A 144,179-nucleotide genomic window follows, 5' to 3' on the forward strand; every position below is an offset into this window, starting at 1 on the left:
TCTATGATCAAACAATATTCCCTGAAAATTAAAAATGGTAATTATCATTTTATTGAGACTTTCTTACAGCTATTTGTAATGCTAATATGGCAAGCATTGTATTGCAAACTGTAGGCACTTATTCACAATTAAAAATTTGCTTTTATATTTGTATTAAACCATCTGTTTTAAGATGTGCATTGCATTAATGTTTGGGGGTCATATACTGTAGGTAACCGAATTGCTGTTGAATTTTTAGAGCACATACAGCAATTTTCCAACTAACAGCTCCTTTACTATCTGAGCAGATCAGAACCCTAATCAAGCATTCTCTTTATGTCCTCAAATTTGGGTTTCCAACTGTCAATCAACTTAGCTTTATTGCTACAACCCCTTTTCAGAAATATACAGTGTAAAGCCCATCTGCCATGTTTCACACTGCATACTTCACATTAACAAAAGAAGAGAAAGCATCAGTTGTAAGAGGGAGTGAAGCAGTTCTCACAGGGAAAACTGCAAGCCCACATACACATTGCATGTAAATGCTGCAGGGCAGTCCAGGACACAGGTCAACACAAATCTGCCCTGCTTGGGCAGAACTCCCCCAGATGTGCTCCAGCTTGGGGGCAATCACAACAACAGTTAGCTAAGGACATCATCACTCCAGAAAATTGTCAAATAAAAAATTAACTCTATTCAAAATCATGAATATTCATTATATTAAAAATACTCATTGCTAATCTAAAATGAATGGCATTTCGTTGTTAGTTATGTTAAATATTTTATCAAGAGTAAAAACAATAAAATGAGAAATGATAAGTAAAATAAAAAGTACAGTTTCTCTACATGCAGCTGATGGAAAATATGCACTTTTAAATAGTCAAATGAGGCATAACAGTAATAATGATTTACCTAAATCCCCAATTCTTTAATCTAAAAAATTATGAAGACTTTGGGTGGACTACGCATCAAACTATGTTACTCCTATCATTTATGACAAAATGTAGGTTTTATTAATGCAGTTATTCAGTGTCAGTGGCACATCGTGGTCTGGAGCTAGCAACCTCCTGGTTATAAAACATCTGACATTTTTGGATCAGTACACCTTTAGCAGCAGAACAAACAAAACAAACCAAACATTTCCATCCAACCTGTTTCAAATGCTGCTCCCACGCTGATATGTTAGGATTTAGCTAGATGAGTTTCCTGGAGAAATATGCTACTCAAAAGCACAGAACTAGCACTAAAGATCTTCTGTGAAGTTGCTGTGTAAAATAATTATCTGTGCTTGGAGGAGTGGTTGCATATAATCTGCTGAAAGAGATACTCTCTTTCACAATGAAACAAAGCATTCTCAGAGAAATGGAGCCTAATGGTAACTGGGAATCCAAAGCTGTTCACTTGCACAGAGTAAAAGCTGTGGCTATAGAGGCAGCTGAACTAAGCAGAGCAGAGGGTAGGAAACCTAGAAAATATTGTTCACATCCACTTCACACATTTCATGAGAAGGGTTATCTTGACAAACTGTACAGTAGCTGCAGTTCCTATACTCTTTAGCAGCACTAGAAGGTATTACGTCCTGCACATGACTCATTTGGTTAAGTATTAAACACACTTTTTACAAAAACGTTACGACTCAATGCAACACTACAGAATTTCAATGTAGTGTTGAATTAAGTCATAAACATTTGTATAATATCTTCATTTTAGCAGGAAGCTGTGAAGCTCAAGAAGAGCATTGGAATTTGTTTTCATTTCATGCCACAGTACACTGTTGCCTGGTCTCAGTGAGCTCAAGAAAACCACAACAAACTATTTTATTAGCTTCAGGGATGGTTAGCAAACAAATGTTTTAATATAATGTAAATGAAATCGTTCTTAATTAACAGCAATCTGCAACACTTGAAAAAAAAAAAGCTGTTTACTTTTTAATATGTTTAATGCTCAATTATTGTAGCATTTATTTATGTTCAAGTAAATTTTCCCTATGAGCAGACAAAGTATCTGAAAACTAAAAAAGACAGTTACTTGTAGATGTGCTCTACTAGGAGACATCAATCCAACCTTTTACTAACCTCTTTTAAACAATAAATTGTTGAGGGGAGCTGGAGCTTATACTGGAAAGCAAAGGGTGCAAGATGGGGTACCCCCTCGATGAGACCCCAGTCTATCAGCGCACACAGACACAGCCACGCAGACACTCAAATCAGGGACAATTTTTCCAGAAGCCAATTAACCTACCAGTATGTCATTAGACTGTAGGAGTTTTATCACAATATAAATAGCAAGAGCAATACCAGCAGACATGTCAAATGGAATTTAAAAACCTTATAATCTTGCCAAAATGCTCTTACTATTAACCAATCATTAATCATAGATCTTCAACAGCCTAGTGTCCAGTATTCATGGAGTTTTGAACATAAACATGTGAGAGGAGGTCAAAACCTAATCTTCCCACTTTTTTTGCATCAGTCCCTCTTTGCCCCATCTTTGCAGCTACTTCCCCTGACTTATTTATTATTTGAAGATAATATCCAGCAGCCCCATCCTTACAGATGTTAGCATTTAGCCAGCCTAGTTACTCCAATAATGCTCTTCTATGCCTCATTTCTGTCCTACCTGGGGAGTGACCAGGCCAAAATATGTATTTCTCTGTAATGTTTATATTTTTGACTTCCATTCCTGGATTTCTTTATAGTGCAAAATTGCAACCTCTTTGTGTGTCATCCATTCAGGTTTTAGAGCCACACATTATACTTTTAATATAACAGTAAACTATAATTAGGTTAAAGAACACTAAAATACACACACTAAGGTTTGGAATGCAGTGCATTTACAAAATCAGATATGTAAGGGAATGTTTGATTAAATCAAATAACTTTCCTCAGAACTCTTTTAGTCTCATGTGGCATTTCCTTCTCAGGGAAGAACTGTTATCCTTTGTAGAAAATCTATCTGGGATAATAGTTACTGGGATAGTAACTTGGCTTTATGCCAATATGAATGTTCCCTCCAGACTCAATTAATTAGTTCAGAAATATTTTCTCTCCTTAATAGGTTGTTTGATAAGTATATGGCAATGAGTTGTGATGCTGTTAAGCAACTGAACATCTTTGTTGCTTTTGTATATACAGTACATTTAACGGGAGTGTTTTTCATATTCTTAGTCCGTACATCAATCAATGTCCTGTTAGCAAAACAACTGATCTGATCTATTTTAACCCAAGAATATTTTTCAGAACTCTCTTCTTTGCTGCTAAAATATTTTGAAATGCATAATTTCAGGTGTTTTAAGGCAGAGTACTACCTTAAGTGCACCTAGTTAGAATTAAGACTTTTATCTATTTATGATATTTAATTCAAGGAGTTTCAGCTCAGAACAATCTCAAACACCTTTCATATACTATAAGTACAGGAAATTCCAAGTAGTGTTTAGCAATTGTTTCCCCTCTTTAGTTTATTTGCCTTCTGCCTTAGGCTAAATCCCTGCGCCGCTACGTAGAAAGAGAACTCACTCTTTAATAAATTAATCACGAAGCTATGATCCCAGTTGTGGAAACTACCAGCCCTGTCAACATAACACAAAGCAAGATGAGGATAGACGATCCATGCAAATCCCAATTGCCTATGCCATCAAAAGGGCTGCACAGGAAAGGCATGGGGTTTGGTGATATTCTCAGCTGGTAAGATAAACAAGCTATCCAGTTTCCTCTTCACACTGGCCAACACGCATACGCAACGTTCCAGTCTTGTGAAGAACCCAGAGCTGGAGAAACTCCTCTGGCATGGCATGGAACCCAGAAAAAGGCAAAATGTTGTCATAGTAATGATGGCTTATAAATCTTTCATTCAGGTCCACAGAAAAAGGCCAGAAGCCATAAATAGTAACTTCATCGCATAGTCCCAGGGCCAGACTGACCAGGAACAGGCCAGTGGAAAGGCGTTTTGCATGGATCCCTCTGCTCTTCCAGAACTTGCCCACATTTTTCAAAAAGTCAGGGTTTGCAAAAACGACGGTCTGGTTGGCACCAATGTCAGACAGAGCATGATAGGCCCGGAAGGATGGGTCTGTCCCAGGCTTCATGGAGAAGGCTGGCATGTAGATGTAACTGGAGCCATAGACCTTTACACTTTCCACGAACTTCTTCCTGGACCAGAGAAGATTCTGGAATCTGAAAAACGCAACAGAAACATTAAAGCCTTTCCTTGAAAATATTTACAACACATTGAATGAATATCAGTAGTAATTCATTTATTTTATTTATACAGTATTTTTACAAATTTAGTTAGAAACTGTAATTTTAATAAATATGAGGTATAAAAAACTAAAAGATGTGGCAAAAATTAATAATAATCTGCTTACTTAATAAGTTATATTGTGTAATAGTAATATAAACAGGAATATAAAGTCAGGAAAAAACAAGTGCGGTCACAGGGCTTTGTTGCTACTACACAAACTAATGAACAAAACACAATGATTATTATAAATATGTATACAGTGTGAGTAGATCTGGGCTTTTTATGTAACAAAGACCAAACATTTAGTGACACATACTGTACAGATCCTAGCAGCTTCCATATGAGGCATGAATTCAGTAACAGAAAGGCCACATAAATTAAAATCAGTATTAATTTTGCATTACTTCCAAGGTAAATTGGGAAAATACATAATACATAAGAAAAATGCAGATTATTCAGTTTTTTTCCTATTTAAAATTATTTACAATTTTAAATTCTTATTAAAAAAGTCAAAATCGGTCAAGATGATACAAGTGTTTTAGAAAACCAGGCATCTTTATTTCTTAAAGTTCTTATCAATAGGTATATAAATTAATTCAGAGCAATTTATTCCAAAACTAAAACCCACACACAAGGCATTTCACTGAATAAGCTAGTTTTCCACCTGTCCATGCACACTATGTTTAAAGATTGTTGGCCATATACATACATTGTCTCACACTTGGGGGCACAGTTTGACTTGATTTTGCTTGCAAAGGACATGATAAAGCTTAAATGTAATGCCAAATCATGGAATTGGATCACAGAAACATATGAAGGTGTGGTACTTGTTATTCCAATTATTATTCTATAATGCTATAACAGATGTGCACTTCTTCAGCAAAAAACACATGTGAAACAGCCGCTTGATTTCAATTTTGCATAATAAAAATCTTATGTGCGGAAAAGTATCATTAGGTTTCATTATACTACTTAGATATCTTATCCTGGAATCATATTCAAACAAACCACTTCTGTTCAAAATCTGAAGTAATTGTTTACCGCTATATTCTGCACTTCTAGATTGAGTTTAAAGACAAAACATTACATCACCTATTGTTTGTGGGGTATTAGACTTTAATTATTAGGATTAAATAATAATGTAGCTCACCAAAGGTTTGAGAAACAACGTAAAAAACGTTGTTTTTTGTTTTTTTCTTAAAAGTACAAATACTATATACTGTACAAATATTTTCATCATTATTCATTTGCAAATAAGATTACCTTTCATTTATTTATCTATTTGTTTTCTCTCCTTAATAAATGCTCATTTCTCTTTTTTCTCATTTCTAAAAGACAGTTTAGACAGCACATGGTTTGAAAATGCACAAAACTGTTTCTGTAAATAAGAATGAGAAGCGTGGACATTGTATTTACATTGTCTTGTATTTAAGACACACATGTACAGTATGTTTCCTATTAAAGTCAGAAATTCACAGTTCGCAGAACTAAGGATCATAAATGTCAGAATAAAGTTTAGGTTCTGAAATGTTTGAAATATTTCTTAATTGTGGACCATAAGCCAGTTATGAACTATGCGGCATCAACTGAATGAATTGTCTTTGTCTTCTTTTGCCCATTATTATAATTACTTTCTTCCAAGGCAATTCAAGGCTATAATCTCACAGTTTAATGAAGGTAGTATTACATTGTAAGGCAGTAAGGTAAAGTATTGCAATACTTTAGCACTTCCCATTTTGCCTCCTCGTTATCTCCCGAGAGTGACTTGTCTACATGTGTGACAAAACAAGCGGAGCACAAAATGTATGGTTTAAGTTTCCATGTACAAAGATGATATACACATAAAAGCACTCAGTAGAAGGGAGAGGGAACACAGTATTGTGACAATGTGAAGTTAGAGACCAATTATGTGCTATCATTAGATTTTAAAGTTTTTCCTCCACCCTCCTTCCTCCAGAGCACTACAATTAGCAGCCTTAATACTCATTCATATTTGTAAATTCTTGTGATGACTGGCAAATTTATTTCTGATACTTTGTGTACGTTTATACAAACAAAACACAATAAAATACAAGTAAAAAAAATCTCTCTCTCATGTATGAAGAGATTCAATGCTCTAGATTAAGAGTTTAAATGCTCCATTAATAAATTTTTTAACATGGGGCTTTATCTTGTACAATTTACTGTACATGACTAAACTTATACTCTTATTTGATAATCGGAATATATACTTTACTTTATTCCTAGAAGCCTTATACCAGCATGACAGAGGAGGGGCAAGAGGTGGTGAGAATCTTGAGCAATTACAGTATGTACACATAAGACCCCTCCATATTTTTTACACTCCATGTTCAACAGTGCTTTCAAGTGCCTGGCCCCGGGCAAGTATGGCTTGAGCCCAAACAATCCTAGTAGTGCCAATACTACTGTGAGCAGATGATTGGAGAATTTCAGTTAAGACCAGTTAACGGCATAAACTAAAATCATACCAATGATTTCTTAACTATGGGACTGAAACAGCACCCTAAATCAGCACTAACAGGTCTCTCAGACATCCTACCTTCTTGATGACAACAACAATAATAATATGCACCATCTATATTTAAAAAAAGTACAAAGTAACTGATTCTAGGTTACCCTACATTTGTTACCAATATCTTTAATGGCAATTTTTCAAGGTGGAACAGAATACAAATCTCACTCAAAGGGAAGTTCCTAAATTTCTAGGTACAGTGATTATCTTTCATATTTAAACACCTAGGGATAAGAGCAGTGCAGGTTATGAACAATTTTACTTGGAACGTTAGGTAAAAAAAGCATGACACTACTGAAAGGTATTATAAAGCTACTGTAAGTGAGATGAAACAGAAACTACGATACTGCAAGTGAAATTAAGGCATGGCTTTGGCTGTACAAAAGTGTATAGCTAACTTAAAAGTGCTACAGATGCAGCCATTCAAAATGCACAGTACAAACCTGTACCACAGGCATCTACGCGTGTGCCACCGCGCCCTACCACGGTACGTGATTGGCTGGCCAAAATGACCGACATTTAATCTCTGTTCTGTGCACATTTTAATCCGCTTAGTATTGAATATTTATATGGAATTTTACCACTAAAGGGAGCTGAGCATAAAAAGGAGTATAACGCATCTGAAGGTCATAAACGATATTAATTTAGGAACATAAACATATTATGTAAACTGTATATTGCTGGTCTTGGTATTTTAAAGAAAAAAATACACACCAGTATTCCATTTCTCCCTAAACATTTTAAGCATCAACTTACATGTGGTTATTTCGGAAACATTTTTACGTGCTCCTTGCTCCTTCTGACCAGTTTACTGTACGTTTATACAGTATACAGTACTTTGTGAGAAAAGTGATAGTTTTAAGCTTTTCTGCGAATACGCTCGATACCGGGATAAACAGAAGCATAATTTTAGAATTTGATTAATAGGGAATATAATATGGAATCGCGTATCTAAAGAAATTAATATCTACATAAGGTAGTGTTACATGACAAGGTACTGAATACGGAATCTACCAACTAAATGAGAGCTCTTCTATAAGAATAAATATTCAACAATTTTGGAAGGCATTGTAGCTATATTTATTAGGGGTATAACAGGTAATACCCTCTGAAGGCTGGTGAGGGTGAGGGGTTGCAGAGTCAGCCTTGCTCACTTTAAAAAGGCACAAAGGCATCTCCCTCAGTTGCCTGTTAAGCTTTTGATTTAAAAGTGTGGAGTAAAACAGCCTCAATATTTACTATGCACTTATTCTGATTAAGCAAAGAATTTCACAGAATGATCGAGGTTGATGTCTGGAGAAAAAACAATCAAAATTCATGCAGAGCATGATATGCACTTTTGGAAGTAAAAAGCTATACATAATTGAGGATTGTGAGCAACAAATATAGATAATCTGCAACTGTGCAAACAAAACTGGCAAGGATACTAAAAGGAGGACCACCAGACAGATGTTTATTTCTGAGCCCAAAACTAATTAAACCTTACTTGTGCTTCTGACTCAGATGAATATACAACCAGAAACACTGCTTAGTAATAAGTGTAGCTTACATAAAAGAAGCATATTTACTGGATTTTATTTCCAATCCCTGCTTTAACCAATAAGAAAAAAACAAATAAGCAAAGAACTTTAACGAACACTGACTCCATCATCTGAAGAGCAACAAATCTTACCATTATGTCCATCCAAATTCCCAAATATAAAAATAAGTCAATTAGATTCATACAAAACGGACCATGTGCATTGTATTCAACATCTGTACAGTACCATTTATCTATTTGTTCTGTTATAAAAACAATCAAATATATTAATTGAAATGGAAACCGGTAGGTGGAGTTCTAGGGGAGAAGCAGGGGGTGCTCTGCCCCTTCCACTATCATTTAATTATCTCTTTCCTATTTAAACCCTAACCTTGCTAACACACACATCTAGAGTTTTTTACTTCAACTTATTTGAATTCTGAGCGCTAGACCTATAATGGCTCGCAGGCCTAATTCTCCGACATCTCCAGACCGCCTTTCTCTCCTCCAGCACCTTGAAGATTCTCCATGTCGTTCATTTTCCGCAGTTTCACCATCCCGACCTTCTAATTTTCAACCTTATTCTCCTCTCCCCCGTTGCCGGTGCTTCTGCTTCTCCCATCCAGCCTCCTGCTTTTACACCGGTCAAAACACCGCCGCACCACCTTGGGTATGCCGACTCATCTCTTTTACAAGGACGTTTCTTCCAAGGCTCCTCAAATCGCTGTTTGACAGATGTTTTCCTATTCCCCCTCACTGTGGCCGTTTAGCCCCTTTATTCTACTTTTATGCGATTCCGTTTCAGCTCAACCAGTACTCCATCCTTCTCTCACTACAGCAGTACCTGTAGCTCCACTTTCTGCAAATCGTACAGCCCCTCCTCCTTCTCTCAACTCTCCAGTTCTGCCTCCTGCTTCTCCACAGAAGCAGTTTCTCTTTCTGTGCAGATTTCCCAAACTCTCAAAGAAAAAGATAAAGAAAGATTTTCTCCCTAATTTCAAGTTTCCTTCGCCATGTCATCTGGATCTCCTTCAGCACTAGAGAGGATCACCTTCCCTGGCCTTTCCAATGGTACAACCAATGCTTTTTTACTGTTTGCAGTTACCCAAATCCTGCATCCTCATGCCCATCTCAGCTCTTTTCCCCTTCAAGTTCCAAGTTCCACATTCTTTTGCCATCTAGAATCAAATCTCCACCCAGGTTCAATGGACATTTTACTACATGCTTTACCCATCTGCCCACACAGCCTACTCTTCTGCCAAGACTGCATGCTCTATCTTTCCCATGTTTCACTGGCCACCTTTATTTAAATTTTAACCTCACTGTTTTCCAAGTGCAACAATATCTTTCCTCTGCGAAAGTTCTGCCTCACGTTTCATATTCATATATCACGTTTCTTTAATGTCCTCACTGCTTTCTATTCCAGCACTCCATCTTGCACTTCATGGAATCCAGAGACAGCACCTGTAAGAGTTCAGTACCCAGATACATGTTTTCTCCTCAGCTGTGAGTTTCAATCTCCAACGCTGGTCTCAAACCTCAGTTTACTCTTCTCGTTTCTTCAGAATTGGAGCTGCCATCTCCACTGCCAGAGCTATCCTGCATATTCACCTTATTTCAACAACAGGCCAGTCGTCCTCCCCTGCAGTCCACCTTTACATTAACACCACTCTCTATGGGATTTCAGCTACTCATTATCTATTGCTAGTATGCCCGGAGTGGGGGCATCTGTTCCACCAGGGCCACCAGAGGTCTTCCCCTGAATTGGCATGTTGGGGTTTTTTGCTCTCCACTGTGCGGTCAGGCTCACACATAGCCTCTTCACCTGCCTCTCCTGTTCTATTCTCATGTTTGTTTCAATTATGCATTGTCACACACTTTGTTTATCCTCACAGGTGTTGGGAGGGAAAGTGTTGGTCCGGGGTCGATATTTGGGGGGCAAGTGAAGCTCACTTCCCCGACCTCAGGATGGCAGTGCCACCTTGAGCCTTTCTCAAGCACGATCCACGAGTTATTCTTGGGAACTCTAACTTACTAATTCTCGTTCCATCGGTCCTCTGAGGGTTTATCCCAGTCGTGTGGCAGCGCCTGTCATGCGACTCTCAGCGGGTCAAGGGGCTATCTCCTCCTTTCTATCCCCTGAGGGGCTAGCTCCCAGTCATGAGGCAGGGCCTCTCAAGCGACTCTCCGCGAGTCAGGGGTGTTCATGTTTTCAAGGCCCGGAGGCAGCCAACCTAGTCGGCCACCTGGGTTCCCCGTATGGTCCGGGTGCTCTTTCTCTGCTAACCCCTGCTTCTCCCCTTTAACTGATTTCCAACAAATGCAATGCCTTCAATTTTCAAGTTAGAGAATTTTAGGAATATCAAGAAATACTACCATCCATCCATTTCCTAACCACTTCTTCCACTTCAGGGTCACGAGGAAGCTGGAGGCAAGCAATGGAATGCCAATCCATCGCAGAGCAGAGGCACGAACAGACTCATGCATACACTCACACCAGGGTCAGTTTTTCCAAAAGCCTGTTAATCTACCAGGTATGTTTTTGGACTGTGGAGAAACTGAAGGAATTCGAGTGCAAACACAGGGAAAACATACATACTCAACATAGATAGCACTCCAGGTCTGGAATTGAATCCAGTGCCCAAGCATTGTGAGGCAGCAAGACTAACCACTTTGCCACCATGGTACCCTTGTAATAAAATATCACAACCATTTATTTCCATTTCTCACAAAATGTTATAAAACATGATTTCACAAAAACAAGCAAAAATATCCATATGTTATAAGTTAAAACGTCAATGGTGACTGAATCCCATTTTAAAAATAATATAAACATTTTTTCAAAAAATAATTAACAACAGAAAAAAAGCTCTAGATATATTATATACTTCTACACTCTTAATTATTTAATGCAGCAGCCAACAAGAAAATCAACGACTATTAATTTTCATTCCCACAAACATGCTTAATGTGAATAAGAAATTAGAATACAGAGTCTCTAATGGATCTGGGCAATGAGTAAGTGAATATCAGTTTAATTTCCTAAATAATTTCCTCAATATTGCACACCAGATTATTACTTTTGTGTTTTATTATGCTAGCCCAGGGCTGTGCCACCAAGATCATAGACAACCATAAAATCTTCTGGTTTTCAAGTAATCATAGATTTTAACGATGTTGTAAAATGCAACTACAGTATTTAAATAGTAGGAGTAAACATACATTCCAGATGTCTGCTGACCAGTTAAGGCTTCCTTTACAACCTGTATAACCATGACTGCACACTATTGCACTAACCCTTTCAATGTAAATCTCCTGAAGAGAATATACTGTATATATAAAGTATAGAACTACTTTTTTCTTGATTTATAGTTTTGCTGCAAACATACTAATATAATGAAGTACTGGCCTTTTAATCTAAAAAGATTCCATTAATAAAGAATAGCATCTGAAAGCATTTTCAGAAAACACAAGAGTGCTGCACATACAGTGCCTTGCGAAAGTATTCGGCCCCCTTGAACTTTTCAACCTTTTGCCACATTTCAGGCTTCAAACATAAAGATATACATTTTTTATTTTATTTGAAGAATCACCAACAAGTGGGACACAATTGTGAAGTGGAACAAAATCTATTGGATTTTTGAAACTTTTTTAACTAATAAAAAAATGAAAAGTGGGGCGTGCAAAATTATTCGGCCCCTTTACTTTCAGTGCAGCAAACTCACTCCAGAAGTTCAGCGAGGATCTCTGAATGATCCAATGTTGTCCTAAATGACTGATGGTGATAAATAGAATCCACCTGTGTGTAATCAAGTCTCTGTATAAATGCACCTGCTCTGTGATAGTCTCAAGGTTCTGTTGAAAGCGCAGAGAGCATCATGAAGACCAAGGAACACACCAGGCAGGTCCGTAATACTGTTGTGGAGAAGTTTAAAGCCGGATTTGGATACAAAAAGATTTCCCAAGCTTCAAACATCCCAAGGAGCACTGTGCAAGCGATCATCTTGAAATGGAAGGAGTATCAGACCACTGCAAATCTACCAAGACCTGGCCGTCCCTCTAAACTTTCAGCTCAGACAAGGAGAAGACTGATCAGAGATGCAGCCAAGAGGCCCATGATCACTCTGGATGAACTGCAGAGAACTACAGCTGAGGTGGGAGAGTCTGTCCATAGGACAACAATCAGTCTTACACTGCACAAATCTGGCCTTTATGGAAGAGTGGCAAGAAGAAAGCCATTTCTCAAAGATATCCATAAAAAGTCTCGTCTAAAGTTTGCCACAAGCCACCTGAGAGACACCCCAAACATGTGGAAGAAGGTGCTCTGGTCAGATGAAACCAAAATCGAACTTTTTGGCCACAATGCAAAACGATATGTTTGGCGTAAAAGCAACACAGCTCATCACCCTCAACACACTATCCCCACTGTCAAACATGGTGGTGGCAGCATCATGGTTTGGGCCTGCTTTTCTTCAGCAGGGACAGGGAAGATGGTTAAAATTGAGGGGAAGATGGATGCAGCCAAATACAGGACCATTCTGGATGAAAACCTGTTGGAGTCTGCAAAAGACCTGAAACTGGGACGGAGATTTATCTTCCAACAAGACAATGATCCCAAACATACAGCAAAATCTACAAAGGAATGGTTCACAAATAAACGTATCCAGGTGTTTGAATGGCCAAGTCAAAGTCCAGACCTGAATCCAATCGAGAATCTGTGGAAAGAGCTGAAAACTGCTGTTCACAAACGCTCTCCATCCAACCTCACTGAGCTCGAGCTGTTTTGCAAGGAAGAATGGGCAAGAATTTCAGTCTCTCGATGTGCAAAACTGATAGAGACATACCCCAAGCGACTTGCAGCTGTAATCGCAGCAAAAGGTGGCTCTACAAAGTATTAACGCAAGGGGGCCGAATAATTTTGCACGCCCCACTTTTCATTTTTTTATTAGTTAAAAAAGTTTCAAAAATCCAATAGATTTCGTTCCACTTCACAATTGTGTCCCACTTGTTGGTGATTCTTCACATAAAATAAAAAATTTATATCTTTATGTTTGAAGCCTGAAATGTGGCAAAAGGTTGAAAAGTTCAAGGGGGCCGAATACTTTCGCAAGGCACTGTATATGCATAATGCACATTATAGGATTAAAAAGTAAGAAGAAAAGAACAACAAAACTGACCCAATAAAAAAAAAGAATAAACCTAAGTTATACATTAACAGCTATAATATAATAATGACTAATTGCCAGCATTTGTATAGCACTTTTAATTTCAAACAATCAGAAAAGTGCTTCATGTGTAGGAGGGAACCTAGTCTTCTACTGAATACAGCACATACCTGGGTGATGCCTCACTGCACATCAGAGAGGGAGAAGTGAAATATTACTTCAACAATTAAATTAAGGGGGAACTTTAAGCAGGACACTGGAACTAATTCCATTCCCCTTTTGTGATCAGTACCATGGGATCTTTAATGACTAAGTACACAGGACCTCAGTGTAACATCTAAAGAACAGCACCTTCTACAGCACACCTCTCTGTCACTGTAATATGGCATTGTTTTAGGGTAAACCACTATTTACAGTACAGCAGCAACCTAGTTTAGCTTTATCTTAGATCTGATATGCTTTGGGTACAATGTGGTAGGGTTGCTGTCAACAGTTGTATATGGTGGGTATTTAGGAGATTTTTTAAAATGCTAACAGTTACTGAGTCGCTAAAGGATTCTGGCAATGAGTTTCACTCTCCACTCTGTGGAGCCTGGTCTACATCACAGTAAGAAGGCCTAAATCTGCAGGTTTTAGATATAGTCTTGGACAATACTCATACAATCCATCCATCCATTTTCAAACTGCTTTATTCAATACAAGGGCACGGGGAGCTGGAACCTTTCAGGTTGCAAGGCAGGATACACCCTGGAGTGTCACGATCACTACTCCCCCTCTTAAGGGCGCTCCAGCCCTTCCTTGTTCTGCCCTATTACCTGCACCTGTTTTAGTTCTCGCCCCACCTTAAAAGCCAGACGCAGGTGTCACCCTGACGCTTCTCATTGAATCCTGCCTCGTGAGAGCCCGGGGTCCTGCCACGTCTGGCTCCGTTATGGTTTTAGTTTCTTGTTCCTGATTCCCTGCCCCGCCGGTCCCGACCCGGTTCTGGTTTTAATTACTTTGGATGGATCCCCTGGTCTTGGACTCTGTCTCCTGGTTTGGATTTCCCTTATGGATCTATGCTTGGATAGTTCCCCCGGACTCACTTCCCCTGGACACCTGCACTTCTTGGACACGCCCCCTGTCTCCATCCCTACTCCTGCATGTTTTTATTCCTACTGTGTCTTCACCAACCGGATCGCGTTGTCTGCACAGGGCCCGGAAAGAACTGTTCCTGACATGGAGAGGACTCCAGTCCGCTGCAGGGCACATATACTCACAAATACACACACATACTGTACTTACACCAAGGCTAAATTGACAGAAACCAATTCACCTACCAGCATGCCTTTCGATTGTGGGAAGAAACTGGAGCACCTGGAAGAAACCCACTCAAACACAGGGAGACCATACAAACTCCATGCAGATAACACCCAGGGAACTGAACCCAGGGCCTGTACACTGCAAGGCAGCAATGGTGACCACTGCACTACTGTGCCACCCTATGCAACAAATCCTTAAAATAATCCAGTTAGACCGTTCAGTAACTTATACCTGAGCAGAAGAACCTGATTGTCTACTTCAAATATCACAGGAACCCGCTGAAGCAAGTTACTGAAGACAGGAGTTTAATGTTGATGCGACTCACATTTAGTTATCACACAAGCCATATAATTATGAACATACTGAAGCCTGATTAGTACTTCAGCAGCCATCTGTGTACATTTGAAACCACAAACTTCCAACTCCAAATCCAGACTCCAAAGAAAGTATTAAAAAGTACTCCACACTGCTTCCTCTATGTAATTATATAGTACTTTTAATTGACAGCTGCCCGGAAGATGCAATCTCAGGAATTTAATAACTAGTTTCTCATAATGGTATCTGAAAAGTGAAAATCTTTCACTGCGATGAATCACATTTACCACAACACTCCCACTCTGTATTCTGCTCCAGGAATGTACAGTCTACACTTGGCCTATTCATTTCAGGGATTATGTCTATAAATATTTTTTTTCATAAATGTAAGTCTAATTTTTCTAAATGTAAGTCTAAGTCTTCCCTCTAGGAAGGGAAGCAGATACCAAAAAATGTTGTGTCTATAGTTATGAAATAGAAACTAAAACTAAACTAAACACAAAAAAAGAGTACCCAAACTGGACAAAATGTATCTTAAAGGGAAAAAAATGATTTTGCTGCTGAGTATAGCCAAAAAATGCTTGTGTTGAGGGTCAAGCCAGGTCACACTTTGGAAATCATCCCAATTGGATCTAAACGTCTCCAAATATCTCCACAATTCCTAACAGCTGCTAAGATGAAAACGGAGAAAGGGTAAGACCTTTCAGAGCAGCTGCTGTAGTTAGTTCTGTATTAATACAAATCAGTATAGACATTTAGTTCCATTTAAGGAAAAGCGATTTCTGCTGGAATTGAGCCACAGAATGTCACTGACATTTTCATTTTTCTGATAAGGGATGTATTATACATCCCTCGCCAGGATGTAAGGGACGTTAGTTCTTGAATCATCCCTATTAAAATTATAGTCAATTTAAATAATGCAAAAAAACCTTTCTGTGTTGTATCATTATAAAACCTTATGTTTTACAAGGATCAGGCATAATTATATTTCCAAATAGTTCCATGATTAAAAATTAACTTTTTATAAACTTGTCACGATTATAGTCCCTCCTCCTTAAGGGTGCTCCGGCCCTTTCACTTCAGACTTCATTATGTGCACCTGTCCCCTGGGTTCATCTGGGCTCTGCATCTGATCTCCGTATCGTGCGAATCCGGGACCTGGAACCGCCTGGTCCCGTTAAGGTTTTAATCTCTGTTCCCGTTCCCCTTGTTGGATGGATCACCTGACCATGGATTTATTCTTGTGTTTTTGGATTACCCTCTAGATTACTTTTGGATTGTTTGCCCCGGACTCACTCCCCTGGACACCTGCGCACTTTGGACACTTTCATCCCCATATTCCTGCATGATCTTTTTCCTAGTGTTTCCTCACTTTTCCCTGGATCATGTTGTCCGCATAGGGTCAGAAAGAACTGTTCGTTACAAACTATTTCTCATCATTTAGAACTTTGGTGTACTTAAAGTGTATCGAAAAATATTTAGTTCTAAAAAGACTAAAAAGTCTTTATCGGTAAATGAGTCAGCTGTCCAAAACCAAAGAGAAACTGTGCTAGAGTACCTGTTCTGGAAGCTGTAATAAATAGACTATTGTTTGTTGACAACCATTTCAATCCATTTGAATCTATTCTTAGTGGACTAATTCAATTAATATCTTAGCAATCTTCTTGCATTTATTTTCAAACTATTTCTGTACTTTTAAAGCAAAAAAGGAAAGAAGTAAACTGATTATATGAATTAAAAGTATTAAAGTGGCGATTGCACAAGTTTTCAAACCCATTGCTGTTGCAAACCTAAATTAATTTAATTGCACAAAATACAGGGTCGCAGAGGAGCCAAAGCCTATCTTGGCAAGCAAGGAGGGATACACCCTGGACGGAATGCCACTCCATCATAGGGCACACATAGAAACACACACATTCATATCAGGGCTAGTTTTCCTAAAAGCCAAATAACCTACCAGTAAGAGACACCAGTAAGTCAGCTGAGTGGCCACTGTGTTCAATAATGGTGGTTAACATGATGTCATAATAAATACATCTGTCTCCGTAGGGTCCTTTGGTCAGTAAATTTTGAACAAGAATTTAGCTATGAAGACAAAGTTCTAGTTCTAGCTAAAGTCGAAGACAGTTGCACAGATTAACACAACAATATAAAACGCTTCAAAGACACTGAATATCTCTTTGATCACAGGGAAGTTGATCATTAAGAAGCGGAAGGTGTATCATACTACCCAGACACTGCATCAGGCCGTTCCTTCAAACTGAGCAGCCTGGCAAGGAGAGATGCCACTGTGAGGCCAGTTTGATGTTTGATGGGCAACAATTGCACCAAGGTTGCATGCAACGTTGGTAGAGACTTACCCAAAAAGACATTTAGCTGTATCTACTGTCAAAAATGCTTACGCTAAATTATCTGTTCACAGGTCTGAATACTCATGCAATGGACATATTTAAATTTTAAATGACATTTACAGTAACTCATCTTAGCCTTAGACGTTTTCTGTTTTCACATTCAGGTTTTGAAAAAAAAGATTTATTTAGTTTAAGTATTTATTTAAAATAAGTTAAAATAAATATATCCATAATTTTGTAAATTCACCAAACGGGATACCATAGGAAGGGGCTGAACTTTTGGAAGTACCCAACTTTATTCCCCAGTTTATTCCAGAGAAAGTATCCCCTCAACATTACATTGCATAGCAGAAACAATGATTAATTTTATTGCTTTATTAAAATGCTGTTGCTCCATACATGTTGTTGGGATTGTTACTTTCCTTAATCCAAGTCCCTCATTCCACTGTTAACAAACAGTGTTACAAACTGTTACATCCAACCTGTAAAAAAAATTAACGGATTGTACTTTGTGTGAAAAGCAGTTCAAATAGAAAAGTTTATTTTCCAGATATCAGCAGAATGGGCATCATGGGGTTTAACTGCCTGCAGCACCTACAGGATGTAAAATAAGTAGCACTTAGGTTGGCCATTGACTGGCTCAAGAAGCAAATATGTCATGAGGGTCATTTTTGACTGTGCTCAGAGTTTAGTGCCCATATACTGTACTTAGAAAATAACCAGGTTACCATCTTTATTTGCTTCAGAGAAATTTTATCTGTCTTTGAATCAATCATTTTAATTTATTGGTTGCTGTTTATAGTATTATATAATCATCACTAATGAAAAATAAAATAAACCACAAAGCACAGAGTGCTCAGTAGCCCCTTTAAACTTAGTACTTATTGGTTTCCAATTAGTACTAATTGTTTAACTCAAGTCAGATTTCCAAGGTGTAAATGAAAAGAGAGCTTTCAGACAGGAAGGTCCCTGTAGTGATACTGAACAATGCTAAAGCCTAGAAGGGAATATTAAAAGGTTTCAGTAACTACACAAGCTGAGTTATTTTAAGATGGGTCCATTTAACACTAGTGCATCTAGAAAACAAAAAAAACAAGGCTACTATTAAGTGAGCATATGAACAAGACATAAAACAAACCCAAAAAGAGAGAAGAAGCAAGAGACAAGAGGCTATCCCAGTAAGTAAGGGAAAAGGCAGGAATCACCCTGGACAGGACACCAACCCATTACAGGGCACATACAGACAGACCATTCATACCAGGGCCAGTTTCCCAATAATTACTGTGAGGGAGGAATACATAGCATTTTGCTAACATGCCACCGTCCAAGAAATCTCTGATCCCACCCTACTCTCAGCAACACTCCGCCAATTGTTCGTCGGCACTTGGGGGAATTCATGACACAGCTCATACTCAACCCTACAAGCAGTGTTCAACCTGCACTTGGTCAAGCACCGTTACTTAAAAATCAACTTGGGAGACCTCGTTATTCAGTATTTTCAGAGCTGAAACTACATGTTAAAATATTCCCAAAACAGAAAACTGAAATGAAGTACCCTGTGGTTAACAAGTCAGCTCAAGCAACAGCAGTTCCTCAGCACCAGGAAGGCATGGGGAAGCACGACCCTGTGCAACCAAGTCTCCTAACACCCAAGACCAGGTTGCAGACCTGGTCATGCTTTCATGCCACAGTTCCCAGTTATGCCTTCTTCTCCACAGCTCCCAAGAGTCCTTTACAAAGGCTTTTCCAGAACTCAAAATTTGCACCTAATTTTAAGACTTTACTGTATTCTTTCATGAACCAGCACTTTAGAAAAATCTAATTTTACATTATTGTGCTGTCTTTTTATGGTTTTCTGCTGTGTATTTTACTTGTGCTATTTCAATGACGTTGTAACATTTATGGATATTTCAGGAAATGTTTTACTTACAGTAATGTCCCCTAAATAGTGCCTGTTCTCACCTGAGCACAAAGTCCAGAACTTCACTGCATGCACAATTTTAGCACCATGCACACTACCTTACACACGTTCCACAGAGATCCCCAGGGATACACCTGTCAGCATGATAGGCTACACTACAAAATCAATGTTAAAAATATATTTCAGAGTCATTCCTCTGAACGACTAAGTAAAATGAAATTTAACCCAGAGTCTGAGTGAATGAACAATGGTTTTGAAAAGCACATGTATAATATTGCCTAAAGTACATCTGCTGAATAATTTCAAGCCCATATAAAAGCACAAAAGCAATGGAGGTAAACTTAAATGAGTAATTCATATACATACAACAAATTCAGCAACAACTTAGCATTTTATTACATTGCCAGTGTAATGTGTGACTGTTGTTCTTTAATCATAATATAATTACTTCTCTAATGGGGAAAAAACTGTGGGGAAATTTCTGTCCACTTTTGTAACTTAAAAAACAATTTAAGGCTAAATAAGTACATGTGCAGTAGCTCCACAGCATACCAACTTACATCTGCACTGTACATAACAGCTATTCATCCATTATCCATTTAGGCTGCTTATCATGGTGAGGTTCTCACCAGATCCATTAAGCACAAAGACTGAAAGCACCCCTCTCCCCATTAGTGAAATGAATCACTAAATCTGCAGTGATGTAGAATGGAGGCAAGGTGATTATGTCTTACAGTTTCATAGCCCTATGTCCAATTACAGCCTTCCTGTTTTGGGATTTGCACGTTCTAGCCATGTTTTAATATTTTTTGTCATGCAGTCCATTTTCCACCTGCTTCCCAAAAGCAATCTAGCTGTTTTTTGGCTGTGTTAAAATTCATTAATCTAATCAATACCTCAAATAAATGTTAAAGCACTATAACATTAAGAAGATACTCACAAGCATGTCTAAATTACTATTATATCTTTACAACTGAGGATGCATATCACAAAACCTATGTGTACCTGACAGGCCCCACCCCACTAGGTGAACTTGTTGTGGTTGTGTTTGTACGTTACATGATCTTCACAGTCTTACTACACAGTTTCTTTACTTTTGCACTATTTTTATTTCTTTTTTCCAATCAACAACACAGAATCTACAGTTTTATGTCCTGGCAGTGAAGACACACCAAATTTCACTTATTGCCAGAGAGCCCAGCTCCTTCTGGTTTCACTTCCTGCTGTCTTGTCTTCACACCATGGTACAACAGGAGCCAGGAGATAAACAATCAGCACTCCTGACCCTCTTCCCTCAGGAGTAATATACCTGAGTGTCCTCAGCTCAGGTTTACCAACTAAATACTCACAACACCCATATTAACACACTGTCCAGTAGTAGACATACAGTAATTATCCCTCTCTTTTCTACATCAGGCCTAGGGGATTACATCTGAGTCTCCTGCTCTCCAGTCTCACAACTACACATGCACTACAAACACTTTCTTTCAGACACATTTTACGTGCTATTTTAAAATTAATTTTCTCATTCTTGGGTATGACCATACAGGAGAGAAAGCCCACTGTACTGAAAACCATTTTCTGTCTGCACCCCTTCAAGTTTCTACAGGAACTCACACATTGTTCCTCTTCTACGTTGTATCAACAACAACAACGTTGTTCCGACATCTACACCTGTTGTCTCCTGGCATACCATTCACTCTTTCACACACACGCACCATCATCCAGCTTATGGATTTGTCTAGCTGTGCTCTCCCTCAGATCCCAGACCATATTCCAGATGTATTTCACACACCCTCGTGGCCACACGTGCACACAAATTGTCTTTCCTAGTGACTTCATTCACACAGCCCACGCAATCTCAAACAACTCTGCTGCCTTTCCTGGCCGTATCTCCAACAACATATGCCAGCCTTGCTGGCATCACTGGCTGCATTCCTTGCACTTCTGTGGCATCTGGCCAGCAAAACCTACCCAGCCCCCACCGCTTCTCACACAAACTGTGGATTTGGGGGAGTTGTCCATCAAAACACATTGATTGGTCAAGGGGAATAATATTTCTTCTCTCTCCCTCTCAGAGGGCCAGAGCAGCCTCTCGAGAGAAGTTAGACGGGCATAAGACAACCCACAGCTTAAGCTCATCAAGACATCAATCTTTACAGCTGCAGCTTCCTAAAGACACTGGCTGATGGTCCCTCACACTATGCGTTATTTAAGTGTAAAGAAAATTGTGAAATACAGAATATACACATTCCCTGTACAAACAGTTTACACTATATAGCCTAGCAACACTAACACTAAAAAATGCTCTAGTTGACAGTGATCATGTAAACTGTTATGTTCACCACTGCCATATAATTTATGATAGACGAAAGCTTTAGTTCGATGCCAGCTCTCAACCTGAAAAATGTAACTCAACCTTGCTCCCCCAGGCATAGCTTTGAATCTGTAGTGAAAACACACACAGCACTAATGAGCCTGAGCAAGCCCTTCACACAGCATGCAGTAAATACACTTATATGATACGGAACCTAAGTGAAAAAAGTCTTATTTATTTTTTAAATACTTTGGTATTTTTGTGTTAACAATAACTGTATACAATTATTTTCATTATTATTTTGATAATACTGAAACCACAAAAAAAGAAACAATACACTGTTACCTTTTTTCAATAATGCTGGGGTTAGCAGTCACTAAATGCGTTTTGGTCCCCACATCCTCCCTGTAATCCTCTGAGAGTGGTGGCAGATTGCACCTACAAAAAAACAAACACAAAACAAAAAAATGAAATACTTAAGTACTCTTAAGTACCCAATTCCCATGCTTCAGTATTTATAGTCAAAATAATATTTTATAAATTCATAAGCCTCTAACATTAGAGTTTTTTGCCATCTTTCCCTAAAATGTATTGCCTTAAAAGTTCAATACATACTAATCCAGAAGGAAACTGTAGAAAAAATAATGTAATTTTATTTGTGTGCATTTGAAAAAAAATTAAAGGCTCTGCAAAAGAGTACAACTTACATACCAAGAGCAAAAAGAAAGAAAAATGAATCACAAAAACTTAACAATAAATCCAATAATAAAGCTAAATTATACATTATAAACTTTGATAAAAATATAAATCTTTAAGCAAGGTTACAATTGTTGACAAGTTGTAGTCTCTTCGGTTTGAACAGACAGCATACATCACACAAGAATACAGTCATCCCTGGTTTTTAGCAGGTTCGTACCTCTTGGTTTCGTTTATTTGCGGGCCACCCCCCCAAAAAAGAATTCGGGGAAGGCTACAGCGTATTAGTCCACATTTTGTGCCTTTTCGTGTCTGTTAGCTCTCTTCAATACGTTTTTGTGTTATTTTTATTAAATATGGGATATAAATGGACTTCTAGTTCTTGTGCTAGTAATCCTGGACCTAAAAGACGCAAGAAAGTGATGACTTTGGCAAAGAAAGTTGCATTTATAGACACGCTAATAGAAGGAAAATCGTTTATACAGTGGTGTGAAAAAGTGTTTGCCCCCTTCCTGATTTCTTATTTTTTGGCATGTTTGTCACACTGAAATGTTTCAGATCATCAAACAAATTGAAATATTAGACAAAGATAACACAAGTAAACACCAAATGCAGTTTTTAAATTAAGGTTTTTATTATGAAGGGAAAAAAAATCCAAACCTACATGGCCCTGTGTGAAAAAGTGATTGCCCCCTAACCCTAATAACTGGTTGGCCACCCTTAGCAGCGACAACTGCAATCAAGCGTTTGCGATAACTGGCCATGAGTCTTTTACAGCGCTGTGCAGGAATTTTGGCCCACTCATCTTTGCAGAATTGTTGTAATTCAGCCACATTGGAGGGTTCCTTAACCGCTTTTTTAAGGTCATGCCACAACATCTCAATCGGATTCAGGTCAGGACTTTGACTAGGCCACTAGGATCATTGTCCTGCTGCAGAACCCAAGTGCGCTTCAGCTTGAGGTCACGAACAGATGGCCGGACATTCTCCTTCAGGATTTTTTGGTAGACAGCAGAATTCATGGTTCCATTTACCACACCAAGTCTTCCAGGTCCAGAAGCAGCAAAACAGCCCCAGACCATCACACTACCACCACCATATTTTACTGTTGGTATGATGTTCCTTTTCTGAAATGCTGTGTTACTTTTACGCCAGATGTAATGGGACACACACCTTCCAAAAAGTTCAACTTTTGTCTCATCAGTCCACAGAGTATTTTCCCAAAAGTCTTGGGAATCATCAAGATGTTTTCTGGCAAAACTGAGACGAGCCTTTATGTTCTTTTTGCTCAGCAGTGGTTTTTGTCTTGGAACTCTGCCATGCAGGCCATTTTTGCCCAGTCTCTTTCTTATGGTGGAGTCATGAACACTGACCTTAACTGAAGCAAGTGAAGCCTGCAGTTCTTTGGATGTTCTTCTGGGTTTTTTGTGACCTCTTGGATGAGTCCTCGCTGCGCTCTTCGGGTAATTTTGGTCGGCCGGCCACTCCTGGGAAGGTTCACCACTGTTCCATGTTTTTGCCATTTGTGGATAATGGCTCTCACTGTGGTTCACTGGAGTCCCAAAGCTTTAGAAATGGCTTTATAACCTTTTCCAGACTGATAAATCTCAATTACTCTGTTTCTCATTTGTTCCTGAATTTCTTTGGATCGCAGCATGATGTCTAGCTTTTGAGGATCTTTTGGTCTACTTCACTTTCTCAGGCAGGTCCTATTTAGGTGATTTCTTGATTGAGAACAGGTGTGGGAGTAATCAGGCCTGGGTGTGGCTAGAGAAATTGAACTCAGCTTTCCAAACATGTGATAAACTACAGTTGATTTATGTTTTAACAGGGGGGGGCAATCACTTTTTCACACAGGGCCATGTAGGTTTGGATTTTTTTTTCCCTTAATAATAAAAACCTTCATTTAAAAACTGCATTTTGTGTTTACTTGTGTTATCTTTGTCTAATATTTCAATTTGTTCGATGATCTGAAACATTTCAGTGTGACAAACATGCAAAAAAATAAGAAATCAGGAAGGGGGCAAACACTTTTTCACACCACTGTATTGGGTATTGGGCAGAAAAAAATGTTATTAATTTGTTTCCAAGGCTTTTATGCTTTTCCTTCATCTCCACCCTCCCTCTCATGTGCCAAAAAATGTGAAAATCCAGCAATATGCTCTTGAATGTTTTCTTAATTACCCTTGATTAGAAAATGAATATTAAAATGTTTTTTGGGACAGGTGTTTTTTTTTTTGAGAACGGTCAATTATTTGCAGATTTTTTTACGTCTTGGAACTTATCTCCCGCGAAAAGCGATGAGCGATGGATGACTGTATTATAGCATACATTGAGTGAGCCTGGTCTTTGGCCTGGATGAACGGATTTCATATGAAAAATGGGCTATATTGCAATTAATCCTTGATATAATCTGGGGATAAACCAATCATTGGCTTATATTTAAGCATGAGAAATCCCATTTGATTTACACTGTAAACCAGTGCATTTTACAGAGGATGGAACTTATGTGTTCATGCACAATGCCTTTACTGTAGTTTGAAATGAGTCTCATTATTCTGAAGATGCCTTAGAAAACACTCTATTTAGTAAGAATTGCGAGTAGCCAAATCTTGATGAAACGGTTTAATTTCGGCACTGTTAATAAAGACAAGCGCTGAAACCACTAGCTTTGTGAAGCCAAGGTTGGGAACCTAATAATATAAGCTTTACAGTACATAACTTATTATCTTCAGTCTTGTGACAGCTTAGCTTCAATATGTTGTTGCATCCATACCTTAATATCATAAAAGCAAAGTAGTGCAAAATACACAGCAGTAGTCTCTTGTATGGTTTGCAAATCTGTTTCATCAAGGTAGCAGTGAAATCCATGTCTATGATGGTGAATAATAAATAATCTGAGACAACATGCAAATACTAAATAGTAATGATCCTACCTGTGGAATACAATAAGTAAGTGGAAAACATCAGATTTAAAACAACATGATTTTCTAATTGGTTCCTGGTAGCCAAATAGGAGCCATACCTACTGCAGTCCTTAAAATAGGCTTCCCTAAAAGGGAATAACCAGAGATCTCCTTATGATTTTTCATGTTTGATACCTTGATACCCTGATAAATAATATCATCACTGATATAATCAAGAGCTGTACTGATGTACAAAAGGAGAAGAATAACTCAGAAGACAAAGGAAAAACATTAAGTGCCTTAACAAGGGCACTGCTGCTGACTGAAAAGAGATCATTAGATGCAAGATGAGGCTGTTAATGAGTGTCACTTATATTTTAATTTGAAAACCTACTTATGTTGGTATTACACAGAGGGCTGTGGGGTTCTAGAATAATCTTTTTGTCACTTCTGATATTGTCTAATACCATTGCTTCTGTCAAGGAACAGATGGATGAGATACTCAGATCAATTAGCTACAGATGACCAGATGGCCCAAATGCCTTCTCTTGTTTGGAAGTGCAGTTATCTTTGTTTCCAAGAGTAGACTAAGATTATTGAGTAGCATAAAATGGTAAAAATCTGAAGGAAATCCAACGGATCCAATTCAATTGTTTATTTTCCTTTCTAAAATTGCTTTCTACTGCCCTTTCCTCTAAGGTGCCATACTTCCAGGAAATATAGATGCAGAAGTAGAAGTATTCTAAAATGTGAAATGCTTCAAGGGTTGATGAGTAATGTAGCTGCTAGAATGATGATACTTGCTCGAAGTACATGTTGACCTCACAAGTTGAATCATATCATACCTGTGACTAGGACTGGCCAAGTGGATACACACAATTGGCAGAGTTCTGTAGAGGACAGATCTCAGATTATCAGTCTAGTGCTTTTTGGCTAAAGATTGACTCCAGTGATTTCACAAGTTCACAGTGACATCAGTGGCAGATGAGACATTAAGATCACTTTATTAGCCATATACAATTTCTTGCATTCAGAATTTGTCTTTCCACATACTCCAGCTTGCTCTCCATGAGACAAAGACAGGGAGAGAAGCTTGGGGTCATAGTGCAGGGTCAGATATTTATACAGCACCCTCGGAGCAGCTGAGGTTAAGGGCCTTGCTCAGGTGCCCAACGGAATAGGATTCCTCTGCTGGCCACAGGATTTGAACTGGCAACCTTCTAGCCACAGGCTAGAATCCTCAGCCATAGAGCCACCGCTCCGCCTATTTGCATAGGCAATTCATTGCATAGGCACCAACTCTCATGCACACAAGGTTAGAGGAGCTTGTATGCTCATCTTCACTTCTCCAAGTACAGAGCAGGAGTTTCTGCTGTGAGCTGTGACGCAAAAAACATGATTCCATATTGGGTTTGCATATACATTTGAAAAATATATATTTGTTAGAGAACTATTTACATGATGATCCCTATAGCTTAGTATTAATGGCCTATGTCATCAACAGACTCTGACCAGGACTTCCCATTCAGCAACGAACAGACAAGACAATGGGCTGTAAAGGTTTCCAAAGTCTGTTGTACAGCTTAACCTCCTGAATGGTGTCACCAACCTGCGAGCTCTGTATGGCACCAACATACAGTAGAAGGATATGGAACTACTTCTGTAACTGCTGACCTTCTTCCTCACCTTGCAGTACAAAGCAAGTGTAAGAGGACCAGAGGAAGGGTCATCCAGGACAGGTATTTTAGGAACGATTTGCTCACTATACTTGACTTAGACCTGACCAAGATGGCCGCTAAGAGAAACCAGCTGACCTGCAGATGGAAAGGGCTCAGTCTGAAAGACAACGAGACGCAGGTGGGTCTCATCAGGAAACAAAATATATATGCCCCGGAAACAGTGAACCGGCGCGAATGCATTTCGGAGAAGAAAGTGGAGTTTGGTTGGAGTGGACAAAGATTTAAGGACAACGGATTTACAGAATAAATAAAGGATAACGGTATACGGCTTGTGATTTGGACTCGGCGCGGAGTTGTTGGATCTTACGAACTTTTGGAACACGGACTGAACAAGGACAGAGAAAACGGATTGCGGACTGGTTTGGAAGACGGACGAACGAAGGAAAAGGAGGAAACTTCACGAAAATAAAAGAAGAGTGTGTGGTGTGAGTACTTTCGTACTTATTACATTTATCTATTCCCCCGGAGACACCACAATTGGTGGAGGATGTGGGCATCCCGCTGATCGTCACTAAGATTTGTGGAAATTAAAAGTTGATTTTTTTTTCTTCTCTCTCGGTTTGTGTGAAAACTCTTGCTAAGAACAATGGAACAATTGATACAACAATTGTCCCAAGCCACCCTAACCCAGTTCCAGGCTTTAAAAGGACAACAAGAAGCCATACAGGCACAGCAGGAGGCTAATAAGATTCAAATGGAGACGAATCAACGAGTTATAGAAGAGCAGAATTTGGTGAGAGAGGAATTGCAAAGATTAGGAGAAGAAATTAGACGGTCCTCGGTAACAGGGAGAGAACCCAGTAAGATGGAAGAAATTGGGCTTCAAAAGATGACGGAGCTTGATGATGTGGAAGCATATTTAACCACCTTTAAGAGAACAGCTGCCAGGAATGCATGGCCCAGAGAGCAATGGGCAGGGAGAATAGCGCCTTATTTAATTGGGGAAGCCCAGAAGGCTTATTACGATTTAAAAGAAGAGGATGCGGAGAACTATGAAACTCTAAAAAAGGAGATTCTGGCGAGATTAGGGGTAACCACGGTGATACGAGCAGTCTGGTTCCATAACTGGAAATATCAAGTAGACAAGCCCACTAGATCTCAGATGCTTGACCTAGTACATCTGGCAAAGAAATGGCTTCAGCCAGAAAAACTAAACTCGGGGCAAGTGGTAGAAAGTAGTATTGGACCACTTTGTGAGGAGTCTGCCTGTTTACTTGAAAAGAAAAGTGAGTGATGCGGATCCCCAGACCTTAGACCAGGCCGTTGATTTAGTGGACAGACACCATGCCACAGATGCCTTGATTAAGGAAGAGAGAGGGGAATTTCGAAAAGAGGAGAGGAGGAGACCTGAGAGTTCAGGGAATGGAACGAACTTTCAGTCACTGAAGTACCGGGACCATCGAGGTCCTCCTCAACATCTTTTCAAGAAAGATCAGTTCAAAGGCCCCGACCATAGAAAGAGACCCGTAGGTGTTTTAAGTGCCATGAAGAGGGACATTTGGCCAGTAATTGTCCCAACTGGGGTGAACCTATGCAGGTGGACACCAGAGAGGAAGCCAAGTGCAACCACCTCACGGCGAGCGTCCCGTCCTGCGAGGCACCCCACGTTGCTAAAATCAAGATAGGGGAAAAGCCTGTCGAGGCCCTGTTAGACTCTGGAAGTATGGTGACCCTGGTGACCTCTACAGCCCTACCTGAAGGGACCAAGGTCAGGCAAGCGGTGGGGATACCTATTACGTGCATTCATGGGGAAACTAAGGTGTATCCATCGGTGGAAGTTTCCATTACTACAGAAATGGGAATGTATAGTTCGACTGTAGGGGTGGTTGAACAATTGCCTTACCCTGTGGTGTTGGGACATGACTGTCCCCACTTTCTTCAAATTTTGAATACTGTCCAGTTGGCTAGGCACAATCTACTCCCCTGTCCAGGAGATTCAGACGATAACACAGATTCCCCTGGAGAGGTGGACCAACCAGGAGAAGGCTCGGAACTTGGAGATGAGTTCTTAGATATGGATTTACCAGACTGGGAGCCACCAGAACATCGAGGTAGGTTCGGAACGGCCCAGTTGGAATATGGGAATTTAAGACATGCATGGGGACATGTGAGAAAAATTGAGGGGGAGTTGTGTAATAATACTAGTCCTCTGAATTCAGGTGCAGAAGAGAGGACAAGAAGAAGTGGAGCAACTCCTCATTCCCCGAGCCTACCAGTCGAAACTCCTCAGCTTGGCCCATAGCCACCTCTTGGGAGGACATCTGGGTGTGAAGAAAACGCAAGACTACTTTCTCGATTTTTCTGGCCCGGAATATACAAGGCCATCGACAGATATTGTCGGGAATGCCCGGCCTGTCAGAAAACTGCCCCACAACCTTATTATAAAAACCCTCTGATTCCCCTCCCAATAATAGATACTCCTTTTGAGCGGATTGGGATGGACTTAGTGGGACCCCTGATTAAAACTACAAAGGGACATCAGTATATACTGGTGATAGTGGACTATGCCACGAGGTACCCCGAAGCCATTCCTCTGAGGACGGCTACGGCCAAAAACATAGCTAGAGAGCTAGTGCACATTTTCTTTAGAGTGGGAATCCCTAAGGAGATCTTAACCGATCAAGGGACTCCATTTATGTCAAAGGTCATGCAAGACCTAAGTAAGCTTTTGGGTATTAATCAGATCAGAACCTCTGTTTATCACCCGCAAACAGACGGACTAGTGGAGCGCTTTAATAAAACTCTGAAAAGCATGCTGAGGAAGGCCATGCAAAAGGATGGCAAAAATTGGGATCAATTGCTCCCTTATCTAATGTTTGCTATCCGAGAAGTACCGCAGGCCTCGACTGGGTTCTCTCCTTTTGAGTTATTATACGCTCGGAGACCACGGGGATTATTAGACCTGGTCAAAGAGTCCTGGGAGCATCAACCTTCACCATTACAGACTGTCATTGAACATGTGGAACAAATGAGGGAAAGAATAAACATTGTTGTTCCCATTGTGAAGGAAAATCTGGAGAAGGCCCAGGCGCAGCAACGGCAGATTTATGATAGGGGAGCTGTAGTGCGAGAATTTCAGCCAGGGGACAAAGTATTGCTATTGGTCCCGACCCCGGAATGTAAATTCCTGGCCTCCTGGCAGGGGCCTTATGAGGTGGTGGAAAAAATGGGTCCGGTCACTTATAAAGTTAAACAACCTGACAAACGACGACAGCATCAAATCTACCATGTGAATTTACTAAAGAGATGGCATGGTGCAGAAGTTCTGCTCACCCACTTCTCCCCTGACCCTTTGGAAGAAGAAACGGGGGCCGTCGCCGTGGGGGACCTGGCTCCGGCGCAGAAGCGAGAATTACAGGAGTTCCTGTCGCAAAACAAGGATGTTTTTTCCCCAAAGTCCTGGTCGAACCCACCTCATTCAACATAAGATTATCACGGAACCAGGAAAAAGGGTAAGGCTTGCCCCCTATCGAGTACCTGAAGCAAAAAGGAAACTAATTAAGGAAGAGGTAGAAAAAATGTTAAGAATGGGGATAATAGAAGAATCCCATAGAGAGTGGGCTAGCCCCATAGTACTGATACCCAAGCCAGACGGAACTGTTAGGTTCTGTAATAACTTCAAAAGATTAAATGAGATCTCGCTGTTTGATGCATATCCTATGCCCGATATATCAGTACGCTGGACCTTACGAAGGGATATTGGCAAGTACCCTTAGCCGAAGAAGCTAAAGCCAAGACCGCGTTTGCCACCCCGGAGGGGCTTTACCAGTATCGGGTCCTTCCGTTTGGTTTACACGGCGCTCCTGCTACGTTTCAGCGATTAATGGACCGAATACTCAGACCTCATCGAGATTTTGCGGCTGCCTACCTAGATGACGTTGTAATTCATAGCACGATTTGGGAACAACACCTACTACACCTGGGAGCAGTAACCGGAGCTTTGCGGAAAGCGGGATTAACCGCTAATCCAAGAAAATGTTGGCTAGGGGCCCAGGAAGCCAATAATAATAATAATAATAATTGCTTACACTTATATAGCGCTTTTCTGGACACTCCACTCAAAGCGCTTTACAGGTAATGGGGACTCCCCTCCACCACCACCAATGTGCACCATCCACCTGGATGATGCGACGGCAGCCATAGTGCGCCAGAACGCTCACCACACATCAGCTATCAGTGGGGAGGAGAGCAGAGTAATGTAGCCAATTCATAGAGGGGGATTATTAGGAGGCCATGATTAGTAAGGGCCAATTGGAAATTTGGCCAGGACACCGGGGTTACACCCCTACTCTTTTCGAGAAGCGCCCTGGGATTTTTAATGACCACAGAGAGTCAGGACCTCGGTTTTACGTCTCATCCGAAGGACGGCGCCTGTTTACAGTATAGTGTCCCCGTCACTATACTGGGGCATTAGGACCCACATGGACCGCAGGGTGAGCGCCCCCCGCTGGCCCCACTAACACCTCTTCCAGCAGCAACCTTAGTTTTTCCCAGGAGGTCTCCCATCCAGGTACTGACCAGGCTCACACCTGCTTAGCTTCAGTGGGTTGCCAGTTGTGAGTTGCAGGGTGATATGGCTGCTGGCCATATCTCGGTTACACAATTGGAAGGGGAATGAGCATGCCACAAGAACAGAAGGTACAGTAAATAAAAAACTGGCCTAAACCTTCTACAAAGAAGCAAACAAGAACATTTTTGGGATTAGCAAATTACTATCGTCGGTTCATTTCAAGATTTGCCTCCATTGACGCCCCGTTGCACGATTTAACAAAGAAGAGTTGCCCTGAAAAAATCAAATGGACAGAAAGGGAAGAGTGGGCCTTTCAAGAACTAAAAAGGACTTTATCATCTCAGCCGGTCTTACAGGTACCTAATTTGAACAAAACATTCATGGTACAAACTGATGCATCTGACTCTTGGATTGGAGCCATACTGTTGCAAGAAATGGAAGGATTGGAGCACCCCATTTTGTATATTAGCCGTAAATTAAGCCCTGCGGAGAAACATTATTCCACAATCGAAAAAAAATGTCTTGCGATCAAATGGGCCCTGGATTATTTAAGATATTATTTATTGGGAAGACGATTTATCTTGTATACTGACCATGCGCCACTAACCTGGTTGTTAAGGAACATGGACAAAAATGATCGGATTACGCGATGGGGCCTTAGTCTCCAGAGGTTTCCGTTCCAAACGGCTTATAGACCAGGAAGAAAACAAGTTAATGTCGATGCCCTCTCCCGAATGCATTGTTTCTTTTCCAGACAGCCCGAGGACGGGGCTGATCTCAGGGGGAGGGTATGTAAGAGGACCAGAGGAAGGGTCATCCAGGACAGGTATTTTAGGAACGATTTGTTCACTATACTTGACTTAGACCTGACCAAGATGGCCGCTAAGAGAAACCAGTTGACCTGCAGATGGAAAGGGCTCAGTCTGAAAGACAACGAGACGCAGGTGGGTCTCATCAGGAAACAAAATATATATGCCCCGGAAACAGTGAACCGGCGCGGAAGCCAGTAGGTGAATGCATTTCGGAGAAGAGAGTGGAGTTTGGTTGGAGTGGACAAAGATTTAAGGACAACGGATTTACAGAATAAATAAAGGATAACGGTATACGGCTTGTGATTTGGACTCGGCGCGGAGTTGTTGGATCTTACGAACTTTTGGAACACGGACTGAACAAGGACAGAGAAAACGGATTGCGGACTGGTTTGGAAGACGGACGAACGAAGGAAAAGGAGGAAACCTCACGAAAATAAAAGAAGAGTGTGTGGTGTGAGTACTTTCGTACTTATTACATTTATCTATTCCCCCGGAGACACCACACAAGCTAAGTGGACAATCATCAATATCATCATTGGGTGTCTCTAAAAATAAAAAGAACTACCGCATTTTACTCCAAAAACTTGGGATATTGTATATAAGTTCTTCTTATACTTTATGCCAGTATCCTCTACGTTTGTGTTTGGCAGAATGACAAAATGACACAATGTGTTTATTTTAAATGAGGAGATGCCAATGTGCTATACACAAGGTGAAACAAAACATGCTTAGGTAATGCTTGGACAGAGAAGGAGGAGTGCAGGCATCTTGGGAAACACCTTTCAATCGTCAAGTACATTTTGTAAGAACTTTGCTTGACAGTATGAGTCTTTCCCATAAACCATTTTCTAACACCTCATGAGAAGACTATCAGACTCTCATTGGGCATGCAGACAAAGGCTTAAAGAATATTTTGATCTGTTTCCACTACACCATCTTAGGAAAAAAGTAAGATTTCAGAAGAACATCACTCCTTCAGTGAAGGTGCTGTATGGTTTCAAAATGTTTTACTCATTAATATGGAAAGTTTTTCAAAATGTGGAGCCAGTACTTTAATTGGTCTTTTATGATGCAACACAAAGATCTCATTCAGATTATTTGCAGAGAGCACAGCACAAAAAACCACTGGTCTACAGAATACAACTTTAGACAGCCTTATTCAGAATAAGGAAAATTTGCCAATGTCAAGAGACTACTTAGACCAATATTCACAAAACTCCCATTTTTCTCCATTTTCATGCCTACGGTGAATGTAATTTATTCACCATGAAAGTTTTTAATTGGACTATTCATAAAAGGCATTTATAATAAAAAAACGAACTCATCATGACATTATAATACTATACTTTTACTCATCCACATTTTCTTTTAACTTATAAACAGCAGAGTTTACGTTAACTGTACAGGCATTATACTCAATATGCAAGTCACACCAGGTGGAGAATTAAGTGTGTTTTTTCAGTATGTCTAAAAAATGACTTTTGAATGACCTTAAAGAAGATGATTGTTTTTTTCCATTTTTGGAATAAAACACTTTAACTCATCTTAAAATGATGGCTTACAGTGCTTTTTGACTCGATCATTATGACAATATGTTCCTTTGAGAAATATTCACTTTAATAAATCAGAAAAACAAATAAAAAAAACAGCTTCTCGATCAAGCGTATATTAGTTCATACTGCATATGCCCTATGAACCTCTCATTATTTAGTTTTGGTCATGTAACTAGAAATAAACTATCAAAAGCAGCCTAGTAACACCTTTTACAAGCCTCATCTACTAATACTGTGGGGATTTTGACATTTAACAAAAATGCATTTATCAATTTAGAAGAATATTTATGGGTATTATACAAAAATGTTGAAATTGTAAATGTTTATATTAAATAGGATTTCTTATTGCTGAATTTTGCTTACGTCAAATAAGAATTGTTTGAATTGAATAAAGAACAAAAATTAATTTAGTTCATTATTACTAATAATGCTGACATTTCTGAAGTCACAATAAATCAATATTTTAATTAAGCACAAAAAGACATTTCAAACACTATCACACATTTAATACAAAATGTCTACTGATAAAACAGAAAAAACATTTATTTAAAAGCTTAGAGCTCTTAGTGATAATCTCCTCAATATACACCAACTGGAGCAGGTCATTTGGTAGACCATGTTGAATGAAAAAGGACAGACAGGGCTCTGTGTTTAATTGCACTATTCAGATTTTTTTCTGAATTGCTCATATTAGGTGGGCAAAATTAGTCTAGTATGAATGCACCCTTATCTAGAAATCCTAACTATCCATAGTAATTCACCCATAGAACTGAACTGATATATTTATTTAAATAATTCCCATACATACATTTTTCTATACTGGTAGATGAATGTGCAGGATAACAGATTTATAATTTTAAGCACTTTTTGTAAACGTTGCTTGATTTATTATTTGCAGTGTTAAAATGAATGTTGCTTCTTGATAGAAGAGATGCTCAAACTAATGAGAGATTAAAAGCTCTCTTGAGTATAAGTGTCCTGAACATAGGTCAGTTAGGCTACTGTTTTATCAAAACTACAGTATTTATCTTTGAAACAAAAGTATAGTTTGAGAGAAAACACAGTATTTAATCCTGAAAAGTCTGGACATGGAGGCATAAAACATCCGGCCAGCTTATTTTAATAGCATAGACTTGTTCTATGTGCAAGCCGTTTTGTATAGCAATGATATCATTTTAACATTTTAAATTGGCATTCTTCTAAATATTTTAGTATTTCCAATTGATAACTACAATTTATCTGTTGTCAATGTAGTTTTAGGCATTACAGATTAGAATCACACAGTTACATGTCACTCTTTCAATATAATACCAATGCCTTTCACACCCTTTTATGCAGAACCATTACAAATTAAAACCTGTAAAATTGTAAACACACTTTATATGTTTGTGATCTTTGAAGTGTATCTCACTTTTCTCTGATGGCTGACTTTATCATTAGTGATAAGCAACAGAGATCCTCCAATGGACAGTTCAAGGCAAATTCAAGCCTTAAACACTACATGAAATTTGTATTCTATCTTTTGTAAATGTTAGATCTTTCAGCAGCAGTAATGTACTGGTTTGAATGAACAATAATAAAACGATAAAATGATAAAAGTATTATGAGAAATAAACAGGAAGGCCTTGTTACCGCATAATGAAGTCTGCTCGATCGATTTCTTTTCCACAGCCACTGTGTTTCAGGATCCCACCGTTGCCAACCACAGAGCACTTCTTCAGAGGCTGCTGAAAGGGGGTTTCCTAGCAACACGAAGCAAGGAGTGTCATTAAACAGGCTACATACTAACAACATCATCTTTTTCATTTGTAGAAGATAGAGGCCAAATCCGGATGAATATCAGGTGAAATAAAAGAAGAGATGTTCTTACTTACTGATAAATTCTAGATAAAATATGACAACTTTATTACAAGCAGTTTTACGCTGTGTTGTTATTTAGTATTTCAAGACATGTAAGGTGAGTCGGGGGGAGCAAGAGCACTTCAGGGTAAATGCATAAAATGCAGATTTCTCACAGCTAATTATAAGCCACCATTTTTGTGAGTGCAGAGGTATTATCCAGGACCAGGTAAAGGGGCCAGCTTTAAAAGTGACTTACACAGTACAAGATGAAGGCCTATCCTAAGCAACTGTCATGCTAGGTGCCTTTCAAGTCATTTATTATTTTGTAATTACAGATTAGTTACTGGCTTTGTTATTTTGTAGGCCTAGGCCTGCGATTCCTGCAATATTACCTTTTTTAATTATGACCTTAGAACATTTCAAGATCCCAGACTCCCATGCCCGCCATCCACAACTTGTTATGAAAATTGTGTCTGTAAATAAATTAACAACATAATAAACATGGGATCCTATTCTCAAATATTTTCATATCTTGTGTGCCAGACATCTTTATTTCACATAAAACCCCAACTTCTGTGTTATAGCATGATGCAGGAACATGTGTGTTTTTATTCCCTCATGGTTTACCAAGTTGGGTAGCGTGGTTGCGCAGTGGTTAGCATTGCTGCATGGGTTCAATTGCAGACCTGGGGTACTATCTGTGTGGAGTTTATGTGTTCTCCCTGTGTTAACATGGCTTTCCTCTGGTTGCTCCAGTTTCCTCCCATAGTCCAAAACCATACTGGTACATTAATTGGCTTCTGGTTAAATTGGACCTAGTGTGATTGTGAGTATCTATTTTGGGTCTGTCTGCCCCATGATGGACTGGCTTCCCATTTGGGGTGTATCCTGCCCTGCACCCAGTGCTTCTCTGGTTAGGGTCTTTCTCCCCAGCAAGAAGCAGTTAGAACAATGATGGATGGACATTTACTATGGTGCATCTTCCTCAGACAGCAAAACTGTCTGCAGGATCAGTGCTATTACCTCATCAGACTAGGGTAAAGGCACATCCTAGACAGCCTTCTCTTTAAAAAGGTGTTACATCAAACTACAAGATGTCATTTTTTTCCATCGCTAATAAATAAACGGCAACTTGTCACAAGTGGTGTTTACTAAAGCTCACCTGAACATCTCTAGTAGCAACACAACATCACTGCAAATCTGACGTTATCTATTCTTGGGGGTGCATTTGCCTCAGCTCACTCCATGTCCAAAAATATAAAATGTGATATCAGTTTTTAATGGTTCATTTACTGCTGCATTTAGTGTACCATTTTACATTTTACAGAGCACACATTAGTAAGGCCCTGTGAAATTAGTGAATGAATCTAAATGACTCAGCTTCCTGGTCTTTCAAGACATTCCAATGAAGCACACCATAAAGTATTTTGAGATCATCTATGAGACAATTATAAAATATCCAGTTAATTTCCTCTAATGTTGACAGACAATTACTATTTTCATTCTACAAATTAAGCTTTTTAATTTAAAAACTTTATTCAAAATACAATTAACTTAAGAAGAAATAAAAGCAGCATGAAGTATAGCATTTTAAATTTGACAAAAGCTATGCATTAGGTTTCTCTTCAAAGAACAGAATACGCCAAAGCCAATTAAATTCCTGAAATAAAAATGATATTTATTATGTTTTTAAAAAGCAGCTTGTTAAAAGTCCACTCTTATTCCATGTGTCCACATAGCAACAAGGGTAAAAGTAGTCCCTTAAAGGGAATTCTAAACAGTCATTTTAATTTGAAGCTTCTCTCCTCCTGACAAGGACATTTTAAGTTGGTGAATGCAATGAGTTTGCATTTACACTGCAACTGATAAAACAGCAAAAAGTCTAATGACCAATTAGATAAGTTAATGCTGCTATGAGCATTACAAAGAGCTTGAAGTGCCGTTTCACATGGGTCTCACAAAATTTTAAAGGTTGTTATTTCTATCAAAAGATTAACTTGCCCAAAGCAGAAATAGGACAAAACTCATCATCCCAGCTGGCGATGCAGCAGAGGAAGGCAACCATGGTCTTCAAGTGCAGCATTTGTTTCTAGTATTTCTCTCAATCAGGTGCCTCTTAACCAGCAGGAACCCAGGAACCGAGCACTCAAACACCAGGTTTTCTGCTCCTACTCCTACTCTAGATCATTTCTAAACATTTTAAATTTTGAAAAGGTCTACCCCAAAGCTCTTCTGGAGAGCCCCATTTCATTCCATCTTAGTATATATATATTACCTGTTTCTGAAGACCCGTAACCTAATATATTAAGCAAGTCATCTGTTTCATTAAGAAAACTCTCATCCCTGAAGATGAAAGAGTAGATTTGTGGTCCCCCGTGATCTCTAAATTGCTTAACAGATCAGAGGGAAATTCTTCCAAATCTTTAGTAACTATTGATATACATGTAATAGTCAGGCTGTGTAACTGTGACTTTCCAGAACCAGTGCTTGAGACACCTGGCTGCCATTTGACAAAATGTGCCAAGGCATATCTCTACTATACTACATATGCAACAAACAACACAAAGAGTGAATTAGGTACAAGAAAAAAAAGTGAAATTTTTAGAGTATAAGTATTATATACCAATATACAATATATGTGCTTTTTAAAAAGTTTAGTCTTTTGAAGCCATATCATTTGTAATTATTTTATCAAAAACAATGGAAAGGCCATGGAAATTTCTGATTGATCAACTTCTGTGTTTTATTACAGTGCTACACTTTACAAATGTAGAAAAATAAACAAAAGTATTTTGTGACTACTGACCTGTTTAGGTCATAGCTTTTAAAGGGGGTTGAGTCCTAGAGCTTGAAGTTCGCAGCTCTGAAACATTACGGCTTACCTAAACCAGGGCTTTCCATCATGTGGCCTAGTGACACCGGTGTGTGTATTTTCATTCCAACTTTATCTCATCTTTATTAGACTTTTTAGTTGTTTCCTCAATTATTTTCAAGCTATTCATTTTTAATGATAAAACAAAACCTCTGATATTTCCAGAATTCCATACAGTTCAAAAGTTTTAATTAGTATTTTGTTAAATGTCTTAACAATGTTTTCTTATTCTTAGTCTCAAAGAGAAGTTAGTGTAGTTTGGTAATGCTGTACTCATGTACACAATCACTGGTGAATAAACAATTACATAATCCAGGTCTTTCCTGATGACGTGCAGAAAATGGTTTCATATATTCTCTTGTGGTTGTGAAAGTATTAAATTCCAGTAAAAAATCCAGAACAGCGTTGATGGAAAATTAAGCCCTTATCCTGATGGCCGTAATCCATCAATAATCCATTGATAGTTTTACACTATCAAGCCTCTTCTGTAATGAAACCAGAGCAGTGGTTTTAGTAGCATGCAATTTTGTTTGCCAAGTTACTCTCATCATGAAACACTCCCTTTATCTGTATCAGCCATTAATCTAGTATTATAAAGATAGATGACAGATGAATTATGCTTGACATAATTGCTGAAATGCATTTTAGTTATTTCTCTGAAAACTATGAAGAACTATGAAGTTTCCATTCTCCTGTCATCTATCAATGCTAAAAACATTAATTCCATCAAAGCATTCATTACAACTCCCAGAAGAGGTTAACTGCATCATCATCATCATCATCATCAATTACATCATTTATTTTGTATTGTTTTCCTCTGAAGCCAGCAAAAATTAAACTTTTTTTTTTTAAATTAGCTCAATTTTAATTTATTTGAAACTGCAACTTTAACAATCTTGAAGCCCCACATAGCCAAGCAATTTATCTTAGTAAGCGCTTGTCTGCTATACCAAGATGTTGACAGATATGAATCCACTATACCTGAATAGTTTTCCTTTGCAGGGAGGGGGTTATTCACATCCATGCCACACAGTTTTATTCTCAACATGAAACATAGTAGTTTACAATGCTAAACTGGTTTTACCATGGGCGCCACATGGTCTCAAACTTCTAGGAATTTAAGAACCTTAAAACATCAGAAACTACTCTTACTTTCCTATCACCCAAAAACTGTATAAAAGGCAGAGCAGTGCACCAAATAGAGAATCCCACAGAACTGCACTTTCATCCCTGCTAGAAATTTCGTTGCCCCCCCCGTGTTTTAGCCAGCCTTGTAATCAACAGAAAACACAGACAGTCATTCCTTAAGTTAATTTACATATAGTAGAAATCCTTGCTTGTCATCAGCATGAGTGCTATGGCAATTTTCCCCCGTCACTCACAGCCTGATAGTCCTGGTTTGTTGGAATGTGAATTCGATATTATGGCATTTTAGCTGAACTGCATCTCTTCTTCCCAGGCAACTGATCACCAGAAGTGCTGCTGGGCTTCTAGCTCTATGCTACTTCAGATCGTCGAAACTGTAGGGCTCCTAAACAGCCAAACCACTGGACTGACACTCAAGGGATGCCTTGCAGCTGCCTCATTTACATGCAGCAGAATTGTGCCACACGGGGACAGTATCCCTTCCACAGTCTGCCACGGAGTCTGGAAGCCCCGTTAAACCAAACCCCCTCCGCGTTATGTAACCATATCTGAAACCATCCGTGTTCTGGGCAGGAGAAAACTCAGCCTGCTCTCATCTCTCCCTTGTTGTTAAACATCATCTTTAACATATAACATGTAGTTTGACCTCTAGCAGTAGTAACTTTAATCAGTTGTAGTCTAATCATCCCCATCTGATTCTGTTTGGCCAGTGACATTTAACCATAGCCCAAACCTGTTCCACTGACACAGAAGCATTCAGGTCTGCTACTATTTTATTAGTCCACTCAGTTTTGTTACAATGCGATGGGATTCCCTTCTTCTCAACCTAACAGCAGACACACCTTCCACCTGAGAGCTCCAACTCCTAAATTTTAATAAAAAGTATTGAAATACTTTTGACATACTGTATCTTTTAGTTGTTCCTTTTTAATCAAGGAGATATCTACTAAAGCAAAACCTTTCTCTATTATTAGTCTTGAATAGAAATTAAACTGGTCTCTTCTTCTTAAAACCATTTATAACACACCATCACGTTAATTTCTTTGGGCCTGTGGCTACTTAAGTAAGAATGACATCCTTTTATGCCAGTTGTTATAATGTAATAGAAAATTTAAAAAGTAATTCCAGTGAAAGTTAGGGTTTAATGTTAAAAACTCTGGTCCTGTGTTCATTGAACATAAGATTTCTTCAACCACAGCATATTCATAAATATGACAAATTATTGTTCCAAAAGTTATGCTAAATGCTGTGTCAACCCTTTACTGAACTACAGTATTTGGTAATATACTAAATGTTCCATGAATAATGTGTACCCCATCTATGCTGAGAAAACATTTTCTTACAGCTTTTGCTTATATTCTTATTTTCAAAAACATCTGTCTATATAAAAAAAGTAGCAAAAAAATGCTGAAGCCCAGATTAGTTTAGTGTTGCAGAATATCACTCTAAGAGGCTCTTGCTTTTCCTGGTGGCGTATAATAATAATAATTGCTTACACTTATATAGCACTTTTCTGGACACTCCACTCAAAGCGCTTTACAGGTAATGGGGACTCCCCTCCACCACCACCAATGTGCAGCATCCACCTGGATGATGTGACAGCAGCCATAGAGCGCCAGAACGCTCACCACACATCAGCTATCAGTGGGGAGGAGAGCAGAGTAATGAAGCCAATTCATAGATGGGGATTATTAGGAGGCCATGATTGGTAAGGGCCAATGGGAAATTTGGCCAGGACGCCGCGGTTACACCTCTACTCTTTTCGAGAAACGCCCTGGGATTTTTAATGACCACAGAGAGTCAGGACCTTGGTTTTACGTCTCACAGAGGACGGATACCTCACAGAGTGATATTCTGCATACCTCATCCGAAGGACGGTATGAACAAGGCTATTATGTGCTGAAAAATAAACTACACTGTATTCAATAGTGTTGCTACAGTCTTACAATCACCTCCGATGAAAGTATGTAACCTTGTGAAATGTGAGAGGAAAAAAAACACGATCAGGTAATGTCAAATTATAGAAAACCTCACTGGTTCATATGTATCCTATCCTGGATCAAAAGCTGATTCAAAACATCATGATGCAGGAGACTGCTGTTTAAGCATGTCTCTAGGAATTAAAGCTAATGGTATGTGAAATGGCAAGCATGGTCATAGAAGCCATACAATCGTGATATACCTGATTCTTCACATGTTCCCATAACCAGTGATTAACAGACATGAAGTCAGGCGGTCTTGTGAAAGTATGGGCAAGATGTGGTAAAGCTGCAGATAATGAGAACTGGCTCAAAAGCAATTTCATTCTAGGAATGACAATGTGGAGAGCTTCTTGAAAATGGAAATTAACAAAGGCATGCCACATTGTTGCAATTCTGTGCATTTCCACCAGAAGCTTACAAAATCCATCACTGCTGACAGTGTGTGCAACAGGTTCTCAAAAATAAGAAAAAGAAGCCAGCAAATGGTGCTGTGACACTACTGCCTATAGTCTCTTTAGGAAACTGTAGTGACAAAGTAGAGATAATTCTTGATTTACATGAGGAATATATTCCTGAAAAATGTAGCACAAGTCAAAATGTGTAAATCATTGTCACGGGAGCCAGTTCTGACTTCCATGGGGTGCGTTATTAAAGACCCTATGCAGACGGTATTATCCGGAAATGACTGGAGAATGACAACTGAGGAAGGTACAACGGGGTTAGGATAGGTGAACAAGACAGGGGGCGGTGACTGTAGTGATCAAGTGCTTGGGGGAAATGTGGAAGCAACCAAGTCCAAGGAACTCCAAAAAGGGAAGTCGGGGCACAGTCCGTAATCCAAGAGCCAGGAGATCCGTCCAAGACAAACAGTTAAAAACAGGAACCGGGTCGGAGCCGGCACAGGAACAGGAACTAAAAGCATAATGGGACCAGGCGCTCTGAATCCCGGACCCAGGCGGTCAGGACTCTGGGAAATAAGACCTGCCTTTGGGCTACCCACAAAATAGGCAAGCCTTGTGGCATTCATCTTCCAATACTGAGACCGGAACCGCAGAAACGCTAGGCTTTTAGCCAAAAACAAGACGAGACGCACCAGGAAATAATACAAACTAATCATAACAGAAAGGAGTAGGAGCGCCCTCTAGAGGAGGGATGTGGAATGTAACAATCATAAATAAATCATTTATGTATTCATGTATTCAAGTCTATGCAGTTGTACTAAAAGTAATTTTTAAACAAAAAGTTTGTCAATATTTATCCGTAAATCTTATCCTGAGAGTTGCTTCAATGTCAACTGGATCCCTTAAGAAAGGTGGAGACATTTTTTGCGGGGAACAGATTGGTCAGTGAGACGAACTCCAGTGCTTGACATTTTTGCCAGGTGTACAATTTTAATGTACTGTTTGTTTATGTTCTGGGGAGGTCATATCCAAGTTTAATTTGGGATCCTATGGGAAATATGTTGTCAATTTATGAATTTTCCACTTATGGACAGTTTTCAGTATATGAGTTAAGTTCATAAATAGATGGATGACTGTATGCAGTTGCTTTTCTTATATAAAGGGCTTTTAATGCTATGTCATAATGTACCTTCTGACAAAAAAGACTAACAAAGATACGCAAAGAAAAATGGCAGTTGTGCTTTTTTCTTCATTTCATTCTGAATATAATATATAGTTAAATATGTCAAAACAAAATGATTAGAAGACAGGCTATAAGAAATAAAACATATTATAAGCAGAGAGCATCTTCCCAATGTGTACAAGTACAAAAAGAAGATCAAGGCACTGTTATGCTGAGACTGTAGCACTTTACTTACTACTACCCACTGAAGCTAAGCAGGTGTGAGCCTGGTCAGTACCTTGATGGGAGACCTCCTGGGAAAAACTAAGGTTGCTGCTGGAAGAGGTGTTAGTGGGGCCAGCAGGGAGCGCTCACCCTGAGGTCCATGTGGGTCCTAATGCCCAGTGTAGTGATGGGGACACTATGCTGTAAACAGGCGCCGTCCTTCGGATGAGACGTAAAACCGAGGTCCTGACTCTCTGTGGTTAAAAATCCCGTTTCTCGAAAAGAGTAGGGGTGTAACCCCAGCGTCCTGGCCAAAATTTCCCATTGGCCCTTACCAATCATGGCCTCCTAATAATCCCCATCTATGAATTGGCTACATTACTCTGCTCTCCTCCCTACTGATAGCTGATGTGTGGTGAGCGTTCTGGCGCACTATGGCTGCCGTCGCATCATCCAGGTGGATGCTGCACATTGGTGGTGGTGGAGGGGAGTCCCTATTACCTGTAAAGCGCTTTTGAGTGGAGTGTCCAGAAAAGTGCTATATAAGTGTAAGCAATTATTATTATTATAATTATTACTAGAGAAGTTTACTCTTTGCTTTGAGATGCACTACCCAGCAGAGGAAACCTACAGGAACAGATTTTTTATTCTGAAATCATCAGAATCACGACACTTGAACACAAGTGGATGGCAATTAGCTTGTTTTGGATTTGGAAGGCTATTGGTTACACCAGATTTGGAAGGTTATTAATTACACCAGAACTAATTCAGAATTGCTATTACTAAAAGGTTTGTACACTTATTCAACTCATTTTTCAAATGAGTTTCAAAAAACATTTTCAAACTCAAATGTTTCCAATTACGTTTCAGAATTTTTGAACATTTGGTTTGCACTTGGAGATTGTGTGCTAAATAAATAAAGATAAAATAAATTCTGTCTCTCTGTAAGTCCTACATCCAGGACTTTCTTTCACAAATTTGCTTGCATTCTCCCACCCTCTGCCACCTCTAAGCCCTTGGAGCAAACTCCCTAGCTCAATCCTTACAATATTGAGGAGTAGTTTGGGCAGTCCAGCCTCATGGCTAGACTCCCATTCCTTCAAAAAGACAAGTCACGCCAAATACTCTACACATATTTTGTCCCTCTATCACAAAGTGTTTAATTCTACTAAACTAGCTGAGATGGCCACTCAGCTGGGGCAGACAATGAAAAGGCAAATGCCTCTTGTGTAAAATGAGATAGGTAGTGGGATCCAGCATTTCCGCAATCGATAAGGATGTAATACAAAAACTCTGAGCTGTTTTGAAACAGGACTTTGTCCTGGGTTGGGTTTTTGGCGCAAAAAATATTGAATACTCCCAGAGTGAAGATGGCAAATCCTGAAAGCACAGAAGTAAAGCAGAATGAGCAAGTCCTGTGTCTTTATTCTTCAAATTTTCTGGTACAAAAATTAGACAACTCTTTTAAAGAGCGTCAGTCCTTCCATTTTTGCTTGGCTCAGTCAGTAGCTGGCCAGTTACAGGTCAGCAGCAGCCCAGCACACAGGCACCCATGCAGCAGATCACTGAGGGAGGCTGCTGTGTTGTCTTTACTGCAGCATTTTACTGATGTCTTCCACATTGGTGAACAATGTCTGCTTCACGGGGACTGTGTGATATAAAACTCACTGCAGACTCCAGACCATTTTTCTTTTTTTAATTCTGTCTTTGACTGAGAATTGGGTACATAGTGAGTGTCGGCTCATAGTTTCTGTGTTACTGCCATTATCAGGAACTGAGATTTATTGATTTTATTTTACATAGATCCTTTCTACCCTCAAAAGGGTGCTATTTAAACCTTTAAATCTGTTATTGTTTAGATTGTATATTTTTCTTTCAGGGCATGTTCTTAATTTGGTTTTAACTGCAAGTCTTTTTCTTTTTTAGTGATTTTTAATTTAGGCACATTAACAGTTTAATTATTTAAAGTGACTTTTTTCCATAGTCTACTTGGGAGGACAATTTATTCTGATGTTTTTTGACTGGATTGTAAGTTGGCTTTGAATCTCCAACTCACTTTGTTGGGTATTATGTATTCTGATGGGTGTGGGAGACAACATTTTAGCATTTAAAAAGTAAAAATTATTCAGTTTTTTGCAAGACATAAATAATACTTTGTCACTGACTATATTTTCAACCAGTCTCCGTTTCTATAGTACAGAATAGAAAAACACTGTCCTTGTCTCTAACAAAATACCATGCCAGTTTCTACAGATTTTTTTACATTTTTACATTCACCCCTTGATGTTATAATACTATCAAATGAAATGTTTCAGACAAATAATTCAAGCTAAATTTTAGGACTTTATATTCTATTTTATGGGATGCTTTTGAAGAAAACTGAAGATAACCCAAGCAACTGCTTTTTATTATTCATAACATTTTATTTTATGAAAATTTCTGCAACCAAATTGTTTCAAACTTAACAACTCACCTTTTCTGACGCCACTGCCCTAGAAATTAACCTTCTTTGAAAAGAATACATTTACTGCCTTGACATTATGCAGTTTTTCTCATATGCAGGTCTGGTAGTTGACATAGCCATTTACTATCTTTGAGACTCCACATCAGTTAATACTTTTTCGCAATTAGAATACTACTATTAGAATACAATTAGTACTACTCCCAGATCATGTAAGATCATATAACCTTTACACGTCACTATTTTAGTATAAATTATTGGTTTGATCAAGGAAAGTGTATGAAAGCTCTTCAAGCTCTTTACATAATTTTTCTCACACAGAGGCAACTGTACTGATGAACCCTACATTCCTGTTTAAACTGAAGCAGGCAGTTCAGAACATAACAAAGTTAAGTAAATCACTTGGAGTTGATGGTATCCCTCCTGAATCCTATCTCGATTTTTTAGCTGTAGGTCCTCTTTTGCTTGATATACTGCCACTGAGAAAGGGTTCTTTTCAGAAGGATGTTAATACTGCCATTATATCTGAGATTGAAATAAGATAAAGATGGCACACAGCTTTTGTCTCATCACACAGATTTGCTCAGATGTCAAACTGTATTCTGAAGTGCTGTTTCACTGGTTGGAAATCTATATAACTCAGTTATAATCCAGCTAACTACGACCAGAAAGGCTTTAATAAATGACCTCTAACGTGATCATATTTGCTCTCTCCTCAACATTACACACAAAACTACATATATTGTATCCCCCCCATACAATTCTATCAATAGATGCAGAGAAGACATCTGATTGAGTTAAGCGGGGTTATTCATAGTGATTTCTGTATTATGTAGGGTTCAGATCAGGTTTCATGAATACATTTAAAATTGTATATTCCAAACCAATGTTGTTTACAGGCAAGTCTTCTTTCCAGTTTGATATTTCTTAAGGCACTTGTCAAGCTCTGTTAAATGTTTTATGACTTCAGTACTCTATCAGGGTATAAACTTTATTGGTCTAAGACTGCATTACTGCCATTACAATTTGCAGTGGAGAAAGCTGGCATACCTCTAGTGCTGCCATTGATCGAACACCTTAGAAACCTTGGTATTGAAATATTTTATAATTTCATGCTACCATAGTAAACAACATTTTCAATTTTATTTCACCTTGTTTGTTTTTCTGTTCATTGTCTTTTTGGTTTAGCACTGACACTCCAGTATCTTGGCAACATTCTAGAAGCAAGTCTGGTCCCTCCAGCCTTAAGATTTTAATTTATACCAGGGTATCTCTTCAGCATTGTAAATTGTGTTTGGGCATCATAATTACTCAGTTAATTAAGATTTAACATTCAGCCGGAAGATTCACAAAATCATATCTCTTATTTTCAATAGTCACAAACTGCTTAAATGTAATTCTTCTTTTCTCTTTTTCTGAACAAAGAGAAGATTTTATCAGATATTTTCATGAGCATGATCTTTGCCTGTTCCAGGTCTTGTCACAATTTCCTGGTTCCTCTTTCTTTTTGTATTTGTTTCTCTGTTCTGCAATGTGTAAAATAAAAATAAATAAAAAATGAAATATTCATATTAGATTTAACTGAAAGGTTAAATGTTTGCACGTCTCTTATATGGTGAACTCTACCTGGTGGAAAAGCTACCCTGCTTCTTGTAATACAACATAAGATGTTGTGTTTAAACCTTGCTACCCTTTACAATTTATTCTTTGGACTTTTGATTATTAAAGCTTTATCTACTAAATTTTTGTCCGGTGTGGTAAATTATGGCGAAACTACTTCTGTCTGGTATGGAGATTTCATGTTGCAATGTAAAGGACAAGATGTGCACAAACACTGCTTACTTTCAATGAGAGTGAAAATTCAGAAACTACAGATGCAGCCATTCAAAATGAGCGGTAAAAACCCGCGGTACAGTAACCAACCCGCAGGGCACCGTAGGGCAAGTGATTGGCTGGCCAAAATGACCGACAGGGGCACTCGTGGTGCATTGGTTGGTAGTGAAAAGATTTAATCATTTAATGTCTTTACTGTGCACATTTCAATCCGCTTAGTTTTGAATATTTATATGGAATTTTACCACTAAAGGGAAATTTTAGTAGCTGAGCATAAAAAGAAGAGGAGCATAACGCATCTGAAAGTCATAAACGATATTAATTTTGGAACATAAACATACAGTATATAGCTGGTCTTGGTACTTTAAAGAAAAAAATACACACCAGTATTCCATTTCTCCCTAAACATTTTAAACTTCGAACTCTTTAACTAACGTGATACCGGAGTCAACAAGCATACTTTTAGAATTTGATTAAAAGGGAATATAATATGGAATCGCGTCTCTAAAGAATTTAATAACGGTATGATTATATCCGTGTACTGCGACAGGCCTGTTCATGCGAGCTGTCTTGTAGCCTACTGGTCTAGGTGTGTGACTACCAACTGGCAGGTTGTGTGTTCGAATCCAGCTGGTGCTGGACTTTTCTTTTAACAAACATTTCTTCGAAAAAATAGAATAGCGATATTATGGACAATCAATTGACTTTTATATTTCAAAATATCTCAACATGATCGATATTTGCGATATTTTGAACACATCTTCCCTTCTGACAGCGGTTCCTGCTTCTATCGTGTGTGTGTGTGCAACAGAGTAAATTTTTATAGAGAAATGGAGGCTGGACAGTATGCGTTACAATATAAACATTTATATTGATTTAAATCGTGTTCTGATTTAAATCGGAAACGCGTGTTTAATTATGTGTTTTTTAATCATAATCAGACTAATGCATTTCTACATTTTCTGTATGAACCAGCTTAGAGGTTCATACAGAAAGACAGCTTGTGTTTAAATTGAGTGTAAGGTAATTTATGCTTCTAAAGTCATGGTCAGCATTTATTATTGTACTGTGCTGTCAACTTTTTCTGTGCCTAGTCACATTATTTTATAGCGTTTTTATTGCGTTATTAAATCCGGTGGCGCTGTATGTTAGTTTCCTGACTCCCATGTCACATGGTCTGTGATTGAATCCCATGGAACTATGACTTTATTTTTTAACAAACATTTCTTTGAAAAAATGAAACGTTTCCCTTGGTCAGAGATTAAATAAAACCTCACTCGCACCAAACAAATTTATATTTCTAAATATCACAAAATACGTTCATTGTCTTCCAATCAAGTCGAGTTGACATTGGAAGCCTGCCACACCCGGACTGTTAAACCAACTCATTAGCACGTCAAAGCCCATTGAGGGTATTGAGCCAGTATTGGCTTTAGTATTCCCCCCCCTCTCCCCTCAATTCAATTCAATTCAAGGTGTTTTATTTGCATGACAGATGGGTACAAGCAGTGTTGGGTATGTATATTGTAACGCTTACGGCAGACAGGCACTGCGTAAGAGCCGGCGCACCAGAGCAGCGCACCGAGGGAGCGTCTGCATTTATAACTTAGTTTTTAAAATTAGTCAAGCAATATGAAGCATCTCCTTAAGTCCCTTAAATACATTGAGCACAGCTTTCTCACCACTTAAGATTGCTTTTGATACCATCCTTACACAAAGCAGAAGGGAGATCTTAGTGCCTGAGCATAAAAAGAATAGGAGCATACTGCAACGCGTGTGAAGTCCATAAACGATATTAATTTTGGAACTTAAACATACAGTATATGGCTGGTCTCGGTACTTTAAAGAAAACATACACACCAGTATTCCATTTCTCCCTAAACATTTTAAGCATCGAAGTCTTTAACTAACGCGATACCGGAGTCAACAAGCATACTTTTAGAATTTGATTAAAAGGGAATATAATATGGAATCGCGTATCTCAAGAAATTAATAACGATATAATTATATTCATGTTGCAAAAGAACTGCAACGGACATAAAAACTCCCTTGCTTTTAACAGAGCGTTCCATAATTTCTAACTACGAAAATGCCAGGTGAAAGGATTTGTAAACATATTTTGTTAAAGCAAGTCAGTTTTTTCCGCAACACATAAAAGACATTTTCCCAAGAAAGTTTAGCCTTTTTTCACTAATGAAACCACTAAATAAAGACATAAATATAGAAATCTTAAGATTTGTTTTATTTAATGTTGGTAGCAGGATGAACTGTCAGAGTGTATATTTTGTTGCAGAGTTGCTGCAAGATGTTAACAGTGAAAAAGGTATTTAGAAATGAGTTATTTCAAGATGAAAATTTTCAGAATAATTGCAAATCTAGCAGGATAGAGAAAGCACAGAAAACTGGCAGTTAGATTGATCAGATTAGTATGAAACGTCATTTAGCAAAGGGAATGAGAAGAGTGACAAACTAGTATACTTTAGATCTTTTTTTCTGAACCAGGGAAAATCTGATCATGTTTCCCTATAACAATAATAAAAAACTTTATTTGATATATCACCATTAAAGGTGGCATCTCAAAGCAATACAGTAGATGTAAAAACAGATAAAAGGACCACAGATTACAAAGTAAATGCATATAAGAAAGACAAGCAGTTAGAGGTGCTACCAAAATTAGAAAATGAAGCAGATACAGACACTAAGTCTTCTGAAAAGAAAGGTTCTGAGGTTAGATTTAAACTGGCCCTGGTGTGTGTGTGTTTGTGTCTGTCTGTCCTGTGATGGACTGGCGCTATGTCCAGGGTGTATTCTGCCTTGTGTCCGTCGCTTACTGGGATAGGCTCCAAATCCTCTGTACTGGATAAAGAGATTAGAAATGGATGGAAGTAAAGGCACTGTGTGGATGGAACTATACACAGTGTTAGAAACCCACTATGAAATGGCAGCATCTCACTGAGAATAAAACATTTTATAGTGCTGGCTTAAGGAAACAGCCTTTCCACCTCTCTTGCACATCAGTATCCATACCTAGTTATTTAAACAAATTGCCTCTAATTATAAACATCTTAATATGCTGGCTCTGTGGATCCGCATCAGCTATGTTTGCCCTTTCCTTCAATTCATGTGCATCCAACACACAGTTCAACGCTAGCAACTACACAAAATCTAAAATATGAGCTCTACTTGCCACTTACAATACCAACAGTACCAGCTAACTTAAGTAGTGACATTTTCATGGATCTTTTTAACAATAAAATTTACAACATCAGACTTCAGACACAATTAAACAGGCCTCAAAAAAGTCTCGTACAAACATTTTCAGCATGGAATAAACCGTTACTTTAATGGTATAAACCTTAAATGGATTCATATTCTCAATAAGATTTGGTGCTCAGTAACATGACTTAGAAAATGACAGAAGACATACGTATCATGCTTATCCTTCTATTTTTCATAATCGTAAACTCCTTAAGGCAGTTACATTTTCTCTGTTCTGACCTGGAGTTACAGAGAAATTTAAATTCTAATAAGAGATTTGTAATGAGGAAAGTCATACCAATCACTCATACAGTACCAGGATTTGCAATTACAATACAAATACTTTCTTTCTGTATGTGTTTATTTTGCAGTTTGAGTCTATGGCATTCCTTTGGGGGTCTATACTCCAAGGCATGACTTTTTTATGGGAACATAACATTTTTTTAAAGTCTTTTAATGCAAGCTTCATATAAACCCTTAGCAGTGGTTACTGTCTGGAGCAGGTACTTGAATGGCACAGATTCATTGAAATGATTCAATTTCTTTTGAAAATATTTGGGATAATACATATTCCAGAAATCACAGCCGTTGAATTATCCAGAAATTAATTTCTCTCAGGGTGTATTTAACCCCTCATGGATGGCATTGTATGAAATGAGTTTGTAGTTCCCCATTTGCCTCTATTATGAGATGCTGTGGACACTATTTTATACATTTTAGGAGTGTCCATAGGAAGGTATGTTCTAGAAAGAGTGAACTTCTGTTTTGCCATTATTTTTAATAGGGACGTTACATGTTTACACTTGGTGCTCCTACTAGAGGAGAGGATATGATTAATCTAGGCTTATCACAGAAACTGAAACACATCTGGTTGGTGAGTCTACTGTGGGTAAAATGTTACTGGTACCGCATGTTGTAAAGCTCGGTATTTTCTCTCTTGGCCTGACTTTTTTTAATGTCTGAGTGTTAGAATCCATGTTGTTGCTGGTAAGGGAACGGTAGGTGCTGTGATTGACACAGTCAAAGCCTTGTACAGAGATACCATTGTAGCTGTTTGACAGTATTTTAGATGCCCTTAGTTAAAAGCATGGGAGGAAGTACTGCCAAGGGGAGGGGGGGGAGCAAGGATTTTTTCTTTGAGTTTGTGAGGTAATTTTTTGTTATATTGTGTTTCAGAAAGCAAGAAAATAAGATTTACTGTATGATAAAAAGAGAAAGAGCTGGAGTAGATCCTCAGATCAGTTTGCTACCAGCAATCAAACAAAAAAAATGGAAAGAATTGTCTCCTCCTGATTGGAACCTTTCTTACTGTCTTATAATTTATCAGGCTACCTTTTAATTTCCACTGAGAGAAGGAAGTCACTTGTCATGCAGCTATTTTATTCTTCATTGCACAATATGCTCTAAGTTAGCAAATGAAACATGAACACTTATTGAAATAAATCAAGAATACGATTAACATGAATGTATAAACATCCAAACTATACTTTATCACATTTAATTATTGTTTACATCTTCCGCCTGAGAACAGTCACCCGTTGCTACCCAACGCAGAAACACAGCCACTAACTAGCAAAGAGAGGACATTAGCTAGCCAATATGATAAAGAAATAAATTATTATTTTGTTTATTTCTTTTGCACATTTATTTGAACATTTCCATCGATTGTACAAGCACTTGGAAACTGTCCAATCCCTAGTTCATCAGGCATTTTCTTTTACGCTGCGGGCATTTTCCCGGTCTGTGTCTTCTAGGATATAATGCCAGCGAACTCTTGTTTTTATGTCCACTATAACTACGCTGGGCAAACGTTCTGAGGTCAAATTCTTCCAGCACGGGGGTACCTTTAAAGCGGAGACGACGGCACCAACATTTTTTGGCGCGCCTTCTCTTTAAAGCCCTGGCCAAATATGAAGACAGTACGTACAGTTATAATTCAAACGGAATTAAAAACTACACATCCCAGTTACCATGGTGGTGCTTGTGATCATTGCGTTTAACCAACGAAACAGGGCGAAAAATCAGTCACATGACTTTGGGGCAGAGTTTCGAAAGCTTAACCTATCAGCAACAAAGCGAAATTTACACGATAGGCTACCTCAAACTGTCAGTTACACGACTGTGTATGTCGCTTAAGCCACTCCTATTTGGCATTTTAGTTATGGAGGCGAGAAGACGCCCCCCCCCCCCCCCCCCTCTCTGGGTGTCTGATTTGCCGCCATCTTTAACTGTTCGGTGTCCGAATCGGAGTAGCTACGCGTACGAAATAAAGTCAATCCCAACTACAAAACATATATTTTTGTGGTAAGAGGGCGCAAAACATCAGTATTTACTGCCATTAATTACTGTACGATTTATAGTTGAAATCTGAGCCTAGATATAAAGTTGGATATAAAGTTAAAATCTCGACAAAGCATGTAGGAAATACAGAGAAAATAAATCCTTTCTGACATCTAAAATTAGTTTCGATCAAGGTCTCTAAAACGAACAAGAAAAAGAGGATTTTCGGAGGGCAATTACGCTGTGTTTATATAGAATAAGTGATTTATGAGCAATCTAATTTCTTGTTCGTTTAAAACAGTGAAATGTCAGCTGCAAAAGATCGCACCAGAAACAGCACTCTCTCTGCCTGTCATAGACGTTCAGGAAAGGCTGAATGAAGTCATGTCAAGTACAATAATTCGGTGATCAATAATAACAGTTGTAGGACAGTATATAAGGAGGATAAGGATTTTGAAGTTGACTCGAAATCTAATAGGTAACCAGTGCAAGGACTTGAAAACAGGTGTAATGCATCCCTGATAGGATTCTTGCTGTCATATTCTGAACATATTGAAGATTGCTCAGTGTGGATTTAATTTCCCCAGTGAACAGGATGTGCATTTATTAATTCTAGAAAAAAAGCCTTTCTTGATTTCTCTAGTTCTTAGTTTCTCTAGTTCCCTTTAAAATAAACTATTATTCCACAATGCAGAGTATTACATGGCCAGTATTTACACATGATATTTGTGATTTAAAGAAATTAACACAAGCAGCTTTTGGAGATTTAAGTGTTGGCTGAGTTATTGCAGGATAAAAGACTAGAGATGTTGGCAAGAAGAAGATAATTTGGGGAAAGCTGAGGAATACACTTATAACAAGAACACTTCCTAATGGGGTTAGGCATACTTTTGATGAAGATGATGGAAGTTAACAGACTATATGTTTACATAGATACTGAAATAAGGATTGTATTTTAGATTATGTGTAGTTGCTGGCATTGAACTGTGTGTTGGATGCACATGAATTGAAGGAATGGACAAACATAGCTGATGCGGATCCACAGAGCCAGCATATTAAGATGTTTATAAATAGAGGCAATTTGTTTAAATAACTAGGTATGGATACTGATGTGCAAGAGAGGTGGAAAGGCTGTTTCCTTAAGCTAGCACTATAAAATATTTTATTCTCAGTGAGATGCTGCCATTTCATAGTGGGTTTCTAACACTGTGTATAGTTCCATCCACACAGTGCCTTTACTTCCATTTCTAATCTCTTTATCCAGTACAGAGGATTTGGAGCCTATCCCAGTAAGCAACGGACACAAGGCAGAATACACCCTGGACATAGCGCCAGTCCATCACAGGACAGACAGACACACACACACACCAGGGCCAGTTTTCCCATAAACCAATTAACTTACCAGTATGTTTTGGAGTGCGAGAAGGAGTCATATCACACATATGGAGAAAAACCATGTAACCCAGAGAGAACATGTAAACCCCACACACACAGGATGGCAGGAATTGAACCTAGGACCCCAGTGCTGCAAGATAGCAATGCTAACCACTTCGCCACCATTATAAATGGATGGATATCTTAGTTATCTTTCTAGTTCACAGGTTTGCATGCATAATTTAATTTTGAAAGCCACTGAGACATCAGGTACTACTGTTGTATTTATGAAAAAGAAACAAAACAAAAAACATACTAACAACTGTGCCATCCTACTCCTTAGTTAATACATTTTATTATTCATCAACAGTTAACATTGTTAGCAAAATATTTTGAATTATATTTAACCCTATTTTTTCTTTAGTTTTGTATTTAACTCATTATATGATAGTCAGACTTAATGTATATTTGAACAATGAAAATATATTTTTACAAGATTTTACATTAAGCACTTAAAATTAATATGGTTAATAATAGTAAACTGTAACATGCTGTAACTAGATCGGTTAAACTGCGAAGAAAATGCTTTCAGAGAAAATGTTTCAGGTGTGAAGAACATAGATCTCCAATGCAATTTCAACCAAACCTGTTCCCACACACCCTGCCCCCACTACCATTAGAATATATATATGTATGTACTTGATATCTCTAATCAATCCACGGGTCCCAGCACAAAACGAAACTAAAACGCATACCGTTTCGCGCTTCTTATTAGTTGCTCAAAAGTAATTTGACCGTATGAAATGCATAATATAAACCTAGAAACATATACGTGAGCAGTATTTACGTAGTATCGGTGCTAAGACATACCTCTCAAATACTGTAAATCAAGTTAAAAATATCTCAAGACCGATTCTGGTCATAATGAAACCGTTTCGTGTATGTTTTCTTTAAAGTACCGAGACCAGCCATATACTGTATGTTTATGTTCCAAAATTAATATCGTTTATGGCCTTCACACGCGTTGCAGTATGCTCCTATTCTTTTTATGCTCAGCTACTAAGATTTCCCTTCAGTGGTAAAATTCCATATGAATATTCAATACTTAAACGGGCACAGTTAAGACATTAAATATACATATACATACAGTACTGTATACAGTACAGTTTGCATACGGTAATATGTTTATGTTCCTAAATCAATCTCTTTTATGAGCATGTGAAAGGCATGGTGAATAGATTCTCAAAAATTACTGTACTTTGCATGATTGGAAAAAAATGCGTGATTGCGAAATGCTGTGGTGTTACTTTTAGAAAGACGGTCAATGAAAAAAGGAATGTGGACCAGGGCAATACTTTGAGTTTACACTTACAGCTTGTCCAAGGTCATTCATTATTAATACTATTAGTAATATCTTCGTTAAAGACTGTTGGCCACAGCTCAAACATGAGAGGTTGAGCGTTATTAGCTCCACCTTGCGGAAATTCCGGATACTATTATTTTGCTTGTCGTATTATAGGAGAATTTACGGTAACTAGCGGTATTTACCGGTAGCTTGCGGTAGACTGCGTACAGCGTACCGCAAAATAATGCGGTATCGCCAGCGCATTTTGAATGGCTGCATCTGTAACTTTCTATCTCACACATCTGAAAGCATCATACATTAATGACAATTAACAGGTGTCATTCAAAGTACATACTGTAACACACAAAGTACATAAAGTCCAGAAATGTGATTTATTAGAACAGGTGCTCTCATACCTCAATGAAGAGAGAGTAGGAATCGTTGTTGACTGTGTGCGAGTAGTAAAACTCGCCATCATACCAGAGGATCTTCCCAGGGGGAGCATTTTGTTTTGTCACCGAAAACAGGTTACGTGGATCACAGCAGTCTCTAAGAAGCTTCCTAAAAGTAAATAAACCAAAACCTCTCAGTAAATGTCCAAGAGAAAGCAGTTATCACTGGTCATACAATATTGATATGCTTAGACAATTGAAAGCACATAGAACTTTTCGCTTCCCTTTCATGTACTGTTTCACATGCTTTTAATGATCTTGCTTCCTTTTCAGACTGCATTTGAATTAGCTTTTTAAAAATAATTATCTACCAAAAAACAGAAATAACTTACAAAGACTGTGTAGAAGAATACAAGAAGTTCTCAATGGGAACATCCATTTTGTTCACAGTTTGTCCTTTGGTTTTATTCAAGTTTGCACCTAAGCTGCACTAATAACAAGAGCTGTGTTACTATGTTGCTACTGTATACTTTATAATACAAGCCACAATTGGACTACTTCATGGTAGATTATAGAAATGCAAAGCCTTAATTGTATTTGCTTACACTATCAGATGGAAATGATGACATACTAGGTGAAAGGCCTTTGACAAACCCTGAGCAGTGGAAGAAAGTTGGTTCTTATATTATGGTTTCATCTTCAGCAGGAAAGAAGAAAAATGAGGACTCTGCTTTTGAGCAAGTATAAAAATAAATGCCATTTATGGGACACCACTGCATATATCTGGAAGGGTTTTGAATACATTAATGATAGTCTGTAACAAAGATTTTAGTTTTGACAGATCAATGTTTTATACAAAGAATTTGATAATGTAATAAGAATGAGGAATTATCTAACAGGCATTTGCTCTCTTTTACACACTGCACTCAAATTCAGTAGGAAGTAGAAAGGCTCTTAGACATTTTAGAGAACAAATCTAAAGTAGCTATTCATCTATTCAGCTCAGATGCTAATTGGAAATTACTGCAATAGGAGTATGGTCACATAAATATGAGAATCTGTTCTTAATCAAGAGCTGAAATATAGGCTCCTAAGAAGCACAACTGTTAAAGATAACTGCTTAGAACACAAGTTACTGTAGGCTGCACCTGTAAGGGCAGAGTTCACAGGGACTGCCAAGCCAAATTGTGCAAAGCGTACTGCCAGGGTTGCACGGGTTTGAAACTGGCAGCATACCAGTGACCCCTGTGAACCTGCAGTCGTGTCATTGACAGCTGCACCAGATCCATTTCCTCTTTGGTTTGGTGTGGTAGGCAGTACTAGAAGCTGACAGTCATTGCATGCTTTAGAGCACTTGTATGTCATCTCCAATTTTCCTGTGAGGATTTGATCAGTCTTAATAGATAACTGTCTTATGCTGCTTGCAAATTCACAGATGACTGCCCACAGCTTACCCAGGTTCTACTCCACAGGAATATAACTTGTTTAAATGTAGTTCTTAAATTGTGTTATCAGCATCTTTTAGATGTTCTCATTCAGTAATTTGTAAATGACATAATTACCCCTCTCAGTTATGAATTAATCATGTATTTCAGAAGTTTGGAAAGTTCACATTCTGTAAAACAATGATGGTGTAAGCCTATCATTTCATAGTGGGACTAAAGTGAACTGTATAAATTCATATAATCAAATAACGTTTCTAAATAATCGTTTTAGAATTTACTTTTAGAATATTTAATTTAGAATAAGAACTGGATTTTAAGACTGTTTTTGTTATGTAAAAAGCTCCACTAGAGAATGATATCAGAATATATATCAGCAATGTGCTTTTCCAGACAAGGTTTCTCAACTGAAATTCCATAATTCCCACTTTACACCACCCCTTCTTCCTTGTTTTTTTACCAAATAGAAAATAACTTTTCCTCAGAAACTTAACTTCAGCTTCTAAAAAAAGGCCAGTTTGTACTTACTCTTCTATGGCTAAGCAACTCTGCACAATATGGCTTTAAAAAGTTTACTTTGTTTTGTCAGTTTCAAGTAATGATTTTATAACTTTATTTTTATGGTACTTCTCACTAGGTATTTAACAAGCAATTTGTATGTCCTTGATTACAGGTTTTTTAAGTGACACAGAAAACACTGTGACCAAATCTATGCACAGATTAACTACTCTCTATAATTTAGAAATGCTTTTGAAACTACCTGTAAAACAGTAATTGGGTTATTTAGATTTGGGTTTGTTAATGTGACATCATTACATGTACTCCTGGGTGATAATTATGCATGAGGATGACAAAAAATTGTAAAATGAAGAAAAACAGAAATATTTTGAAATTGGAACTGTATTTCTGCCAGGTGGCACAGGGACACAATGGTTAGCAATGCTGCCTCACAGTGCTTGGGCCCTAAGTTAATAATAATAATAATAATTGCTTACACTTATATAGCGCTTTTCTGGACACTCCACTCAAAGCGCTTTTACAGGTAATGGGGACTCCCCTCCACCACCACCAATGTGCAGCATCCACCTGGATGATGCGACGGCAGCCATAGTGCGCCAGAACGCTCACCACACATCAGCTATCAGTGGGGAGGAGAGCAGAGCAATGAAGCCAGTTCATAGAGGGGGATTATTTGGAGGCCATGATGGGGTAAAGGCCAGGGGGGAAATTTGGCCAGGACACCGGGGTTACACCCCTACTCTTTTCGAGAAGCGCCCTGGGATTTTTAATGACCACAGAGAGTCAGGACCTCGGTTTTACGTCTCATCCGAAGGACGGCGCCTGTTTACAGTATAGTGTCCCCATCACTATACTGGGGCATTAGGACCCACATGGACCGCAGGGTGAGCGCCCCCTGCTGGCCCCACTAACACCTCTTCCAGCAGCAACCTTAGTTTTTCCCAGGAGGTCTCCCATCCAGGTACTGACCAGGCTCACACCTGCTTAGCTTCAGTGGGTTGCCAGTTGTGAGTTGCAGGGTGATATGGCTGCTGACTGACTGAAGTTCAGTTCCAGAACTGTATGCTCTGCATGGAGTTTGTATGTTCTCCCTGTGTTCATGTGGGTTTCCTCTGTGTGTTTCCATTTCCTCCCACAGACCAAAGACATACAGTATTGGTAGATTAATTGGCTTCTGGAAAACAATTGGCCCTGGTGTGTGCGCATGTCTGCGTCCATGTGTACGATGCAATAGACTGTCATCCCATTCAGGGTGTATCTGGTCTTGTGCCCTTTGCTTGTTGGGAGAGACTCCACCTCTCCCATGACCCCATATTAAACAAAGCAGTTAGAAAATGGATGGATTTCTGCCAGACCGTATGATAAATGTTGGGACCCTACAAAATAAAAAACAAATGTGACTAATGGATCTTGCTTTGGTAGGAATCTAAGCAAATAAACAGTAGCACTGCATCAAATTCCCACAAGTTAACTTCAAATGTAGCACTTCCATCAGAGCATTCCTCTCTTAACAAGGTGAAGTGCTCTCGGGAATGAAAAATGGTCACTACCCAATCTGTACCCATCACTTTTCTTTTATGAGTTTTTAAATAACATTAAAGCAACATTAGGATGTAAAATGTGCAGTTTTCAGCTAAAGATAACATGACAATCAGTTTTAAGCAATGTTTAAATGATTCATCATGGGGAATAACAAGCAGAAAACATCCTATGAAGATGGTGACAGAACACCAACACGTTAATATAAAAAAAATCATGTTTTATCTAATCTAAATTAATACATGTAATAAAACTTCTATTTAGTAGGTGCTTGCTTCATGTAAGGTATGGTTTGAATTGTGCAAAGAGATACAGACGTTATATTTTACAAAAATAAAGTCAGTCTTCTGCAAGCACTTTTGCTTCAGACGTAGCGGAGTAATCTACCATCGCAGTGCGCATTCTTTTGTATCTTGGAATACAATTCGCTGGGTAATTGTAATAGTTCCTTGGGTTACTTAGAAACAGAAATTAGGCGGCAGTCTTAAAATTATAATCTCAACAAAAGCGACCTGTTTATTACTGTACTACAAATCCTTTACGGTAATGCTGACGGTTCAGTTATTATTCTTGCACTTGTGTGAATATTCTTACGTGAAATAACTAAGCTTCGATTAGAGCATGATCTTACTCGTACTGACCACAAACTGCAATATACAGCAGAATGTTCACGTACATGCAAATTATCTGTGATATGATAGTTTACTACTTACTCCAATATCAAAATTCGACGTTACTAATAGTAGATTACATTTAATGGCCTCGGCGTCAATATCATTACACAAAAGAAATGAAAGGCGAATAACAGGCTTCAAAAGCTGAATCAACTATCAGACTACTTTAGTTTCATCGACGACCTTGGCGCTCTGCAGCAGTGAATTACTGGCAGTTCACCAAATTAGTTATCGCTTGGCGTTGCACAATAAAACTTTTATTACCATATAGGGAGGATTTGTTAGCAAAGAGTATTTTAAGCATATTTGCACGATTTTCTTTCATATTATGTGTGTTTACACAAATTATTTCGTACTACGGTATTTGATTTGCTAAAGGAATGAATCTAAACATAATTTTCTCAATATTAACATACATTAAATTCAAGTAGAGCCACGTACTGAGGAAAAATAGATGACAATTAAATGAACTGATTATAATTATACCTTTCGCCAGCTTTAAATACGACTGTATGCATTTATTATATCATTTATAAGCATGCGGTGCGTCAAAGTGCAAATATTACTACAAACTACTGAGATTTGCCTTTGTTTTTTCACTGGATGCTGCTACGGCCGAGTAAAAAAGCATATTTCAGTTAAGAACTGGCCAATTGTTACATAGTAACAAGAGCAAGACACATCTCTCGTTATGTACTATATCAATTCAAACAGATATTCTACCACTTAAATTCTTGTTTGGAAAAAATGTACCTGAACATTGAGATGCCCGTGAAATTTTTGTTCCATGCGTTTCCCTGCCGCAAGACTTCATTCACAATCTCCTTGTCGCTTGGGAGCCTGTATACTGGGAAAATGTACAGCCAACACAGCACAAAAACACACAGAGCAGCCCAAACGGACAACTTGGTTCTGGGGCATTTTAAAAACATCATTACCAGTATATACACAGTTACAGAATATCCATTCAAACGAATTTGCAGATTAATAGCAAAATCGCCGCGGATTACTACCTCCGTTTAAAAAAGAAATACTTCATGTCTTGTTTTTTCTTCACAACTGATGGTACGAGGGGGATAAAGATTATATTTTCGTTGCGAAATGGTAACATCAAATTCTTCCTTTTTTTCTCATGTGTTTGGTCCTTTTACAAAACTGCAAAATACGTTGTTTTGCTTAGAACATTTAAAATTCTATATCCTCACGTTGGATGGGTTTCTACTAAAGTCAGTGCAGAAATATATTTTTTTCAGCTTTGTCAGATTCATTGCTCTCTTTCTGCGCCCCAGACGATGATTACATCCCTTACAAAACCACTGCAGTCTTCCCTTGCTTCAAGAGTTCTTAAAAAAATGTGCTCCAAGCTCAGCAATTTCATCGCGTTGGTATCCCAGTTGTATTTTTCCACCTCTGCGTGTCCAGCATAGTCGCGTTCTTTGAACTTCTGTTTTCTGCTAAATATATGAACCACCCAAATAAATTGCAAAGCTAGATGGAGAATCCTTGCCTTCCTCAGAACAAAGCACAGTCTCTTCTGCTCCTGTCTTTAGTGCAGCAACTGCAGCTCACACTGCCTGTCACTCATTCGTCTGTGGAGGTGTGTCCATAGGCGAGTGCTGCCCTCAGCTGGACACTCCATCCTACGTTGAAGACAAATGTAAAGAAAGCCTAGGAAGTCTTAAATAGATTATGTAAAGACTGGCACAGGATGCTTTCCTGAAAGAATTTGAATTATAATTGTAGGTAATTTTTGGTAGACAAAGATAGCTGACGAAAAATAGTTTTCTATACAGTACTTATCTTTCTTGACAAAGTCATTGTAGATTATTACAATATTTTGTCCTTTTTGGACAAAAAATAGGGAGCCTATTTGGTATATGAACAAATTGCTATTCAAAACTCATGAATTTCTAAAATAATTCATGTTTCTTTTATCTGTATAGGATTTGCCGTGTGAATACTTGTTTATTAAAGATACTATGTAGCTGTTCTGATAACACATGGATAACAGTGTGGCCATGTTCCATTCTGGATTTGCACAAATTGGCACATACTGTATAATGTTTCCCCTAAATTCAATTGATGAAGCAAGACCCCACTTCACTACCTGGTGTGCAGTGTAGGGAGGCTCCTGGTGCAAAATGGATACCATTCATCACCCAGGTGGATACTGTACCAGACACAGATGATGTGGGTCCGCTATATACTGTATGTAAATCACTTTGGGATCCTTCGATGAAAAGCAAAATATAAATACAAATTCATAGCTAGATGTTTTATGTATTTTGGCCCCTAGAGTCTATAATTCACCACCTATTGGCAAGTTAATGCTTGTGATTAAAAATGGGCATACTGTATCTACAATGCAAGCAAACCAGACGCATATGTCCAGTGACTTAGATGAAAACAATAAACTGGCATTGGTGTATTCGCAACATCAAGACTTGGAACTCAGTGGCTGCACAGCAGAATGTGGCAAAGTGCTTCTTACACCAGATTTGTGCCATATAACCCTACTTTAGAATTTAAAAACATATGGAGCAAGGACTACTCCTCTGACCTGTGGTGGAGGAGCTCTCTAAATAGAATACCCTTTCCTATAAAGAGCCTTGCCCTAGATGATTTCCCACACAGCCAGCATGTCCCCTCTACTCATCTACGTAGGCCTATGTACAGTATCACAGTAGTCAACAGTCCCAAAAAGATGATCAGAAGAATAAGAAGATCAGATAAGAAGATCAGACTGGAGCATGTACAGTGAACCCCTGGAGCACAGCATTTATAATAATTCTACTACAAAATATCGCTGTGGATATAGCATACAGCTGGCTCTGTGGTACTGTCTACAACATCACATGTTCTACCAACCCATTTTCATCCCATGCCTAGATGTAGAGTGCAGCCCTTCTAAAGGCATACAAAGCATCAGGAGACCCAAAGATAGCAGATCATCTTATTGCGTTTCTAACTGCAGTACACCAGGCTAAGTGGAGCTTAAGTGGAGCTTAACTTCACATGCTCCAGCAGAAAGTGCTGGAGTCTAACAAGCCAGCAGGTGCTGCTCAAAAGCCACTCATCCAAACAATCTTCTTGTTATAAACCAAGGCACTCCTGAACATAAACACCAAAAAAACAGGACAGACGGGAATTAGGCCTGAACCATCACACCCACAGAGGGAACAAAAGCACTGCCTCTTTTAAGTGACAGAACTACAGAAGGTTCTGCAGAATCTGAAGTGCAGCAAGGCAGCAGGATATGACAACAGCATGCCACAGTTCATAAGCTCTCACTTTGTCGACCCAGTTCTACACACTGATCATGAACTCCAACACCATCCCAAAGATATGGTGTAGAGCAAATGTCATTTCTATACCTTAACCTGGAAGAGTCCCCAGATTTCCAGCCAGCTGCGACCCAGTCTTCTTCCTGTCAGTGCCCTACGAAAACCTTGAGTGCCTCATTCTGCAGTACATAACTCAAGTTGTTGAAGAAGTGTGGACCAGGCTGATTTACACAGGGAATGTAGCACAACAGAAGAGGTACTGGCCCTCTCCACCTTCATCAGAAATGGTATTCAAAAAACCATAAATACAGTTCCTCAACCTCATTGCAGCCTGTGACACAGTCATAGCAAACAAAAATAATCCCAACTCTGCTGAACAACATACAATTGAGAATTAACCTCAGACAGGAAGTAAGCACATGGAAAAGACAAATGGACTACCTCAAGCACCAATATTGGCTTCCACCTTGTTTCATCGATATATGTACAGTATGACATCCCAAAAAACACACATCCTGAAAGTTTAAGTTGATGATGTCTGTCTGGCAACACAAGCCCCCAAGTTTGACACTATGGACCAGGTCCTAAATGAGGACATTTCCAAACCTGATCAGTACAGCAACATTTGAGGACTCAAACCAAGCCCACCCAAAACAGTATCCAATCTGTTTCACCTGTAAGTACTGTAAAAGCAGAAGCTACAAAAGAGCTGAATGTTCAGATGAACAATCAGAAATCCTACTCCAACATACCTTGGAGTGACTCTGGACAGGACACTGACCTTCCAGGAACACTTAAAGACAACTACTGCCAAGGTCAAATCAAGGAACAATCTGATCTCCAAACTCACTGATACAACATGGGGCGCTGCCACTATCACTCATGGGACCTCAGCACTGCATTCACTGCAGCAGAATGCTAAGCCTCTGTCTGGTCAAGATCATCACATACTCACAGAGTAGACATCCAGCTAAATGCCACTATTTACATCATCACTGGGAGTCTATACTACAGCCCAATTTCCTCTGGTTTCCAGTCCCAGCAAACATCCACATGTTCGATGACTCACAATAACCCAGAAAATGCTCTAAAAGGACCAGAATGCTAGTTAACCCTCCAAAGAAAGTCAAGAAAGTAAATCTGTGAAAACCTTCCCCAGAAAAGACTTCAACACAGACTCTATCTGGACACAAGAGTGGGAAGCACTGACTTAATAAACAAGCTTCTCATCACTACCCAACAATTCCCACCTTTCACCACCCAAGAAAAGAGTGGTCCATTCTGAACTGCTTGTCATGGTCCATGTGTTACCAGCCTCCACAGATGGGAAATTAGTGCAAGCCATCTTTGTGCCTTTGGGATGGAGTAAACTATGCAGCACATCCTAGAAGACTGTCCAACCCAGAGACTCACATGCAACTAACATTCTAAAAGATGCAAGCACACAAGCTGTGCATCAGTGTTTAAATAGGTTAATTTCTACTATAACTAGGAATTTCAACTTTACCCATAGCTTTGTATTTTGCCAGAATGTCTTTAAGGTTAGGATGGACTTTAGCAGAATAAAAGAAACAAAGTAGGGAAATGGCATATTGTGTCAAGAAATAGATAAAATTGTTGCCTGAAAACCAGTGAGCTTCCAGCACCCACAAAAAGCTATATGAGTTGAATAAAAGAGCACAGAGTCAAGTATTTAATCTTTTTTCAGGCATTTCTCATCACTTTTTCATTTTTTGAACTGAACAGTTGCTTTCATGTTGTCATGGAAGCAACACATGAAAAATAACAACATACTGTATACAGTAACAGGGTTGATAGATACCCGATCTTTTCTAGAACTGTAAAATTGTAAAAAACAATTATTGTCAGTATGAAATTCTTGTGGGAAGATGATGTGCAGTGGTTGGTTTTGTAGCCTGTCCACTTGATAATTAATTAATGGCCTCATACAGTGGGTCCACATCTAGTTCGGGTGTGACCAGCAGAGTTAATATCTGATTCAGTGATTCTCTGCTTAGGTTTCTTTTTTTAGTACAGCTTTGTGTAATATTCACCTCAATGACACATGTGCATGTTTCTGTCTGTAGTGACTTCAATACTGTACAATATGAAAGGGATATATTTGGGCTGACAGGGCCTAAAACTCTCTTGTATTGTGATAATATGATGCAAAGTCACAGTCAATTAATCAATATTCACATTGTTGTCTGTTAAATCTGTATACATACTGTAGATTTGAAATTTAGCTTCAGAGCCAGAATATTTTTTGTTTCATGTCATTGCCAGGTGCAAAGATTCCTGTCTGATTTTTAATTATTAACCTGACCACATACACACAGTGAGCCAGACAGAGTATAGTGGGTAGACAACTACAGTAACTTCCCAAGGTTTACCTGGCTGTAAGACAATAGCTGATCAGTAGAAAACCCTTCTTCACCCTGTCAAAGATGGCCCATCGCACCCTCCACACCACAACTCAAGTCAAAGCCCTGTAATTTAGAACTGCCATCTTCCAGGTTATATCTGCTACCAGCAGGGATGGCGCATTCTCTCCAAAGGGCATGGCTGCAATTGCCTGTGTGATCGATTTTGGTTACCTGTTGTGCCTGGGTATTTACATCCTCCTCTCAGCTTTGCTGGTTGGGTCAAAAGGAAGGACACAAGTAAATACATTATAAACACGTTATGCCACAGTAGTAGCCATTGCAGAGAAGTATCGTCCATCTGCCTTCGTTGGGGCACCATTTCTAGTCTATTTCACAGCCACACCTAAAGAGCACTATCTTCACAGCATTTTGTAATGGAGTTTATAACAAAAGTTTGGGAGGGATGACAACAACCAAGTTCAATGAGACTCAGTTGTCGTTAATTTGCAATCACTCCTGACATCAATTCCTCTCCCAAACGCTATAAATACCTACGAGATCCCTATCTCTCTCTCGTGCATGTCTCTTGCATCCCACTTCCACCTCTGCAGCTACCCCTTGGTCACCCTGCATGGGGGTCCTGGCCTCCATTTCCCATGGCCCTGAGGTCAGTCCTCAGCTAAGCAGGTTAAGCCATAATTTACCGCCATAATGATTTCATGATGCTTTAATTTTGGGTTTTGTCATTCTTAGTGAAACTGAGGTGATTTTTAATGGCATTTACCAACAAGGGTATCATGCCCCTTCGTAGGTACTCATCTTTCCAAAGTTGTTTACACTTCCTGAGGATTTCAAGGTTAAGTACCTGTCACCCAGCAGGTGGGTATATATTTATTTATTATTTACTCATATTTTGGGGCAGTAGTGGGTTTTTAGTCCTGATACGATACATGCAGAATGTACACTACAAGCATTATATATATACATAATACTGTCTAAATAACTAAAATACTAATGTTTAGCAACATAAGAAATTAAGACATCATCTCCTAGAAATGTTCAATAATGGGATCCTACTAACTTTCTTGCTAATCTGATCGCAGAGTATGAGATATGGATTTGCCACTGGAACACTCAGGCCAACAAAAATCCCAGCAGTGAAAGCACAGTGGAACCCAAGAAATCAAGTACTTCTCAGAATATAGGATCATGGCAACAATTGTCTGGAATTTCAACAGCTGTTGGATCTGATTATTGTATCAGATCCACCTAACGTGGAAGCATGGTGTGGAGGACCTACACATACTGTATAAACCCCCTGTTTTGTAAAGGAAAAGTGCAGACCTGGGGCTGAGGTTCAGACCAACCCCAATGTTACATCCTTCCCAACCTTAGCCTGTTCTGTAGGTTATTGACCTTGATGAGTTTTTTTTTCCTGGAGTCCTAATCTAATTGGCCGATCCTCGATGGCCTGGAAGGCACCTCAAACCTGAAATATTAAAGCCGCTGAGGTGCAGTTGATAAGTTATTTTAGTATTCTTAACCTCATCGTAATTCAGTTTTTCTAAGTTGTACTATACATTTTAGAGACTACATTTACCTTAGCAAGCTTACTCACCATGGAATGTTACTGGTCTATTCCAAACTCAGAGAAGACATCCTTTATCAGTTGATGAATCAATTTCTAGAGAAATCAGCTTACAGTCAGCTGAAGCCGATTTCTCTAATAGCTTCATGCATAATACATAGCTTTATTTATCTCTTTGCTAGCTCTGGCTTGTCCCTACCCCACTCGCTTGTGTCCTAAACCACTGTTAACACTACAAGTCCTGCTGCTCTGTAACATGTAATAAAACTATCATGAAATTTAAGTATAGTGATAATATGATGGAAAGAAAAAGGCTGAGGCAAGTCTTCTTGGTAGGTGTTCTGTAGGTAGGTAGAAAAATTGTGATGAACTAAGGTGTGCTGTTACTCATCATTGATAACTACAGGTTCGAGATGGTGAATAACACAGCCTAGGATAAAGTTGTTCCTGCATGAATATAAAACTTGTTTTAAACATGCCCAACAGAGCATGGCTAGTGAAGCCATGGGCACCAGAAGAGATCGGTCTTTCTGGCACAGTCATTTTGAAATAGAACAGAGTCCAGAGCATTTAAATTGAGTTAAACCATATTGAAAAGTGCTATAGAGCCCCAGTGATTAGAGCCATTATATTGTAGGTAGATTTGCATTTTTTCAAAGGAAGTTGAGACGCTTCTTCATTTAGTGTGACAACTATCAATTAATTAGCTGTCTATTTTGTGGGTGCATGTGTGGGAGGATTAGTCATAAAATTAAAGATGTCACAAATCATTTAATTTTATGAAATTGGGAGATCTCTGAAATATAAGGTGATGAAGGGGTTCATCAAAGTCCTTTTTTTGTCTTTGAATTTATTGACCCACACTTGCCCACACTGTTTAAATTTATGTTAGCAAATACATTTATTTAAATTAATTTATTGGATTTGTGGGTATTTCAATATGCAGTTTATTTTCTGCTTTTAAAGTTTTAGTAAACAAACTAATGTTGTCAGTGCAATCCCTGAATATTGCATTACACAAAAAAGGAAAAACTAAAAAAACAATATTTTATTCTTTTATTGACAATTGATAAATGCTCATATTGAAGGGCATGAAGAAAAACTGATCAGTCACAAAGTTATATCCTCAATGCTACAAAGATAAAAACATCTATATATGTGTTAATATATAATAATATAGTATACAGTTATATACTGTACCTGAAGAAGGTTTCACAGTCGAAACTTTGTGTTTTCTCTATTCTCTATTCAGCATACAATAAATCTATTACTTGTTCCTTTGTAGTACATAGTTAATATAGTATAATACTAATAATTGCTATATTTTCTTAGTAAATAATAGTATTAATTTAAAAACACCCACAAAGGCACCTATCAAGTATTATATCTAAACCTACAAAAACCAAGGCAAACCTCATTCTTTATTCAGACTAGTGTGTTGTATTAATATGAATTAATTGTAATAAAAATGTGCTTGATATATAGGAACAAGGAAAGGTTTATTCCTGAAAAGAGAAGAAAAGACACACAACATTTCATCTGTGGAGCCTTCTTTGGGTGTGAGAAAGAGAAGAAAGCCCAAAGTCCAAGCTACCTACTTGAACTGCTTAATATAAGTATAGATTTTTTTAGTTTGTGACCAAAATAAAATTAGGTCAGGAAATAGGAAAAATTACAGCTTGGTCAAAACCTATTCAATTTCCATCAGCAGACTTCTGTCAGTATGTCTAAAGTGAGAGTTCCCTCTCAGAGTTCCCTGATAATTGCCTAGCAAACACAAAATCACAAAACACACATTCTCTTTACAGTACTTACAGTTAAAATAATTGTTATATTTTGAAATTAAAACTTACTACGGCTCTAAACCATAAAAATAAGGTTGGGGAAGAAAATAGCAGCCTGTTACTGTACATTGCAATGGACTGGCCTCCCAGGCTCTGGACAGCAACAAGCCATTCCATAAAAAGTCTTTCTGTTAAAAGGCATATTTAATTACATTTTTGCAGACTGATGAACTATATATTATTTCATGTTATTATTAATACTAGGTCAAGATTAAATCAAATTTTTGACTCACCTTCCAATAATACATTGGCGTTAAAAGACCAGGAAAAACGTTCTCCAATAACAGAAAACAGCCATTAATTGGTGACTTGCCGAGTGGATCACAGATTTGATATTAGCAGGGATTTCCTTTACAAAAATCTTATCACTTATAACCACACACATCTAAGTTAAAAATGTAAAAAACTAGAAAATATCCATATTATGATAAAGCATGTGCTAAATAACATGGTTATCATACTGTATGTATTTAAATATGTTCACATTTACTCTTACTTTTGATATACTGATATAATGTCATTACAGAGAAAAAAAACAATATTATGTCATTTCTTTTAAGGTTATGTGACTAATTATACTGTTGAAAAACATATCGCCAAGTCTAAAAACTACAAAAATGAAGATATGATTCTTGGGGTAAATAAATCAAAACTGTATGATTTCATTTGTTCCTAAAACAAGCCTTTTGTAAAATGTTCAGAGATAAGTAGTGAATGCTGTCCACGTCGAAGACTCATTTATATTTAAATATGTGACCCCATGAATGGTTTAACAGTTTGGTTAGCATACCCTGTCTTACTGATGTGGTGACAGGTCTGTCTTAGATATGATGTGTGGCTGAAATTAAAGGGCATCTAAGATCTATTCTGAAAAATGACACAGCTCGCCTTATTTTTACCTTTAAAAAGATGTATTCACATCATGCTGCTTATTCATGTAAAATCCTTGACAACTCTGAAGAAGGTGATCATTAAGTTCAACACAGGCCGGCCTGCCAATAAAGCTTACATACTTCTCTTCAGTGCTGGCAAAGATATATCTCATCCCCAAAAAACATTTTTCAGATTTGAAATGTTACACTTAATTCATATCAAAGAGAGTTTAATATTCACTCATACTGTAAACAAATAGAAATTGTATTGTTTTTGTTCATATATTTTTGATGATTGGGATAATATCACTAGTGGAGTACTAGTGGAGTATCATTTCATTTCGTTCATATAGTTTTGATATCTTTCTAGTAAAACTAGAAAATCACAAAACAATCACAAAGCACTGGTTCACTAGCAATAAGAACACCCAAACATTAAGAGTACTGAAAGGTTTATATGGTATTTTGGTCACAGGAAGTTTGGTTTAACCTGCTTGGTTGAGGGCTAACCTCCTGGGCATAGGACAGGGAGCCTAGGACCACCAAAAAGAAACAAGCGGGGATCAAGGAAAAGAAACAAGGGAAATGTTCTGTGATGTATAACTTGAACTTGTGGGTGTTTCAGCAACTAGTTAGAGAGCTGGAGGAATACTTAAGGCGTAACACGCCGGGTGGAAGGTTAGGGTAACATTGATGTCACAGTAGACACATCTTCAAAAATATAAACAGTCAGCCAGGCTCTATAGAGACGTAAGTATTATATTTGCTTTAAAATTACACTGAAACAAAAACAGAAAGAAAGGAATGCCTAAGCTCCTCTTTGAGTTGTGTGATTACCCATAAATCTCCCTGTTAGATATATTTGGATGATACTATGTTTGTTTGTTCAAACAGTTTGTTCCAGAAAAGAAAAAAGTCTCCTCAAGGCACAGCTGTGCTTGACCACAGAGGTTTTACTGAGAGGAGGCGTGCTGTCGAGCTGCCAGGGCAGGCAACCCCCACACAGTGGTCCAGTCTGGGGGGCCAGGAACCAGTGATTCAAGGTGCATGCCTCTTCTGAGACCAGACCAGACATGCGCTGTCAGCTCAGTCTCTCAGGTTTCACTATCTGACTGAGGCGCCCAGGTGTGAAGGGAGTCAGATACCCAGGCATCCTCTGGATCAAGTGGGAGAGACATCTGTGAAGGACGAGAGGCAAGGACCAGTCCTAAGATCCCTCTCAGCTCTCAGAGCCCTGTGTCAGCACAACTACAGGGAGCGGTCCCAGTAATAGACCGTGAACAAAAATCCTCAGGGAGACCAGGCTAACAGGGAAATACTCTCCGGACAAAGTGGACACAGGATGCCTGGCTCCCCAGGACAGAACTGAAGGCTCCACTGGGACCCCGAAAGGAGACTAAGGAAAAGCAAAGAGCACTGAGCCAAGACAGGAAGCTGCCCCAAAGAGGAGCCAGAGGGGCGGCCAAGAAAGTGGACAGAGAAAAGAAAGGGTCCAAGGGACAGTGCTGAACGGGAACAAAACTAGGCCGTGGGTAAACAGGTGAGGGGACTGCATGGACAGAGCCCTGGGGTCCTGGACAACGGAAGCTGCCTCCTGGATGCAGAATGTCACTACCTGCTACCAAGCCAAACTAGATATACTGTATACTGCAATCTATTAGCAGCTGATTAGCTTACAAACACGTTCACGCTTATATTGGGGAGTTACGGTATCATATACTAAATTGAGAAGAACGTTTTTTTATTTAATTCATCAAATATCTACAACATATTTCATTGGATTGAACTAGGTTTAAAAAATCAACAGAATGTTCTGTTTTGTGGCAGAGCACACACACACTCACACACTCACACACTCATACACCTTGCACCAAGATGCAAGGAAGAAAGGAGTAGTTTGAAACTAATGGAGAAGTACCAGTGAGAAAATCTGGTTGGAAACTTTCCTCCTGCTAGCCCCGGGGAATGTCCATTGTACAGTACTTCCCACACTCACCAAACAGCAGGGAGTAGATCTAGGAACAAAGGATAGGGAATGGGCACAGAAAACTAGCTCTTGGTTCATTCGCATCAGAAAAAAACAGAAACTCATGGAGAAAGACATTTCCCTCACAAGGAGAATGCCTTGGACTATTAAAAGATTTACAAACCTATGAATCTGAATGTTAGAAAGCTGTTTAGAAACATAGTTGTTTTTATTGACAATGCAACTACAATTCATGGGAAACAACCTGCTCTGTATACATTTGACTTTAATTTAAAAAAAAGCTATTATGGTTTTGGAGCAGTTTGCAACCATGTCATTGCATAAATTAGGCAGATATGTCTACACCCTTTTGTCTTGTCTGGCCATATATTTGTGCTTTGAATGAAGGTCATCACAGCTGAATCTGGTTGTAAATTAAACATTGCATATGTTCAGCGGGTTGTCTACACCAACGTTTTAGCTGTTTCAAAATATTCCTTGTAAATTGAGACAGTGTTGGCACAAAAATTTTCAAGCACTTGAACCAAGATTGTTAACTTATATACTGTTAATGTATATACTTATGAACTGCTCTAATAGTGTCTGCATCCTACATGTGATGTGCCAGTCATGCATGAAAAGAACTGGTTTTGCATAATAAGTTGCAGCATTCCTATGCTTAATATTGATATACAGTATATAAGAGTTGGGAATATTTTGGGTTCTTTTTAAAAAAAACAAATCTGCAATACAACAGCCATAGTATGGTGTAGTGTGCTCTCACGAGGAACCAGTTCTGTAGTTCTGAAAAACTACTTATTCCGCACATTAAAGCCAGCATTCCAAAAACACTGGATCCTCTCCAGTTTGCCTATCGCACAAACCGCTCCACAGAGGATGCAATCTCTATAGCTTTACACACCACACCAACCCACCTGGATAAAAGGAACACCTATACAAGAATGCTGTTCATTGACTTTAGCTCAGCATCTAACACCATCATACCCATAAAACTTTCTACCAAAATCAGAGCTTTTGGTTTAGATACAACCCTCTGCAGCTGGATCCTAGACTTCCTCACCAGCAGACCCCAGACTGTCAGGATTGGCAACCTCACCTCCAACATACTCACCCTTAACACCGGTGCCCCTCAAGGCTGTGTGCTCAGCCCACTGCTTTACTCCCTGTTCACCCATGACTGTACTGCTAAGTTCAGCACAAACACCATCATCGAGTATGCTGACGATACCACAGTCGTGGGCCTGATCACTGACAATGATGAGACTGCCTACAGGGAGGAGATAAAACAACTCGCAGACTGGTGCCGAACCAACAACCTATGTCTCAACATCAGCAAAACCAAAGAGCTGATTGTTGACTTCAGAAGACAAGGAAAAGTTCACTCCACCATCTACATAGATGGGTCTGCAGTGGAGATGGTGAATAACTTCAAATTCCTAGGCATTCACATCTCTAAGGACCTTACATGGACACTGAACACCTCCAGTCTCATCAAGAAGGCACAACAGCGACTGTACTTCCTGAGAAGGTTGAAGAAAATACACCTACACTGATCCTCACCAACTTCTACAGATGTACAGTGGAGAGCATACTGACCACCTGCATCACAGTCTGGCACGGCAACTGCACCGCATCCAAACGTAAGGCACTACAGCGGGTGGTCAAAACTACCCAAAACATCATCGGCAGTGCCTTACCATCCATCCAGGAAATATACAACACCATGAGTCTGAAAAAAGCCACCAAAATTATGTCTGACCCCACTCACCCCAGTCATAACTTGTTTATTCCCCTACCATCTGGCAGAAGGTTCCGGTCACTCCAGTCGCACACAACTAGACTCCAAAATAGCTTCTTCCCGAGAGCTGTCAAGTTGGTGACGCCCCCACTCTCTTCCACCTTATTATGATCTCTCCTAACGTCCTCCTGTACCCACAACGACTGTACTCCTACACCACCACACACACATGTAAGCCGAAATTGTACTGTCCCCTCGATACCCCAGTAAAACTGTATCAGGCATAATAATATTTAATATTTATTAATTAACCATACTACTTTTAACCATACTATTTTTTGCACTGTTCCAAAATTTACCTTGCACTGGTTTTGACCTGTTATATTTTCTCTGTTTGCAGAATTTTGCACAGTTTTGATTACTTGATGACATGTTATTTATGTTATGTTATTACATGTTACTGTTATTGCTATTGTGTAACTGTCTATTGTCTTATCTTCTGTCCTATTTATATACTGCACCTGAGTGACTAATGAGAAACACTTTTCATTATACTATGCACCTGTGTAAGTTTAATGACAATAAAGTTGAATTGAATTGAATTGAATCAAGAGGACATACGTTCGGTATATCATTCATTTAGACCATTTCATAAAGTGAACTTGGTTACAACTTCTACATTAGATACTGAAAACAAGTACATAACTCTTAGGAATTAAATTGATATTAACTGGTTGGGATAACAATTGAATTCTCGAGCTGTAATGCATTGAAGTTGAATACTCATCCAATCTCTGGGGATTCAGATCTCCTGCGGGCTCTCTGGCTCCGTGCCAGGCTGTGCTGTGCGGCTTGCGACGGTGCGCTGCTGATGCTCACTGACCGGCTAGTTAGTGTTGGCTTTAACTAGCACAGTTTGTGCACAGGAGAAAAGATGACTGTGGGTCCCAGCAAGTCAGGAAGAGGGCCGGTTCGTTCCTGATGAAGCGCTAGTTCTGAATAGTGATTCAGCTGTCCACAGTTCCGACCTGTTCACGAGGCTTGCTGCTGATGCTAACCTCGGGTGGATCCTCTGGTTACTCTCTGGCAACCTCCGCTCTAGACTCTTAGAACAGAGGAAAGTTCTGGCACTCGGACACACTGGCCGTTCCGTGGTTGTCCGGGCTGAGTCAGGAGGCGCGCTGCGAGAATGTCCTGCCCTTGGGAGCCTTCTGCTCCTGGGCCGTCCTGCCCTGGAATTGTCTAGCACCCCTGGAATTCTCCTTAGAATTCTCTTTAGAATAGTCTCTAGAATTTGTCTCAGGATAGTCTCGGAGCTCTGTGTTGCCTGTTTTTTACCTGGAGGAACTTCAGCTTGTTCATTGGCTGAAAGTTTCATGGGCATCAGAGTCATTGCATGATTGGAAGAGGATTTGTGATGGGATCAAATTGCTCAGAACATGTTCATTTTTGTTGATTTAATCATTTATGAATCAATTAAGCACAATATCAGATTCACAGTCATTTGTAATACTTACAGGTTATGAGGATACAATGCATGTTTATGCTGTCACAGTAAAAAGCAGGGCTCACAAACTATTTTGAACGTTTATGTACATTCACATGAAAGCTCAATGTCCAAAAAACGTTTCCCCACATAAAATAACATTTTAACATTAAATAAATATGCAATTCCAAAGATGTTTAAAGTTACAACTAATCTTTTGAGCTACATACTGTATTTAAAAATGTTAGATTGAGCAACGTCTTACATTAACAGACTAGTGTTGTCCTTTTTTTATTCAATGACAATCCATAAACATAAGAATGTACCAGGAAATTGGATTATATGTTTTGTTAGGGGTACTATGTACTAAGATGACCAAAGAAGTTCATAACAAATCTTCAAAACTACTTTGGAAATGCTACAGCATCACAAAGACAGACTTCAGTAATATTTGATCATATTTTGATCTTGAGCTTGAGTTTAAATCTGAACAAAGCCAAATATTAGATGTTAAAATCTTGACAGAGCAGTGATGGAAAAAAATGTCTTTTGATATTTTTAATCACAATTTAGATCTAGGTATCCAAATTGAATAAAAAATAATATTTTCAAAGACTGATTATTTTTTATGTACAGAGGGCTATTAATAAGGAATTAAGGACATTTAAGGATAACTGAAAGGTAACTGGAAGGAAAGATTATGAACTCCAGATCTTTACTCTCGCCTCAAATAAGAAAGGTGAAATGTCTGCTGCAGAAGATCCACAGGAGTCAGCTAGTATTGTTGTGCTTGTGATGTAATATCAGGATAGAGCAAATTCAGTAATGCAAAGTTCACTAATGAAGTAGTCCATTTATTAGGAACACAGTATAGAAATGTGTATACTGAAGGTAAGTGGAAGATTGCAGGAAACTATATGATGAAGGAGCTAGGTTATACAAGAAAAAAAGAGAGAAGACTTAAGATTTACGAAGATTTAAGAAGTCATGAGCTGTGGGTAATTCTGAAGATGAAATTCAGTCTCTCAAAAAAAATGAATAAGGCTAAATAAAAGTTCAGACATAAGGAGTTAGGAATGTGAACAAAAGGTCTTTGAGATGCTTGAGCAAAAATGTGTTGAATGTGGGCAGTCAGTACTGAACAGCAGGAAAGTGACATAGACAAGGAAAGGGCACAATTACAGAAGAGAATCGATGAGTTGCAGGAAGTTTCAAATGCTTAGATACGCACAAAAAAAGGAATCACAGCAAATTGCATTTTACAAAAAGAAATGCGATACCGAAGCAGATTTACCACCCAGAGTGAGGGACCGGAATGAACAGGTGCACTTATATCAGGGAGAAGATCAAGGTTAGACAGGGCCAGAATCGCACACCTGAAAAAGGAAAGTATAGCCATGCTGTCAGAGAGGCTTATATGGATTTATTAGCAAACATGGGCAATAGTACACTGAAGGCTTCTCTAATAGTCAATAGAATAATAACAGTAGCTAACAGTCGTCTAACAGTAGCATAGTTTTGGAGAAATTGGTAGGTATTCAGTTACTGTAGGTCCCAAGGGAAAGTTTTTGTAAATATCTTGTGTTAGAAGCTAGACCCATTTCTTGGCAACATATAAAAGTCAAACAATTACAAGAAATTAATTTAACTGTTGGCACAGATGGGACCACTAAATATAAATACAGTATGGTCATAAATATATAAATGCAGGGATTTCTTTCCAGGATGCTTGCAGAATGCACTTACTGTAGGATTCGGGACTCAGAGAGCATTCCACTAAAAGGTAATTGCTCATAATTCAAAGTGAAAATATGTTGCCAGGTAAGAAATAAGAGCATAGTCATATTTGCCTATTTATGGAGCAACATGGTTGCAAACTGCTTGAAAGCTGTAGAAGTTTTTTTTATACTTCAAGTAGGTACAGTACCTGTGTCAGCATGCATAAGCCGCAAAGGAGCAAGTAAAGAGCTATTCCACGCTGAAAAGAGAAGAAAAGAAACCCAGCATTTTGGCTGTGGAGCCTTCTTTGAGCCTTCACACCCGAAGAAGGCTCCAACATTGTGTTCTTCTCTTTTCAGCATGGAATAAACCTTTACTTGTTCCTTCGAAGTTTTTTTTTTAAAACAAATGTTTCCAGCATGTGCTATTCCCCATGCATTGTAGATGTATGGTTTTAAAAACAACAATGTTTACTATTTATTACTATTTAGAATCACTTTCCAACATTCAGATTCAAGCATCTTTAAATCTTTTACCAATCCAAGGCATTTTCCCTGTGAGGGAAATGTCTTTCTCCGTGAGTTTCTGTTTTTTCAGATGTGAATGAACCCAAGGCTAGTTTCCTGGGCCCATTCCCTGTCCTTTGTTCCTAGATGTACTTCCTGCTGTTTGGTCACTGGGGGAAGTACAATGGATTTCCCCCAGGGCCATCAGGAAGAAAAGGGTTGTTTCCAACCAGAGACTCTCGTTCAGACTTTTTCTAATTAAACTTTAAACCTAGTTCCATTCAGTTTATTTGTCATATGCAGAAGTGCAATGAAAAGCTTATTTGCATGTGTGCTCCGATACAAAGACATTAAGGAATCACCAAAACATAAACACAGAACAGCACAGCAACAATTTAAATAACACAACTTTAAAAAAGCAAGTCAGACAAACAGTGTGAGGAGAGAAAAAACACATCAGCGTGAGTAGTAATGTACAGTAGGTGTAGTAATAATGTAAATGAGTTTAGTCAGTGGAGGGGTAGAGTTCAGTAGACTGACAGCTTGACGGAAGAAACTGTCTCTGAATCTGGAGATCCGTGCCTTTATGCTCCTATAATGCCTACAAGGGGGAAGGGAGGAGAAAAGTGAGAAACCAGGATGATTGTTGTCCTTAGAAACACTTCCAGCCTTCCAGAGACAGTGGGTTGTAAAAATCTCCACAATAGAGGGGAGCTGTATTCCAATAATGGACTGGGCTGACGTGATTACCCCCCCTGTAAAGCCTTTTATTCAGACAATGAGATGCTGCCAAACCACACTGTAAAGCCACACGTGAGCACACTCTCAATAGCTCACCTTGTGGTAAGGACAGTTGAAGATAGACCAACTTTTTTAAACTGTCTGAGGAAGTAAAGGCATTGTTTGTCACGCCCGACATACCTCCCTAGAGGGCGCTCCACTGCTCCCATTATTGTCCTTGTGATTAAGCTCTCCAGGTGTGCCCATTTAGCGTTATTATTTAAAGACCAGCTCCTCCAGTCCTCGGCGCTCATCATTGGGGTAAGATGTCGCGAGGCCCGCCTAGCACCAGGAAACCCTACGTCCGTCTCCTGAGGGCATAGGTCTCATCCTCGACACCGCCCGCTTCCTGAGCCCGGGGTCTGGAGGATCTCGCCCCGTCACCCTTGGACCTCCATGTTTTGTTTGTCCGTGTGCTCCCCCCTCCCGGGGATTTTAACTTTGTCGCGTCCCAGGATGGATTCCTTGTTGATGGACTCTCGGATTGTGCTTTGACCTGCCCTTGGACCCGTTTGGATTTGGATGCCGTTTTGTCTTCCCTGTACACTGTCTCACAGACTGTCACTATTATTTTGTGCACTATTAATCCCTTGTGTGTTCCCTTTTACCACGCCTCCTGTTTTCTCCAGCTCTTACCGCATCGCTTAGGGTCTTCTACAAGATCTGACACGGATTTCAGTCCGTGTTCGTGACATTGTTGTATTCGTTTTAAGCAATGCATTGCAGGTGTCTGATGAATTTTGATAAAAGTGTTTTTCTCAATTTAATATCTGATAAGTCCCCAATACAAATGGTGATGCACAATAGTGAGAAGCTCTTTTGTGAGCCATGCAGCTTCTAATCGATTGCAGTCCATGTTGTTAGGTTTTTGGTAGCAGCAAGTGACAAGGACATTTTAGAAATTATTACTGTACATAGTGTTCCACACTGACGTGCTAATCTGCCTTTTCAATCATGCTGCCCTGCCAAGCCCTTATTATATATTTTGAGAACAAGTTCTGACATGGGGAGACAAAGACAAATATTTACAATACGTTTGGATTTAGTAAGTGGCATTCATTAATTTAACGTCTAAAATATTTTTTAAAACACTTTTTTATTTTTAAAGGGTGTTAAAACAGAACAGGAAGAGTATACTTAACCCAAGCACAGCATGTCATTTTTAATTCAGTGCATGAGCCATATGCATGAATGAAAAAATGACATTTCACAGTGTAACACTTTGTCACATTAGGAACAGCATGGACCAAAGAGAAGGAAACTGGGAATGAGGGAACCAAAAGTGATGATTATGGGCTGAATATGATGCCGGGGACAGAGGTAGAAGAAAAAATCAAGTAACATTGAGGAAGGAGCTAAATCTGGGGCCTGAGACTCAGTGGACTGAGATGTTTGAAAGGATTGATCAGGACAAAAATGAGAAGAGAAAACCCACGTTGGCTGTAAATTAAAGGAAGAAGATCCAGACATAGAAAAGGTAACAGAAAAAGACAGACAAAACACAAAGAGAGGCCTAGCAGGCACAGGCAGCTCAGAGACCCTTGCAGCCGACTGGAGTGTAGCATCGCAGATGACATCATGAGGAGGCACGGAGCTTTGTTAGACTTTTAAATCTTGAATAGGTACAGAGAAAACAGTTCTTTCTTGATGAATTCCTTTAAAATTGAATTTAATAGTTCTAAAGAAATTGTTGAAGCTTCAGTCCTGTTACTAATGGCAGAAAAGGGTTTGGAAGGAATAGGAGACGATTTGTGAATCTTACAGTGAGATTGTATTTTGAGGGGGAAATAGCAGGAGACTGTCAAGAGGACTGGTAGTTTGAAGATTTCAGCAAGGCATGGAATCTTGGCACAGATTACCTGGAAACGAAGTTGGCTGAACAGGAAACGTGACTGGTTCAGATGGCAAAGCACCAGATGAAAAAAACAACTTGTGGGTATAGGCTGAACATGGTGAGTCAGTATTCCTGACTGAGATCAAAAAGGTTTTCATTGGTGCATCAGGTTAGAAGATCTGTTGTGAGGTGGAATCAACAGCAGTGAAACAGGTAAGATAAAGTATTGTAACACCATGCAAAAGACATATGTGAGGGAGAGAAGGTGATTACATTGTGTATTTATAGTTTTGTATACTGTATAGTAACAATGTAAAATCAAATCTAAAAGTTAAACTCATGAAAAGTAGGAATGTACAAACCATTCCTTTAATAACTTACATGTACATATAACACAATATTTTTTGCAAGAATTTCATAAGGAAGCTGATTCGTAGATACCTCAAAAGCAGGAGCAGGAGAAGCCAGTGTATAGAATCAAGAACAAGTCCCTGAACAAGCTGAAAATGGAAACTCAACTGGAAACACAGAATCTGAGTGAGGAGTTGCTTACAGTACTTGTGAAGAGGCTTGGGAGATGGTGTAAAAAGGGAAAGCTTGGGTCTTCAATTCATTTATTTTTATTTGAAATGCGGTGCCTCTTTTTTTTTCCTTTCATCATGGAATAAACCTTTACCTGTTCCTTTGCAGCCTACACATGCTGAAACAGCTACCTACAGGACTCGAATTACTAATGATATGTCAACATAAACAAGTCTTTTTCAAAAGCAAACTTATGGTACAGGGCTGTTGTGCTTGTGATGTGCTCCAAAGAGAAGTGACTCAAAGGTGGATGGGTCAGAGCAGTCTGCCTACACTTCCTCATTCTCTCCTGTGTGTGGTTACAGGGATTGTAGCAGAGAGTTCAGTCATGATAAAAATACACAATTGCCTACACCAAATTGGGTGTGTATGAAAATTATCTGCAATTGTACATTTCTAAAAAATACAGAAATGCACATTCATATTATTTAGCAGTATTAATAGTATGAACATTACAATAAGGATACTCTCACTTTGGAAATAATGCAACTGCATGTTACACTGATGTAATCAAAGCTACATTAGAACCACTCACATTTCAACTGACTGGCTTAAGTGCCAAACCCACTTTCTGTACCTTATGTCTGGATCTTTATATAATGTTTAATACTAGTCACCACTGCTGCAAGTGTTCTCATGACAAGCCCTGCATCAGCAAGTATCCAGGTATCATTCCAGCCTCTCACGATTCACCCAGGATTCTTAAGATCATAAGAACACACTTTGCTTCAGCTGAGCTTCTCCCTCCTTGCAAGTAGCCACAATCTTAAAGACTTACGTGATAAATTAACTACCTTATCAAATTAACATCCAATCTTTATTATGTTTTAAGTTAATAATTAGAATTCAGTATGTGGAGGTCTGCTCTAGTACTTTATGTATATAATTCTGATTACCTTGTCCATATGGTCAGTCTGCCATCCCATCACAAGTGGTTCAAAACATCCCTCTTGGTTAAATGCTCTGTCTTTGCTGCAATAACATAATTGTATTTATCTGCATAATTGGGACATTATTTTGGATGCACTTAATTTACTGACTGCTAAGATCAGAAATATGTTTTCTAAGTAAAAAATAATCATTATTAATGTGATTTCTCAATATCACTCTGGTCTTCTCTGCTACAGTATGTTTCATGTACTGAATTTGTTGATTACTGTGTTATTACTGTGCTAATGTGATACATTGAATTCCCTCTCTGTATTCTGTATAAGTGTACTAATTTCCCTCATCTCTCAGTCAGCTATCCAGCCTTCAAAATTAATTATCATCTTGTATGCTTACACTGCTGCTTTCACTTCTGAATTGGAGCTTGTTGCTTACTTTTGATGTGCAGCTAGCTACTTATTTTAAATGTAGTTTATAGTTTCAACTAGCTACAGTAAACCCAGTGGTAAACAATGTTATTAGCTGAGTCAGCATGGTGTTAAGTGATATAACCTTTAATGCACTTGCAGTGCCCACAAACGACTTAAGATTATAAGTACAGGGAGGGAGAGAGCAGTTAAATGTGACTATAAGTGCATTATTTGCCAGAAATGTGATGGTTTCCATTTTACAAAATACAAGTAAAGATACAGGTAAAAGAGAAAGTAGGATTTATTTTGTAATAATTTTGCGACCTGAGAGAATACAAGAGATGATAGTGAGCACAGATAGAAAGGTTTAGTTTCCAGATTGAAGAGCTCGCAGTGGCTCCAGTGACAGCTGGTTCACTTCTTGAACCAAATGCAGTTAATTTTTAACTGTAATGAGCAGCAGGTGACAAAGCCCTCTCTTAAACATAAATTATTGTTTTTCATTATCTAACATTCCCCCTACAGCATTTCTGTTTTCCCAAACAGTGAGTTGTGTGCTTTAATTAGTATTGTGTTCTATGGTTCACCAAGGGGATCACAGAGAGAAGGCACTGGAATTTTAATTTGCAGGGATGGGTGTTTAGAATATTAGATAACAGAGGTCTTTCCACAAAATCAAACTGTCATCAGAGGTGGAAAACATCCTGAAGGATTTGTTAGAAAACCTATTCTGCTAAAACTCTGAAAATCCCACATCCAGACTTATCAAAAGTATGATTTAAAAGCATCTTTAAAAATGAATCTCACTCAACATCTTATATCCTTCTGGGGAAGGCCCCTATCATCAGGATAAATGGCTTTCTGGTAACGGATGGACAATCTGTAGTTTAAGGGAACAAAAACCATTAGCAGAAAACACAAAACAAGAATGTAATAGGGCAAGGAGTCATGTGAGTTTAGTACGGGTAGCTAAACATCCTTTTTTGGCCTAAAAGAATAAATGTATTTTGTCATGTCATTTGCAGTGTCATTTATGGTGTCCGGGAAATCAGAGCCTACCCGGCATGCAATGAGCGCAAGGCAGGGTACACCCCGGACGGGGCGCCAGTCCATCGCAGGGTATGTGCAAGCCAATAATACAGTAATTGATGAGCACTGTTAGGAATTTTGGACAAATTCCTCCACGAGAAACAGCTTCAACTCAATAACATTTGAGAGTTTTCTAGTATAAACTGTTTGTTTTGGATCCTGCCACAACATTTCTATGGTTCAGGGGTTCAGGTCTGGAGGTTGACTTAGCAATTCCAAAACACTGAATTTGTTCTTCCTCCATTCACTTGTAGACTTGCTTGTATGTTTGGGATTATTGTATTGCTCTGTGATCAAATTGCACTTCAGCTTCAGCTGATGGAAAAAATTGGCCTGATACAGTGCCTTTGGAAAGTATTCAGACCCTTACACTTTTTCCACACTTTGTTGTGTTGTAGACTTATTTCAAAATGGATTGAATTGATTTTTTTGTGCCATCAATCGACACACAATACCCCATAATGACAAAGTGAAAACACATCTTGAGGAATTTTTGCAAATTTATTCAAAATATAAAACTGAAATCTCCAAATTATATAAATATTCTGACCCTTTATTCAGTACTTTGTAGGACCACCTTTAGCAGCGATTAAAGCTGTGAGTCTTCTTGGGTATGCTTCTACCAGCTTTGCAGATCTGGATTTGGGCAGTTTCTCCCATCATTCCTTGCAGATCCTCTCAAGCTCTGTCAGATTGGATGGGGAGTGCCAGTGATCTGCAATCTTCAGGTCTTTCCACAGATTTTTTATGAGGTTCCAGTCAAAGCTTTGGCTGGGCCACTCAAGGTCATTTATAGACTTGTTCCAAAGCCACTCCAGCGTTGTCTTTGCTGTGTGCTTCTGATTGTTGTCATGTTGAAAGGTGAATCTTCGCCATAGTCCAAGGTTGTGTGCATTCTAGAGCAGGTTTTCTTCAAGGACCTCTCTGTATTTGGCTCCGTTCATCTTTCCTTCAATTCTGACCAGTTTCCCAGTCCCTGCCACTGAGAAGCATCCCCATAGCATGATGCTGCCACCACCATGCTTCACTGTAGGGATGGTATTAGCTAGGTGATGAGCGTTACCTAGTTTTTGCCAGACATGGCATTTGCCATTCAGGCAAAAGAGTTCAATGATTGTCTCATCACACCAGAGAATCTTTTTCCTCATGCTCTCAGAGTCCTTTAAGTGCCATTTGGCAAACTCCAGATGGGCTGTCATATGCCTTTTACTCAAGAGTGGCTTCCGTTTAGCCACTCTACCATAGAGACCTGACTGATAGAGTGCTGCAGAGATGGTTGTCCTTACAGCAGGTTCTCCCATCTTTACAGAGGAACTCTGAAGCTCTGTTAGGGTGGCCATTGGGTTCTTGGTCACCCCCCTGAGTAATGCCCTTGTTGTCCGAATACCCAATTTGGCCGGACAAGGCCAAATTCCTAGGACTCTAGTGTAGTGTGCTCCCTGAAGGCACCAGTTCTGTAGGGTTTGGGCATTTACTGGGACAATTATTAATTGTAGCAGTAAATCACAAAATGATTCTTTTGATGGCCTTAGAATCCAACCATGCGATATAACTCAAACAACGCACACACACAGGTACTAATACACAAGGATACATTTATTAATACATAGAATATGCATATAAACCTAACAGATCTTATCGAGAGGGTTATCAGAATACAAAAGGTATATATTCAGTCAGTTACAAAGAGTTACATATATCAAGAGGACATACGTTCAGTATATCATTCATTTAGACCGTTTCGTAATTGAACTTGGTTACAACTTCTACATTAGATACTCAAAACAAGTACATAACTCTTAGGAATTAAATTGATATCAACTGGTTGGGATAACAATTGAATTCTCGAGCTGTAATGCATTGAAGTTGAATACTCATCCAGTCTCTGGGGATTCAGATCTCCTGCGGGCTCTCTGGCTCCGTGCCAGGCTGTGATGTGCTTCTTGCGATGGTGCGCTGCTGATGCTCACTGACCGACTAGTTAGAGTTGGCTTTAACTAGCACAGTTTGTGCACAGGAGAAAAGATGACTGTGGGTCCCAGCAGGTCAGGAAGAGGACTGGTTCATTCCTGATGAAGCGCTAGTTCTGAATAGTGATTCAGCTGTCCACAGTTCCAACCTGTTCACGAGGCTTGCTGCTGGTGCGAACCTCGGGTGGATCCTCTGGTTACTCTCTGGCAACCTCCGCTCTAGACTCTTAGAACAAAGGAAAGTTCTGGCACTCGGACACACTGGCCGTTACGTGGTTGTCCAGGCTGAGTTTCAGGATGGTCAGGAGGCGCGCTGCGAGAATGTCCTGCCCTTGGGAGCCTTCTGCTCCTGGGCCGCCCTGCCCTGGAATTCTCCTTTGAATTCCCTTAAGAAATGTCCACAGAATTCTCAGAATTCTCTCAGGCCCTCTGTGTTGCCTGTTTTTACCTGGAGGAACTTCAGCTCGTTCATTGGCTGAAAGTTCCATGGGCATCAGAGTCCCACGTGGGTTACTCGGCCCTACCAGTCCCTGATTGGTTGATCAAGGTGAGATATGAGTCACTTACTCCTGACACTTAAGAATGCAGTCCAGATGTCCATCTGGCACTCCCTAGACAGATAGGCGCCAATGGATGACCATTGATCATGATAGCCAGGCTTAGCTAAGTGCATCCCCCTTTGGGAGCTGTCCCTTATCAAAAGAAAACATCTTTAAATCAGCCTGCATGAATAGTTTCTCTGTGGCTGCACCACAGAGATGAACAGAGAGATGAGGCCTCATTTGGGAAAGCACAGCAACACTTAATTCTGTCTTATTAACAAGCATTGCCGCTACACTAGGAAGAGTCTTGGTGGTTCCAAACTTCTTCTATTTGACAACGATGGAGGCCACTGTGCTTCTGGGAACCTTCAATTCATTGCTAATTTTTTTATACCCTTTATCCAGATCTATGCATTGATACAATCCTATCTCGGAGGTCTAGGGAGAGTTCCTTGGACTTCATGGCTTGGTTTTTACTCTGCCGTGCACTGTGAACTGTGGGACCTTATAAACAGGTTTGTGCCTTTCTAAATCATGTCCAGTCAAGTGCATTTGCCACAAGTAGACTACAATGAAGTTCTAGAGACATCTCAAAGATGATAAAAAGAAATAGGATGCATCTGAGGTCAATTTGGAGTGTCATAGTTAAGAGTCTGAATACTTATGTAAATTGGAGATTTCAGTTTTTATTTTTAATAAATTTGCAAAAATACCTAAAAATGAGTTTTTTACTTTGTCATTATGGGGTATTGTGTGTCGATTCATGGCAAAAAAGAATCAATTCAATCCATTTTGAAATAAGTCTATTAATCCCCTATTAACGGCTGGTCAGCGGGCTGAGTGGATATGGGAGACACCTGGAAGGAATTAGAGCAATCTACAACTCTTGCCCCTACCTGGGATTGAACCCAGGACCTTCCAGTCAGGAGCTAAATGTATTGTATTATGAAATAATTTTATGAAGCATTTAAAATCATGATTAAATGAAAAATGTACTCGTGGAACTGCATTTACATACTGTTAAGATAGAATGTGAAGTTTCCTTCATTTCTACTCACTCACATGTGAGTTCATATGTTCAATTCAATTTATTTTTATATAGCACCTTTCACTACAAGGTTGCCCCAAGGCACTTAACAAAGCAAGTGACCAAACATGTTGTGAATACAGAACAGAAAGTCCAGAAGACAACGGAGGAGAGGAACCAAAAACTCCTTCGTAAAGAGAAAAAAAACCTGTAGGGGTCAATTGGCTGCCCAACCTTACAATTCGAAAATGGCATACGTGTCAAGAAATGGTACTCATTCACATCCTCTCTACTGCCATCATGTCCAGAGCTTACTGACCTCAATGCCCAGCTTTCAAAAAGACTCGGCTGTCTTGAAACGAGTACTGAAAAAGTCCACCCTGACTCATCTCAAACTGTGACCCTCACTTCTGTTTCAAAGAAAAAGTCAGTCCTCATTAAAATGAGAACTCTTCGAGAACGGTTCCTTTAGATTTCTGTGGCAGGTCTATGTATATTGATGTGTCAATCAAGAGAACATCTTAAATAGAAACACCCACTCTTCACACAGCCCAGATATGATTTTGAAAAATTTAATTAATCCTTTCCTACTGTACCATAATTTACCACAAAACCTAAAATCATTTCTTTACTGGGAACACTGTTGATACTCTCCTACAATATTGCTTTAGCAATGTGTGAAAGACAATGTATATGATTACATTCTGCCAGGGACGAAACATCAGCAGTTGTCATAAAACTGACATGGCAGTTAGAATTACAAAGACTCAAAAGAGCCTGATGCACGCAAACTGAACACAAACAGCTGAGCAAATATTCAGGCAGCCAGTCAATCTGTCAACTATAAAAGATATTAAAAAGATTACTGTTACCCGTGACTGTCAGAAAATTGCAATATATCTTGTGAAACACATCACCCAGAGTGTAAAATAGACAAGTGAAAAGAAAAAGTACCTCATCATATAGGCACACTATTTAAACCTTAATTGTAAGGTGAAGGTAGTAAAAGACACGGGCTCTTGTTACAGTTTCTCAAATGTTACACTAAAGAAGAAATCACATCTTGTAATAAACCTCTTAAGCCTTGAAACTGGTTCCCTCATTTACAGTCTTATGTAATTAGCAAAGCACGTTCACAGAGGCTATTTAAGATGCTACAATTACATTAATTTATAAGCCATCCAAAAGTATTCACCACCCCTTGGATTTTTTATAACAATTGTTTGCAAACTTTAATAATTTTTATAAGTTTTTATCCCTGATCTATACAAATTACTCAAAGTTGAAAAACCGTTCTATATTTTTTTAATACCATTTTTTTACAGGAAATGTTAATTCATACACCAAATTATCTGATAAAATTTTCCCCCCTTTGCAATGACATTCCAAGTTAAATTTAATTTCCTTGTGAGATCACTGTAAAATCTTGAATCTAGTTCACCTGGTTGACATGATTTGACAATTGGTTGACATAAGTTATCAGAAAATCTACCATGAACACTAGGGTGTAGACCACTGTAACAGAGTTTTGAGGATAATGGAAAGAATAAGAAACCACATACACTGTTCCTAAACAGGCTCCTGGATTACTCCACTCCCAAACTGCTTCAAACCAACCACAGCTCATCACCTGTGTAACAATATCCCTTCCATGAAGCATAGTGGTGGCAGTATCATCTTATGGGAATGATTTTCAGTGGCAGAGACTGGAGGACTTTTCAGAAGATTGAACAAGAATGGAGCCAAATACAAGAAAAATACCAGCAGCCATATCACCCTGCAACTCACAGCTGGCAACCCACTTAAGCTAAGCATGTGTGAGCCTGGTCAGTACCTGAATGGAGAAAGTAAGAAAAACTGAGGTTGGTGTTGGAAGTGTTAATGGGGCCAGCAGGGGGTGCTCACCCTGTGGTCTATGTGGGTCCTAATGGCCCTGTATAGTGACAGGGACACTATAGTGTAAAAAGGCGCTGTCCTTCGGATAAGACATAAAACTGAGGTAGTGATGCGTCCTGGCCAAATTTCCCATAAACCTCATCTATGAATTGGCTTCATTACTCTGTTCTCCTCCCCATCTGTGGTGTGTGGTGAGTGTTCTGGTGCACTATGGCTGCTGTAATATCATCCAGCTGGATGCTGCACATTGGTGGTGGTGGAGGGGAGTCCCCATTACTGTAAAGCACTTTTAGTGTAGTGTCCAGAAAAGTGCTATATAAGTGTAAGGAATTATTATAAGAACCTAGTCTGCAACAAACATTCATGTTCCAACAGGACGATGACATAGCATACAGCCAAAGTGACACTGAAGTGAATGTCCTTAAGTGGCCTAGCCAAAGCCAAGACTTGAATGCTATTAAGAATCTGTGGAAGAATTTGGAGATTTTAGTTTACTGATGCTCCTTATTCAACTTGACAGAGCGTGACCTTTAAATTGTTGCAAATGTGTGAATCAAGTGATAAAAATATTTTATTTTAATGTAAAACTTATGTGAAATGTGAATACTTTCTAAAGGCACTGTATAATCATTTTCAAGAGTATATATACACATATTATGGAGTATACTGTATAGACATATGGACCCTGCTGTGACAAAAGTTAGTTATTAGTATGATAACTTATGTACTGTACATACAGGTATATCATGTACATACAGGTATATCATGTCTTTGTGAACAAGAAGTATTTGTTATATCTCCATAGTGTTTTGCTGGCTACTGAAGAGTTGGTTTAAATAAAGCATATTTGATCAAGTTCTTGCAAACCTTTGAAATCCTAGCAAAAATATGTTTATCATTCAATCATCAATGGTATATTTTTTTACACCTGTGAAAACAGGCACTAATTTAGCCTTTTGTAATATGAATAGGATCTCTATGGTATGTAGAATGTAATTTTAATTTGTCACATAGCTCTTAAAATATTCCACTGACAGCTTTAAGGTTAGTTGTTCTACTTAAAACAGGTCATTAGGAGCCCTGCTCTAATTAAACACATGCAGAACATCAGCAGCTAAACAGGGAAACATTTAATTCAAATCAATTCAATTCAATTTGTTTTTATATAGCACCTTTCACAACAAGGCTGCCCCAAGGCTCTTAACACTGCAAGTTACCATACATGTTGTGAATACAGAACAGAAAAGACCTGAAGACAATGGAGAGAGGAACCAAAAACTTAGTTCCTCTCCTCTGTAAAAACTTAGTAAGGAGAAAAAAAACTCTAGGGGTCCAAGGTTAACTGACTGCTCAACCCCTTCGGGCATGCTAACATTATACAATAAAAAAATAAATAAATGAATGAGGATATTAATCTATTCATCATGTCTTCTTTACTGTACAGTATGTCAGTACTCCATGCAGATCTCTGTGGACTAGCAAAATCCTCCTAAACGATAGCTATATCCACGATGTCCCTCTTGGATCCATGGCAGTGATGCAGCATTCAACTCAGATGGTGCCCAGCCCGGCTAGGGCAGCATGTAGAGAGAGAACAATATTGGTCCTAGTACTGATCCCTGTGGTACCCCAAATTAAACTGGTGACATTGACGAAGCAGTATAATTATTAGATATTTGAACATAATGAAATGATTAGTTAAATATGAAGTAAACCCCTTAAGGATGGTTCTACATAAGCCAACCTCAAACTCAAGCCTGTGTAACAAAACAGAGTGGTCAACCGTGTCAAAGGCAGCACTAAGATCTAGAAGCACAAGCACTGTTGCATTCCTCGCGTCAGTAGCTAACAGAATATTATTTACGACTCTTGTCAATACAGTTTAAGTGCTGTGGCCTGGGCGGAAACCAGATTGGAATTTTTCAAGTATATTATTTGAGTCCAGATACGATTGAAGTAGGGCCACAACTATTCTCTCAAGAATTTTAGATAGAAATTGGACGTTTGAGACAGGCCTGTAGTTAAGAACTTGTGGATCCATATTTGGCTTTTATAAGGAGTGGTCTAACAACAGCTACCTTAAATTGATCAGGTACAATGCCTGACGCAAGGGATGTGTTCATTATATTAATTATAGGTCCTACCAGTACTTCGAGGGAATCTTTCACTAGCCAAGTGGGGATGGAATCTAGCTGACAAATGGTTGACTTTGTCTTAATAATTAATTTCTTGAGTTCTTGTTCATGAACTAATTGAAAAACACTAAAGAGGTGCGATTATTGTGTCTGTACCAGACTTCTTTGTTGCTTATTTGATTGTGATTGAAGCCTGATTCTGTTAATTGTATTGTTAAAGAAGTTCATGAAATCGTCACTACTAAAACTAGATTTTATTTGTAAGATTAGCTATTGTCTTAAATAGGTAGTGAGGGTTATTTTTATTAGTAGTAGTAAGTAGTAAGAATAGTAAGCTGAACGGACGCTATATAGGGCTTTCTTATATTGTTGCAGGCTATCAGTCCATGCCGACTTGAATAATTGCAAACCAGTAGACCTTCATTTGCGCTCTAGTTTGCGGCACTCCAGTTTAAGGGAATGTGTGTGATCATTATACCATGGAGAGTGTCTAGTGGTTTTGACTACCTTAGCATTAACGGGGCAATTTCATCAAGGGCCTGTCTGACCACTGTATTATAGTTATGTGTGAATTCGTGAACATTATTACTGGAAATGAAGCTAGCATTGTTCATTGTGTTCATAACATTTAATTAAGTACCCCTGTTGATGTGTCGTGTTGTGATAGTCTTGTCCTTGGCAGCTATCAAGGGCAGTTGAATCTCAGAAGTAATTAAAGAGTGGTCAGAAAAAGAGTTATTGATGGAATGGACTAGTACATGATGAATATCAGCTCTATGAGTGATAATTAAGTCTAGTGTATGATTGTATACATGTGTTGGTCTTGTTATATGCTGACTACAACCTACAGAGTCAAGGAGAGACAATACATTTTTACTGAAGGTGTCTGTCTGTATGTCCATATGTATGTTAAAGTTGACTAATATTACAACTTTGATTAATGACTTAATCAGAGAGCAGTTCACCAAATTCACAATGCATATGGTCCTGGGGGTCTGTACAATAAAAGAATGTAGATGATCCGGGTGCTATTTTAAGAAGCACTGCTTCAAATGTGTGAAAGTCATTAGTAGTTTTTAATTCAATTCTCAGAGACTCGCTGATGATGGCTGGTAGGCAACCTCCACGGCCTGAGCAACGAGCTTTCTGTAAAAAAGTATAGCCATTAGGTGAGGCTTCAACTAAAGGAATAGTGTCAGTGGGTCTAAGCCAGGGTTCTGTAAGTAGGCACAGGTCAGGGTTGGTGTCAAGCACCATATCATTAACCAGAACTGATTTGTTGCCTAGTGAGTGAACATTTAATAGTGAGCATTTTATGGCAGTTTCATGTTTTAACTGATTTAGGTTTACCAGTGGAATGGAGATTAAATCCAGCTTGAAGAGCTCGCAGTGGCTCCAGTGACAGCTGGTTCACTTCTTGAACCAAATGCAGTTAATTTTTAACTGTAATGAGCAGCAGGTGACAAAGCCCTCTCTTAAACATAAATTATTGTTTTTCATTATCTAACATTCCCCCTACAGCATTTCTGTTTTCCCAAACAGTGAGTTGTGTGCTTTAATTAGTATTGTGTTCTATGGTTCGCCAAGGGGATCACAGAGAGAAGGCACTGGAATTTTAATTTGCAGGGATGGGTGTTTAGAATATTAGATACCAGAGGTCTTTCCACAAAATCAAACTGTCATCAGAGGTGGAAAACATCCTGAAGGATTTGTTAGAAAACCTATTCTGCTAAAACTCTGAAAATCCCACATCCAGACTTATCAAAAGTATGATTTAAAAGCATCTTTAAAAATGAATCTCACTCAACATCTTATATCCTTCTGGGGAAGGCCCCTATCATCAGGATAAATGGCTTTCTGGTAAAGGATGGACAAACACCTGAACCATAAAATGTTATGGCAGGATACGAAACAGTTTATGCAAGAAAACTCTCAAATGTTTCCGAGTTGAAGCTGTTTCTCGTGAAGGAATACATCCAAATTTCCTAACAGTGATCATCAATTACAGGAAGTGTTTGGTGGCAGTTACTGCAGCTAAAGATGGTGCAACCTGTTACTGAATCAAAGGAGGTGTTAATTTTTTCACACAGTTACCTAGGATGTTGGTTGACCTTTGTTACAAAATAAATGAAACAAGCACCAAACTTTGGTGTTGGTTTACGTAGACTCCTTTTACCGTACACTAGGACCCACATCTGATACCATTCAGTGGCAAAAATCTTAAAAAATTCAGAAAATCGGAAAGGGTGCAAATACTTTTTAAGAGAACTGTAGCGAAATGTGTGGAATTTAAATCCAAGGAAGTTATGCTTAAGATCTACAATTCATTAGAAAGACCTCATCTAGAACATTGTGTTCAGTTTTGGTCACCATACCACAGAAAAAATATTATAGCCTTAACCAGACTTCAAAGAAAAGAAATGAAAATGATTCCTGGTCATGAGTTATTGTCATATACGGATAGATTGCAGGAACTAAATCTCTTCAAGTTCAACCAAGGGAACTATTTCCCACTCAGTAGTGAACCAAAGACAATTGGAAACTTAAGGGAAAATAATTTAGAAGAGAACTGGAAAAGTCTTCCCAGCCAGGTGGTTGAGTCCTAAATTCTGGGCACCTTTATAAAATGGCTGGATAACTGGATAAAATTTACAATTAGATTCCTAAAGAGCAAGATGGTCCAAATGGTCCCTTGTTATTTAATTTATTTTATTAATTAATTTATGTTTGCCACAGTAAGGAGTTTGAATACTTTGCAGTTATGACTTTTCAATATTTTAAAAATGTACTTTTTGTATTTGCCTTGCATGTGAAGAGTAGGTTGTGTATATGAAAAAAAATATTTTAAAAAATAATATAAAGTGTCATGATTGTAGTTTTAAACCAACAAAATGTGAAAACTTTGAAATAATATTTTTGCAAGACACGGTATAGGGGAAAATACAAATTTCTCATTTCCAAGTGTACAATACTTAGCTCTATAAAAGGAGCAAAATACAAGGGAGAAAACTGTAGAAGAATGATATGTCTTCAGGAAATATTATTTTATTCAGAAGAAATGTGGATGAATTAATTAAAATCACTCTTAAAAGTACTGGTACAACATGAATGCAATATGTAGAACAGCTATTTAGTTTAACAATTATATTAGTAATATTAATACAACAGAGAAAAGACCTAAGGAGCAAATTTCTCATCTTGTTTTTAAAAATGTTTTAACACAAAGTTTCAAAAAGTAGAGCATGCAGAATTAACTATGTCTCTAAATAAGAATAGCTTTGTGAGTGATGATTCCTGTCCCTGCATCTAACAAACATTCTTGTGAAAGGAAGTACTGGAAAAGGCTAGCTTAACTAAGACCAATTTGCAGAAATGCAATTCCATACTGCAACCAATATGTAATACCAAGTATATATTTGGCTCCCCTGAATATCACACCATAAAGAGACAATGACTGTCTTCAATGATACACCAGAGCAACATACAACAATCATGTCTCTTGTGAGACATTTATATCAAGCCTTTCTCACAGCAATGAATGGATAATTTCCCCCTCTTCAGAAAAAGCTCAGTTGCTCCTGTAAAGCACAGGCTATTTTTCTCTGGTTCATATTCAAATCTTTTGTAGGATATAGTACTTTGCATTTTTCCGCTTAGTTTTATTAGACTGCACATGTAGCTAGTTCAATAAAACATACTGTAAATGCATTAACTGGTTATTTTGGTTACAATGAACTGTGAAAAACACATTAAAAGTCAACCCTATCATTTGTGGGATTCCAGTTAGAATTGTTTGTTCCAGCCCCTAGCTGATTAGGACTTTGTAGAAAAGCACTGCATTGTCATGTTCAATACAGTGAGAACTGAAGTATTGGACAGCATGAAGATCCTGAGATGTTGGAGGTAGCTGCAGAGAATTGCAAACTACAATCTAATAACTATATTAAGTCCTAAAATTAAAAGTTTTATCTTGTTTTTGCTAGACTGCTTGAATATAAGAACATTAAGAAAAGAATGCCCAACGACCTGAAGCCTATGTTGAATTCCACACTTCTGAAATACAGTACTATTTATGGATTCCTGCTCCAGTTCTAGCAAGAAAGCTTAATTGTGTTATAAAACTTTAAAACAGTTGTATTTGTGATCCAATTTTATTTCCTTTATATAGGTTACCATTGAGTCATATCAGTTACAAAGCTTATGGTTTACTTTTACAACAGTGTTGATGATACAAAATTATACAAGTGTGCAAAGCCTGGTGACAATACCCCAATATCAGTCTTACGTGAGTGTATTACTGACATTTATGAAACTAAACTCTGTGAAGATACAGTATCTTGATTGACTAGGTACACAACAGAAATATAATTAGCCAAAAATGGTTTAGCAGCCAATATAAAATTCAAAGGAATCTGGGAAACATTTTTTGAGCCACACATTTCTCTGTCCTAATACATGATTTCAGATTGAACCATAATGCTCTTTTTTCAGGATATACAACACAAGCATTATTTGGCTACTGCTTACACAAAATTCTGCCACAAGGGTCTTTACTAGGATAAGTGAACACATACAACTCCTGGCAGGCAAAGCCAAATGCTCTAACTGGAGCCAGTTTCAACATACTATTTTATGCCTAATAAACGTTTCCTTCTGTCGATGAATGGTTTCTTTCTAGCAACACAGATGGTGAATCACTTCATTCTACTATTACTGAACACCATCTTTCAACTATTTCCTGGTGATATTTGAGACATTTATTTGCATATTTGTGCTTGTCTGAACATATTGGACATTTCTTAGCAAGGAACAAACTTAAATCCTTTTCATGTAAGATGTCTGGATTTTTCAATAGTCACAATCATTATAAGACATTTCCAAAGCACAAAGAATGTAAACACTAACTCTCATGCACATAATTGCAAAAGCTTGAATCAATGAGACATTGGTACTCATCTGCAGCCATGAAAAATGGAAAAAGTATAGTGAAATGCCAATAAGAGTATCACTTTGTCTTTCTACATAAATCATTCATCAATAATTCTGGATAGTTAATTTTGAGTATCTAAATACCACAACATTAATTTAATATGCAACTTATATAACTGTCTCTCTGGTTCAAAACGATTCATAACAATAAAGCTATACCAAGTGCTTGATTCTTATTGGAAAGCAAAATAATACAATTTAAAAAATACATTGAAATGCTGTATATGGTATATTATTTCAACATATGATTTTATTTTTCAAGATAGACTCTTCAAGCCAATAAACAAAGAAAAAGGTTGACAGGAAAGGTCAGCAAGCTGCCAATTAAACTACGCAACAGTCTATATGTACATTCAAGTCTCAATTGGTTTGAACCTGCATTACCTTTACCAACAAATATGCTCATTATATACCAACACCTTTCAAACAATATAAATTCAAAACCTAAGATTAAGTTGCACATACACATGCAAAATATGGACTTTAGACTGATTTCTCACTTCATTACAAAAATACTATTTTAGATTTTAGTACATTTACACAATTTTTCTGTGGCACCTATTCTACAAATTGTTACTGCAGTCAGAAACTTTAACATTTGACAATTTAAAAATATCAAGGTTCAGTAGTATGTTCATGAGATTTCAAAAACACATTTTAAGCTCCTTTAAAGCTATTTACCAACTCTAACAGCAATGCTTTTGTGGTTTAACCAAAAAACAAAACCAGTTAGCATTTCAGTCAGTCATACCTAAGTCCCTTAGCCAGGTAAGATAAAGCCCAGTACCAAAATAACAGTCAAGGATGATAAACGGGAATTTAACATGATTCACCTAGTGGAAAGAATTAAAGTAAAAAATATGGTATAACAGCTATAGATGTACTGTAGCTAATGCTACTGAAATTGAAATAGCAGGACTATTAATTTGGTGTTCATAATGTACAATTTTTTGTAACAGTGGCATGTCTTGTTGCGTTAAAAAAAACAAACAACAATAAACATAAGTACTGATAAACAGGAATTTTAGTACCTAAATGTAGGGTGAAACATTAAAAGTCTCCAATGACAGATTTTTTAAATTGAAAATGACATAAATTTGCCCATGCTCTCACAAAAGGAACTTCTATGCTCTTAACTACAAACAAGGGAAAGTCATCTGAGTCTAATTAAAGATGCCTTTTCATGCAAAAATGCAAAATGATGGTTTAGTGAGTGATGGCTCCTGATTCTTGAGTACTGGAAAGATCTGCACCAATTCACTCCTCAGTGGAAAAAAAAAAAAAGATTAAAGGAGTGTTGAAAAGGAAGCAATCGGGATTTAAGGCAGCCACAACCTGGAACTGATTTTGTTTACGTGTGCAATAGCACATAATTGTCTTCATGTAGTAACGTCTCCTCCACTGCTGGAACTTTGTGCTGTTGATGTCTGTGGCTGAACAGGCATGGCTTCCAGTTCAGACTCACGGACAAAGATCACTGCATCACCACTTACATTGATTAGGCACTGAGCCTAAGGGGGAAAAAAACAAATGCAAAAATAGTTAATGAATGTGTGAGTATAGCAATGCCTCACACTATTACGCTTCTATTATCGTTATTTCATCATAGCGCTCATTGACCTAGCCATTATTTAAATTACGACAAATACACTTTTGCAAAATGTCTGTCTGCCTGTGATGCACATACAGTACAGGCAGAAACCGAGTTGTGCATCCTGCATCTATTTGCACTAAACTAAAGTTTAGTAAGTAGTAAATGAGGCAGTTGTATATTAAATAAAAAGCCAAACAGCTTTAAAATCAGTACAGTTTAAAAATCCAGCAGCAATACCTGATTCTTGTTTGGATTCTCCATGAAAACACACTCCTTCATGATGTAAGAGACCACAGCATTTCCACCCAGTGCTGCGACATGGGCTCTGACCATTGCAAATACCTCAGCAATGAATGCATGAAGAAAGCCACTGACACCACCCTCCTGCATAAAAACAAACATCAAATCTTAACCAACATACAGAATCTGTGAAGCATACAAATCACAGAAAATAAATATATTTGTTTTGCACTGAGGTCTTCTAGGCCCATGGCTGGGCATGATGCTGATCACTCAAAAATACTCAAAAAAGTCTGAGTCTCTGCAAGATGCATGATAATGGACCTTGGAATGAAAATATTAAATGTTTCAGTTACATGAATGAACAGATCACCATGACCGTGTGTTCTATTTTTCTAGGTTTTTAAAAACAAAACATTTCGCAAATCTATCTAAAGAACACCACTGGCAATGGACAATCAATCAATTTTAATTTTAACAAACCAAGACAAAAACAGAGAAGTATTATTTACTGTGACAGGCCTATTTTGACCAATCACTACATTCAGCAGAAGATGCAAAGGCAAGAAAACATTTTATGCAACATTTTTCTAAGAAAAACTAAAATCACATATTTAGCATTATTTTATCCATCCATTTTCTAACCATGGTATCCAATACAGTGAAAAGGGGGAGCCAGAGCCTATCCCGGCTAGAAACGATATACCCTGGACAGGACGCTAGTACATCTCAGGGCACACACAAAAACAAAGGTGCACACTCACAGGGCCAGTTTTCACAGAAGCTACAGTAATTAACCTTCATGTATGTCTTTGGACTGTGGGAAGAAATCTGAAGCACCCAGGCAAACTCCGTGTGTACACGGGAAGAACATAGAATTTCCACACAGGTAGCACACCAGGTCCAGAACTGAACCCAGGGCCCCAACTCTGCAAGGCAGACTCTGTGCTGCATTATCTTATATCATTTGGAAATGTATTGTCATTTGGAAAAAAAAAACTTCAAAATTTCTTTTATTTTCATTTGGAAAGAAACAACTATGTGGGCAGTTTTTATACCTAACTGGTGTCTAGCTCCACACCTTTAAGTCCCTGAGGACTATATCTGCCTATGTCTGTTACATTGTTGCTCACCTCCCGCAACGATGTGGTTTCTCGGATGAAGAACATATTAATGATGCCAACGTATTTGATTATTTTTGCACCAGGGATGAAAGAGAGCGGAGTCATTTTGACAACAGTGACAGTACAGCCTGCGGATGACGTAGTAGAACGAAGACGTGAGTGACCTTCAGCCAGAGGACTGGCTTTTTCAAGTGAAGAAGCTAGAAAGAGGTAAGAATAAACAGAAAAGATAGTGGATTTAGTAGAATGAATTTCCAACACAGGAGAGATGAATAACAATGAAATACATAATACGCAGACAAGAATTCACTGTGTATCAGAGTAGTTGTATGATGGCATTCAGCAATCTTTGAAGCTTCAGCGATGTAACATCAAGCATGGCCTGCCATGAAGGAAAATGTAATCATGCACTGCATGCAGTAAATAGAAAAAAAGATTGAAATAAATGGTTTGCCAGAAAAGAGGACAACAGGCCACGGTTTACCAACAATAATCAGACAATGAAGACAAAGAAACACAAAAAAGTTGTCTGCTGAAGAAAGGTTCTTGGAGCAAGAGTGTGAAAGATGTTACATTTGTTAAAATGTAACCCCTTAATTATTTTTAGCAAATCGATTTTTGCCCACAACAGATCAACAGGCTTTTAGCAAAATTAACAAGACGTGGATTGTTTTTTTTCTTAAATAATTTTAGATTACTTTTATTCTGCCTCATTACACATTCATGTAATCAAAACATTTTGGCACCATTACTCCACAGAGGAGAACCTGAAGGAGTGCAGTCCTCAGCTTTCACACTCTGAAATCAGCTGTGCTTGATCTGCAATGCCATTTCTGGGCAGCAAAGTCCACCCTGTCACCACTGAGGGATCACAGGTACCGCTCAGATTGTCACCATAGTCAGCTAGAAGCATTTTTTCCTACTTGTCTTAATTGATCCTCGTCTTATGGTCTGAGCTTTCAGTTTAATGAGCTCTATCCAGGTGCTGCATCTGTCTGCAAAGGAACTGTAATCAACTGAGGTGGCTGAAAACACACAGACAGAAAAAAAAGACAAAGAAAAAAGAAAATATGGATGACGTCTGTTGCTTCAGTGCTTCTCTGATGAATCAATTATCTGTGAAAAAAAGAATTAAAGCACCCTCTTCCAATGAATTAGAATGAGCCAAAGCAGCAATAACTAACCTCTTTGAGCACCGGGGACTGTGTGCATGCCTGTGGACTCCTGAAGTCCTAACGAGACCAAAAAAATCAATTACAAGATGCAGTCATTCAGTGACATAGCTGCATGTCCCAATGCCTGTCTGTATAATTCCTGATTCTAAGGCTACCTGTGGAACATTAGTTTAGTTTTAAGGCTGTTGTATCTTGCTGTTATGGGAATAATGATGAATTCCCAATATTGAAATTTGCAACTCAATATGCAACCCAATTACTAACCATAGACTGACTGAAAAGGACAGTTTAGCATTACCAATCAAACGTCACATCTTTGGAATACAACATACAAATTCTGTAAAGTTTAAATCAAATCTTTGAACTATGAAGCAGCATTGCTACCACCATGCTACCTTAACTGCAACAGACATTAGTCTACTACTAATTATTAATTGTTTAAAAAAGAAATACAGATGAAAGATGCATCATAAATAGTCACTCAGGATACCCCTGTGTGAGAAACTGGATTTGAAAGTGTAGCAGATTATGTTCTAAACTTTTAAAGTTCAAAACACTAGGCCATCCATCCAAATTTTCCCTTTAAACCTTTCATCAGATAAAAGATGTTCATGCTTGTATATTATAAGAACATGTCACTGTACTTAAGTAAAAAGTATTACAAAAAACACCACTGATCAGGAAAGAAATCAGATATAAACTCATAGAACAATAACTCATCAAATACAGATGGATTAAACTATCTTTTCAGCACTGAACAAGGAAGAAAATAAAGAGATTTGAAAACTACCCTTCCACTTTGCTGAAGTAGATTCCCTAAGATCCTTCAAAGAACATCTGAATCCTCTTGGATTATTTAACAACCAAACAAGCAAGATGGGTTAAATAGTCTTTTCTTCAATTAGTTTTCTGTTATGATAGCAGCTTAGGTTGCTATGGTCCAGTAATTTACATTTGGTACATTCATTTTCAAAGAAAAAAGTGACATCTGTTGGCAGCAAAAAGGACATTTCCCCTAAAGTACTTTAGGCATGTTATGTATGCTATTTTCAGCAGTCCTTCTGAATGCAGTTTACTTCAAACATGCTGAACTGATTTCCAAGCAGCTTAAATAAGGATTGCATGTATTGTTAGTGTGATTACTTCTACTACATGCAGTGAATGTACAGTAAAGAACTGTGAGGTTCTACGTACCTGTGCTTTTTCCGGGTGAGAAGGGGTTTGCACATGGGGAGTCGGAACACAGCTCTAATGGAAATTGGAGTTGTTCCTCATTTTCACTTATCACTTTAAAAACAAAAAACAAGTAACATTATCTAACATAATACATAAGTTCCATTCCTACAAACCAGGAGAATACTCACCTTTTAATAACAACCATTAAAATGTAATTTTCCGTTATTTGATTTGGCCATTTCAGGCAACAAATGAAAAGCTGAGCTGTGATCTATCAGCATTCTTATTGAGTCTTACGTCTTCCAACTGAAACTCAAATACGTACATATTTGCATACTGAAAACAAATTATATACTTCACACTATTTTGGACTCCATTGAAAAAAATGCTTTTAAAAATAAAGCTTTTTTAAGAAAGGTTGCTGACCCACACATTAATCACAGCCAGATTAACTGAAAATCTGATCTGCAAAAAAAAAAACAGATATCTGAATTTCTAATTTAAATAATGAATTGAAATTAGATATCTGATCAAATTAGATATCTGAATTTAAATTGGATATCAGATATCTGAATTTTTTAAATTACCACCATTAAATCTTCATCACACAAAATACCTTTCCTTGCAATGCCATGAAGACAACACTGTTTTCTTTATTACTTTACTTATAATAATACGTAAAATATGTACAGATTAATAAATATGTACAGATAATTTGGAATTAAATAATTGTGTCAATATGCTAGTTCTTCCTCAACCTAAAATATGTTAATAAGACAAAGCTGAAGGAATTATTATCATTTTTATATACACTGCAAACCTTTAGGTTTAGGGCTTTAGAGCTTGTGGTTTTAACTAAAACTAATGTATTCTGAAATAACGATGCCATAATCTTTTCAAAGAAAATGCTGATTAATCTTCAAGGATGTAGTTTGTTTAGATACACAAACCCAAACTGCTGTAAATAACAGGTCAGGCTGTTTTTAATTGATGAATAACAAATGAAACAATATCTTGTTTAATAACATCTTGGTTTAAGACTTACAGGTAGTTGCAAATAATTTGAAATAAAAGGCAACGGAATAATTAAGGTCACCTGTTTACCGTGCAAAATGCAAATTGCAGTTACAACTGATTTTCATTCATTATGATCTTTAATAAATATGACACACCTATTTCCCATCTTAAACATACAGTACATGATTTACAATCTTGCATCACACTATTTAGAATACATTGTGCAAAAAAAATAATTTTATGGTCACTGTTAACAAAATTAAATATGAACTTTTGTACAAAGCTACTATAAAACAAGATAAAACACGTTAATAAATACATAGATAATAACACATTAATAAATAAACAAATCATACCTTTCATGAGTGACTTATCCACACTGAGTTTCCAGTTTTCTTGGGCTTGGTCTTTGTCAAAAGTCATTGCAACAGCAGTGACAGCCACCTGAAACAATTCATGAAATTTGTGACAATATCAAGTGTAATATTTTTCATATGTACCCTTACCTTTACATCAATGTAATCATGTAGTCTGTAATGGATTTTTAATACCATTTTAACAGAAAAAAAACACTTTCTATTCCAGTGCTGCTGGGGAACTTGGATTCTTGGAAGCAAATGTAAATTTATTTTATGTGGCAATGCCTGTGGTGGGTTATAAGCAAACAAGGCTGTAATAAATGTCTGCTTACTAGCCATGTGAGGGTTCACAGTGGGATTCTAGAAAGATTGTGTGGATGAGATCTTTAACAATCAGTAGCAACCAAGCAATCAAGATGGAAAGAATTACTTCTTATGTTCTTAAGATATGCCTCAACTGAAGAACTATAAAATGAAGAACCGATGAATTTGCGTGTTATAACTCACTATAAATCTACCCCCTAAAATACAATTAATGACAATCACAGAAAGGATGAACAAACATCTTGTTATCCAACCTGAATAAGTTCATCCTCAGGCACAGCCACAGCGAAGTTCACATGGCACAGGCAGCAAGGGATCATGGAACGCAGTTTAAAATATAGACTCTGTAAGGCAAAGACAGAAGCCTTAATCCCAAATTCTCAAAATCCAAACACATCAATCTTATGATACATCATTTCCCGATAACATGTAAATAACTCTGCTTAAGTATTATTTACACATTAGAGAAGGACTAATTCAAGAAAAGCATTACGTACATTTCACAAAGTTCATTAAAACCCCATTATGCTCAGTACAATATGGGAAAAATCATACCTTCAGCAGATTCTCACAGAGATCATTAAAAGTCTTGTTGAGTCCCTGGTTTGTCAAGATCGCATTGTTTAACCTGAATACTCTCACCGAGGTAAACATCTAAAGGGCAAAAGAAGAGATGTTTTAAACTCCAAAACAGGTGCTTAACTACCGAGAAACAAAAAAATATTCTACTAGCATTACCTGCACTCCAGCTGTCCAGTTGTATATCCCTGGCATTATCTCGGTATTGCAACTATAAAACCCTATAAAGAATAAAAAAAATACTTTAGAGGACTAAGTGAATTCACAACAGGAAAAAGGTTATCCACAAAGAACAAATAATAAAACATTATAAATACTAATTTAAAGAAAACATCAAGGTACACAGTGTCTAAGAGCCCTCTCTTTTCTGAAAGCTGTACAGGAACCCTGACCAATAATCTTCTCCTGTACCTGGTGGCAAAGGAGCATCTGTCAGTAAAGAATGGATATCTTCTACTGCATCGGCATCATCAATCTGAAAAGAGAGCAACAATGTCAGAGTTTATGTGGATGAGTACCTCAGGGATGTTTGGCTCACAAATGCAAATTGTTATTTCAATCTTAACATATTGGAGGGAATATTTAAATGATTGCCTTCATACAGAATTGTGTTTTTCATTGTGAGCAGCACTTCAAGTGCTGCTATGAAAATTCAGGAACTGTCTGCTTAAATAAGAAATAATATAAGATTTTTAAATGACTTTATTCTCTTCACCCTCCACCCCCCACTAAATAACGCATATGTAAAAACACTACATATATTTTAGGGAAATGTGACCATTAATGAAGATAAGCCCAACTAAGGGTTGGAACGCTGTCCATGACTGCAAACTTTGAGTTTGATAATAATACAATAAAACAATAATAAACACACAATCTGCTTTAAATAATAACACACAAACAATTGTACTTCTTCTCGTCAGTACTGAATGCATTGTTTAAACATTCATAGTCTAGGTTGGAAAAAGTATCTGAACCTCTAGGCTAATGACTTCTCCAAAAGCTAACTTGTGTTCCAATCAATGAGATGAGATGAGATTGGAGGTGTGGGTTGGTGGTGCCCTGCCCTATTAAAAAGGCACACAAAGTTTGGTTACTGACAGAGTCTGCGCTTCTCAAGAAAGAGCTGTTCATGTGAACCATGCCCTGATCAAAAGGAATATCAGAGGACCTTAGAAGGAGAATTGTAGAGATGCATAAAGCTGGAAAAGGCATTTCTAGAAGCCTGGGTGTTCATCAACCCACAGTAAGACATATTGTCTACAAACGGAGGAAATTCAGTACTGTTGCTACTCTCCCTAGGAGTGGGCGTCCTGCAAAGACCACGGCAAAAGCGAAGCGTGCAATGCTGAAGAAGGTAAGAAAGAACCCTAGGGTAACGGCAAAGGACCTGCAGAAATCTCTTGAACTTGACAAAGTCTCTGTTCATGTGTCCACTATAAGAAAAACACGGAACAAGAATGGTGTTAATGGAAGGACACCAAGGAGGAAACAAATGCTCTCCAAGAAAAACATTGCTGCACATCTCAAGTTTGCAAAAGACCACCTGGATGTTCCACAATGCTTCTGGGACAATATTCTGCGGATGGATGAGCCAAACGTTTAACTCTTTGGCAGACACATGCATGCTATGTTCGGAGGAAAAAAAGCACTGCACACCAACACCAAAACCTCATCCCAACCATGAAGCATGGTGGAGGGAGCATCATGGTTTGAGGCTGCTTTACTGCCTCAGGGCCTGGACAGCTTGCTATGATAGAGGGAGCAATGAATTCAAAATTGTATCAAGAAATTTTACAGGAGAATGTCAGGGTAGCGGTTCGTCACCTGAAGGTTAATAGAAGTTGGGTGATGCAACAAGACAATGATCTGAAACACATGAGTAAATCAACAACAGAATGGCTTAAACAAAAGAAAATGCGTGTTCTGGAATGGCCAAGTCAGAGTCCGGACCTCAACCCAATTGAGATGCGGGGGCATGACCTGAAGACATCTGTTCATGCAAGGAATCCCAGAAATATCAATGAACTGAAACAGTTTTGTGAGGAGGAATGGTCTAAAATTTCTCCTAACCTTTGTGTAAGTCTCATCAGCAGCTATAGGAAATTTTTGGTGGAGGTTATTGCTGCTAAAGGTTCTACCAGTTACTAAATACAATGGTTCACATACTTTTTCAAGCCTGGGCTGTGAATGTTTAAATGATGTGTTCAATATTGACAAGAAGAAGTACAACTGTTTGTGCGTTATTAGTTTAAGCAGATAGTGTTTGTCTATTATTGTGACTAAGTTGAAGATCAGACCACGTTTTTATGACTAATTAATGCAGAAATCCAGGTAATTCCAAAGGGTTCACAAACTTTTTCTTGCAACTGTATACATAAAGCAGAATTAAGTCTGTTTAGAGCATGGGTACAGTAGTCAACCTAGGCACTTCCATTACATTGCATTTCTCCAGCAACTCCAGCTAATCCTTAATTCACTTAAGGATCAATTCATTAAGGATACGTTCCTTGCAAGACAGATGTATAAGTCAATTTCACTAGTCAAAATTGGAGTTTCATGCTGTTAAGACTTAATGAGAGCAGTGGCTGCTAACTTTAACTTTAAGCAGGTAAGTGCGAAATGAAGTCAGTTTAGACCAGGACAGTCCAGTCCAGGAAGCCCGCAATGATGCATCTGTATGTTGTGACTGTGTTGTTTTTCATTTAGAAATTTAGTTGTTACTTTTAGCTCATAAATTCACAACTGCAATATATTGTCTATGTCTGACTTGCCTCAAGGACAAAGGCATCCTTCTTCCCATGGGACAGATCCAGCTCAGACACCTCATCAGAACTCTCCGAGTGAGACCTAAAGAGTCTGGATCGCTGCCGGGGCTCTGGGATCGGTGAACCAATTATTTCATCAATTACCTCCTTTAGGCACAAACAAAGGGAAAAATTACAGCTGAATATCAGGAAAAAAGTATGTCTTTGGCTATTGATCAAATATTTTTGGCATCTTACTGATTAACTGATCATTCATGACTGGCTTTACTGCACTCTGTAATTTGAGAAAACCTGCTGCCATTTGTTACCTGACCCATCAGAAGGCTGTGGGACAATTTACAAGTAAAAGTACTGCACCAGTAGGAGAAGCAGCCAAGCAAGTGAGGAACTATGAATTAAGGACGTGATTTTGCAAGAATGAAGAGATGTTTTATGATGGTACCATTGCCAGCCTTCCATAGCTTCTTATTTTTAATCTAATATTTTAATATATTTATAAGATATAATCCCTAATACATGTAAATGTTTACTAAATTCTTTAAACGAGTAAGGTTTTGTTTTGGTTTTTAGCATTTCCTGCACTGTAAATGAAGAGAATTTGTTCACCTTATTTGCCAAATATCTTCACGTATCTGTTGCACAGGATTCTCCTATTTTAAAGTACCTGTTACAGTTCCAACCCAAGCAGTAACACCAGTAACTAATACATTTAGAAATAGTATCAAACATTGCCAATAATATGAAACACTGCCATGAAAAAATGCTGAACAACGTTTGTTACTTACAGGGGGGTTTATCTCATACAGCTCTTTGTTTTTGACAATGGTGTCATTGATCTTCTTTTGCATGTTTGATATATGCTGCTCATAAGACATGTCACTTGGAGTTTTACCAGCAATCTGGATACCCCCTGGGGTAGGCAGGGCAGTTAAATACACACCCGTGGCAGACTTAATGAAATAAAGACAAAAATCACATTATTGAAAACATAAATTAAAAAAAACATCAAACATTCAGTGTACTTCACTTGTATTTTACATTTTTATCTAATTCCTTCAATGATAATGTTTAAGTACATATTTATAAAGTGTTTTAAGATTTGGATATGTCCAACACAGTGGTTTCCTACAGCACTTGCAAGCCATCTCTCTCATCTCTATATCTGTCTGCTGTTGCTTTTCATCAATGATGAACCTAAAAAAATAAAAATATTTTTAAAAATAAATGTATCCATTCATCCAGACACAAAAATATGACTAAGGATCGAACACTTACTGCCAGGCCAACCAGCATGTTTTCTCCGACACTGATCTGGATCCTGAGCCCAAAGAGAGCATTCATCCCACGAAGCTTCAGCTTGTTCATCAGCTGTGTGTGCAGCTCATACTCCATGAATGGAAGCAAGTTACTGATGGCTGTAGCATTTGCCTCTCCCTGAGCCTTTTTCTTAAGACGGCATAGCCTGCCAAAAACAAAATGGCAGACTGATTTAATAATTTAACCTACTGTATGCTATTCATATGTCGACAGAAAAAATCTTCCAACAGTCATTCAAGAAAGGGGTAGTGCCCGCATACTGGAAAATTGCTCATGTTAATCCACCCATAAAAACAGTACAAAAACTCAAACAAGTAATTAAAACCAGTAATTCTTTATTATGCATTTTGTTTTGGAAACAATAATTAGAATGAGAGTTTTGTCTGTATGGAAATACAAATCAAGAGAAAAGTCAACATGGCTTTAGAATAAGCGGGTCAATAATCTTTTTTACTAAAAAAAACATTTGTTGAAAAAACAACACTAGTGAACACTTAGAGCATCTTGTATTGCACATACACATTTTCAGAAGACGAATTGATTAAGTTCATATTTTATCACGAATTCTCAAATTGAAAGCAATAGGCATTCAAGGTAATTGATGTTCTTGGATTGAAAACTGGTTAATGGATAGAAGACAGAATAAATGTGTGATGAATGCTGTCCAATTGGGGATTTGTAATTGATGGAGTATGATAGGGATCAGTATAAAGACCTCTGTTTAATGCAGAGCCAAGTACTATATGAAGGTAGCAAAAACAAACTACAGATGCAAACTGTAAACACTGTAAAATGATACTTCATATGCCTTATGGGACGTATGGCCTCCATTCATTTGTAGTCTTCCTTATGTTCTTGCAAATATCTGTATTACCTATCCAGTAAGTCTTTGCAAACGGTACAGTCTTGGATTTCTCAACATCACAAACTTAAACTACAGACAGAACTAAATAGAATATTTGAGAAGTAATAACAGAACTCAGGACTTTTTTTAAAAAAAAGTCTGTTTACCTGTTGTACAGTTGTTCTGTCTCGATTCAAACAGGGACAAAGTAATACATCCTGAGATAGTAGATAGGAGGGATAATTTTCAAAGACTAGTTTCGATACCACACTAAACTAATTGTAAAGGTAAGCACGTGCAGGTTAGTGATTTAATAATATCATTTGTGCAAAAGATTAGGTGAAGAAAGGGAATGTACACTCATAGTTTATAACAAATATTCTTTAATAGTTTTTGTAGTTAAACTGCAGATTAACTGTAATATGTAATTTGTTAAAGTGCTTCATGCTTATTCTGTTGTGCCATCTGACACACTGTAAAGCACTTGGGAGGGAAAGTGAAATTTTCTATATAATATGTTGTTATGCATTAGTGAAACAATGGTAAAACGAAGGGTATGGTGGGGGGAATAGCCACCGAAAACAAAAACAGGCTGAATACAATATTTTGAATATTACCTGGCCTGGATGAGGCAGCCTTTTCCAGTTACTGCAGCTTCAACTGGCAAGTCTATTGTGGTGAAAAGAACATCTGGGACTTTCTGCCTCCGGCAATTATAGCAGTACGTAAGATGTGCTGGAAAAGGCATGTTCAGCTCATCATAAGGAATATGGCAAAATCCACAGCTAGGAGGAGATGGCTCCTCTAATCTGCAATGGCAAAGACAAGATGGACATTAGAACTGCGATCCAAATAATTAAATCACCGTATATAAAAAACAGGTCTTGCTCTTCATTTATGTTTTCTATTGTTATCTGAATGTAAATGGATTTGCATATTAAAAAGAATTAAAACTTTAAAAACATCATGATGAAAATGCTTTTCTTGTGCAACAATTAAAAAAATCTGAGAAATGCAACAGAAGGGGAGACAGATGCCAAACTCCATTTGTAAATCTATTTTTTGTATAAATTGAACTTTTTGAAGTTTTGAAATGGACAATGTACTTCAGAAGTCATTTGTTCAGCCAGCTATCTCAGGATCAAACCATGTAGAATATTTAATTTTTTAGCAATAAAAAACTAACAAAGAATTGATCGGTATTATTTGGTTAGTAATGAGAGTCATTTTGAAACAAATTCTGAGAATAAGTTGAACAAAGACATAGCGAACATACCAAAGCATATTAGTAGAGTTAAGTATTCGGTCCTGTTCGCCTGCATTGTAGCTCTGTAACCTACCCTAACATGGAAGAACTATCCTTGCTCTGAAGAAAAATATCAAACTCTCCCTTCTCTGACCCTGTGGAAAAGAAGGCAGGCTGCCTTGACAACCTGTGTTCACTGCAGCTGTCCAAGCAGCCATCTTGGAGGAACCTGGGATTAAGAACTGCTGCCGTGCCAGATGCAGAAAGAATGCAAACCTCTTCACTACAAAATAAACAGAAAAAGAAAAACAAATTATTAGTTAATATGTTTTCCTATCTGAGTCTGCATATACTGGAGTTATTAATTAAACTAATTTGAAAAAAAAAACTACTGAAGCTTTTAATTTTCAATATATACCAACAGAAAAAATCTAGAATACAGATCATATTAATTTCCACACATATTAAAGATAATTTAAAATTGTATAGCGCTATGAGTATATCTCTATGGACAGGAAAAGTAATTTTAAAAATGTGCCTCAAAATGTTCTAAAAGAAAGTGCTGGACAATAGCATACATAATGTACATTTTAGGCAAAAAAAACAGAGTGCAGCAAAATGACTTTCAAAAACCAAATAGCAAACCTTAATTACAAATGAAGTGGAAAGGTCTTTAAGCAAGTTCAAAAATGTTGATGGCTGTAAAGTGTCTGATGGACTTGGCCTATGACTTTCTGTATACATGAAGGCTCTGTCACTCAATAATTTGAAGTCAATTTTTGCCTAAGTAAAAAGAAAAACTGAGGAGATCTCAGAAAAGATAACCTGGAGCTCGACCGTTTTGTGCTTTTTATTTTAAGAGAATAACCTTGACGTCCACTCTAAATTGCACAGGGAGTAAGGGAAATTTACAGAGGAAGGGAGTTACCGGATTTCTGGAAAGAAGTCTATTTAGTACCTGAAGATACCCCAGTAAATGAGGCACTACATCAATATTTCAGCATCAGACAGGCAAAACAAGGATTTAAATCAAGTAAAGTTATGCAGGAAGGAAGAAATGCTTGTGATATTCCTAACAAACACTTCCAATGACAACATAAAGTCAAAAGGAGCACCAAGGTTTTTACCTTCCACTAGAAAAGGGTTAATTTTCAGCACTGTCAAGAACAATACTGACGTTACCAACTTTATAAGTTTATAACTTTATAAGCTTATGTTGAGAAACTATGAGCATACCCTTGTACTTGCCATGGTTTACCTAGAAAGTTGTATCTAGATCTTAAAATCAGGCAGACACATGTCAAATGAAGTTGCTGCAGGACTAGTATCTGATTTTGGTCTGAAATTTAATTTGAGAGTCATCAGTATAGCAGTGGAACCCAAATCCCTGATGGCTAACATATTTGTTTAAGAAGCAATAAGTAAACACTAAAATGCAAAGGTCCCATCACAGAACTCCGTGGAACACCCTATGAACAATATCAACATCTAAATACAAATGCTATAAAACAGTCAATATTTACAAACTGGCTCCTTGTAGCCAAACAGAAATCAAACAACGAAGGTATCAGTCATCCCTTGAAAAGGATCCCTTTTTCGCATATCTCAAACAGATTAAGAGCTCTAATAAATCTGTTCGCAATCTGTACTATGCAATATTATGGTACAAATACTGTAGCCAATCTTTACAATCTTTACACCAGAATTTCAATAGAACTGAATAAAATTACATCAAACAACTGCAGATTATGATATGTTTATACTAAGACGTTATGTTTAAGAAAGGAAAACTAAGCATCAGTGGAAAGAATGACTAGAAAGTAAAATAGGACAGGACTGTCTAAAAAATAAAGAACTGCAACTCTTTGAATTTACAAGAGAATGATTCTTTTCACAACTGTTTCCTAATGTGGAGAGCAAGCTGGGGTAATGTAGAGCAAGCTGGGGTATGCGAAAAGACAAATTCCAAATGCAAAAAATTGTATATGGCTAATAAAGTGATCTAAAATCTAAATCTAATGTGGCACCTATTTATCAGCAAAGGGTGGCTTTGAAGTTCCTGAAATAGGGTAATGACTATCAGAAAGCATGCTTAAAACTATTAGAAAATAGTTAGACTTTTAGCTACATGTAAGAACATACAGAGTATACAAAGTAAGACTTATCTCTTTCTGACCTACCAGATGCTTGTTGATTCGCTGTAACCAACTACAGCATGGCATCCCAATGCTTTGGCATGAGATTTGATCTCCTGTCTGATTTCTTCCCACCAGGCATCACGAGTTTCAGGTTCATCTGAAAGATACAAATACACTTTACCGTGAACAAAATAATAAAAAGGCTCCTTCATTAAACATGTTTGACCTGTAAGACCTTAATACTCACAAAAAAGTACATCTTATTAATAAAAATATGAGCTATATTACAGCACAAAAGATTTAATAAAACATTAGTCAGATTGAAGAGTTCAAGCACTTGTGATTGATTATATACTGTATAAAGTACCATGTATTGATTAGGATTTTCAGAAAGATTTTAACCTATCAATGATCAGTTTGATAATTTTGAAGGTAGTAATTATAATGTGCGCAACAAATAAATCACAAGAAAAAGAGCTGAATCCACTAACTAATCCATTAAGATTTTAAAGAGAAACATCCAACACTGAATCTCAAATATGTTTCGTACTATTACAATATACATGAATGGTTAAAAGATGATTTGCATTTGTTTACTGAAACCAAAGAAAAAATAAAATGGAGAGACAATTCTAAAGACTGCCCAATAAATTATCTTGGCATAATGTATCCACAACAGCAGACATTTCTTACAAAACAGCCACACAGTTTCACAAGGATGTTTTATTAAGACCTTGGCTGTGGGGTATAAGGGCCATATTCATTGATCATATTCCCAGATTCTCATCAAGAAGAGATGAAAATCTCTAAAATGGAGAGGAATACACTCATCTAGGTGTTCCCCCAATATTTTGGCTACCTGCACAGATACAGTTTACAGTTTTAAAAATAAAAAATAAGCAGCAAATGAGAAAAATATCAGGATTTCTTGGTTTTACATTAAATCAGGCATGTTTAGAAGACATATATTAAATTTAATCTATTAATCTTCTTGGTTCACAGCAGTTACATTTTACTGTCGATAAAATACTACAGATACAATAGATTGCATAACCAGAATGGTTAGTGCTGGAGTTGGCAGTTAATTATAGACATGTACTGCAATAAGGAATAGTGGTTCAAGTAGGTAGCTGCGTCAGCATGCGTAGGCTGCAAAGGAACAGGTAACGGGTTTATTCCATGTTGAAAAGAAATGAAACAACGTTTCGGCTGTGGAGCCTTCTTCAGGTGTCAACTGTGGAGCCTTTTATGACACCTGAAGAAGGCTCCACAGCCAAAACATTGTGTTTCCTTTCTTTTCAGCTTGGAATAAACCCATTACCTGCAATAAGGAATACCTACTAGTACAATAATTTGTAGAGTCAAAGTCTTGCAGATCTGAAGAGACAGCTTTAAAAGACCAGTGAGCAGAGATCCAGGAGTCCCATTAATGTACAGTATTCTAATTGTGCACTAATTAGGCAAAGTAAATCATTTAGAGCTTAACTAGAAAAAAACAGGAGACCTGCTGGGTTCTCTGGATCAACATGACAAATGCTATCCTAGACTTAATTTGTACTGCTTTTTAAAAAATAATTATGCATTATTTATTGCTGTCTGAAAGAAAGATTGTATTGAGAATTATTTCCAAAAGGCATATTGCTGCCCATGATCAGAGTTCAGACTGAGCAGTTATCAAAGGTGTTACCTGATTGCCACATTTGGAATTTTCTGGAAAGTAATTGTAAAACCAATAAGAATAATCTTTCCTAATGTCTGCATCTGGATCTGCATGGAGGTAACCTGGAGCACGGCTCAAATTATCATTACAATATGAATACGGCCCTTGGGATACAGGAATGCACATGCCTTATTTATTTTATTTTCAGAACGGTTCTTCAAGATGCTCTTTAGACAAGCATTTAGATTTAAGTGCAAAGGAAATGCCAAAAAGCAGCTTCAGCAGACAATAACCAGAAATGGTGGGTTATCTTGGCGCATGCTTGAGTCACGTGACAGAACAGACTGAAAAGTATGGCAGCTCACTGAAATGGTTAAAGAAGTTATGGCCCTAAATCTGCAAAAAAAGCATAACATGCAATTCTATATTTAATGTATCCTGAGCCTGGATGCTACCGTCAATACCAGACCCAACACATTAATGGTTGAAAATGTTACCTCCTGCAGCCCTGTACAGTCTTATTAGACTTCCTCTGTATAAATGTATTGCTATTTTAATAAATTTAGTCCTTAAAATAATACAAATATAAAAGCAACCAATTAACAGTTAAAACTACAAAGTTATTACATGCTTAACTGAAGAATATTTTATCATGTAGTTCAGACCCATTTGTATCCATTAGCATGGATATTACATTTTTACATTGCATTTCCCCTTCCAATTGCTCAGATAGCCAAACAAACGTTTGAGGTAAATCCTTCTTCTGAAACCTAAGAGAATAACTGCAATTGGACCAGGATGATTTACCAGTAAACTGTATAGGCTTTGACATTTCAAGGCCAACTCTTCTTAATGTCATGGAAGCTTCCCGAGATGTAAGAAGTGAAAAAATGCATCTAAGCAAAATATTGTGAAATGAACAAGTGGATAGGAAAAGCAAATGTATTCATACAATTTGTCACCACAATTACAGTAAATATCAAACATCCTCCTTAACAACCATAAGTAGCTTAAACAAATGTACTGTTTTGTTTTACATAAAAGCATCTGTGAAACATGCTTGCTGGTCAAGAATGCTGTTGGTTATAAAAGAGAACTGATGCTTCGCACTAGGAAAAGGGATGCAAATTCACAATTTTAAATCTGTAAAGATTGAATAAACATATTATTATGATATATAGCCCATGTGTACCAAATTTCTATTTTACTGTATGGTGATGGGCAGCACAAGTTTCATACCTCTTAAGTGACTGGAGATATATAAAAAAAAACTATTACTTGCATCTTTCTTTTCACAGAATGTCTTTCAGAAAGACCCAAGTGACAACACTAATTAAAATACAAATTATTCTGTAAAAAAATACTCTTTTAGTTACAGTATCTCTTTAAAGTTAGTCTGAAAGAACTCATTAATTTAGGAATAATTATAATTAAAATGTCTAATTAAAGAAACAAAAGTAAAGGTACACTGAAATCTAGCATATTAGAAAACAATCAATCAATTGGCCAATTGTCACACCAATGCTTTCCAATTTCACTGAATTGGTCATTTTCTGTGCACACATTTCTTGTTAAATACCAGTTTTAATAAAATTTGGCACAAGAGATTAAAAATGTTAATTAAATATTCCACATCATGTTACAAAAGCACATTTCAAAAGCATACTTTCTGCTATGGAACAAATTATAAGATGTAGCTTATGATAAAATAATTTAACTGTTTTAAAATGTTGTTTCCAGTGAATTGTGTATCTTATGCAAAAAATCTCCACTACAACAGCTGTGCTGCCAAGGGAATTAGCCTCTTTTGAAGACTTACAGGCAGAACATACACAAATCCTAACTAAGCTCTTTGGAATTAGGACTATCCATTAAGAAGTCTTTAGGCCAAACACGAAATATTGAATAGACAACTGGAGCATATAAATACTGGACAGAAAAACTAGCTAGCTGACATATCAAACCCATTATTTTCTGTTGTTTATGTCGATGAATTACACCTGGATTTATTTTGCATGTTGGGAGTTGATGAGAATGTAATCTACAGAGTAGGTTACACTATAGTAGGCCTAGTATTTCTTATTGGTTTGGCAGTGATTTATAAAAATCTGCAGTAGGAAAAAATGTACATATAAGTTTACATAAATCTCTCTCTGTTTCTTTAGCAATAATCATTTTAACTTTTCCACAATTAAATGAAAGCCTTAATTAATTACATAAGATTTCTTACATGTCTCTTAGCTGAGGTCTTAATAATAAATCAAAGTGTAGAATTTAAAGTCTTACTTCACACCTTTTAAAAGAAACATAATGATGCCCATCACCAGTTTGTATGTCTGTAAAAAAGTAATATTTCTGGATTGTTTCACTTTTACAAATAGACTAACTTCACTGAGCTGCCATAATTTCTGTCAGTATGTGCAATACTGAAGGAGTAGTAAAATACCTGCAGTGAAACTATTCCAGTCTAGCAGTTTGTATGATCTTGTGTTACCCATAATTCCGACAAAGGCTGAGTTCAAAACAGCAAATTAGTAGATCAGTTAAAGGAGCAGAAAAGAGAAAGGAAAAAATCTACAAACAAGACAAACATGAGCACAACACTGGACAACAACACTCCACAGGAACTGGAAAGACACAGACAACAGAGTTAATCAGAGGTTTATTCAGAGAAGACAGAGTAAGGAGCATGCTGCAGCAGTCTAAAGACTAGGCCAGTCCTCAATTTAATTAAAGCTCTGTGGAAAGCAGCTGCAATTCTAAGGACTGAAGGAGCAATTCTTGCATTAAGTGAAAAAGTATTACATTTTGTAAGACATGTTAATAAAAGAATCACTGAAGGCTTGACAAACCATGCTGTTACTTTTTCTTGGTCTTTAAAGACATAATCATGCCATTGTTTTTTCCCCAGAGTTTTTGTGTCTAATTTAGGATCACTACATAATTTAATGTTACCTTCACTAATGAGCACAACAAAAGCCAGCTGTCTGAAGAGAAATGTCAAAACATACCTCAACTTTCTAAGACAACTTTTTCCAAAATCCAAGAACAGGGGGAGATTCAGCCTACATTTCCAAAACCCTTGCATTATTTTACTGTAGAAATTGGAGCACTCATTAAATGTTTGCACTCAGTGTGACTGGATGGGGTGAATTTGGCACTAGCAGATCTTAACTTTAAGAATGTAAATATCAATCAAAGTAATACTTTAAAATACATAATCAAGATTTTTGATCAGATTTTCAGCATTCGCTTTTTTTTACAAAAAGAAACAAAGGTTATACTGGAGGCCACTCAATCCATCTAGGTTATTTGGTTTGACTAGATTTGGTACTCGTCCAGTAGCTGATTTATAAGAGGTTGTTTTTGTCACCTGCCACTCATCAAATTAATAGCTCTGATAATAGATTACAAAATGAATGACTTCATCATTTGTTGTACTTGATTTAATCCATTTAAACAATGTAATTTTGCTCTTTATTTCTGTTTTCAAAACTTTATTAAACAACTGCTCATAAAGTCTTAATGATATTAAATGAAATGTAACGGAAATGCATTCTAATAGAATTCAACACCAGTTGGATGCTTTATTACAGACACAATGGTGCAGACACCTTATCACTGTCTACAAAACACAAAGCTTGCTTTGTCATGCACTGAACCCTCCACTGACAACAACAGCACCATAGAAAAGCAAAACAGCACAGATCATAATGCAGTGGTGCAAAGATAGTGCGAATCTCCCCCACCACAATGAAAAATTAATCTGTTTCGAAAAATGTCAGACTATTAAATGTATAATATAACCTGTTTCCTAATGGTGTAATAAGCTGTCTTAATGTGACATTTATATCTAATCAAAAAGAGCTTCTGTATGCAAAATCTACTACAAGACAGTACGAAGGGCTACATGCAGCTTATTGGAACCATTTACATAAGCAGACCTACCAGGGTTGTGGATACGATCCAGAAGCTTCACTGACCGTGCACTGACGACACCCCCAACATGGACAAGAAAGCCCATTGGAAAACATGTCAAGGTGAAAAAGGGGAATTCCTTCAGAAAATACAAAGACAAGTTAGAATAAAAAGAGAATCAAGCATTTTTTCAGGTGAATTCACTTAACAAACAAATTAAATAGATTAAAGGCATAAGATGCTTTATGTCTACTACAATTAGAATAAAACGCGAATTTGCAAATGCAATGCATTCATGTTATCAAACAAGATATTTTGACTAACATCCATTGTCTTCCTTTTCAGTTAGATGAGAAATGAGAAAATGCCATTCTTCCAGAAAGGGAGGAACTTTGACACACAAGTCCAAATGCATTTCCTGTTACCTTGATAATACATATACTGTACAATAAAAAATATGAAGGTAAAGCAGAACAGGTTATTGATTTGGAGTTGAAAATCTATATAAAATAATTATATCATACTCTTGTTGATCACGCATGCACTGTGATAGTCTCAAGATTCAAACTTTACTTCACACTTTGTTGGAATGTTGTGTTTATATCATTTAAATAATATTGCTCAAGCAATATTTGAGCTCATGCCCTGAAGATGGTAATGCTTTTATTTCTAGCAGAATTTATTACTGTAATGTTCAATTTGCTGGTGATTCTACTTAAGTGAAGAGTAAACACAAAACTCAGCTTTGCAGATTTTCACAAAACCTTAATAATACAATCATAAAACTCCAGTCTTATACCCCCATTATAATGGTAACCTTTTAAATAACCTATTTTTTGGCATGCCTTTGCTGCCTTTAATAACAGAGTTGAGTGAAACCTAATAATCCTGCTATAAACTTCAAAATCTACATCCTTAAGTTTATTCTCGACTACAGGGTGCAGGAATTTCAAGCCTAAATCAGCCCAATTCAAGTTAAAATTCAAGATTATTGTCATTATACTCATATACAGGTATATGGTATAATGAAATGCTATTTAGCTAGCTCCCAGACGATAAGTAGTACAAAAAACAACAACACAATTGTATAAGAAAAGAAAGACAGAGACAACAAGCAGTGTTCAAAACAACAACAGGTAACAGGTAATGTGCAAAACAACATCAGATGTGCAAAAATCATAAATCAACAGAATGAAATAAAGGATAGAAGATTATGAGGAGTGAGCTTCTTCACATGTGAGGTAGAGGTAGATTTCAATGTGTGTTTGAGTTTTTGGTAAGAAAGAAGGCATAAGTCCATCTCTTTTTCTTTAACATCATGACTCAAAACAGATTATTACCATAATCCTCGCTCCCTGAAAAGAAATGCAATCCTTACCTCTTATGAAAGTGCCCTTGCCTCCGTCAAGTACATACTGTATATCAAAGTCACCCAATTGAACTTTGTAGTGTCACCCAACTCACCCTCTTCTCCTACAAGCCGGAGAGCTCAAAATTGTTCTTTGCCAAATAAGCATCCCTCCCAGGCCAAATGTGAAGTGACTTGGAAGAAAAATTACTTTATTTCTTTTAAAAGGACCAGTCATGGTAATAGCCTAATGTTCCTTTTGAGGTGAAATGCAGTCAGTATGTCTTGGGGAAAACAGGAATACCCAAGCTGCTGCAAGCATGAGGGCAAGAAACAAGAAGTAACAGTGACAGAGGGTCACAAAAGGGACACAGAGGCCCTGGATCCCACAGATGGTCTCACTGAATCCATGACATAGTCAATAGAAACGGATGAACATGCCAGAGCCTGCAACTCACAACTGACAACCCACTGGAGCTAAACAAGGGTGAGCCTGGTCAGTACCTGGATAGAAGACCTCCTAATAACGGAAGTAATAGGATTTAAGATAAAAGATGTATATTTTCTCTTGTGAATGTGGCCAAGCTTGAACCCATTTCTCTATACAAAGATAACAAATTCAGTCTCTTGCATTCATACTCTCCAACATCCTGAAATCCCTCTTTATTATTTGAATACTATTTCATGAAGGAAAGTTAATATTATTTTTAATCAACTTTTAAAGCATAGTCATTTAAGTAAAAGATGAGCTTTATAGGTTTAGCAACAAATGAAAATTCAAAAATGTGTAAAGAACGCTGCTTAATCTATGTGTACATAATATTTGAATAATGCATAGAATAATGATATGAAATAATGCGTATATTTTCAAATTGAGTTCATGCAGGCTTTAAAACAGCCTTACCCTCTGCTCGAGTGCTGACTGTGTCTGTTGTCTCAGTAGAGTTTTTAGTGGTCCGTCCTTCCCTGCACTGCCACCACTGCCCATTCCTACAAGGTAGAAGGCAAGAAACATAAAAAACCACATCACCCCCCAATAACAAAGTTTACTTTTGTCTTTAATAAAATCAAGACAAGACTAGTTCTTAAAACCTTATATAAATCTTCATTATGTGAACATTCCAGAGTGAATAAGATAATCGCAGATTTCTTTTTATCAAAATGCTGCTCTAAAACATCTAGATAAGAAAATAATTAAAATCCTCCCACATGTCTGTGCTTATTTGATTAACCACATGCTTTATTGTGTTTATACTAAACTACTAAACACTATTGTTATTTACAACTATAAGTTAAATATGGGAGAGACAGCCTCTACAAAATGTACTCAACAGCTCAGAGTCAACATTACAGAAAAGGGTCTCTTCTCTAATTTTCAGCAGCATTTTTTTTCAGCAGCAAACAATAATCTATGTATGTGAGAAAAAATATTTCATGATATTCATGTTGAATTGCATCAAAAAACAAACACCTAAAAGCTAACTAAGCATTAGTAAAGCATATAAAAATATGAACATGATGGTTGATTCAGTCTGTTGATTTCCAAACTATTTTAACTTGAATTCGTTCAAACTGATGGCAGAAAAACATTTTTAAAGTACAGAGGCTTTGGTTTGGTTTTTACTTCCAGCTTTCACAATTCACTAAATATTTTCAGCATTTAGAACTTTTGAGTATTTTTTTGTGGTGCAAGTTTCAGTAGGACTACATGTTAAGAATAGCTTACAGCAAGGCATTTCCAGGATAAGAGCTGTAAGCTATTGACAGAAAACAGCATGACCACAATAAGGGTTTTATTAATGAAAGGTAAGTCATTAAGGTAAGCTCTTAAGTCTAACATACATATTCCACATCCACAGGACCATGTTATGGCCACTGTTAAGGTAAACAGGTACAAAATACATCCTCAAATCAAGTGTTTCTATAGACAAATAATTCAAGTATGCTCCAGTCGGCCTCAACTCATATAAAATATAAAATGGACAGAGCTGAATCAAGACTTCCAGGTTCACCAAAATAATGGCATTTTAAAATTACATGTGAGAAATTCTGGAAACCTGTCAAGAAGCTAAAAGAAAAGCCATAAGTGACCTCCACTGTTCCTTCTCTTTGGATTTCTCTTTTATCTTAACAGTTGTGCTTTTATTATGTTCTTCAAATAATACCGTTTTGGATCATGAGAGACATGACAGTACGACATCCTCGATTTTACATTTGAACGTTCACTCAAAAACAATGTTAGGGAGTGGGAGCAATCCGCAAGGGCTCTTTAAAGCAAACCAGTCGGGCAAGCTGGCTTAATATTATCCAGTATACCCACACAGCCTGCTATGGGAACTTCTTCCGTAAATGCAAATTTTAATGAGCACCGACATTTTTTTTTACGTTCAGATAAATGTATGAAAGTTTTTAATATCTAAATGCATCTCTCGACACTATTTAAAATGATTGTTTTCAGCAAAACGTGGATCATATGAGGCAACTGGAGTATCATATGAATGCTGTAAAGTACACTTGAATTAAAAGATTTTGAAGTAAACTTTAGTTAGAACCATTCAATACATTGAAAAATCCTTCCTTAGTAACCAAATGATCCATCAACATTCCAGCAAGTAAAAAAATTAGAAACCAAACCAGGCTTAATTTTTAAAATACACAACGTGGGGGAAAACTCAGGAACTTAATCGAGAGTTCACATGCCCCTGTGGCAAAAACTGAGGGATGTTCTATAAATCCAAATTTCTGCAAAACAATTATGATTTCTAATAACTGTACATACCATACAGAAAAAATACAGGTAAAAATGAACGTGCATGAGAAAATAAAGTCAATTGCTACCATAGGATTTTGACATGATCAACACACTTGCACACCATGTACTGACTGATTTCTGAAAAAAACAAAAATCTAGTGTTTGTGAACATCCAAAAATAAGTTGTTAGTTCTTTAAACAAATTAGAAAAAAGACAGCACTCAGAGTGAAATCAATTAATGTAAAAAAGGTGAAATAAACTATTATATCTTAGGAGAGGGGAGTGAATCTGTGTACAGCTACATCTCTTATAAATTGTTTGGTCCTACCGGAGACAGCCAGAAGCAACTCCTCACTGAAAGAGACAGTTTTTCTCAGCACAACTGGGTTTGAATGGCCAGAGTGTGGAAGAGTAAAACTGTGTGTTGTCCCAGACCCCAGGGGAAGTTGGATAGTGTTTGTATGAGGTGGGAAATCAGAAGAAAGAGCAGGGGAGCTAGGGCACAGGAAAATCCTAGGCCCCATGGGGTATGCTGTGGGAGGAAAAAAGTGGTAGAGAACAGAGATGAGGAGACACAAGATAATGTGTATGACAGACAAACTGGAAGGACAGTATGGTCAAGGCTCAGTACAGCGACTGTTAAAAGGAAGACTACATAATGGCCACAAAACAGAAAGGCTCAAGCAAAACCAGGTAAAAATCATGCAGCTGAAAGACACAAGAGCAAAAGACACAAAAGGGCACGCAGTGCTGATCCTGAAGACTCATCATTGAATCAATCACTGCTCAGCCACTGTTATGTTGCTGCTGCTAGGCATTTCCAAATCAGTTAGAAAATGGCAAAGCCTAAAACTGAACTAGCCCTCTAGTCTAGCCTAACCTAACCCAAGCTAGAAAACACATTTTTATGGAGGTATTTACTGGATGAGTTACTGGGAAACCTCCCACAAACGAAATGAACATTTTTCCAAATGATCCAAAAAGTGTTAAAACGTTTGCTCAAAAACAAGATATTCTAGTCCCTTATATTAGACATTATATTACCTTACAGGAAATTCTAAATTCTACAACTTTTCAGGATACAGTTAGCTCATATGTTCATGGGTTTACAAATAGTGGTCAAGAGCTACTAACTAGCCATTTCAATAAAAAAATATTTACACAGTTAATTTCTAATGATTACTGACAAACTGTTTTAGGACAATGTTGTTTGGTTTCTATTACCATAACTAATGCTATGCCGCAAACTCATTAACTATTGCTGTAACAATAGTTTCTACAATCTTACAGACAAGCAAGGAATAGATGTGTTCAACAATTGTGTCTTTGGTAGCTGATGCACTAATCAAAACTTTTAAGAAGTGGATTTCACAGCTTATTTCACATCAAATTCTGCATTTAGAAGCCTAGACGTAAGTTTTCTGCGATTTTTGTTTAGAATTAAATTTTTGTTTAGAATTTTGATAATTTCACATTTCCTAATTCCCCTGTCAAAGCCTAAACTAAAGAAGAAATATAGAGGGTGCTTATGAGCTTAGTAGTTATATGCTACAACAGGGAAGAGTGGCACAATGAAATTGGGTACACATACAAATGGGACTACAGGGGACACAATCCTTTGAAAAATGGTAATACACACAACAGGACAGGCATCAGCTTCACCTGAGAGGTGGCGCTGCATTCCTAGGACTTTAAATAAAACATCTGTATTCCTCCCGTGTGTTTTCACCCCATCGTTCATTGTAATTTGTTCTCCATAGACCCATTTGGATATGGTCCCCATTCCACATTCCATTCCTCTACATTGCACACTTCTCATTATACAGTTCACTGCATATAACAATTAAGTTGACAAAAATCCTGCATTTAATAAAATATTTCAATCATCATCACCTGGCAATCGTAACAAAGGTCAATTGTGCAATTTAGAAGGTTCGTAAGTTCAAGCAGAATAAATGATGGAAATGTTTTCAGAGGCAGACGCTTATAAAGATAGGAAGAAACCTCCTAAGATAATTTTATATTATTAAAAATTAATTGTTTATCCACCTCTTAAAACCTCGCAAGCACTTGATAGTCCACTGCAAACACAACTTAACGGGCAAACAATAGAAAATGGATGACATTTTACTGTTAAAGCCTTTTATATTATGTGTTATATGTATTTGCATATAGTGTAGATGGATTAAAATGACTATGCAGATTTTAATATGCTATCCAGAGAATATATATTTCTCTGAAATATACTGAATTTTTTTTTTAAAATAGAGGTAAGAATTAAAATGTTTTTGGATTGCAGATTTATGTATACATTTCTGGTGCGCATACGTTTTAATTTTACCTTTTCGTAGAGGTTACATTAAACTTTTGAAAAATCATAACAATGCCAAAAATCAGTGGTGCATTAAATGGAATATGGCATCAAGGACAGGTGCAGTGCAAAATAAAAATCAACAGCAAACAATGTGGGAAGGAGAAAGAAAAAAAAAGTAAGGAAAACTAAAATAAAACAAAGTGGGTGAAGGAGCCTTACCAGTTTTAGGTGTCAAACTCAAATCTGTGTCAGAAGAGGAGGACTGTCGGCTGTAGGACTTGGAAGGTGAAAAGGAATAGGTTTGGTTTTTCAGTGGGGTGGAGGGTCCAGATGAATGAGTATTAGGGTTGGGATCTTCACTGAAGGGAACCCTGCCAGAAGAAGGTGGAAACACATTCAGTAACCCTGTGCTGACAGACGCCAGCAAGTTTGGAATGACCCGTTTTGGTGGCAGAGGTGGAGTGGAGCAGGGGAATCCGACAGCTGTGCGTGTGCAGGCTGGGGAGGAGGCCGAAGATGGCTGCTCGGCTATTTCTAATTCTGGATCAGGGACAATGGCTGAGAGTCAGGTGTATTTCAGAAAACAAAGCAAGGATATGTAAATATGTACAGATATACACAGAAATAGAACTGCAATAAATAAATAAAAAAAACAAATAATCCAACAAAAAGTAAAACAAGCTTTTTTTTAAGCTAACCAAAGCAAATAAAAAACAACAGGTAGGATCTTTATATGCTTCCTCTGTCTTGAATTCTGTCAATCTGTAAAAAAAAAATAATACTTTGCAGCTAAAACAAAATAGCAAATTATAAAGATTGTAGATGGGAGAAAAATGTTTTGATGCAATTGCTTTGATCATGTATCTGAAAAAAATTAAATGAATATAAAGTGAAGAAACAAAAGAAAAAACAAATACAGATTATGTATGACCTGCCATGATTAGGCTTTGATCAGGATCAGAATGCCGTGGAAGCTGAAGGGTTTCGACCTGTTGATTTTCGACACTCTCCCCGGCTGGTAGGGAGCACAGACACGTGGTACCTGCCTACACTGCCTGCCTGACCTTAGGATCTGAGCCCTGTGCTCGAGGCCTGTCTCCCCAGCTTCCAAGCTATGCAGTCTCATACCAGTGTAGATGAGAGTAGGAACAGACACAGAGAAGTTCTGAGTTAGTCGTGAGCCGGTAGCAGTGTGAATTGGGCTGTTGTGGGTCGAGCGACATCCGTGGCTGGATGGGTGAGCCAGTGGAGACCTGAGACAATTGGCAGCCAAAGAAGAAAGAAAGAAAAGAAAAACAACACAGACAACAGATTGCAGCAAAAAAGTGTTTCCCCCCCCCACACACAAAATATTACTCCTCCAGGAAGCTGCAAGTCAAAAGTAGCTGCTATTTTCTGCTATAATCTGTAATTAGTTTATGAATAGCAGAAGACAAAAGCAAAATAAGCAACATGCATGGTCTACAACAGCAAGTCTGAAGCATGAGAAGCTTCTCTTTGATTTAGTTTTTAATCTAGGTCTTTGGATAACCAGTTTAAATGTTTAAATAGCTGAGTTGGTAGCCAAATAATTCATACTGAGTTTCAAAAGCCACCATAAAAGTATTGTGTAGTTAAAAATGATAAAATATCAGTGAGTTAGGTAGGTTTTCTTGTGTTGAATGATGCTAAGGTTGTATGTGTACTTGAAAATACCAAAACAGTGCTGTTTACAGCTGCCTGCATACAGCACAGCTGCTAAGTTGTGGCGTTAAAAAAAATCACTGATATATATAATGAAAAATTCAGTAAGTACATAATTTATCTTCACTGTACTACAAAAACATGTATTCCGTTCAGCTATGTGAATTAAATTCAAGGAAAGCTGGACAAAAACAAGTGAACCTAAACTGACCTCATGTACTACAAATGTAAAACAACTGCAGTTTAACTTCAGTTGAGATATATAGAATATCTGGATTAAATTAATTAAATACAGTGGACGGCACACATCCAAACCCAATAAGACTAAAATATGAACAGTTATATAGAAAGGAGAGCACACAAATAACTTGCAATTAATAGTCTATTTAAATAGGAACACAATGCTATGGGCTCTTTAATATAATTTGTCACATACACTTGCATAACAATGCATAGTTATAGAGAATGCCATGCTAAAAAGTATTATCAAAGACATTTTTTAGATTTATATGTTCAAACAGTGAGGTGTGGTAGTTGGGGCAGACCACTCTATGCTGGCAATACAGCCCTGAATATCATCACTTATCAGCTGCTGCTGGCTAAAGCAGTGGTGGCAGAATCCCAAGCCACTTGACCGTGAAATGTGGCATATTCAGCATAGTCTTCAACTGTGGTCTTAGAGAGCCCCGATCTTACATGTTTCACTTGTGCAGTCAATCAATGGCTAAATATCATGTTTATCTACCCCAATTCAACCAAAGATTTGCTCAATTAAATGGCTGAAAGCCCATAGCTCTCCAGGATCAGAGTAAGAGACACAACCCGTAATGCACTATTTACATGAAGAAAAAGATGCAATTGAATAATCATTTAAATTAAGAACTAAGGAATATACAGAATTTGACCTCTGCCTCAGCAACAGCAAGGACAATTGTCTCATTTTAAAAAGTGTTCAAATATCTCCCTTGCAATCCATATAAGGAAGGTGGAAGGAAAATGGGGAATAAAAAATCATATTTGAAATTTTAAATGATTTACTGGCCAAACAATGTACAGTATGTGCAAGATAAGATTCAAGTTACATAACTGAGAGGAAGCTCAACATGCAGGTGCACAAGTGTAAATTAACCATGGAAGACAGTGCCAAGTGCCAGGAACGGTAAGTTAGGGGAAGGTTTGTTCGTGTGGAGAAACAAAAATGTTATATTCTCAGGATGCAGCACATTATATCAGAGGAAGCAGGAATCTGGGTGTCTTAAAATCATACTTTATCATGCTATTTTAAGATTTTGATACAATTTCTTCTTCAAACACGGCAATTCACAAGATTTTTAATTTCCTTTTTTTCTATTCTTTATTAAACTTAATGGGTAGATTTCCTTCAAATCTATCTTTTTTCACATACATTTGCCTAACTTTGCCCATGAATGAAATTTATAACACCCATTCCTTTATGCGGCACACATACTTCATTCTACTCATTGTTTGGAAGATGAATACCATGTAAATTTCACAAGTTATTATACTGAGACTTCCTCTTCATCAAATTATGAATGTGGGATCTTGAAATAAAAGAAATGTTAACCTATAATTATTGCAATTTTCAATGCAATACAGGAAATGAACACAGATCCATCAAACACAGTACTTAGCTTTCATGCAGGAGTATAAACCCCTTATATTTTATACTTACTCTTTGATTTCTTTGGACGGGGAATTGCATGCAGGTAGGTTAGCTGCAGAGGGGTTACTTATTTTATCCAGAGTGCAGGCGGTTCCAATGGCTCGTACCACCAGCCCAGACTCTCCCTCCAGGTCAAAACATTGCAGGTAGCCCACAACCGCATTGCCTCCCATTTCCAGAACCTTTAAACCAATCTTCCTCTGAAGCTCACCTGGGAAGTATTGTGGGACATCAGCTTAAAATGAACTTGATAAGCTAAATATTTTTCAGAAAAGTAAAGAGACTGAAAGCAGATATGTATGAAGATTGACTTTACTGTTTTTGAGGAAAACAAAAACCTCTTTACTGCTCCTTTACTTAATACCTACAACAAAAACAATACTTAAAAATGTACCATGCAAATACATAGTGCTGTTTAAGAAAAAGATTTAGATTTTGGTCAGGTGGAAATTGCTATTGTACCAGACATCAGCGAGATCAGCCTCTGCCGAGCTTCATTGGAGGCCCTGGGGGTTCGGATTCTATCTATCCATTGGTACTCTGGGTCTTCATTTACCACCAGTTCTTCTACAAAGCCATGGACTACAACTGCCCTGTAACACCTAGGGATGGAAGTAGCTGAAAAGAAAGAGAAACTGTTTTAACAATGCAACAATTTCAAACCAGTAAGTGTTCATTAAGAAATAACACTAACACAACAACCAAAACTATTTTAATTTGACTAATAGTTGTGGTTTGTACAAATAAAAGAGGAATGACATCAAGCAAGAACAAACACGGCAGATCTTTTAGATAAACTACTAAACTCCATTTCACCAATTTGTCCAAAACAAAACCCTTCCTTTAGACCAACGAAATACAAAAGCAACTTATAAAGAATATTTTTGCAAGATACTGTGTTTCTCATAACGAAGAGATACAATTGCTTTTCAGCTAGGACACTTCCAAATTAGGTTAGTCCTAGCAAATCAATCCAGCACTCTTCTTTTTTAAATACTATAAATTATTCAAACTGATATGTTTACACAATTCAAGCATGTTTCAAAAGTGTAACAAACATCTTACTGCAAAAGAATTTGACTCCACATGAAGACTGTCTGAAACGGTTCAAATCATTGAATAGGTCCACCTTCACAACCACATTAATCTCTCCTCGTATGCCTGGAATAGAATAAAACAGTAGCAGGTTATAGGGGCATATTTTCATGCAAGGAAAAACATAAATGGTAGTTCAAACGTTCAATAGCAAAAATCAGTTCATTTAACATCTTGCACTTAATATAGAATAAAGCTGACATCAACAACGGTCTCCATGTGTTTTGAAATGAAGTGTAAGTTTACACATCATACCTAACATTTCTCTATTGACAGACATGAACTATGAAAATCAAATTGAATTAATCTTGGTTGAAGCCTTAATAGTTAAAATTGTAACATCTAGAAATATTACATTTTACAGTCTAAAAATTGGGTCTTAAGTTTGTTTTCTAGTGAATAATTAGGATTATAAAATAGTCTAGTAAACTCCAAGACTGCTGTAAATTGTACATACATACTTCCCTTAGTAATAGATTAAAATATAACAAACAGAATAACTAACTACATTACCACATATTTTCCATCAATTACACTGAAAAGAACTTAGGGCCCCCTGAGGGCTAGAGTTGCCCATTTCTGGAATAAAGAGCACCAGTACTAAGAAATGAAAAGGCTCACTAAGCGTTTACCACATGTCTTCTCTTCCTGGTGACATTTTCAGCAAGGAGCTTGTTTGACTACATTTTCAAACTTTTTGATACATTTTTTATAAATTTACCAGCTTTAAAAAAGTTTATTGGCAGTGTGTGTTCATATTTCTAGTAAGGGAAGTAACATTACAGTTGAGTGTCAGATCTTGACAACTATCTGAATAAGACATACTAAGTAAAGCTACCTGCCTAGGAGGTACAGATGCAGAATTATATAATGTTTACACTGTAATACAATGATGTTCACTGTGCTAATCATAAATGACTGATTTAAAAAGAGTTTACATCCACACTTACAAGAAAACTTTACAAAAAGCTACTTGCCATTTTTTATTAGATCTTGGTTTATTGATGATAATAGATACCCATTTTTTGCAAATAAAAAAGAGTACAGGTTTATGAAAAATGCCACAAGGTCTTGGACATTTAATTTTTATATACGTGCATAAGAACTGCTACATAACATTATAGTATTTAGTACAGTAGGAGCTGGCTGGGTTGGAGATTAAGTTAGCAACATTTCCCAATTTCCCACCTAGACTGCCCTATTCAGAAATTTCAAGCTTTGAACAAAGTGCATTGTTTGACAGAATTTAGTAGTTGTCCTGGAACTAAGAGGCAAGTAAAAAATAGGGAAAGACAGAGATGATCAAAGGCTGTTGCTATTCTGGTTAATTAACTTCATGGTAAATCATTGAGATGGCCGCTTGTAAACATTCAATGGTGACTTGGCATTCTTAGGGAGGTTAAGCCAGGAATGGCCCATAGATACAGGACAGGACAAAAGGACACAAAGAGAGAAGGGAAAGACAAAAGAGATGAAGGAGAGAACAAGAAGAGAAAAAGGAAATCCATCCTCCTCCATCAACCCACCACCCTTCTCTTCCTCCAAATATTGGGACATTGGAGAGATTCTTGTTCTAATCTGACTTGGAACTAAATTCTGCATAGGGTATTGGAACACAATTATAAGAGCAATTGCAGTGTTCTTTTAGAAAATTCAAATATTATTGAATCCTCAAGGTATAAACAAGGTATTTAATTAAGCATTGTCAGAATAGGGAATTTGCTCCCATGTACTTGTATGTATCTGTTTTAGAGGGGGAGATTTAGTATGGGGAGGTCCACTTTCATTAAAAATATACACCTTTTTAAAAATAAGTTTATTCTGTTCAAAATACCTGACAAAGGACCCAGGGTCATGCAAAACCTGCTGTCATGGGAAGATACAGGTGTCACTGGGTTTTTATGCCGATTCAAGCTAACCAGTGGTTAGGGCTCTGGGGTCATAACAGGAAGATGGTGGGTTTACTTCCCAAGTGGCACCCTTGAGAAAGGTGCTTCACTCAGATTGTTTCCAAAAAAGATCCAACTATATAAATGGTAAGAAATGAAAATTACATGGGTAAAATCATCAACTTAGGTGAGGTCATATCTTGCTATGCTATAGTAATTATTTTCCAATGTCTCAAAGGCAGTTTGCACAATAATTCTGATGCTTCCAGCAGTCTTAATGTAAATGCAATGTAATTATTTAATGTAATTACTGTCTTAATACAATCACTGCATGGCATGGAAAGGTATACAGTGATTTCAGAAAGTATTTAGACCCCTCCACTTTTTCTACACTTCGTTGTGTTGTAGACTTATTTCAAAATGGATTGAATTGATTCGTTTTTGCCATCAATCAACAAACGACACCCCATAATGACAAAGTGAAAACACATTTTTAGGAATTTTTGCAAATTTATTAAAAATAAAAAACTGACATCTCCAATTTACATACGTATTCAGACCCTTTACTATGACACTCCAAATTGAGCTCAGATGCATCCTATTTCTTTTGATCACCTTTGAGATGTCTCTAGAACACATTTGTAGTCCACCTTTGGCAAATTCACTTGACTTGACATGATTTAAAAAGGTACACACCTGTCTTTATAAGGTCCCACAGTTCACAGTGCATGGCGGAGTAAAAACCAAGCCATGAAGTCCAAGGACTTCATGCACGTGGGCATTCACAGACAAAAGCAACTGCATTTTCTTAAACTTTCACTAAAATAAGACAATAATTGTGCATCCTCCCTTTTTGTATACTTAATAAGAATTCAGCTTTTATTTTAGCTAAAAAATGAACTTACCATGTATAGTGTCATAAATAGGGAACCAGCCAGAAATAACAGTAGCCGCTTCACTGGATAACAGAGGGTCAATGTCTATATAGACTTTCCCTATAGCATCGTTAGCACTATAGGTATCATGGTCCAAAACTGTGATCTGCAAGGGCTCATCCTGCAAGTCTTCATCATCAACCTGAATTTCAGTAAAGGAATTATCACATATTACTTATTATCAACATCATAATCATTGTTTGTAAATCCCTCTCAGATGCTTCCCCCATATTTCATTGGCTTAATGCTTATGTTCCCTTTTCCAATCCGTTCTGTGAAAATACAAATAATAAATTTCATAGGTAGAAATAAAAAATGGGGTTAATCACAGGCCAAAAACTTTAATTCTACTGTCTCTTACACACAATTTGTTTTTAGTCAAATTTACCTCAAACTTAAACCATTCTGAGTTCCACTGTGGGTTGAGAGATTTTGGGTAAACATCAGTTTTGAATGTTGTGTTTCCAAATTTCACCTGGAAGACACAAAGAATTTATACCAAAATAAATAGTAGACTTCCAAGTGCTTGAAATTGGACATAATTTAGTTGAGTTTAGGTATTTATATTATGTATCAAAACAGTTTTGCACTATATACTTAGGAATCTATGTCACAAGAAGTAAGATTAACTAACACAATTTTTTCTGCAAACTGATAGTTTAAATGTAATATAAAGCAGTTATGTGGAGAAATAAAATTGGCATGAGCTCTAGTTTATTACTGTTTATTATGTTAGTATCTTAGTTAATACATCTTGTGCAGTCATGGAATAAAACCCATAACTGTAAAAGAGCAGCTGTCTGAGATAAGGAAAATATGTATTAGAGCGTGCATACTCAAAATAAATGTTTCATTTAATATTTGTGAAACAATTTTATCTTTACAAATTATGGATTCAAAATATTATTCTACAGCATAATTTTAAGATCACAACAGCCAAGGGGAGAAAAAAAATCAAATGGAAGAACGAATCTACACGCTTGGAACTCGTATTAGTGAGGGAAGTTAACTCGTACAAAAACAACAAAAAACAAATCTGTAGATGTACCGCTCTTTTTAGCGAGTACTTGTAAGTAAAGCACTCGAATAATAAGGGATGAGTGTACTCCATTTATCTAATTATTTATAATCTTCTAACATTTTAAAGTTTCTTAGTTTGGGCTCTATATAAAGTAAATATTCAGAAACATTAATCTTTTCAGAGCCAACAAGCTACTATACTGTATGTACACAAAAAAATATGAACACACAAGGATAACAAAATGAAATTCTATTTGCAACCTACATACAAATATACACAAACATACAAATACAAATATTCTTCTCTCCTTCTCTCCCTGTCTCTGTGTCTGTGTCTCCCTGGAGAAAAGCTGGGGTATGCGAAAAGACGCATTCCTAATGCAAGAAATTGTATAGGGCTAATAAAGAAACATTATATTATTATTATAACATTATACATTATAAAAAAATAAATGTACAACCAATTTTTAGCAGCTTTTATACCAACCTCTACAAAAGCATCTGTCAGGTCACTGGCCCTGTCCATGACAGGCAAATGCCGTCCAGCAACAATCCTGACCTTTAGCTTTCCAGGCATATTTACTCCTGTTAAGAAAACATATCTTTATAGAATATCTTAAAGAATAACATACAGCCAATATCTACTTTTCTCCGGGTGCAAATGGAAGCTGCCGGCTTCTGAAAACTAAAGTGCCTATGCTGCTGACAGCTGTTCGTGACAGTACCTTGCACCTAGAAACACTACCGTGTTGCATAAACGATGATTTTCGTTATTCTTGCGCTATAAACTTTTATTTTTTATAATGTTTTAATAGAAAAAGGGAAAAGAGAACTATAAAGCGATTATAATGAGCACTGCAACAGGACAGCAATGTATTTTTCTGGACGCAGCTACACCCAGTAAATCCAATGTGCTGATTGCACTGATCCATTGATAAAATTCGTACATAACCATTTACTATATAAATAAAACAAAATACAACACTACATAATAATTCACGTCGTCTTACGGATGCTTCAACCGTCACATTAGAATTAATATAAGACAGGCCTGTTTGAAGACCGACAGACAATAAAAGACATAATTTGCAATTTTACATTAGAGACCAACTGTACTCACCTGGTACTATGTTACATAAACTTGCTGCAGGATACGAAATTTCAGTCTGACATTACTGAACCTCCAACAGCTTAGCCTCCTGTTCTTGCCCATAACATGAAAATGCAGAGTGGTCTACGGATGATTTGGCTTTATACTTTAACCTTTTATGCACATACTAAAATTCATGAATGAATGATGTTCTAACAATAAATTCCAAAAGCCAGAAAAAAAGGACGATTTATTATACCATACTACGATGTAAATCCATGTATCCTTAAAAACCACGACTGTTAATCACTCAGGAACAAATTGAAAGTCACAAACAACTACTTCCGGGTATACAGCAAGGATATCCGGGGTATTTTTGCAGCGCTCTAATCTGGAGTAGTGTGAAGCTAGTTAGAGTAAGCGACCCGTAGCTAGTAGCACGGTACTCTAATCTAGCCATTGTTGGGCTTTACAAAAAACTTTAAAAATAATTGTCAAAAGCAATATTTTACGTATATTCTTTACTTATCAAGGGGCGTAAGTGATAGAACTTTGTGGAGACAGGAGTTCTGAATACAAACTTATAACTTGAACAGATCATCATGAAACAACCTGAAAATTGCTGTTGATACAAAAATTGGAGTAGTCCTTACTACCCCAATTCTAGTGAGTGGGATCTTTTCAAAGACATTGAGAACAATTCAAATACCTTGATTTAAACGGTAATTTACTTTTTTAAGTATGACTATTATAAGTATTTTAATTATTAGAATAATTGCCATTTTTTGAAAATGTTGTTTCTTATATTATTGTCAGTAGTATTCTAAGGACAAATACACATGCAATACAACTATATATCATGTCTAGTAGTTCAATGTAGACGCAGAAACACGCCTCAAACCAAACGATGAGTAAACGAGAAAGAGACCGTTGTACATATGTGTATAAATGTTTCAAGTTTTTAACTAAAAAATAAACGTTTCTATGCAAACATGCATTCATGGTGAGTACAGAACTAATCAGAGTACTCAAATCAGTGGTGCACTGGATGTTTCCTTAAAAATGAACGTTTGGCATGGTCCTAGATATATACTGAAGAGAGCATACAGTATAAAGCAATTTATTATAAATTAATATAGAGCTTTATGTGTAAATACCAATGCAAGTCTCACAATTGGCAATATTAAAGCAAAGTTGACCCAAAGTGCCAGAGTATATTAATGACAGTGCGCTAATTATTAATTAGTTTTAGCAGAAAGTAATGCTTTCAACTAGCTTGCAGATTCACAATATTCAGTCACCCTTATACAATATATCTCCCTTAATTAATGGCATCTTCCTTGCTATTTATTTTTCTGTACAGAAAGAGTAGGACAAGACAGAAGGTTGGGGTAACTAAACAATTTGTGGTGAAAAGGCCTGAAAATTAAAGTAAACATAAAGCCCTGGAATTGGCATGTGGCATTTCATGCTCAATTTTACGACAGCAGTCGACTGTTTCAGCTTCCAGCACCAATTCACCCACTGACAGCAAGTGTGAGCAAGGCTTAAACCATTGTGAGATATGTTAATGTCACCTCATTGATAATGTTTTGTCTCAATAGCAATCCAACTCACTACAAGAGGAACCAGAAGTATTTGATGTCTGTGCTGGGCTAAGGGGCCAATGGTGCAACATTACCTTCTGTGGTATTATGACCAAATGCTTCCAAGTCAGAATCCCACCAAAAAGGTTAAATTCTGAATTTAAACCCACAACCTTCCAACCAGATGTCCAGGACATTAACCACTACTCTGTTGTATTGATGAAACATGGAAAAAGCATTAGCAGAAGCACCCGATCAGCACAACTGCCCCACTAAGCACCAGCAACAAATACCCATCAGATCCTTGTTAAACAAAGTAAAGTACAAGATTAAATACCAAGGCATATTAAAACAAAAATCATCAAGGTGTTTGACTCATGATTGAGATAATGAGGACCTGAGGTCCCTGATTACAATTTTACAACATCAGTATATCCCAGTAACCAGTTGAAATCTCATAGTTAGGTGAAAGCTGGCTGGAGCTTTGTGTGGTGGTTTGTACTGGAGTGAGGTGCTACTGTATAGTCCAGAAATATGCATAGTGTCATTCTGGTACGTGCTCAAAACCATTAAGAAAATGTTAGTGTCCATAATTAAAAGACATTTGATTAAACCAATTTCTCCACTTTTTTGTAATAAATCTGAAGGTGGCACATTAAGCTAATACAGTACTTTAACTGCCACAACATAACAAGATCTAAGGCTCTGCATGGCTTGGCACCTCAGTACCTGTCTGAACTATTATCGCCCTACTCCCCACCTCGCAACCTTCACTCTTCTAATTCTGCTCTCCTTACTGTCCCCCAAGCCCATCTACATTGTATGGGTGACAGGGCCTTCTCCTGTTATGCCCCCAAGCTCTTGAACTCTCTCCCCAAGGATATCAGAAAGTTACCTTCTCTAAACTCCTTCAAATCCAGACTCAAAACCCTCTGCTTCAGAAAAGCCTTTACTTAACTGGTTCCATTCTTCACCCCTCTGCTCTTCTTAGTACCACCATCCACGGTCTCCTCTATATATTGTAATTGTGTTTTATCTTGTGTATTCTTCTTTTTATTGTTTGTTGTCATCCAATAAAGTGCTTTGAGAAGCCACCTTTAAAGGCGCTATATAAAATAAAGTTTTTTTATTATTATTTTTATTACAAGATACATTTATTGAAAACAAAATTATGTAAACTGCAGTACATATAGCTTTAATTTCATCCACTAGATGGCACCACATACAAAAAAGCGACACCTTCCAGTAACCAAACAAGAAACTTCGAGAATTGCTGATTGTGAATTTAATTTTCATTCCAATGAAGGGTGGGGTTTACGCTTTCAAGCTTTGCATTGTTTAGAAACTTATATAACAATAACACTTTGTCAACGTGAATGGCTAAAAAACAACAATGAAGCATCTTTCAAAATTATTTACTACTGGACAATTTCCTTGGGAAAAAAGTTAATACTTTGAAAGTCACAAACAACTACATACCTAATAGCATGTGTTGTTTTAGCTTTTCAGTGGTTTTCCATTGTTTGTATCAAGGATTGCTCTCTGTGAAGATATCCCAGTTCTAATCCTGGTGATTCAAGTGTCAGCTGTTTTTCACTCTAGAAGTGAAAGTTTCTGTTGTTTAATTCAACAGTAACTGAACTAATAAAATGGTTTATTTGCGTAGTCTGCTGTTAAGACAATATAGATATAAGGTTACATATGCATTTGTGAGCAAATTTAACAATTATATACGGCTACAGAGCTAAAAATAATTAAACATGTATAGTATAAATAGTAAATTGTTAGTTAAAACTGGTGCTCAGCTAAATGATCAAATACTGATCTGTTGCAAAAACCAACAGACACACTGGTATAGGTATCATGGCAGGGATAGGGGAGTCCTGTTTTATGTTTTACCAAAAACATTACCCCAAATGTCAGTGACAAATAAATTAATACCAGAAGAAACACTAGGATAAGTCTTATTTTAAATCAAGGTATTTCCGAAACCATACAGTATGACCTTTTAGTTTTAGATTTTTCTTTAACTTTAACTCAGTATTGCTTCCTGACAACATAATGGTAATATTTCAAGTAGGTTGCTGTGTCAGCATGGCTGCAAAGGAACAAGTAAAGGTTTATTCCATGCTGAAAAGAGAAAGAAAGTTCTACGGGTGTTCACCACCCTAATCCTTAACTTGTTCCTTTGCAACATTATGGTAATAAGGGCTTGACTGATGTTTATACAATAGTGTATTACTCTCATCTGATAAAAATATAAAATATATTAAATATAGAGATACCTGGATTTTGTGTTATAAACTCAAGTAGTGCATGCCTATATTTTAATAACAGAAAAATTAGGCAAAATTGGCCATCTCTGCCCAAAGTAAAGGGAAACAGACTATGCTCTTCATTTTCCATATTACAGACAAATTGTTAAAAAAATGTAATAGTTGAATGCAAATAACTAAAACATTAAACCACCTTGCATATGTTTAAGAAAAAGGACAAATAATTACAGGAATTGACATCTTTTTAATCAAAGGCGTTGTTGTTTACTCTTCTATCATTGAATTTGCATATTCATCAAAGGGCTAACTGAAATAAAAAATACCAAATCAGAAATGTGAAATAAGGAACAGGCAAAAAAATTACGAACATATTCTGAGTGTAAAAAATGCCATGTAACATAAAAAGCGGCAACCTCCAGTATAATCTAAGCATTTTTCACAGACCGCTTTACTGTCCAGTTTTGTTTTGAATACTTTTAGGAAAATTTGCCTTTACTTCCAGATAACTATCAGAAGGAAGCAGATGCTGTTGAAAATTGAGCCTTCTGTGTTTCGTGGATTAAGATAAATTGAATGACAAGCCACTGGACTTGTCGGTCGTTTAGGCCTGCCTTAGGAGGAGATGTGCTAATATAGCCAGATATATTTAGTTATGATGTTATGCGATCTGAGAATTTATGCTATCCATGACATCCTTTTTTACCCTCACAGCCAAAATACTGTTCATCTGTATCAAGGTTACTTGTCAAGGCATGCCAGCTTTGGTAGAGGACAAACCAGCTATTTAACATCAGAAGAACATTAAAAGAAGGCTATGTATAAGGAAGATTACTTTTTCATTCCTTTACATCCACTGATGTAATTGTTTCATGTTGTGAAGCACCATCTTATTACCAGTGATTTGTAAATGGTTTTCTTCTATTTGAACAGCTACTGGCTTAACATTTTTCAAAGTGAAGATTTATTATCAAATAGCTGATGCATACTGAGGTATTGTCACCCATGTCATGTCATCTCAGGTTCTAAAACATCTGCCACTGAAATGTCCTTCTTTTTTTAAGTAAGAAGCAGGCTCTGTCAGTGAAAAAGGCTATTCATTGTTAAAAGACATAATTCATTTCATTTTGTCCTGTTATTTAATTGGTCTTTATGTTAAAATAACACTTAAGCCTTGCATCAAAATGACACACACGGGGGTAATGTTTGGATTCTAATTTGTTTCACATATGCAATTCCTGACAAATGGTTCTGGCAAGTTTGTTGTGGTATCACACTACATCTACTAGAACAGTTAGATAGCACATCAAATAATCTTCCCTTAATGCATTTACAGAAGGCCATGCAAATATAATTGTAATGGATATGGAGCTGTGAAGACATAAAGGACTGAAGGACATCTAATTAAATGTGTCATAGCTGTATGTCTTATGCTTGTTCTACTGGTATCATGGCTGATGTTTATATAATAGTGTACTTCTCTCAAGCTGGTTTTTATTTAAGCTTTTCTGATTTAAATAAATATATAAATATATTAAATATAGGGATACCTGGATTTTTGTTATAAACTCAAGTGGTAATTGAGTATATTTAATGACAGAAAAATTAGAAAAATTTGTGTTAGTTCCTGTTCATGATTGTTTCCTGACTGTGTATTTCAGGCTGACTGGGTGCTGGAGGGTGCAGCCACTGTGTGCTTTCCAACCTCAGGGAGTTCATTTTCTTTCAGGGTGCAGTGCACACAGGCATTTCTTTCTGAGCTATTAAATCGTTTTTTCAATTCTTCCTGTTGAAATCATGGTGGCACACCCTAAACCAGTTTTAAATGGCAGCAGGGACCTTTTGCTTTACCAGAAATTGCTTCACCATATAGATTTATGGGAAAACTTTAGATAGGCTAGCAAGCAAGAGTTGAATTTATTCAAAATACCAGGTATTTCCAGGTATATCGGGAGATTTTCATTTCCTATCCAGACTGGATATTCCTATATCCTATAATTCCTATCTGGGATTACTGTTGGATATTTGAGGTTTGCAAGAATAAAATGTGTTTTTACTTTAAAAAGATCTAGGAATGCTTACCGTCTAATCTAGACCATACCATATAGTGATCTTGGCAAAACTATTCCTATTCCAGAAAATTATGACAAGATCTCAAATAACAAAGCAGAATCATAATCAATCTTTTATACTGCACCTTAATCATTGTAAGTTTACCCCTCAAACATGTTTTTTAAATTAAAAGATTTTGAATTGTTGAGTATAATTGAGTATAATTGTTGAGTATATTGAGTATCTGTTCTGGTTTTGTTATGTTCTTTGTGTGTTCTGGACTGCGAGTAACTCTTCTACTGATTGTATTGTATGTATCGTATTATTATTATTGTATCATTCGTTACACTGTGTCTGTGTTGTCTGTGTTAAGCTGCTGTTGCACTGCAATTTCCCTCACGGGATCAATAAAGTATCTATCTGTAATTATGGATTGTTAAACCAATTATATCTACCATTAGAAATCTGTGGAAGATGCTTATTAATTTACAGAAAGTGATTATATAGAGATGAAAATATAAAGTGTTGGAAATAACAGTTAATTATGATCTATATTTAAAGAAAAGTGCTGATAATTGTAGATTATATCATTTACTTTTACCCATGGTGACAAGAATCCTTTCGTGCTAATTCCAGTAGCTCAGATTAATCCAGATTTATTTGATCCATGCATGGGAAACTATTTTACCATGACATACAATCATTGTCACACTCTGTGCTATTAACTGATAAATATAACAGCAGGTATTATACATACTGTACATGTAGAATGCAGGTTATGAATAGCCATGGAAAGGTTATGAATAAATAGTATAGACATCTGGTAACGCTCGGAAAGCTGTAGACTATGATTGTGATGACAACATTTTTGTCATGTGTTCCCATTAAAAGAGAATGAAACAGATACAAATGGACTTGACTTTTATTGGTAAGACTGGTATAGACAGATAAGCTTCACACAAAAGTATTCTATGAAAACCTCCAGATCATCTCATGAGAACTAGATTAAAAGAAGATGTGACATGAAAAAATATATCAGTATCCCAAATTTATAAAGGCATGACAACTATTAATACTACTTTTTTGTTGCGAAGGTCAGTACCATAATTTGTCAAAATTTGGGACAAAGACTGTCATGGGATACATAAATACCAGTATTTGAAAATGAAATTAAAGGAAAATTCAAATGCCACTGCAGATGTAATATAAAAATGCTTAAACTACCACTCATGTACAAAGCCTGACATGGGTAATAATGCAGACTATTATCCACACTGTCCAGTAATGTCACACTATCATTTTGAATAGGTCTTTGCAGTGGACTATGTGTCAATTCTATTGGGTTCCCACAAGGCTAATTCTTTTTTTCTACATTTTGTTTTTACATTTCCTGAAGATGAACCCCTGGTCATCTTATTAAAGAACTCAGAATAATATTTTTAACGTATTCTAAATTATTTTATTGAATGGTGCAATGTGTTCTCTTTGGAGTTTAATTTTTTTTAAACAAAATGACTCAACATTGTAATAAATGGTCAGACTGATGATCACAAGTATTTTGGATTGATTTAAGATGGGATAAATGCTGTGAGACTATTTTTAAAAAAGAAACCTTCCAAAGGAACCTTAGCTTATTTAAGTAAGACAGAACTATTTTAACACGTTTTTATTTTTGGTTTACTAACATCATTACTGAAAATTGTACAGGTTAGGGAAAATAATTAACATAAATGTCAATATAATTTTGGTAAATCAGGTAAACATAAATGTATTCTATATACTGTATACAGTTTATAAGATATTTATAAAGTCTAACAGCATTTAGGGGTGTCTGGTACACCACTTGCGCTGTGTGTTTATACTACTGCTTCTGTGTCCCAACGCATAAGAGAAATAGACTCCCCTGTGTAATTTCACTCTTAAATAATATAAAATAATTATTTCATTTCCTGAAATATTGTTTGTCCTAAACTCTTTGTTGTTGGTGTTTGTTTTATTGTATTGATGTATTAGACTCTTGGGGATAATAAAAAGTTAATTGAAACTACCTCAAAAATGTGTTTGCCACTGTTTGAACCACTATTTTTGTAATTCTTCAGAAATTCATGGAAGTGTTCGATCACTGAGCTGCAAAAGTCATCAGAGTGTTGTTTTCCAAGTAAAATTAGCCGGGAACATAGGTTGTTGGTCACCTTAATGTTCGCCCCAACCCTGTCACATTGTCGGGCCGGGTATTGTTTCATTCCTTGAGCACCAGCTACAAGTTTTTCCAAGCTATATATATTGTCCTGTCACTGCGCAGAGACAAAAACACCCATTGTTACTCACAGGCTGTAGAAACGTTATCGATCTGTAATACACACAGGTAAGTAGCAGTATAATGTTTTTTCAAGTGTTGTTTTTGTATGTAATTCTGGGATTATTTCAGATTATTTTATTATTTAAGAATTTTTGTATCAGTTTATAATGTGTTTTTAGCCTTTTTAATAATTAATATTTTTAATAATTTAATAAGTAAAGAGTACTGATGAGTTATCACTACATTGCTAAGATATTTTCCCTTATTAAAGCAGCACATTTCTGCGAGCATCTAAACACTTCTTTTTCATAGTATCTTTTTATTTTCTCGCAGGTTAAATTTAAACAATGACCGATGACCAGTGAGTACTGCCTGTTTGGATTTAAATATTAACTTGAATCAAAATACATAATCATAGCAAATGTGTTATCTGGATTTAAGCATTCATGGAAATGTGTTTGTACATACTGGAATTGTTTTAAACGCTAGAATTGCATATTAATATTTAGTGTTTCTTACCTGAATTCTACAAACTGTCGGGAATGGAACCATGTAATGAAAAAATGTTTTATTTAAAGTTTCTTTTTACAGTAAGTGATTAATTTCAGTACAGTACATGTATGAATGACTTTTAAGATAAATTGTACTTAGGCAGATGTAATTTGGCAGAAGATGACCAAGAAATATAGCTATTGTTTTTCACGTGATGCTGACATCCATTTAAAAGCTTTTGATACTGGATTTTCCTGTCTCTAAAACAACGATAACATTTTTTCCTTTCCCTTTTTGCAAATACTTTCAATAAAGAGAGGTAAGTCTTTCTCTTTTATTCTCTTTTTTCCATATTCTATTCATATTCGAAACATATGACTTTGTAATGTTCCAGCTAACATTATTATATATTTATATGGTCTAGCCTAGTATTGACACTATTGGCAAGAATAAAGAAGTAACTTGTTAGCTAATGGTATTTGTTTATTTTCTTTTTAGAAACTTTACAATATAGAAAATATAGAAAGAAATACAATATACCCTTTATACTTAATATTATTGATGATAGGATTGTACTGTGACTGCACTGTACTGTGACTGTTTTATGTTTGGAAAGTTTAGACGGTTTAAAACAGTATTGACATTAAAGTTAGTTAATGTTAATTACAGACTATAAGAGCAAAAATGTTAAAAATATGAACAGGCCATTTCACCCATTTTGCTTATTTAATCATGTATACAGTATGTTACTTACCCAAAAGGCCACATGAGATTACTATGCTTTGTCCACATGTGCTCAGTGAGGTCCATGTCTATTTATTTGAGTCTTTTACGATGGAGCTGTGACACAATTTCCACCTTCTTCTTTTATCTCAAATTAAAATAGTTCACTTTTTTGGCAGATGATCTTTGGTATAGATATCCAGAAATCAATGATGGAAAATGTTGTGTAACTGGGTTATTGTTAAAAAGAATTCAAAGAATACCAGTGTAGTTTACAAGAAGGCACAGTTGCACCCAACACCATGACAGGTGATTGCATCTGTTGGTGCTTGGTGGCAAATAATTCAATGAAAATTCCTTTACACAGCAGTATCTCACAATAGTGCTAGGACAGGAATACATAACAGTATGCAAGGGCCTGTTTTAGGTTTGTTTTTTACCAGCACAATGAATTTACAGATGTCAGCTGTGCCTGGCATAATTTCTGTTGCTGCTTGTTCCACCATCCCAGTAGCGAACAATATTTTCAAAGCCCATCAGTTTTCCTGAGGTTTCCTCTGACCCTCACCTGTTCTCATAGCTACAAATCTTGAACCTAATGCGACAACCACATGACATGGTCTTCACTCAGCTTGAGTGGAGTCTCCATTAATTAATTTAACATACAGTACCTGCCAAATTATCAATTGAAGCCCTGTCAGAAATGAGAAAAAGAATCAGCAGAGGAAAAGGATACTAAATCTAATTTCAAAACAAACTTCTGCAGTGTAATGCACACATTTTCATTGCACCAAAATATAAATGAGGAATAAAAATCCAACTATTTAAACTACCAGAGAACACCATTACTCTCACAAAGAAATTAAAGCATACAAGCAGTAGCTATACTTTTTTAAGTCAGGAGATTTCTATAATCTAGAATCAATAAATTATATATTTTTATTCAATTTTGTTTCAGTAAACTTTCAGTAAAAGACTCACAAAACAAGAATGCTGATTTATTATTCAACATTACTTTGAGCAAGAAATGTGGTAAGTAGGTTGCACTATATAATAAAGTCTTCATTTGTCTCCGCAGGCAGAGCTGTTCACTGAGACTGTCATTGAAGAGACTGAAATGGAGACTGTAGTAGAGGAGGAGCAGGAAGCTGAACCAGAACCCGAACCTGAGCCCCCCAAGCCAGCACCCCCAAAAAAGGCTGCCCCATCTCCTAATACAGAACCACCATCTAAAACAGTAGTGGAGACCCATGTCAAGGTATCTTTCAGCTAGGACACCTACAGTAGGTCCTCACCTTTGATTAAGAATTTGTCTTTTTTTTCTTGCAA

At 37.5% G+C, this 144,179-nt stretch overlaps 3 protein-coding genes and 1 long non-coding RNA gene across 17 annotated transcripts in view; 2 read left to right on the forward strand and 2 right to left on the reverse strand.

Moving 5' to 3' along the window:
* Positions 1-2,962: 2,962 nt before the first annotated feature.
* Positions 2,963-62,167, reverse strand: st8sia1 (ST8 alpha-N-acetyl-neuraminide alpha-2,8-sialyltransferase 1). Its single transcript, XM_088646959.1, has 5 exons — positions 61,357-62,167; positions 56,454-56,598; positions 35,489-35,598; positions 21,987-22,079; positions 2,963-4,151 (listed from the first exon to the last, which is right to left on the reverse strand). Exons 1-5 carry the CDS (start codon positions 61,536-61,538, stop codon positions 3,677-3,679), a joined length of 1,005 nt encoding a protein of 334 aa, XP_088503085.1. The 5' UTR covers positions 61,539-62,167; the 3' UTR covers positions 2,963-3,676.
* Positions 62,168-94,171: 32,004 nt separating this feature from the next.
* c2cd5 (C2 calcium dependent domain containing 5) lies at positions 94,172-133,768 on the reverse strand. Of its 13 annotated transcripts, XM_088646973.1 has the most exons (30): positions 133,456-133,768; positions 132,823-132,920; positions 131,704-131,790; positions 131,286-131,457; positions 128,462-128,557; positions 127,859-128,014; positions 127,406-127,607; positions 125,076-125,282; positions 124,249-124,400; positions 122,044-122,247; positions 119,867-119,952; positions 117,645-117,753; positions 116,143-116,208; positions 112,079-112,193; positions 109,993-110,181; positions 109,270-109,461; positions 107,767-107,953; positions 107,277-107,441; positions 106,498-106,638; positions 104,135-104,198; positions 103,883-103,944; positions 103,700-103,798; positions 103,399-103,488; positions 102,818-102,905; positions 101,463-101,555; positions 100,278-100,325; positions 100,017-100,118; positions 99,103-99,293; positions 97,967-98,113; positions 94,172-97,646 (listed from the first exon to the last, which is right to left on the reverse strand). In XM_088646973.1, exons 2-30 carry the CDS (start codon positions 132,910-132,912, stop codon positions 97,515-97,517), a joined length of 3,732 nt encoding a protein of 1,243 aa, XP_088503099.1. In that variant the 5' UTR covers positions 132,913-132,920; positions 133,456-133,768; the 3' UTR covers positions 94,172-97,514. The 13 variants fall into 13 exon arrangements, with proteins under 13 accessions (XP_088503099.1, XP_088503089.1, XP_088503087.1 ...); XM_088646963.1 differs by lacking the exon at positions 125,076-125,282 and having other exon boundaries at positions 110,086-110,181; XM_088646961.1 differs by lacking the exon at positions 125,076-125,282 and having other exon boundaries at positions 110,053-110,181.
* A 72-nt stretch (positions 133,769-133,840) lies between these two features.
* LOC148654560 (uncharacterized) lies at positions 133,841-136,149 on the forward strand. The gene is made up of 2 exons (XR_015941491.1): positions 133,841-134,147; positions 135,030-136,149. It is a non-coding gene; the product is annotated as an uncharacterized LOC148654560 (long non-coding RNA).
* A 5,452-nt stretch (positions 136,150-141,601) lies between these two features.
* tnni1c (troponin I, skeletal, slow c) overlaps positions 141,602-144,179 on the forward strand; it is a 13,681-nt gene continuing 11,103 nt past the window's right edge. Inside the window, exons 1-3 of one of the 2 annotated variants that reach the window (XM_088646976.1) lie at positions 141,602-141,701; positions 141,969-142,000; positions 143,929-144,108. In XM_088646976.1, the coding sequence (XP_088503102.1) occupies positions 143,968-144,108 (141 nt within the window). In that variant the 5' untranslated portion in view covers positions 141,602-141,701; positions 141,969-142,000; positions 143,929-143,967. The remainder of the gene's footprint in view (positions 141,702-141,968; positions 142,001-143,928; positions 144,109-144,179) is intronic. The other variant, XM_088646975.1, reaches the window with a different exon arrangement.

Source organism: Lepisosteus platostomus, chromosome 9 (assembly GCF_059453375.1).
Source record: "Lepisosteus platostomus isolate fLepPlt1 chromosome 9, fLepPlt1.hap1, whole genome shotgun sequence".
Classification (NCBI taxonomy): Eukaryota; Metazoa; Chordata; class Actinopteri; order Semionotiformes; family Lepisosteidae; genus Lepisosteus; species Lepisosteus platostomus.

Bases quoted from the DNA above. Each gene is read 5' to 3' on its own strand.
- st8sia1 (XM_088646959.1), bottom strand. From the start codon at position 61,538: ATGATGTTTTTAAAATGCCCCAGAACCAAGTTGTCCGTTTGGGCTGCT. The intron at 35,599-56,453 runs GTATGAGAGCAC...TCGTGTTGCTAG, and splicing joins CCTACTCTCTCTTCATTGAG to GAAACCCCCTTTCAGCAGCC. The intron at 22,080-35,488 runs GTAACAAGGCCT...GTTTTTTTGTAG, and splicing joins CGAGCAGACTTCATTATGCG to GTGCAATCTGCCACCACTCT.
- c2cd5 (XM_088646973.1), bottom strand. From the start codon at position 132,912: ATGCCTGGAAAGCTAAAGGTCAGGATTGTTGCTGGACGGCATTTGCCT. The intron at 107,442-107,766 runs GTAAGTGTTCGA...TATTTCATTAAG, and splicing joins ACATGCTGGTTGGCCTGGCA to TCTGCCACGGGTGTGTATTT. The intron at 103,489-103,699 runs GTATGATTTTTC...TTTGCCTTACAG, and splicing joins TCTGTGAGAATCTGCTGAAG to AGTCTATATTTTAAACTGCG.